Below are 141057 nucleotides of genomic sequence, written 5' to 3'. Positions count from 1 at the left end.
GTATTACAAGCAATCTGTTTATGCTTCAGACATCTTAAGCACACAGAGGTTTTTTTATTGCATGGGAAAGATTATGCCGTGAAAATAATTTTTCCAGCTGGTAAGAAGAGGAAGGATCTCTTCCAGAATATCATAGTCCTTCAATCACGTCAAACTGTCCACATTCTACAATATGTCCGCTACTAAATATAATGTGATTAATTTCTCTGTGTGTCACCCTTCCTTGTACTTTCAGCATGTGGCAGACTTCTCAATAAAGGATGAAATTGTATTAGACATTGACTTTCCAGAGCTGACATTTTCTTGAATGACAATATTCTTCATAGGCAGCTGTAGTAACATTTATGAATTAATTTCCCCCCTACAAGAGACTGAATTTTTGCACTCCTTAGGGTTTCCAATAAAAGTGCAAGCATGAGACATATGTAGGAGAGAGCAATGTGCCTCCTGAGCAAGTCTTACCATGAAATTTATCTGCAAATAGTAAAACAAAAACCAAAACAAACTACTAACACTCTCAAACATATTTATGTAAATGCTAAGTGGAAACATTTCTGTATCTCAGGATTTGAAAGTGGAGTTGAGAAACTGGGTGGCACTGAGCAGCACACAATGAATTTTCCCTGGTGGATAGATGTGATGAAAGCAAAGGCCCTATGTTATTGTTTTACAAAACAACACAAAGCAATAAAATTATATGTGAAAACCACTGTCAGAAACACAAGCCAAATGAGCATTTTACTTACTAGCAGCAATCCCTCTTCTTGCAAGCTTGAGTACTGCAATGCAAAGTCATTGGGTTACCAGCTGTCTAACAATAAAAGAGTAATTGAAAAAAAGGGCTTATGGAAAAGAAAAACAAATTTGAGGACAAATGCAGTGTGCCTCAGTTACAGTCATGCTCTCAATCTAGAGCTCTAGAGGAGCTCTCTGCCGTTTGCCTAGGGTGTTCCTGGGAAGGTTAACCTGCCCAGCTACCATTTGTCTTCCCGAGGAGGATGTGAGAGGCAGAAGACAGTTTTTCTAGTGCAGGTCACTGATCCATATTTTTCATATGATCTTGTAATTGGGAAAGAAAAAAAAATCAATTTTATAATGGAAAATTATAATTGAAGACAGCGCAATGCAGCCAAAATAGGATCAATTTATATGTGTTGATGATTAAGTAAGTGAATTAATTCTTTTAAATCTCCAGTGTCATTAACATTTTATTAAGCTAATACTTGTTTCTTTCACATATTTGTCTGTTCTCCCTTATTATTTATAATCATCTCTACTATTTACAATTACATGTACTAATTCATTACAGACCTTGCAGAACATGACAGCCACATTATACTGAAGAACGCTGATAATAAGTCAGAATTCTACTCTGAAATAGCAGGAAAAGAATTAGTAGGTTAAGCAAATGTCTGTGAAATACAACTGTAAAGAGCCACAGTGTAAGGACAAGGCTAGAAATCAAGCCAGCAGAAAGTTGTCATTATTTTCAAAGTCCAAAGTCCAATTGTCTTTTTAGTTAATGCAGCTGAAACATAAGTTTGATCAATAACACAGAATCGGTTAAAAAAAAGGTCTTGCTGTAGAAACATATATGTGAAACTAAGGTTGGACAAGGTAGATGCACAAACATGAAAGCTGTCATGAAATCAGTGTACTATTAGTTCCAGAGAAACAAGCAGTGCTATGAGGTGCTGCATACAGATGGGTGCTACATACCCCCACCCCAGATCCTTTGTAAAATTCTGGTGTTTCTCATCCAGAAATGAAAACTAGAAAAGTTCCTTGCATGTTGTATTTATCAAGGAAAGAAAAACTAGAGAACTCAAGATTGGGGTCTCCTGAGAAGACACATGACGCAGTAATAAAAACAGGTGAACACTAATTGCGTTGTCTAAATAGCAATCTGTAGCTACATGGTTCATTCATTACCTTCCCTGGTAATGGAGAAGGGATGCATCCGTTAAAACACATTAACACATACATTTGCATACATTTAAATAGGCTTTAAGATTCTCTTTTCAAAAGAAAGCGATGTTGGGAAATTTGAAGTGACATCACTGTAGGGCTGTGACTCGACCACCAGACCACCTTGTGCCAATTCCAGCTGCAGCTCAATGTCACACACAACTCCTGTCTCAGCTCTGAGCCCAACAGTTGCACTTTCCCTCGGAAATCCACATGTTTCTTTCTGTTGCAAGTTGAGACCCAGGAGCATACCAACCTATATGTTCTCATTTTCTTCTTGGTTCTCCTGTCCTCCCGTAGGTGCTCAAAACAAGCTTCTGTTACCACAAGCTACACCATTTCTTTGGCCTTTCTAAGTTGCCAGTTTCAGTGCAGAATCTGTCCATTCTTCTTAGGGGGCCAAGGTGGAGCTGGACTCCTTCCTCAGGGTGTCCTCATATTCTTCCCCACAGAGGAACACAAGCCCGTCCCATTCAGTGTCCCAGCTCTCTTCAGAGACATCTTCTTTCTCATCTCTTTTCTGCACCTTTCCCAATGTAGGTCCGCCTTTCCCTTTTTTTCCAAAGTTTTCCTTAGCACTGGGGCATGTAAAACCTTCAAAGCATTTTCTCTGTGGCAAAACAGTCTTTCAAATGCATTCATATTAACTAAGCATACTGGGGGCAAATGGCAAGGTTTGGGCAGCAGGACTGTAGAGTGCCCACAGCAAGGTGACTGTGAGCTGCCTATTACTGGTCTCATCCATTTCCAGCTGTGTCTGCCCCACTGTTTCAGCCCTGTGGTGCTCCACTGTGAGCTGCCTCCAGCCCTCCAGAGCCTCAGCCGGCCAGAAACCCCAGTGCTTCCCTAACATGTAAAATAAACAAAGTGACAATTCCCCAACTCAGAACTGTTTTGCCCACGATGCTACAAGAACACACATATGATGCAAGTGGAGCTGTTCTAATCAATCATCTCCTACAAACAGATTCATAAACTCCCAGAGCCAAAGTACCTGCTGTCACAGAGGGGAATCCTTTAGAAACTGTCATCTTCTGCTTTCAATTCCACCATTTGGTGAAATCAGGAGTGGGTCCCACACGCCCTTAGCCCAAACACCAATGAACCCAGAACCTCTTCCTAGCCACTGCCTTTGTAATTCATGACCGAGGAGAGCTCTTTGGCTCCCTCCAGTTACTAATGTTGGAGGTATTAGCAATGGGAGGTGGTGGAAAGAAGGATTACTCATCTGTTTCTGCTGCAATTCAAGTGGCTTTGTCAGTGTTGATTCACATTTGTGGGATGCATGTTTTCTCAAGAGATTTAGGATATCTCATTCCACTTACAAAAGGAGGCATTGCCTTAGGGTCTGTCCATACTTAAAATTCTTAGTGCCCAATGCTGAAATAGTTGGAATGAATTTTTGATCTAAAAATTTGCTTCAATTCCAGTTAAAGGTCAGTGATGCATCTTTCTCATTCATGACTCACCAGCACATGATGCAAATTCTGAGGGACTGTTACCTGCCAGCAAGGTATTGGCTTTGTAAAGAAGGCTGGGTGATCAGTGAGAACAATAAAGAGCTCCTCAACAAGCATTTACTCTTTAGTTCAGGTAGGATGTAAATGCCTGGGCTGAGCTTCTTTGAGGTGTCCTCCATGCTTACAGAGACTGAAAGAAGCCCTGCAATGACCTAGTCAAACATAGAGAGTCCTGAGTGACAGGGAAATGAATGCAATACCTCCGAACTAGTTACAGCTCTTGGATATGAGCATTTATCCTTCAAAAAGGGTAAATCTTTCAATTTGTAATCAGAAAATGCAGAGGGATGGAAAAATAGGGAAAGGCCCAGGCCACTTATCATCTCTTAGAGCACAGCTAGAGAGCCAGCAGGGACAATGGAGCCTCCACTGCCCTTACTTCTGCTTCCTGTAACAACATCTGCTTCCAAGCCTTGTTAAAATTTGGGGAAACATCATTCCTAACAATTCTGCAATTTTCTGTTTGAATTCTGAATGAATTTTCTCATTCATTTCAACTGAAGTTTTTGGGCAACACATCAATAATAAAACTTTGTGTCAGCGTAATGAGGACCTCATCTTGTTGCAAGTCTTAAGCACTTCCAAAATATAAATAATCAGCAATCATTTAGAGGATGCAGAACAAATAGTTTTCTTCAGCTACAGAAGAGCATGCCCTGAAAGAAGTAAAACTGTCAAAGTGCCTTATCTATTTTATCAGTCTCTTCAGGAAAAAAAAACCCAACACAACAAAAACCCCCACAACATACACACAGATCTGTCCTTTTCATTTAATTGGCAAAGACTGTATTAAGAGACAGCCAATTTACAGGGGCACTGTACAGGTACTACTAAACAACCTTATAAAGAAACTTAAAGCAATCTTGCTTCTGCAAATGGGTTGGACTAGATGATCTCTAAAGGTCCCTTCCAACCCTACCATTCTATGATTCTAAGTCAGAAGTCATCAAATAGAGTTGGACATAATTTGACTCCTAGGGAGGAGGGAAAGAGACCCCTACATTTTTATTTTGCTAAATTATATTATCTATCGCTCAGCACACACTCTATCTACTACCTCAATTGATATTCACTGTTATTGAACAACTAGTCGGTGTTTGTAAAATGATAGGTCCACTTACTGTAATTCTCTGGGAGCAGTTCTATGGTTTTACTTAACGCTAGCTTTTGCTGATCTTCTGCTAAAATTAGTTCAATCTGGTACCTAACCCATATATGATGGTAATTTATTTAAGGAAGTCAGCAAACCCTCTTCCACATGCCATCAAAATCAATGAAAACACACTAAATGGACTGCAAGGATTTCCAGATGACTGGTATTGTTCCACCTAGTTTCTGCATTCCATCAGAATTTAACTGGAGACCTGCCTCATCTATCATTTACCTCCTTTTTGTGACTAATAAACTCCATTATTTTCATTATTTTTTAGTAAGAGCTCACAATACACATACTCCAAGAAGGCAAGAATTCTGTTTTAATAGGTTATCTTCTGAAGATGTTTGCACTGGTGATCTCTAAGGCATCTCTGAAGTTACAGTCATTTAATTGACCACTCTAACAGTGTATAGAAGATACTTTTGGAACAGTAGTTGATTCTCTGCTGTTGGTTCTCTACTATTCAAAGTTTAATAATCATTTTTTGCAATGGTTTAGTCCACTCATTAAGTAGCTATAGTTTACCTGTCAGAAAGGAAACTCCTAGACTGCAAGTGACATAAATCTCCCACAGAGCCTTCCTGACCGAGGCAGGCAGATTTTAAATCAGATGCCTTAGCTATGCAGGAAGCAAAGGGGTTTCTTCATAGTGTCTGCAGTCTCATATGCACTGAGACTGGGTCTACTATGCAAGCTTGATTCATTTTGACTGCCTCCATTCAGCTGCAGTCAAGTTTTTCTCTCATAATTTTTTTTCATGCTACTTTGCAGACAAGATTGCCCAAATCTGGACTGAGCTGTCTACTGCCATGGAAACAGAACAGTATTCTCAAGAGATAAACACTGCATCTACTCTGCTTGTGCTTCTGTCTTGCTTGCAAAAGTTAGAGGTTCTGGCACAGATTTCTGCTATAACATGTAAACGGGACCATTACCCTACCTGACAGGGGAGAGCCAGATGTGAAATACTAGATCTGTGGCAGGGAGTATCATCAGCATTTCCTCCTCAGAGGTAAGGTGCCAGTGAGCCTTAAAAAGCTGTGCAAGGTCATTCTGAGGTAGAGAAGTCTTGTCAGAAACAGCCTAACTAACTCTCTGTTAGAATCCATCTCAGCATAAGAAAAATAGTAAAAGGCTGGAAAATTGCAAGTTGGTTTCTCGAGTCTCTGCACGCCTTTGAGCAAGTCAGCTTATATACTTAAACACAGAGTAAAGCCGCATTGGTCACATGGACTGTTCCATTCAGTTGTCAAAGAACATGCCAAGTCCATGCTAATCTTGTAAACATTTCAGCAACATTTGACACCCTTTAGATCTTTTCCCAGATTGTTTTTAACTGCAGTGCTCTAGTTGCTCTCTGTCTTCCTTATAAGAAAAAAAATATAAGGGGGAGATTGGGGGCTAGTTTAGAGCAATGAAGGGCAAGGACCAGGTCAGGGGCTGCTGTTGCTGCAGATGCTGCTACAGGGCACCCTCGCTGAGCACACCATCTGGATCAGGGAAAGCAGTTACAACACAGCCAACAAGAAATCAGCCCCTGTGCACATACTTGCCCTGGGCACATTGGGTGAAAATTAAGTTGTGGAAAGATGTGTCTGGCCCCAAGGAAACAGCATCAGCAGTCCTCTCTAAAGCCTTGCCATACCTCTTGCAGTAAGAACTCAAGACAGAGAAAGTTGCTAGGTCCTGGACCAATCTGGTTTGCCAAATCACAGAAACTGCAGTATAGATTGATTTTTATCATCTATGTCCTTTATGAAGAGCAAATACTCTCCTAAATTTGCTAGCCAATTCAGTTATAATTCCCCTAAGCTTTTACATATTCAACAAGAGAAAGACACATGTCTCTAAGGTGTGGAAGACACTGCTTTTCTGCAGAATAAGCAGACAGCCAAAAGACTGTAGCAGCACAGCAGAGGTGCCTCAAGCAGCTGTCTAAAGTTAAGCAGTACACTCCTCCCCATGAGTAACCAAGACCTTGCCACAACAATCGTCTCTGTTTCGTGAGATTATGTTGCTGTAACGCCTTCTTCAGCCCCTACACCTTGAAAGCATGCAAGCTAAAATGACCTCAGAGTTTTCCATCTTCTTTTCACTTGAAGATAACAGCACATGTGCCACAGTGTGGGTACAAGCTTACTGCCAACCTCCCTTGTGAATTCAGGATGTCAGGTTTGTAACCTTCACCCTTCTACTTAGCTTGCAATTCAGTGGTTAAGAGGACTGGCAGAGAGACTGAAGTCAGCCTGCCATTGCCATAGTGAGGAACAATAATTACGTCTGCAAGACAGCCACTGGCAAGGCTTGAACAAGGAAGTCCCTTACTGCCACTTTGTTCCACTCAGGTTCTTGTCTGCTTTTTCTCAAGACAGAGGTTAACAACATCAACACAGACACAAAAACACCACCAACAAAATCTTTCCTATTGTATTCTTTAGCAAATGTTGACTGTCAAAATGGAAGAATTCCCATATCACGCAATAATTATTTTTCACAAAGCTTTATGCAGCCAAGAGGTATCACATGGGAGATACAACGGTCCTTTCTAAAAAGAGAATGGATTCTAAAGATCTTCTATTTAGGAGTTGCCTAAACAAACAACAACAAAAAAATCCTAATAATATTTTAAACCCCTACCTATCTAGAGCTTTGCCTGAGCACTCCTTCTCTGACTTTATAATAGTCTTTTTCATTCTACAAATTGTTAACCATTGATATTTAAGCATGAAGCAAGCTGAGGAGTTTATGTACAACAGGCAAGCTGAGGTGGTTATGTACAGTAAATGTTAGCTGCTTGCATCATTAACATAATATTCCCTGTCTCTCATTCTCATCTCTTCTCTCATACCTTTTCCCAGACAGATTTTACATTTTCTGAGGCAAGCATTATATCCCAGTTTGTGTAGTGCCCAGCTCAGCCTGTGACTTTGTTTTTTGGCATTTTGAAGCTTAGAAAGTTTAAGCATCGAAGGAAGACAAAAATGGAAAAAGAGATGCTTTCAGAGCAGAGCAGCCATCTTAAATATACCTTTAAGCTTCTTCCACTACCATGACAGAAAGACTACTGCTTCTCCAGAAAAGGAAGCTCTAGTTTAAAAACTAGCAGTATCACAATTAATGTGATTATTACACTAGTCTTGGAAAAAAAGACCACTACTTGTGAAATTAATTTACATTTTTTAATAACTCCTTGGCTTAAGCTTTTAATATTCATTTTGAAAATTGCTTAGGAGGTTCCATATGTCATCTCCCATCCTACAGCCATACGGCCTTTTCCTTAGTCAAAACACGTTCTAGAATAACGTGTTCAAGAATTTGTGTTCCAGCCTAATGGTCACAAGCTGGAACACAAAAAGTTCCACTTAAACGTAAGGAAAAATTTCTTTCTGTGAGGGTGAGGGAGCCCTGGCACAGACTGTCCAGGGAGGTTGTAGAGACTCCTACTCTGGAGGTCTTCAAAACACTCCTGGACGTGTTCCTGTGTGAACTGATTTGGGTGAACCTGCTTTAGCAGGGTGTTGGACTGGATGACTTCTAGAGGTCCCTTCCAACCAGCACGATTTTGTGACTCTAAGAATATAAACAGGCAAAAAGGCCTGCAGTCAGTTGTTTCTCCTAAAGGAAGACACTGTGTCCTGTTTTGGGAACAGGAGATTCAGGTTCATAGTACAGAATTGATGCACTTCCAGACACAAAGACAAGTCCCTGGCCCCCGCTTACATTTTATTAGATAGCTAAATTGACATTTACCATGCCAGTTTTTGTTTGATGCTCTGAACATCTTCTATCAGGATAGATATTAGGAGCTGACAAACTCAGTCTAACTTGAACATTGCTATGTTGTTGTCATTCTGGGTTGTTTTTTTAAGTGTCAGAACCATCATTTTCCACCCTTAAACCACTTGTAGATATGAGTTATGAATGCATGCTCTACATTAACTGCTGGCATCAAATACTCTCTACAACCCAAGAGAACAAGTTAATCTAACAAGTTATCAAAAACACTGTCTTTGAAGATTGCAAAGGAACAGTTTGAAGTCCGTGATTATCTGGAACTAATATGGCTACTGATTTTACTACCCCTTTGATTTTAGTGAGAGAAAGCTGCAATTAAGCAAGAAAAAACCCATCAACCTAACAAGTTAGTAACCTTGAGGTAATCTTGACTAGCGTCTAAAGCAACCATGTGGTCTGCTCCTTCAGGGTGAAAGGCAGTTCATAATTTTATGTATTATTCATCATAGTTAATTCACTGGAGAGGAGAGGGAAAGCGCTGCAGAAATTAATACAGTAGTTAGTTCATGAGAGGGATGAAAAAAAATCTCACCAAGTAACAGTGCTCTTTCACTGTGTTCACTGAACAAAACCTTTCTGTTCACCAGGTTAGAGACAGCCTAGTTTAAGTAAAAGAAGGAAAAAGAGAGTAGGAGGAAATCGTCCTACATCTTGAACACTGTTAAGGGAAACAAAGTTTACGTTGGGAATTACATAAACTATAGGCTGTAGGTGGTCTACCTGCACTTCTATGCATTAGACAGTAGCAGGGATTAGAATCTAAGAAATGCATATAAGAATCTAATAAAGATATGTTTAAGCTGAGACAAAATATTTTTTAAATATGACATCAAAAATGGTGGCCCCAGTGCAGGGCCACCAAGATGATCAGGGGACTGGAACATCTTTCATACGAATAAAGGCTGTGGGAACTGGGGCTGTTTAGTCTGGAAAAGAGGAGATTGAGGGGAGATCTTATTAACATTTACAAATATCTAAAGGGTGGGTGTTAGGAGGTTGGGGCATCCCTTTTTTCTATAGTAGCTAGCAATAGAACAGGGGGTAATGGGCTGAAGGTGGAACACAAAAAGTTCCACTTAAATATAAGAAAAAACTACTTCACTGTGAGGGTGAGGGAGCAGTGGAACAGGCTGCCCAGGGAGGCTGTGGCATCTTGTTCTCTGGTGGTCTTTAAGACCCTCCTGAACACACTCCTGTGTGACCTGATCCAGGTGACCCTGCTTCTGCAGGGGGCTTGGACTAGATGATCTCTAAAGTTCCTTTCCAACCCCTACCATTCTGTGATTCTATGGAAAATACGCAATGATAAAACCTATTAAATACCTGCATACATTACATTATATTAATTAATTGTGTAAGAGACTATTCACATACAGTATCTGCAAAGAGCTGCTGTTTAACACTTTACATTCCATTTCAACTTTTCTACCCCCTTCCCCCTGCTCTTAAAAAAAAAAAAATTAAAAACCTCCCAGTATTTGGATTTTTATTTTCCATTATATGTTTCCATGTTGATGCTGTGGATTTCACTGCCATATATCCTACAAGGAAAACTAGGAAGGAGAAATAATACTTCCATTCTGAGGTAAAGCTGATGAGAGCATGTTAGCAACCTGAAAAGGAGCGTAAGCACAAAGCTCTCACACAACTGAGGCACTCAAGGCCAGGTTTTCCAGCAGAAGCATCTCCCTATACCTCTTAGTGTGCCAGAACTTCACTTGTTCCTCAAGTAAAATTATGCATCAAAAAGCAGTTTGCGAAGAAAATGAGTGGGTTAAAACTCATCACAACCTCAAAAATATTTAAAAACATTAGGTTGCTGAAAAAAAAAGAAAATTAAAAAAAGAAGATAAAAAGAGGGGAGAGGGACACTAACAAAACCTGTATGACAGGTTCTTTGCTGGCAAGAACTTAATCAGTGCACTGTGCCTAGTGTAGGGTGTTCTATTCAGCAGAAGAAAGGCACCAACTGGCACTTAAGAGAGAATAATGAGAGTGGACCAGTAACATCCTTTTCCTTAGCAGACTTCAGATCAAAGGGGAAGTAGTAATAGTTTTCAAAGCTGTTGCATAAAGAAAGGATGGGAGAGTGGAAACAGTAATCAGCTTAAACTCTGGCAAGAAAGATTCAGGTTAATCACTTGAGAACGTCTTCTAACATGAAGTGCAGTGAAGCAATAGAATAGATTACCTGGGAATATGATGGAGTCTCCATCACAGATAAGAAGGCTGTGCACATACAGAGTTTTTTCTAGATAATATAGGATAATGGTGTACACAGACTCATGAAATCTCCATCAGACTGGTTCCTTCTAACTGTATTTACACTGACCTATACTATCAGGTAGGCTTTTCTTCATGGCTGGCATTCCAACAAGAAGAGCCAAAGTCATCACAGCTACACTTTGCTTTTATCTGCCCCATCTCCTGTCCTCTCTCCCAGGGATTTTTGTTGCCGGATGTTACTCTGGATTTTGATTTATTTCAGGAAAGTCTTTAGTGCTATGGCTGTTACTGAAGAAGCTCGTTTCCAAGAAGGATGCTCCCAAAAGAGCTGAGTTTGGATGCATATCAAAATAAAATTGGAAAGAGAACATGGAAATCTTATAGTCTGAAACAAGGGATAAGGTATCAGAAAAGAAACACGAGAAACATGTAGAATTAATTATCTGGCACTGACAACTGATTCCCTTCTCACCGTCTTTGTTTTAATAATGTTTTTTGAGTGCTTATTTCCCTATGGTTACTCAGATTTATGCAACAATAATAACTAGAATTAATATTTCTCAAAAGCATATTAAACTCATAAACCTCAAAAATATTATAACTTGGTTTAAACTGTGTTGCTGAATTGGGCATTTCCAAAACACTGTTTTTAAAGTTTTGGGGTTTTTTTTTAAAGTGAAAGTGTAGCACTTTTTTAACCTCTGTTGCTGTTCCCCTCAGTCAGAAAACACTGAGAAAAGAGAAGAATTCTAGAATGTCTACTGGATGAAAACAACTGCAGCATTCACAACCAAAAGCTGTAGTTAATCACTGGCATCTGCAAGGCAAATACTATCACCAGAAGGAATTACTACAGGGGAATAATTTTACAAGTGAGAGTGCAGGATTTAATTCATGCCAAGACAAACTGTAGGATCCCAGAATTAGTCATAGGAGTCATTAAACATTCACTTCCTTGACAGAGATTGTTAAGAGGGAACATTGCTTTAAGATACACCTCTGAAACTGCTATTTTAGCTTCCACTGATTTTAACCTGTGCTTCTCTATAATGGCCTGGGGTTTCCCCACATAGTGTGTGTAAAGCACTTTAAGCATGCTCCTATGGCACACTCCTCCCAAAGCAAGTTTTGTGAGGGGCTTGGCCAAAACTCTCAAAAACAAGAACATGAGCAAACTTAACAAGAACTCCCCAGAAACGGGATAGATAAAAAAACCACCAGAACACCAAGAGACATCCCTGGCACAGCATCATTTTGAGCCTGAGTTAATCAGTTCCTGCTGAGTTTCATTTCCAAACTATTACCTAATTCTCTCTACTTTGTTTCTGTCCAGACTCGGCCCTGCTAGACAGTACCAAGAGGTTGACATTTTGAAAAGTTGCTGTAAAGACCAGCTTTGCCATGAGAGCAAAACTAGCTCAGCCAAGGCACATTGGTAGGTAGTTAAATGTCTGCAAGAGGTCTCCTCTTTGCAGGTCTCTCTCAACAAGGTTATAAGAGGAGCTCACCATTGCAACAGGTATCAGAGAGCCCAGCCACAAGGTGGGCAGACATTGGCATAGGGATCAAAGCAGCCACCTTCACTTCTCCAGAGTTTCTCAGTCCTCTCCTCCTAAAACTGGACAAGGGAGTGGAGGGGAATGACAGCAAGAGGTCAAAATGTTACACAGATTGTAAAAGATAAAAGGGGGATTTTTTTTTTAATGTAGGTCAGGATATCCTACATTTCAGGAACTAGGTAAATGTTAACCTGACCACATATTCACATATTCAGCAAGCGCCACATAATGATGGAAGACCATGGGAGGAGTTTGGATGAGAACTGAACAGAGAATGAACTTTTAGAGCTCCTTTGTGAGGGCAACACTCATGAATGACCACCAGAGACCACCAAAGACTCTCTCAGATCATGCACAGTAGCCATTTAGAATGACGCAGCAATATTATAACCATATGTAAAACTTTGACCAATCATGTCATAAGTAACAATACATATGCATGGCAGGTTAATACTTCTATGTCTAAGCACTGCAGAGAAAGCCCCGTTGGTGCATTTGATTTGTGGAATTACCAGCACTCAGGACTGCACAAATCTGAAAGAAATGAGCAATGTCTCTCTCTAGTGTCTGATTATTGGTGAGGTGCACACTGGGTAATGAATCTGCTCTTCAAAGAACAGTTTTTGGCCACTCAGATGGGACTGCCATGAAGCCTTGCCCACATCTGGCTGCTGGTTGGTAGAAGCTACTCTTCAGCCTCCAGTATGCACCGACCTATTGTTGGGTGACCCATGAGAGCTTTCCCCATACAGAGGAGGTCAGCAACTGAAAAGTGCAACACCTGATTTAGAGACATTGCAAGGGGAGGTGTAATAAATTAAACAGTATTTTCTCATGCACATTTGGATAGTGATGACTGGACTGCATAAAAGCGTGCGTAAAAATGTTCTTTTGGGTAAAAATATTAGAGCAGGACAAGGGGCAGCACAGTCTGCAGAACCTCCCATTTTCTTTCCATTAGGATGCATCCTGAAATACTAGAATAAATTTGATGGGGATGTCCTAAAGAAAAGTTACAAATGCAGTGCCAACAACACTGTCCAATGTATCAATTAGAAGATGATATTACGAAAAAAAGAGCCCTGAAAACAGAACTTAACATTGTTTTGCTGGAGAACTGAAAAAATAGGATGAAACATCCAACTGTGGATATGGTTTCTGCAGTATTTTAAACACGAAATCAGAATCTATGTGCTAAATGAGAAGAAAGGGTAAAAAGATAATACTATACTACAATTAGCACTGCTTTGTTTGTAAAAACATTGTATTGCACTTAAACAAGAGAGAGTTTATTTTGAAAAAGATTAAAAACCTCAGTAAATGAATTATTACTATGTAATGGAATAACTGGACATATAACCATCATAAAAGAGACAGTCAAGAACAAATATGAAAACCTCAAGGAAGAATTTTAGCTGCAGCAATTGTAAGTAATTTAATTGAAGGTGACTACAGAGCCAATCTCTGCACCACCCTGCCCTCTGCTTTCCCCATTGTTTTCACAGACAGACAGTATGTGTGTGTGTGAAATCTTTTAAGCCCCTCCTTCTAGTGCTGTATGTGTGAGGAAATCAATGTCTGAGTTAAAGAAAAATGTGGATCAACGTGTATCATTATTTTCAAGATATAATCCATCTTCAGTTTATGTTAACCTGTCATTAAGGGTTGTTCCCTCCAAAGAGAAAAGAATGCAGAATTAACCCTACAGGCAGGGGCAAATTGCACAGTTTGACCTCAGGCTGATTCCAATCAGGATTATAATAAACAAGCAGAGATAATTGCTAAACAGTGGTTAGAAAGCTGAAATATGTAATTAAAGTTGGTGAAGATATTAGAATAAAATGAACTAAAGTATAAAGATGTAGACAGAGGCTACAGAAACACCCCAGCAACCACAGGAGAAGATTGCAACAGGCTTTATTGATGTACAGAGGAACAATTCCCCAGAATGTTTGTAATGAATTAATGACTATGTTTGTAAACAGTGGACTCATCTCCAAATATCCAATTGCTAGCATCAGGTGGGTTCAACTAGGAACTCTGGAGACAAGAGATGTCAAGTAGTGCTATACGTGTAAAATGTGTAGATGATTTGTTATTTAATAGCAAGACAAAGACTGCTTAAGAGACACCATTTGTTTATGTATTGCTTTAGCAGGAAAAAGGTCACTGCACATCTCCTTCCAAGCTTTAACTGATTTAGATCCAGAGGATGAGGCTAACAAACATTTACCACTTTGTTTTGGGGGGCTGTCAGCAGCAGCTATTAGAAAAAAACTACAAAAAGTAGATGATATATCAGGAATGACCATATCTCAACTGATTCAAATTGCTTATAAATAACAGGGAAAAACTGGAAAAGAAAGAAAAATAGAAAGAATAATTGAAGGGTCAGAAACAGAAGGCTGCTATTGTAGCAGCAGCTTTTAGAGAAGTATAGGTATCCTCTCCAGGGGAAGGGTTTCCCCTGTAAAACGAGGATGTGGAAGGAGACAGAGAATAGAAGGAAAAGTTAAAGGGACACTGGAAGAGCATCCAAAGAAAAGATCAAATTGGTCATGCTCTCCCATCCCAGTCGCCAAAGCAGATTTGTTAATATCAGGATGGAATATTCTGATTGACAGGGACTGGGGGCAGAGAAATTAATTTCCCCAACCAAATCCCTGATAGCAATCATGCTGGGGAATGAAGCAACCGATTTTTTTAGTAGACACAGGTCCTACATATTGAGCATTTAACAGTTGTTAAAGACTGTAATTCTCTAATTCAGTAATTGGGAAAATGAGAAATTACACCCTTTTTGACCTATTGAGTGTGAAATTAGAAATAAAGTATTGACATATTAATTTTTATATATGCTAGAATGTCCATTACCTCTAATGGGAAGGGATGTATTGAATAAGTTCAAATAACACTTAAATAAAACAAGGTTCAAGTATGTATTCCCCCAAACAAGGCACAGAAGGCACAAGTGTGCACGTTACAGGAAACTTCAGAGTCTGGACAAAAAGAGAATCAACAGGTAGAGATAATGTTTGAAGTTATGGCTGTGGTATTTCCTTTTGCATGGGCGACAGAGAACTATGGAAAGGCTAAGCCTGCAGAGCCAGTAAAAGCAGAATTAAAACCAGGAGACAGTACAGTAGAAACAATATCCAATGAAACAGGAGATGCTTATAGGACTTGAACTTGTCATCAATTATTTTCCATAATACTGTTACAAGAATGTCAGTCAAGACTACCTGTTGGCATAGACTTGAAAATAGGTACATTCAATTACGAGCTCCCGTGCCATTAGATTCACCTGTGCATACACACAAACTGGAAGAGAAGTTTGATGGTTCCTACACACAGAAGCAGGAGCCACAGAAAGAAAAGCGGAAGGCACTATATCTAATGTTTACTTACAATAAACAGGGCTATGAAACTTCAAGATTTTTACTTTTGGATTTCTTTATAGCTCAACAACTTCAAACTCTGAAGATTAAGTAAAAATAAATTAACTATATACAGACTAATTTTGAATTAATTATAACTTTAGATTGAATACAAGGAAATTTTTTTCTATGTTGTTTGATAGCATTAACTTGGGTTATATTTTTGTGGTATTTATGTAATAGAACAGATTATTTGAAACAGCAGATGAATGGGCTAAAATTTTTTATCCTATTTTATTGCATGAAATGGGGTTGTAATGATGAAGGAAATTTAATCTTCATGCTGGTCCAAGCAGTTGAGAGAATCCGTAATAGTAGAAAAAAGTTATTATATGGACTTGGTTTCTCCCTTATTGAATGACTCACAAGTTTGCTTTAAACTTTAATTATAATTGTGCTTATTATAATTGCAGTTTGCATGGATTTAAGTTGTCTCAAAAGAATGATCTTACAAGCAAGAACCAGGACTTACGTAACATTGCTCAAGAATGATGAGACTTATGAGACAATTAATAAAACTCTTAGTCTCAAAGAGGGAAAATGTTACACAAACTGTGAAAGATAAAGGGGAATTTTGTTTTGAATGTAGGTCAGGATATCTTACATTTCAGAAATTAGGTAAATGTTAACCTGACCACATATTCCATGGTCAACAAGCACCACACAATGATGAAGACCATGGGAGGAGTTTGGATGAGATGAGATTAAAACTGACCAGAAAGTGAACTGTTAGAGCTCCTTTGGGGGCAACACTCATGAATGACCACCAGAGACCACCAAAGACCCTCTCAGAGGATATGCAGTAGCCATTTAGGATGACACAGCAATAATATAACCATATGCAAAGCTTTGACCAATCATGTCATAGAGTAACAATACATAATAAATAGTATGTTAATGCTGCTATGTCTAAGCACTGCAGAGAAATCCCCGTTGGTGCATTTGATTTGTGGAATTACCGGCGCCCAGGACTGCACAAACCTGAAAGAAATGAGCAATGTCTCTTTCAAGTGTGCGATTATTAGCAAGTTGTACACTGGGTGACATATCTACTTTTCAGACAACATGAAGACACAAGCTAAAAAACACACAAACTGGCAAAAGATCCTAAAACATTAAACATCTCTTATGAGAATGCACCCTACAAAAACTTAGAAAGGGCTAATATAGTTCTTATTTTGAAGCTGTTTCTCTGGGGATGGTGGACACACAAAATCCCGCCGGTAGCAACAAACACAGAACTTTCCATGCACAAATCCAATTAATTCCATACAACTATAACACGGGAGTGAGGAGGCAAAAAGCTAGTAGACATGTACTATAAACAGATGCTATAAATTGCAGGTAAACACCACAGATGCTATAATAAACATTGAGAAAGCTATGATAACTAGATTCTTTTTTTCTGAATGGTACTTCTCTCTACCATCTTTAAGCCTCTGGTTCCCCACTGTCAAAAAGGGATGCAACAAAAGTACAGCAGCCACAAAACAAAATATTTCAGTCATCGTGTTGATATCATGTTACCACGCTGCTTTCCCAAGTACCTTCCAGTTCAGTTAAATTTTTGAAATGTTCTCTGTGGAATAAACAGCCTAAATAGGTTTGAAAAGAAATACTGCTTGCCTCTCTCATCACAGGAGGTAATCTCATGATTACAGCAGAGTCATTCTGACAGCTTCTCAAAGACAAGACGGTTAACAATATGAAAAGCAAGTACAGAATTAACTCAGTCTCTAGACTGCCGAGTATGAAGGAGAGGAAGTATAAATTATTAAGAGTAATATCTAGAAAAAGAAAAAAACAAGCATGTAGTTTTCTACCTTCCCCTTTTTCTGCCACAGAAATTTGCCTGCTTTATTTTTTCTATGGACTTAAAAATACATAAGAAAGCAATTCTAGGCTTTCTCTTTTACATCTAGAGAGAGCGTTCTCAAACAAACAACAAAAAAAACCCCAAATCCAAAAAACCCCACAAGACAAAGCCCAAAACTAAAAAGTACCTCCATACAAAAACACAGTAGATACATTTTAATCTTTTGCTTTTCTGGTCCCAAAGACACACAAAATTTGTGCAGCTGGCAGTGACTCCTACAAGAAGAGAAATGAGTTTGTGAGTGTGAACTGGTAAGAAAACCTCCTCTTGGCAACAAAGCTATCCCAGGTGAGGATGATGCCATATTTCCATTAGCTGACAAAATAAGCTACTGAAGGTTTGCACATGTGCCTGCATTTTGCATTTTTAAAATGCTCTTAAACATTCCAGCTAACAGTGCCAGTGCGTATTCATGTGATGAAGTGCTCATAGACCTTGAGAATGAGGAGCTCTATCACTCCATTAATTTCCACTTGTCTTCTGGGAGCGTGCACATCTAATAGCACGAAATATGTTTGCAGCATAATGAACTTCTGATAGTCTCAGTTATGGCAAGTTGCTCAGGCTTCTTAGCAGAAGTGTACATCAGGGTGGCATGAAGACAATTAGTTTTATTAAGCAGTCTCAGGAAAGAAGCCTGCCACTTTCACTGAGAATACTTCTAAGAACACATCCTAATTCAGAAAATATGGGCAATTCTGAGAAAGTGAGAAAATGTAGAAAAGTTTTTGTTTGAAAAACATTTAAAGGCAGCAAACCCCAGTAGATACCTCCAGAAAATTTTAAAGCTGCCAAGTATTGATCAAAGAAAAGGATTCTGGTTCGGCAAAGGTTTACAAGCAAATAAGAGCAAATCTGAATGCAATTAATCAGGGCACTAAGACCACTTCTTATGAAAAGAAAGACACCACAGACTCTGATTTGAATATAGTTTCTGTGGTTTTCTACTATCTCTAAGAGTGGAGGGCCAGCCTTGCATAAAAATTGGTTTGAATTCTTTGTCACCATCTTTAGACCATGAAAAGCCAGAGGCAGATGGAAGTGATTTTTATTAACTGCATTAAAAATTCAGCACAGAGAACATACCTGATATTTTGAGGCAGCCACTGATGTATAACTGACCTCATAGTTAACAGAAATTATATACCCAGCAGGTTTTACATAATTAGAATACCTATTTGTATTTTCAGGCAATTTCTGACCTTTAGAATTTATCACAAATTACCGTTAAGGATCTGTCTTCAGATAATGAACAACAACAACAACAAAAAGCACGACTACCAAAATCATGGAAATAATGTTCCTATAACAGACCTCATTTTAGTGGTAAGAACAAAATAAAGGATGCTTAATTAGCTGCAGATGTGACCTATACAGCCTCTGCTGAGAAGCAAGCCCACTAAGGATACACCCATTTGTCACCAATTTTTCCATTCCATAGGATAATGTGGAACTACGTTCCTAAAAGCACCACAAAAAAAAAATCAACCATTGCAAAAAGAAATATGTCAATATCTCATTTCATAATCATTTTCACAGTTATTAAACTGAGCTAGAATTGCAAATGTTGCTACAACTCTCCTAAGTGAACATGTCTACATAAAGCAAGTGATTATTTTTAAAAGTATTAAAAATGCCACTTGGTATTCTTCGGTTATTTGCACAGTGTAGTGGTTCTGTATGGCCAGGTTTTGTATAGGGGGCAACAGGGATGGTTTCTTTAAACAAAGATCTGCCAGAAGTTTCCCCTGTAGCTGACAGGGCTAATGCCAGTCAATTCTGAGATGGAACCACAGCCTGGCCAATTAGCGACTGAGGTAACACCTCTATGATTAATGTACTGAAGAAGGGGAAGAAGCTGCTGTGCAGTTGCTAAACTGCAGCATCAGAAGGGAGTGAGAATGTGAGAGCAACATCTGTGCAGACACCAAGGTCAGTGGAGAAGGATGGGAACGATGTGCCCAGGCCCTGGAAAAGAGATTCCACTGTGATCCGTAGTGAAGATCATGGTGAGGCAGGCTGTCCGCCGGCAGTTGGCCACACCTTGAATACTGGGTTCAGTTCTGAGCCCCTCAGTACAAGAAGGACAATTGAGGCACTGGAGTGTGTCCAGAGATGGACAATGAAGCTGGTTAAGGGTCCAGAGAATAAGTCTTATGAGGAGCAGCTGAGGGAACTGGGGATGTTTAGCCTAGAGAAGAGGAAGCTGAAAGGAGATATGATCACTCCCTACATCTACACAAAGGAGAAGTGTAGTGAGATGGGGGTCTATCTCTCTAGTATTGAATGATAGGACATGAGGAAATGGGCTCGAATTGCACCAAGGGAGGTTTGGATTAGACATTAGGAAGAACTTTTTCACCCAGAGGGTTATTAAGCATTGGAATGGGCTAAAGAATTGGAATAGGGAAGTGGTGGAGTCACCATCCCTAGATATTTTTTAAAGACACATAGATGAGGTGCTGAGGGATATGGTTTGATTTAGTGATGGGCCTGGCTGTATGAGTTTAGGGATTGGACTTGATGATCTTAAAGGTCTTTTCCAATCGTAATTATTCTGTGATTCTCTGATTCAGTCCATGGAGATCCAGAGGGGAGCAGAGATCCACTAGCAGCCCACGGAAAACTCCCTGTGACTCTGTGGTAAGCCCACACTGGAGCAAGTTCCTGACAGGACCTGAGAACCTGTGGAGAGAAAAGTCCACGCCAGAGCAGGTTTGCTGTCAGGACTTGTGATGCTGTGAGGGACTCAAGCTGGAGCAGTTGGTACCTGAAGGACTGTTCTCCCAGTGGATGACCCATGTTGGAGCAGAGTGATAAGAGCTGTCCCTGTGGGAAGTACCCATGGTGGATCAGTTTGTGTGATAGCCCGTGGGAAGGACCCACATGAGACAAGTTTGTGGAGGACTATCTCTTGTGGGAGGTACCCCACACTGTAGCAGTGGGAAGTGTGAGGAGGCCTCTCCCTGAGAAGAAGCAGTGGCAAAGTCCATCTGTAATGAACTGACCACAACCATGCCCCATGCCCCATCCCCTGCACCACTGGGAGGGGAAGGAAGGAGAGTCTTGGGAAGAAGGAGGGGTGAGGGGAGGCGTTTTAAGATTTGGTTTTACTTCTCATTTTCCCACCTCTGTTCTTTATTAATAAATTGTTCATTAATAAATCAAACTCTTTCTTTTCAACTTGAGTCTGTTTTGCCGTGACACTAATTGCTGAGCAATCTCCCTGTCTTTATCTCAACACACACAAACCTCTTATTTCTCTCTCCCCTGTCCAGCTTAGGAGGAGGAGTGATAGAATGACTTGGTGGGCATCTGGCACCCACCACAGCATTAACAAGCAAATCCCTGTAAAACCTGCTGAAATTGCCCTTCTCAGAATCATTGGTTCCAAGAACACTAATTAACAAATTTCCAGCAAGAGAAATTCCAGGAGGAAAGGGGAGTAAGAAAACTGTAATAAGCCACATCAGAATTCTTCCTTAGAATAAGCCTTCACAGAATTTTGTAAGCCAATATAGACTTTCGCAGCACTGAAAGAGCCTCCCAAAATCCCTCATTTGAGGATTTAGAGCAAAAACTGCAAGGAAAAACTTCTTCCCTGTGAGAGTGATGGAACAGGCTGCCCAGATAGGTTGTGGAGTCTCCTTCTCTGGGGACGTTCAAAACCCACGTGGACAAGTTCCTGTGTGACCTACTCTGGGTGGTCCTGCTCTGGCAGGGGGGTTGGATTAGATGATCTTTCAAGGTCTCTTCTAACCCTTAAGATTCTGTGATTTTGTGGTAACCATACACAAGCTATTAGAACAAGAAAGTCTTGTACCCAGAATAAACCAGTCAGACACAGAGGGACAAAAGTCTCTCATTTCAGCAACGCCATAAACTCCTACAAAACACAAATTCTGTCTCAGAAGAAGGTTCTGTCAACCACAGATGATAAATTCAAAACCAGGCAGATAAGCACAGAGGAAACCAATAGATTTTCATTGCAAAGGCTTAAGAAATCCAGTTCCCTGTAGTTCTTTTAGGAGACAGGTATATTGAGACCAAAGGCTCTCTCTATATAACTATAAATTTTAAATTCTTTTTTCTTAACATAAAGAATTTTACAGAATGAATAGGATGTATTACATTGAAAAGAGTATCTGGCTGAATATTTGAAATGGCAAGGAATGTTTAAATTCACAGTTTAATTTTTGCTGTGACAGAGATAGTTTTGTGGTTTGGGGTCTTTTTACACTTTTCTAGTTTATACTTATTTGTTTTGAAAAATCACATAGGATTTCTACAGGAAAGTAAGAAGTGTACGGCAAAATAAATGTGAGCTTATTAAATCTTTGGGATTCAGTGCTCAGTTTTGGATGCCTGACCAAGATGGAAACATGAGGTCAGTCAAGATGGTTGACGGGCCAAAGGGCTAATTGATGTTAAATCTTTGCACTTTCAGTACTGCAGACATCCTCCAAATTGGAAAAGCATAACCTACTCTCTTTCAAGCTAAGTACCAGCATAAGAATGAAGAAATTAGGAAAATCATGTTAAAAGAATAAACATATTCCCTTTATAAGAAGACAGCTTTGAAGAAAGGCTATCAAATGTATTTATACAGTCAAATGTAAAGCTTTTTACAAAGCATCATAAAATTAAATTTTCTCTTGCATATCCTCATTCATGCATTTCAGTATTCTAATCCCCTCTTATTTCAAAATAGGCCACTTTAATATGAAGTAAATGATGCCTTCTGGTATGGGGAATAGCCTTTATTATTTCCAATGAAAAAGAAATGAACAGCATTTATATTAAGAGTGGTTAGTCTAGCTCAACAGACATGCTAAGAAGTTACCATGTATTAGTCTGAAAGCATCTAAAAATTTCAGTCCCTGAGATCCATTTCAGACACTAATTATGAAGCAATGCACATCCAAACTGTACCCTCTCTTATTTAACTCACTCCTTGTTTAGAAAGTGTCTTTTCTTCATTTTTGTCATCTTCCATTCTAAATTCCCCAAGGGTTCCTTAAGATATTAGCAAAATCATCATCTTCCATGATTCCAAGACTTAATCCTTCATAGTAATCTTCAAACTCAGAATAGGACACTTCATTGGGGTTGCTGCAGGACTCTCCTAATGTTTCTAAAAATGAAGATGTTATTTCTTCTTCTGTAGCTTTGCCTGTGGAAGTATATTGTTTCATCAAATACATTTTCAAGAACAGTGAATATATAGCATTTCATGTACTTCAAGCAAGAAACTTACAAATTTTAGCTTGCAAATCTTTTTTTCTTGAACACATTCAATATCCTGATTTCAGAGTTGAATGACTGGCTCAATTAATACCAGCTGCAGAAATCATCTTTAATAGCACACGATAGCAATAAATATCAACAGAAACATGAAGTCACAATCAGTTTCAATGAATAAGAGATCAGGAAGGTTTTCTTCATCAACTGGCTGCAAAAAGTTAATAATGCATTTCTAAAATAAAACTTCTGTAATTCAGAAGATATCTCATAATAAAGCATATGCTTAATGGGAGTTAAAAGCTCTAAGAAAAACTTAAGATGTAAGCTGGCATTCAAAAAGTGTTCTGCAATTTACATGTGTGTTCTAGTAACTTCATAAAGATTTCAGATGATTTCACAGATGATTTGAGAAAAGAGAAAAATATAGCATTTGAAAAAAATTGTATGTATAACATCCACATACCACCATGTATCTTCCTGTGTTACCCGTAAAAGTCACTGGCAATACAAAAAACATTCTCTTCTACAGGTAAAACAGAAAAGGTCAGGACATTAGAGAGACTTTCACCATGACTAATTTGGCCCATAGAGATGTTATTCTAGAAACGGACATACCAATATTTAAACTCCTATTTTTCCAGTGTCAGAGTTTAAACATTTTTGAGAATCCTGAAAAAAATAACAAAGATGCCAACATTTCCTCGGCAAAGGATGATAATCCTGTCCCAGAAATAAATGAATAATTTATTCAGGAGGAACCTCAAGCACTGAGTCCATTCAGTGTCAGTTGGAAGCCTTGCATATTTTGATGGAAAACAGTAATATGAAAATGAAAGTAATCCCCTAAGTGAAAATTAATAATATCATTATGTGTCACTGATGTCTTGCACACCAAAGCAAAGAAATAATTGCTCAGAGACCTACACAGGTAGGGAAAGGAACAACTCTGAATATATGCAGTATTTGCTGCTTGATAAAAAGTAAGTAAAAAAACTGTGTATATGAACTCCATCACTATTTATAGTCATGTTCCAGATAGACAGATTAGAGGTCATCAGAGGTAAAATAGCTCTCCTTAACAGCTCAAGTCTGAGTCAACATTAAAATAGTTTCTATTTGCAACCAGTTTCTTCATCTGGTATCTCTGTTAACAAAGTGAATTCAATAGTTACAGATTTTTAATTTTATTTTTGTTCATGTGAATTACCTGACACTACTAGAGGATGTTTCTTTGCACAGTAACATTTTCTTATATCTACCATAGGCACACTCCCAGTTTTGTTGAAATCTAGTTTCATATAAGCCTATAAGAGAAAAAGAGTTTTGTGTAAGCATATAAGGGGAAAATTTTAAAAAGTGGGAAAATGTCAAAATCTATTATTTATCCCAAGAGCTTTCACATCATATATGGTCCCCTAACCAACCTGAAGAAAACTGTCTTCTCTCCAAAATTTCAAGCTCACCCTTAGAATCAGAAGTTAAGTTGCTTCCCTTCTGCCTCCTCCAATTACTAAGATTCCTGGATCTTTCTGACAGAGGCCTCAGCATGGCCTCTTCAGCACTGCTAACAGCAGCTTCATTTTCAGTTCAGTTTACTCAAATACATGTGCTTGATACATAAGGCACTCTCTTGATAGGAGAGTCATATCGTCCACAACTAAAAGCATGAAAGTACAGGTCATTTTCCTTGATATCTAGTCATTCCTCTGCTGCTTTGTAATCAGCATTTCATAACGCAAATGGCTCCATATTACATTACAGACATATAACAAATGGCATTTCAAATAAAAGAAGTCTCACAAATACAGTGACTCCAATTGTAGGCCTCAAAAGAGGAAAATATTATTGCTTCCTAGTTCAGACACTGAGAGGGGAAAAAAATCTGTGAACAGATATAGTGATCTGCCAAAGTAAGGAAACAGACTTCCGGGAGAGACAGTTTCAGGGTGCCAGATGCTTTATACATGGTTCTGAACTGTAAGAATAGCACACACATGTATAAACTGAAAAGACTGAAGGAATTAATTCTAGAGTTTAAAATTAACTAATTCAACAATGGAACTGCACATAGTCCTCTAATTCACATCTGTTTTTAAAAACTGATCTGAAAGTTTAAAAAGTCAGTTACCAGATGCGCAATTTAAAAACAACAAAAAAAACCCCACAACCACCAGAATATGATGGATAACTAACACCAAAGTTAACTGCAAGTATCCACACTTAGAATATCTGCAACAAAACTTACTTTTCTTACAAATGCTTTCCTATATTCATTCATTTCTCCAAATACAGCATGAGTAAATTCTCCATAGTCGACCTTATCTCTCTTGTTATCATCAAGAATAAGCCATAAGGATTCAAAGTCCTGCAATTTAAAAATATTTTGCCAAAGTTCTTCACTATGTATTAGAATAAAACAATTGCTATAACAGGAAATTACAGCATCCTCACAAAACCAACTTCCAAATCCAAACTGATGGAAAGATTTGTCAAAATGACACAAGTCGCCATCAGTCACTGATGACCACAGGGGTTGTGGAGTCTCCTTCCCTGGAGGTCTTCAAGACCCGCCTGGACATGTTCCTATGCGACCTGATCTAGGTGAAACTGCTTCTGAAGAGGAGTTAGACTAGATGATCTCTAAAGGTCCCTTCCAATCCCTACCATTCTATGATTCTATGAATGTATGATAAATCATATTATTTGCAGTTCTGATATCCATGAGTTGTTTTTAAAAAACTAATATGTAAACCAAACCAAAGCAAGTAGTAAACAACATCATCAAAATTACTCTTAAAAGGTCAATAAAGAAAAAAACCTATGGGTTGCACTCACACTTGCTTCTTCATGATGTATAGAGACTGTATGGGTTTTTTAAATTTATTAATTTTTAAGATTCTCACATAGAACTGAATGTAGAAATGCCAACATACTACAAGGGAAACAAACATTTTTTTAAACCCTCACAAACACCAGCTATGAAGCTATAGATTTAAGCAAAGAAAATAAGTGATCCCATAAGTTAAAGTAAGAAAATATCCGTGATTACAGCTTCAGCTACACTTACCCCTTCTGGCATTTCCAAATGGAATACTTTTAGAGCTTCTTTAAAGGCTGCCTTAGGGAGCAAACCATTTTTGTTCTTGTCTACTTGTCGGAAATACTTTCCTAAGCCTGTTACAACTCGAACTCCTCTTTTACTTAGTGTCTCTCTGAACATACCTGAAGATTGAGAGAAATAAAGGACACAATGTTAACTGAATTTGGCCACTTGCTATGGAGCCGATACAAAACCACCTACTACTTTATGATACTGCTGCTTAAAATCACATATTTACCCATCCAGGCTCCCTTGTGTTTGATGAGAGAATGTCAATTCAAAACTAAACTGTTAAGTTACTTAACGTTTGAGTAGAAATCATATAAAGCAGCAGCAACATTGAACAAAACTTTTTCAGATATCACAGAAGGAAAGGAAAAACAGCCACCTCCCCCTATGTGGTCAGAATATAAACTGCTAACTTCTGCTAGAACTGATTACATACCATGATGCAACACAGAAAGCAACTTAGGCACACTGAGTAACAGAAACATTCCATTAACACAGAATCTTAGTGGTTCGAAGGGACCTCTAAAGAGCATCCAGTCCAACTCCCTGCTAAAGCGGGTTCACCCAGATCAAGTCACATACAAATGCGTACAGCTGGGTTTTGAAAATCTCCAGAGAAGGAGACTCCACACCCTCCCTGGGCAGCCTGTGCCAGGGTTCCCTCATCTTCACAGCAAAGCAGTTTTCCCCTATGTTTAAGTAGAATATTTTCTGTTCCAGCTTTTGTCCATTACTCCTTGTCCTGTCACTGGACACTATAGAAAAAAAGTGTTGTTCCATTCTCTTGACATGCACCTTTTAAATACTTATAAGTATTAATGAGTTCTCCCCTCGGTCTTCTCTAGGCTGAACAGCCCCAGTTCTCACAGCCTTTCCTCATAAGGAAGATGCTCCAGTCCCCTGATCATCTTGGTGGCCCTGCGCTGGACTCTCTCCAGAAGTTCTCTGTCCCTCGTGAGCTGGGGAGCCCAGAACTGGACACAGGACTCCAGATGAGGCCTCACCAAGGCAGAGTAGAGGGGGAAGAGAATCTTCCTTGACCTGCTGGACACATTCTTCTTGATGCATCCCAGAATGCCATTGGCCTTCTTGGCCACAAAGGCACATTGCTGGCACATATTTAAGTTTGTCATCAATCAAAACTCCCAGGTCTCTCTCCGTAGAGCTGCTCTCCAGCAGGCAAACTCCCAGCCCACACTGGGGTACGGAGTTCTTCCATCTCAGATAAAGGACTCTGCACTTGTCTTTGTTGAACCTCATGAGGTTCTTCTCTGCCCAGCTCTCAGGTCAATCTCATTGAATGGCAGCACAGCCTTCCGGTGAATCAGCCAGTCCTCCCAGTTTGGTGTCAAGTGAACTTGCTGAGGGTACACTGTCTCCTCATCCAGGTCGTTGATGAAGATGTTGAATAATGCTATCAGGTTGATCAAGCAGGATTTCCCCTGGAGAATCCATGTTTAATCCCCCTGATAACCATCTTTTCCTTCATGTGTTTAGAGACAACATCCAGGAGGAGCTGTTCCATCACCTTTCGAGGGATGGAGGTAAGGCTAACCAACCTGTAGCTTCCTGGGTTTTCCTTCTTACCCTTTTTGAAGGCTGGAGTGACATTGGCCATCCTCCAGCTCTCAGGCACCTCACCAGTCCTCCACAGATGAAAATGGTGAGTGGCTTAGCAATAACAATCAGCTCTCTCAGCACTCGTTGGAGCATCCCATCAAGTCCCACAGATTTACGGGTGTTAAAACTTGCCCAACAGGTCTCTAAACCTCATCTTCATCCACCAAGGGAAAATCTTCCATTCTCCAGACTATCCTACTCTAGTCCAGGGACTGGGTTACCCAAGGGCTGGCCTTGACAGTGAAGACTGAGGCCAAGAAGGCATTCAGTAGTTCTGCCTTCTCTGTCATCCTCAGTCACCAGGGAACACTCCTTGTTCATCAGCAGGCTCACGTTCTCCCTAAAATACACAGAGAACTACTTCTATGGTAAAAATTATAGCCTTATCAAAATCTTTAAGTAGCAGATTTACTTTAGGTGTGTCTGAGATTCTCAGTATACTTCATTAACAGAAGTCATCTGCTATTATAATTTCATCAAATTATTTGTATCAACAATTATAAAGCAAAACATGGCATAGAGAGAAAGAAGTCTTTTTTCAGTGAAGTTCAAACTTGGACATGTGTTAAAAGATGTCTTCAAGTATATACACAATATCCAGGCCACAACATCAGACCTCAAATGTGGGCAGATAATTTATAAATCAATTTGTGTCTACTATACAAAAACTGGAATAACTAGAAGACAAAAATATATCCCTAATTATTATTCCAATGATTTTTATAACAAGCCAATGTCCAAGTAGATTTTTGTGATCAAAGAGGGCCTACTTATTTAGCTTATGACAGTAAATACTGGAGATTGTACAGGCTGAAAGCTGTTCAGTTCACAGAATCACAGAATCTTAAGGGTTCAAAGTGACCTCAAAAGATCATCTAGTCCAATCCCCCTGCCAGAGCTGGACCACCTAGACTAGGTCACACAGGAACTCGTCCAGGTGGGTTTTGAATGTCTCCAGAGAAGGAGACTCCACAAACCATCTGGACAGCCTGTTCCAGTGCTCTGTCATCCTCACAGAGAAGAAATCATTCCTTGAATCTCTTTGGAACTCCTTATGTTCCAGTTTGTACCCTCTGCCCCTTGTCCTATCATTGGTCATCATTGAGAAGAGCCTGGCTCCATCCTCCTAACACTCACTCCTTACATATTTTTAAATATTAATGAGGTCACTCCTCAGTCTCCTCCAAGATAAAGAGCCCCAGCTCCCTCAGCCTTTCATCAAAAGGGAGATGCTCCACTCCATCATCTTTGTGGCCCTGTGCTGAACTCTCTCCAGCAGCATCCTGTCCTTCTTGAAGTGAGGGGTCCAGAACTGGACTCAGTATTCCAGGTGTGGTCTCACCAGTGCAGAGTAGAAGGGGAGAAGAACCTCTCTGGACCTACTAACCACAGCCCTTCTAATACACCCAGGGTGCCATTGGCCTTCTTGGTCGCGAGGGCACACTGCTGGCTCAAAAGTTTTGCTGATCACAGGTCGCAAAGATAATACACAGCACTGCATAAACATCTTTTCCACAATTTTCAATACAAAGCTATGCTTCGGTCCTAAAGTCTATAGGTAGGAACCGGTTAATTTTTTTTGTTGTTTTTTAAACATTACAGAATATACTACTCAATTATACTCACATAATTTAATAAGCATAACATCACCTATCAAAAACCAACTTATCAATGTATAGAAACAAAAGACAAAAGAAGTATCTAACATAAAATTAACTGAAGAAATGAGATTGTGTTTGTACACCTTTAATTTAATGCCAGTTTAATATAGGATCAGTATTTTTCAGAGATCATGCTGACACAGAGATTAACATTTCATTGATTACATTCACAATTATTCTGACTATCTTCACAATCTTCAGCCAGACTGTTTATTTAAAGAAAGAGAGAGGAGAAAGTATTCCTAGAATTGATTTATGCTGGTATCAGATTCTACTAATAATCTGATAAATACCTAATTTCTGTTTAATTTCATTTATTAAAAAAAAATCTTTATAATATCACTTTTATTCTTTGTATTGAGTTGTAAAGATAGAGGTACAAAAAATTAAATGGCTTCTAGTAGACACAAACCTTGAATCTTCTTGAAAACTTTGTCATCATTGATCACTTGCTTGGAACACTCTCGCTTGACTTCCAAAGCAGCTCTAAAATAATCAAAATTCATGTTGATTGGTGAAATTACATGTAATATTAGTGAATTCAAAATAATTGTAGTAAAAAACATACTAAACTTAATATTTATTTATTACACTACCCTTATAAGCACAGCATCCAGTTGCTTGAGTCTGCGATGGCACACACACAAATCCTCGCTAAACAACTGAAGATGTGCAGAAATTCCTTGGAAAACAATGTGAAGTAGTTACAAATCTCTCTTTAGAAGAGAAAAAGCAAGGAATTAGGCCAAAAGTTGGATCGGTATATTTTAGGTGTGATCTAGGAATTAAGGTTAAATTTTGTCTGGCAACTTCCCTTCTGAGAATGGCTTCACACAAGCCCACATCAGAAATTATTAGAAAGGTTGATAAAAAAAATCTGTTGAAGAATCTATTCTAAGAAAAAAAATCCTATAATTATTTTAATGAGAATAGGAAGGCAAATGGAAAAGCACTACTGTCAACTTCGAGCTGCTTGCTCACCATGCTTTGCCATAGAGCACTCCTCCTTCTGCATTCTGAGGCCAAAGACAAAAGCCTCATCAAACTACACAAACTGGAAAGTCAACAATCATCTACAGAGGACAGTGTAGTCTCTGTAAAACACATGCAAAACAAAAGATTCATGGCTTGTGACTGCAGGGCATAGCTGCTCTTGAAAAACTGCAATAGATCTTCTCGACTGAGCGGGACTCTCTCTTAGCTCCGTATCTGAGCAGGATTCTCTGTGAGTGCAGTAATGGAGGTAAGAGGCCTCAATTCAAGAGTTTTGCACTAGAGAATATCGATTCAATAACACTCTCATTTAGAAGAAAAATACTTCACAATCTGAAATTTAGTCACTAACAAAAAGAATGGAGAACATAAAGAAGCAATCTGTTCCACCATAGGTAGCAGAAAATCCTAAATTATAATCCAGTGAGCAGGTCTTTCTGGAGCCTTCAGAGAGAACGTGGAATCAACTCCAAGTTTTACAGGTATAAGATTAGCAACAAATGAAAAAGCTGTTTACCAGAATGACAGGCTTCTGAGATGTAAAATATACTACATAAACTATCTGAAATTAAACTATATTGTGTTTTTTATTTCAAGGAAACCTTGCAGAGAGGGAACAATTAGCACTAAGAATCATACAACTACGTATTTCTATAACCAATCTCATTTCAATTTGCTGCTTTATGTACTGTTATCTCACTATGGCTCCCTTGCAAAGCTTTCAGTGTAATGGGACCTTAAAGGGAGTATTACTGTAACTGAGAACAAGCTTCATGTTTTTAAATACTTTCAAAAGGAAAAATAGTTCAGTTGTGTTTATAAAAGTAGTCTTTAGATACTGAACATATTTAACTGAGATTCTGTTATTGCTGTTCCTAGTCAAGAAGGGATTGAAACATCTGATATATGAGGAGAGGATGAGAGAGCTGGAACTGTCTAGCCTGGAGAAAAGAAGGATCCAGAGTTCTTATCACGGAGTATAAATACTTGACAGAAGGGACTAAAGACAATTGAGATAGACTCTGCTCAGTGGAGCCCAGTGACATGACAAGAGACCATGGGCACAACCTGAAACACAAGAAGTTCCCTCTGAGCATCAGGAAACATTTTTGTACTGTGAGGGCAACTGAACACAGGGTTGTCCACAGAGGCTCAAGAGTCTCTCTCCTTGCAGATATTAAAAAATCTAACTGGATACAGCTCTGAGCAACCTGCTGGGGTAAATTGTGCTCTGAGCAGTGGGGTTGGACAAGAGACCTTTTTGAGGTCTCTTTCTAGGATTCTACGAAAATTTCTACCATGAAATATCTGCTATCAACTAACACTCCTCACCAAAATTTCAGTAATCAAACTGACTACATTTCTTAATGCTGTTTAATAGAAGCTTTCTTCCCTAGACAGTTTACTTCTGTATAGATATTGAGATGAGAAGATTACCTTCAGAAATAAGACACACTCAAAGATTAACCATTTGCCTAACCATAAGAAAATGTTCTAAGAAATTCTCATCTTTCAGACTATGGAACAATGTATTTTACTAAAACCTCTTTTGAAAAAGTGCAGAAATCTTGTCCTGGTGCCTGAAGCTTTCAACATGCAGCTGGACGAATGAAGAGACAGGAAGAGGAAGGAAAAAGAAATAAAGAAAAACAGAGAGAAACCTCCAATCTCTCTCCAGTTTGTGTTCAAATATTTGCACTACCATGACTGATGCAAGCTTTTAATATTAACTTCATAAAAGAATCAATAATAATAATGTTCACCACAAAAAAGCATTTTTCCCCAACATAGTATTTTCATTCATCACACAAGAAAAGTTTCAGACTATGATTTGTATATAAAAACTGACTTGAAACAAAGCAAATACGACAGTTTCATAACTTAATTCATTCTTATTTTAAAATTTCTCCTTACCATTCTAGAAAGTTACTGAACTACAGAACATTAACTAACATCTATTACTAATTTCTCCAAACAACAGCCTAAATATAGATTTTTTTGTTTTAATTAATGTAAGTAGTACGACGTTAGAAGCTCCTCTTAAAAAACTTTCTTGTTTGAGGAAGGAAAGGTAATTTGAGACACAGTTAAGTTGCACTTACTTTAGAAAATCCATAGCTGCTTCATCAATACTTATCACACGAAGAGTGAGAACTGGGTTCTGCTTAATACTCTCTGGAAGGTTATGTTCAAAGCTTCTGAAAGTCAGGTTAGCTCCCTGTTGGTAAAATATACAATGACTTATAAATAGAATCATAGAATGGTAGGTCACATGTTTTGTAAAATACATTCTGCAAGACTTTCAGATGACTGTTAAAACTCTTGGTATGAAATGATGAAAAGACGTAGCTACAAGTCAATTAATCTTTTTAATAGAGCCTTTCTAGTGGTGAATAAAAACATCTGCAGGCTCCACGATGACACATTATCCTTTACATAGAGGTGTGTCTAGCAAGAGTGCCTACTGTTACCTAATCTAACATGGACATAGTGGACAAACATGAGACCACAGGTTGTTGTTTCCTCAGCTGGGGTCTACTTTTCCATTTCTCTTCTTCCTTCATCCTTATGAGAGACAAAACTCACTGTACCACAGAACACAGTCACAAAGGATGCCACATTGATGCGATGAGAGAAAAGTTCTCTCAGACTAGAGGAAACCCTCCACACTTGTTTTCAACAACCTAACATCATACTCGAGATAAATAACTAAAATTAGCCTTCCCAAAGTTCAAATGGCTCCTCTAATGTTTAACTATAAAGCCATGCTTTAAAATTGCTACATTTCACTAACAAACATTGAATAAAAATGTTATCAGCAGCGTAAGAGTTCTATTACCCGATACCGTATTACAAATTCCCTTTCCCTCCAAGCTGGGGAACGAGGACACACTTCATTCTCAAAGTTAAAGATACTTTTTGGTTTGGGAGAAGGGGGGAAAAGAGAGAGAATAATAATTAAAAAAAAAAGGCCATAACTAATATCCATGAAGACTTGGGTTATAAAGCCTCCAAAACTCATAAATTGGGAAGGAGACAGAGATATTGTTACTGTGCAAGTGTCTCAAGCACTTGGACTTTGTAAGAGATTTGTATACTTAATGTGAGCCCAGAAACCCAGTTTGCAGATATGGAGATTCACAGATACTATGTCATCCCAAAGAGCTATCAAATTCAGTAACAGTACATTTTCTAGATGCTTCTAGATGGCATTCAGAACACAATTTCATCTGCAGGTTGCAAAGATACATGTGATTGTTTAAAAAAAAAACACCTCTAAAAATTAGCACCAACCTCCATGCCACAAATTCATCTATTTCATCTTGGAAACTGTTATACTGTAGCCATTTATAAACAGAATTAGACAAAACACTCTAAACAGGTTGGCATCTTTTACTTTCAATATTTCAATACCTTTTGCTTTAAACTTAAGATTTGCAGGATGACATGAAAAATTCAGTGAAAATATCTTGTCCTTGAAAAATAGCTCAATTGTTTATAAACCAGGAACACTTAACCAAGTACAGAAGTACAGTACAGAAGATGCAAGGTGTAGTCAGTCAGCAGATTAGCTGGTAGATGAAATTTACCATTGTTTCAAAACCTCTCTCTAAACAGCTGGTGGTAAACATTTTCAAACTTCAGGTTAAAACCAAATAATCTGCAATTTCCTCATGTTTAAAAAAATATTTAATCGTTGTTAGTGTCAGAAATGCGGGCAGATTTTGAAAATATTATTACTTTTTAACAACTACTTTGGTCATTTTCAGGACTCTCCGAGTCATTCATTTTGAGTAAAAAAAGGTCCACACTGTCTGCACTCTTGAGCCCTCTAGTGGGAAAATTGCAAACTTGAGCTTAATCAGAAGCCAGAATTGGAATCTCTAACACCAAAGCAACCCAGACTCCTGAAAATCATCGAAAGCATTATTGAAACGAAAGATTTCTGGACTTCCCTGTAAAGTAGTTCAACTCAAATATCTAATTTTTATTTCCAAATCACCAGTAATGTTGCCTTACGTTGCAGAAGAATACTTACAACGTAGAAGTCACTAAGATCATAAGCTTGTCCCTTCCTTTGTCCACATTGATGTTGATAAATTCCCTTCTGAATGAAAGGCAAGACAGTTTTTCTGTGAAATAATTCAGAATTGCTATTAAAAAAACTAAATGTATTTAAGTTCCTTAGATATAGTGGAAGATGGTTTCTAAGACTTTTCTTTAAGTAATTTATCCTACCTATTTTTTCCAAACTGTCGAAATTCATACACGGTAAGGGAACTGTCACATGCAAAAAAGAATCCCATCAACTCTCTACAAGCATCGCGACCATTTCTAGAAGGAAAATTCAACAGCACATTTATGGTTTTGCATCTGTTTAAATCCAATTCAACCTAAATCACTTTTTTTTCCCCTAATATGCATTTTATTTCCAGTGCTACATATTGTACTAACTTTGTCTTTGAAAGAGGCATCTGAATATTTTCTCCAAACCACCACAGAATTAAACTTCTGGATGTGGACACGTGTTTTAATGCAAAATTCCATTCTTCATAATGTAAAAAAAACCTTCCAAGTCTTCATGTTTTAGTATACCAATATAATTTTCACTCATAACTAAAGGATTACTTACTACTGAATTCATTATGGTATACCAAGCTATATGGCTGCATCCTAAGCTATGTCTAACACATATATAGCTCACAGCTTCAGAAAAGTGTCACTTTCAGAGCTGAAGAATATGTTCATGTCACTGCTACTCAACTCAGAACATTTTCAAAGATGCCCTAAACCTGCAAGTTTAATATGTAAGGAGCCACAAACAAGACACAAAGCCATCCTTTCCATCCACAGTGGTTACTACATCCTAAAGACAAGACTAAATTAGTTTTTAATCACCTGAAATGCAGCAGCTAAGAGCATTATTTTACAAAGCCTCTCTGCTAACTGTCCTGCACAGAGCTATAATGATAATATAATGTTACTTACACACCTTAACATTGTACAAGGGGGACTGTAAAGCCACTATCCATCAGCCATGTCAGAATTTGTATTACACATGTATGTATGCATATAGATATATATAAACAAATACACACACACACCTGCCAAAACAGTACATACTCTTTTCCCAACACAGGGAACAGAAAGGGTCAGTGCAATTCATTATTTCAAGATGGTAAAAATTGTAATTCATAAATTCATAGAACTGCAAAGTTTCACAAAATTTGTGATTACCTTGATATAATCCTACTATCAAAGCGCAACTTGTTAGAGAGCATGTTTTCAGTTAATCCTGATTTGGTCCTTATTCTGTGAAAATAATGCAGCATGCAAATGATACTTTATGTGTTGACAGAAGTGTTACATAAAAATCAACTGTTTCAAAACAGCAACAAATGTGAAATATGGTATCCGTGGCAACTGGCTGAGGAGATGATCCCTCACAGTTGAATTAGAAAGAATCCAGAGTTGTATTAGGCAAGGTGTTCTGTAATTATATCATATGCGAGTACATTCACAGAAGGCATAGATATGAATGGGATCTTTTGTTTACATACACTAATATAAAGAATTAAACCTTGAACATGCACCATACTTCCACAAATCAATGTGTTTTCTTCCAAAAACATCCAGATTCAGGCTTCTTTATCCACCTAGATATTTTATATTGGCCATAGTAGTTCAAGAAAAGGACTTGTCCATGTGACATTTGCAAGAAATTGAGATTGGTTTTGTTACCCCCTCCCCCTTTTTTTTCCTTTTAAGAATACAAAGATAAAATTTGTTGAGAAAGACTTTAGAGCAGGACATTAAAATGCACAAAGCAGAGATGTTTGCCTGTATGTTTAGAAAGAGTAACAGAACACAACTTGGCCCTGCAGATTAATTTTATGGATCACGATGTTTTCTCCATTTTTCTTAAACTCTTGGAGTTACCATTTCCAGACTATTTCAAGCCAGGAATGACACTTAAATGCCAATACTGTTTAATTATTGAAGTAGAAATCAAAACACAACAGAAAAGTATTATTAGATTGTGAAGATCTACATTAGCATTTACGGATGCATATTTATGTCTTTTTATGGACCTTCCAGACAGAAATCACTAAAAGGATATGACAAGATGGAATGTATTCAACAGCTCAGAAAAAGTTGGCATAACTCTGTGATGAACAGCATCAATATAAGCTTGTTATCTCAGGTTTTATAAATTGTATTAATCAATCATTATATACAGAGAATTCACATAAAGGTCTCACTAGGCAATTACAAGCATGGAGGGGCTACAAAAAAGGATTCATGTGAAGCCGGTGGATCTAAACCAGAAACAAAATATCTGGAAAGGCAAACAGACTTTGCAGAGACCAAGGTAATAAAAAAAATACAGTAGAAAATCTATTTTCAAAACCAAATGACTAATAGAGAAAACTTACTTTGTTTCATGCAGCGTTCTTCTTCTTAAACGCATTGGTGCTTCCCCAAGTCCCAGAAGTCCATGAGCTTTCTTGTAAACATCAGCACACGTGGATTGCTCTGGGTCACTTATAACAGCTCTGACCAGATAAAGCAGAGAGAAACTCTGGTTCTTAGTAAACTTGAATTTCAGATCTTATATATTCTTACTCAGGAAAGAAAATACTCAAGAATAACACAAATAAAATCTTGGAGTTATCCACCAAGCTGGCATAAATTTGTGGTCTTATTTTTTAGTCTGTTTTTACAAATTCTGAAGTCTATTACTCAGAATCACTTCCATCCAGTGGTATTCCAGTAGTGTAATACTGTGTAGTAACGTTACGTGGACACTTGTCTATATTTATTTATATATAGATACACAAAATAAATCCTAGTATTATGAAGGGTGGAGTTTTTCTTCATTTCCACTATTTCTGTAAAAATTCCATAATTGAGTTTCTTTATCCATGGCTCCCTTCAAAAATGAGTGTCAACAGTTACTAGTACTGGCCAACGTCATCATCCAACAAAAACACTGGCACTTTCTTTCCCAAAGCACTGACTACTCAGCGTGATCCCAGAATCCCAAAGTGCCATTAAGTAGACAAGAAATAGAGTTGATTTACAAATATTTTTATATTGTCTTTATCAGTTTAATAAGTAGAAAAAGAAGAGACCCTGTAAAAATACATTAAACTCTGTTTATGTTATTGATATGGTTCGTCGACAAAACAAAACTCTCTAATTTTGCATGGCTAATAGAGTTTTATAAACTTGCTCTCTGATCTATGCAGATCCATCTTTGCACATACCAGTTACACTGATTGAACTGCAAGACTGGCTATACTAAAAAAGAAAAAAAAAATCAAAACAAATTCAAAATACCTTTCTGTTTCCTTTACCTGTGTTTTCAATGCAACAGTTTTGAACTAGTCTTCCCTGATTAACTTCCTGCCCTCTGATACCAAATTGTTTGGCAGTACTGGCACAGTTATGTTTGGAAGATAAACAGATTTTTTAAATTCCAAGTTCATCCTGATGACACTGCAGCACCCCTAAAACTTGTTTTGACATTGTCAACAGAAGAGTTTAGAGGAAAAGGAACATGTGGAAAAGTAGATGAAGGAAGTTAAATACAGAATACGTGATCCAAGATGCACAAATGTGTATGCTTAATCAAACACCTGTAGGATTCAAACACTCCAATACCACCAGTGCACTTTGAAGGTAATTCCTGTGAGCATCTGCTTTACCTGCATCTTTGTAGGGATATGACATGGGACAAGCATTTCTCTGAACATTGGAGATTTCTACACTAAACACTTCCATATTTTTAATTCTTCTACAACGACACCTGGAATTTAACATCGTGTTTCACAAAAATCTTGTTTCCGACATACAACTTTCTTGACATCTCAGCTTTTAAATAGTGTAAGAACATCGATAGACTTTTAAACAATATAGGTCATTTAAACTACAGCAGGAACAGAAACAAGTAAAAATAAAATGAAGTGCACCAACATTTCAACCTCAAAGTCTTAAGATTTGATGAGCCGTAATATTAGTATAGATACCTACAGAGATTGTAAACTAAGCACAGAATGCAAAACAATGTAGACTTACCCAGAGATAATTTTTAGCAAGCATAAGGTAATATGAAACTGTATTAGCCTAGCCTGCACCATCCTATATTGCCATAACTAGACAGCTTGGACAAAGTCCTGAATTATTAGATTATTATTAAATTTTTATTACATTATTATTAAACTATTGTGCTTAAAAATAAGAACAAATTTATAGGAGTGCTAGTAAGGAAAGATGGCTTTAATACATAGATCTTTATCTGTAAGTTACTTTTTTTTCCCCCTTAACATATGAAGGGATCTTTCTACATGGAAGCAAAGCCTTCTCAGAGCTAAAGGGATAGTAACAAAGGTAGGACAGCCTTCCTGTACATCCTTGATCAACTCGATACATCTTTCTGTCTTTTTTCCTATCTGCCCAGCACTGGTGAAACATTCCTTCACTCCCAAAGGATCTTGTGTCAATATTAATCAAGGAATAATAAGGCTAAGACTCCTAGAAAATATAATACATACTGAAGAAGAGTAATTTGTAACAGCATGCATTTATATATTTTGCTGAGGTGTAAAGTGATTATTTCTGAGAACTAGTGCTGTTTTAAAGCCCTTAAATTATGTTTAAGTATAAAATTTAAAATTACTCCCTGAAAAAAAAAAAACTTACACAGAACAAGGGGCAATGGGATGAAGCTGGAACACAAAAAGTTCCATTTAAATATAAGAAAAGACTATTTTACTGTGAGGGTGAGGGAGCAGTGGCACAGGCGGCCCGGGGAGGTTGTGGAGTCTCCTTCCTTGGAGATCTTCAAGACGCTCCTGAACACATTCCTGTGTGACCTGATCTAGGTGGACCTGCTTCTGCAGGGGGGTTGGACTAGATGATCTCCAAAGGTCCATTCCAACCCCTACCATTCTGTGATTCTGTGATTCTATAGCACTTTAAACTGATCTTTAAATTAAATGCAAAAGATTTTCAGTTTACAGTTTTTTTTCAAATAGAGCACTCTATAAGACTTGGAATAAGGTGATCAAAAAACCTCCTCAGCAAGAAAAGTCACACACACTCATAGATCTAAATTCTTCTCTAAAGAAAACTCAAATTTTAACTTCACTTACCTAGATAATTGATCCACCATCACCTGTTCTACTACAGCTTGTTTTATCCTCTCTGCTGCAACATCCTCCTGCAATGAAAAACTATCTCAGAGCTAATTACATATATAACATGACACTACAAATAATAAATTACCCTTTAAGATAGCATTCAGAGGTCACAATCTTATCACTGTCACAATCTTTTTTCCCTTTTTTTTAATAGACAAATAACATTCTCTGCTCATTGTCTATGCATATTAGCTGTCAATAAATATGAGAATTCTAGTATTTCTAGAAAAACAGCATTCATATCTCTAAATGCTTTCCTGTAAATCCTATAAGTACAACAGAGCCTCAGGAAATTCCCAGTGTTGCAGGTTCCATGGTTGACACAGATTCCAACTCAGAGAATGAAACTTTACCTCCAGCAATATTTAGTCAAAAAATTCTTTTAAGACTTAGTCTCAACACACAATTTTTATTTGCCGCATGCCACAGTAATTTTCTGCTGAGACAGGCCAATCTGAAAAGTCTTTCAAGAAAGATCATCCTAAAGGGAAAAGGGATTTAAGATCATCTTATTTTTTTATTAGAGTTACAGTGAAAGATTATTGTTCAGTGTTAAGTGTTCAGGCATTAGTCATCATGTTTTTCACAGAAAAAGAAATCAAAGCCCAGGAGGATGCTCCAGGATAGCATGGAGGCCACCAGCAACCACCAGGCCCCAGCATCTCTTTTTGTTTTGCCTGAACTTTTTCACTGCACTTAAATGTCTTTTCTCCCTTTTTTTTTTTTTAATATAAGAAAACCGAGATTGTTACTGCCTGTGTTTATGCAATCTTTTTGACAACTTTGTAGGTATTCTGAAACTGAGGTGTTAAGCTATTTTTCTGACTGGTTATTTCTTTTTTCCCCACACAATTCTTATTTTCAAACCAAACTGTAGATAGATCAAGCCTGACCTGCTTCGGCATGGGGGTTGGACTAGATGATCTCTAAAGGTCCCTTCCAAGACTACAATTCTATGATTCCTATGACTAAAGAATCACCAGAACTTTATTCCCAGACACCAGGTAATTGTAAGGGATAATTCCACAGAGATGTTATGGGTATAATTCAAAAATTTCAAGTAAAAACTGCTTGACATCAGTAGTGTCAGCCTTAAAAAGACTTCTGAATTATAGGTGATAGGGGGGATTTTAGTTTGCTTTCATATTTCACCATTGCACCTATTAGAACTACAGGTGTTTTATTTAGAATTACCAAATCTTTGCTCATTAACTGTCACAACAGATATATTAAAAGCATGATGCAAAGGAGAACACAGAGCAGTGTTTGTTAAAATTCAACACAGTTCATGGACTCCTGCTTATGGAGTGAAACCAGCTAGCAAAAAAACTTACACATTGAATTTCAATTGAATACTAGGTTATTAAATGTGCTCTTTCATAGAATCTCTTCCACTCAGCTCTTAGACAAAAGCTCTACTATGAATTTACAAAATTGCTGAGGCAAATTAAATTTTCAGCACCCCTTACTGGTTAAAAAGTGGTAACACTTCTTCACAAAATACAACTACTCAGAGTAAACCAACCTTCTTCCAAAGAAATCTGCTTTTATTATAGATAGCATCTATTGGCAATCACACCCGTACTATCATCTGCCTCGAATAACAGAACTTTCATCCCAAACTACAGAAAAATTAAAATAAATCCTTCTTTAACATTGAAGTTTCTGGTACTGATTACAGTAAAAGAAAATTTTAACGAGGCAACGTACATTCAATGGAATTAACATGTATACTGCTACTACTTCCAATTATTTTCATCATTCCTACCACTATCAGAAGATTGAACCTGAGAGAACCTTTAGAGCTGATCCTAGAGAGAGACAAGCCAGCCTGTGTAATAATGAGTGCTAATTAATAACAAAAGGCCTTCTAAAAGTCCCAGTGACACGTTGCTCAGATATCTGCTGACTTCCTTTTAAAGGATGACAGCTGCAGCATAGCCGTTACTTTGTGGTCCAGCACTGTTCCTTGCTCAGTGTTTTCAGGTTATTTGATTTAGCATTAAATAGTTATACTAATGATACTTCAAAACTTTTTTCCATTACCTTCACCCTATAGTATTGAGTTTTAAATATACTCTACAAATAAGAAACAGGAGGTTCTTCAAGTTCTTCATAAAAGTACTTGCTGAAAAGATTTTTTCTTATGAAAACTGATAGTGACCTCAGTAGTGCAAGATCTGCAACACTCTGATGAGACTAGAAATCGAATAAGTGTTTGCAATGATGCAAACTTCAGTGCATAGTGATGAGCAAACAAAAGAAATTAAAATTATTATTTACTTTTACAATCTCATAACATTTTTCATGGCTCAGTATTTCATGAGGAAGTTAGAATGCTAATCCTGTTCAAAAATACCTTCAAAAACTAGTTATGAAAGCCATCACTCTGCATATGCAAATACTGAATCACACAATATCAAATCTCAGGTTTCTTCATCACTGCAAACAATCCTAAATTCAAGGCTTAGCTTTAGGTGAGCAAGATACCTATTGTTCAGTCCTAAAAAAAGAGTAAAAATCATGTCTGTATAAGAAATTAAAGAAACATATTGGGTACGTCCATATAATAAAAGTTTTCATTCCCCTCTGTGTATGCTAGTGAGGCCATAGTTGTTTCCATTTTTAAGGGCTCCCTCCTTTAACAAGGTCAATAGGGATGATAGCTATCTGTAAAGGATCTGACAGAGGATCAGTGACAAAGCAACTGAAAGGAGAGGCTAAGAGAGTTTGGGTTTGTCCAGCTTGCAGATGCAGAAGCTACGAAGCACTCTGAAAATGTTGTACAACAAGTTACAAAGAAAACAGAACCAAACTAGTTTTGATGGCAGCCAACAGTATAACAGAAGATGAAGGTTACACACAGAGCATTCGGAGGCTTGGTACAGATAAAAGGAAGAACTCCATGAGGAGAGCAATGTGTAACAGGAAGATTTTGCCTACAGGTTCTGTAAAAGTTCTATCCTTGGAGCTTGAAGACTCAGCCAAAGCTGTGGCTGATTCAATTTAATACCAGCAGCAGAGCCCATACAGTTTAGGAAGACAGTTCTCATCCATATCAGGAATTAATGAGGAAAACTAGTCTGTTTATTCTACAAATAAGTCTGAGCAAGAGCTAATAGAATCATGGAATCCATGGACCAAGGAATACAGTTCAAGTAAAAGCTACAGACCAGAGGAAATGTGACATTATACTCAGATTCACTCAGTTCACTCAGTTAATCTTAGTTGTATTTATTTGTATATTTACATATACAAATACGTGTATCTTTGTATTTATTAGACATAATTTTCATTCTTCTTTATATACATAACTGCATAAGACACAAACATTACAGCTAAGATTTAAAAAAATACTCACTGGATTGCTTAGTTAAGCTCCCACTGAAACAAATGTTTAAACTCCCATGATTTCAATGGGTACAATTACACACTGGGTCCAAATCACCAATGGCCTAACTTCTGATGAACATTTGGGGAGTCATTCTACAAGTCTAGACAATTAACAGCATAATACAGCCAAAACACTTACAGCTTCTGATTTCCTTATACTGTGCTGCATATTATAGGGCTTGCTTGTGTAGCACTGTTGAAGGAGAACTTTCTCATCAAGAGCTGTAAGATCACCATTAGGGCCATCTCCAAGCTGTGCATCCTACACAAGAATACATTCTTTTAATAAATAAGATCTAATTAATTGTAAGGAAAAGACACACCACACATTTTCCCCAAAAAATTATTTAAAACCATATTCTTTCTTCTTTATTTTTAGTGTCTACTTTAAAAAGGAAAGAATGTTTTTAAGTCTAGCTTTCTACAAAAGCTGAACTTTAAAATCGTGCATTTTAATCTTTCCGTAGATCTTTTTTGAGTACTTACCAGGTTTCAACCATACTGAAATAAAAAATTCTCAAAAATATTGTGCTCCTACAAGCTTTGTGAAAAATCAGCAGCAAGTCAGAGAAGGCAAACCACTAGCACCTCTCTGAGGAAGACAAGACTTCGTCTTTTTTCTATCCTGCTCAAGAACAGCCAAGAGAAAACAACTGATTTGCCGTTATGAATATAGCTCAAAGTTTATCATTGCATAAATGCTGCTTTTTGACCAGCAAAGGTGTAAATACCGTCTAGACAGGGGAAAGCCAACACATGCTGCTGAACAGGGTCTAAGAGACTTGTAAATAAGTCTTAATGTATTATGGAAACATCATCTACATGGAGGATATGAAGAAAACTAACAAAGGAGACTGTTTACAGAAGTCAGAAAAGAGGGAATATGGGAAAGAAGTCAAAATAGTAGGTTAGTTATGCAGCTTCATTTCAGAGAACAGAAGTTACTATAAGTTCTAATACTAATCAGATAAAATAATAAGTATCTTGAAATCTAAAGAGGTTTTGATGTAATAATTCAATCAGGTAGTGATAATATTGTGAAAACAGTTCTGCTACACATTATAATAAAATCTGTCTTAAGAACTGACATACATGGCTTCTATTGCTTAGCAAGTATCTCTGAAACCCAAAGGTACCTTTCCCTTGGAAAATAGACAACAAGACAGTGTCAGATTGGCATATAAGAGTGGAAATTTTTTCAGGAAAAAAGTTAAAAAGTCATAGTACAGCAAATCCAAAGGACTGACAATCTTAACTGTCACCAAACATAAAACTCAACAAAATCTCAGAAATGTTTTTTTCACTCAATTATTTTCCTCATAAAATGTTTACTTATAGGTACTTACTGGTTCTCCAACTTTTATCTGAAGACTAAGAGCATGAATATAAAAGGAGAAACCCCCTTCAAAATTATTAACATGTATTAACACAATAATAACATGCAAAACAATCTTTGTCTTATGTAAAATCAGTAAATACATTGTATTAATGATAAACTATTTCCTTGAAAAGCAATGAGCACGACATGTTCCCTCAGCACGTGCATACTTAATTTTTCATTACAATTCTTAAATAGTCATTTGTAGTCTAGCATTTAACCAGGCTTCACAGTTGTTGCTTAGTTTCCTGTTTCCTTCCACCTACAATGATCTTGCTCTGTCTTCACTGTCTTCACCCTTCTTCACTATCTCTTCCAGAATCATTGGGAAGTTGTTTTTTTTTCACCCCTTTGTTTTTCTGTTTCTCTTCAATGATCTTTCCTTGTTTTAATTTAAAAACACTAAACAAATCTGCAGAACTGATACAGCTTGCACTCCAACTGTACTGGATCTTCTCCAATGCCAAACCAAAAAAAAAAATACAGATATCTTCCATTATTTAACCCCATATTCCTTTCCATTTTCAGTGTTAATAGTTCTCTAAGGTACAGATTATATCTTCCATTTCTCCCTTTTCAAGTCCTAGATACAGTTATAATTGAATAAAATTATAATTAACATATATAATGAATGTATTTCTGTATTTGGACATCATATTTTACCAAGATCTTCCTGCTGTCTCTTATCTTCTTAGGCTGTAAATTCATCCCTATCAATCATGCTAGTCTTCATGTTCAAGCTAAAGGTGCACTATGAGGGTAAATGCCACATTTTTTAAACAGAGAATACAAGCATATTTAAGATTCTTAGAGCATCCCAGTTTCTTGCACTGTAAGAACTGAAACAAGCTTCCTATATTTTATTCCCTACTCAACTTTAGGTGCTGAAATCACATAGTTTTGTTTCTTTACAGTAAAAACATGGATGAAATTAATTACAAACACACACATAGACCTCTCCAAACACTCTCATGAAATACTGATGGATATCTGCTATTCAAAAATTCAGTTACCTCTTTTCTGGCTACCTTTATTGAAGCTTCTGGAGACTGATGGTGATCTTTTTGCTTTTCCACAACTGTCTGAGAATACTGTTTATATTCTTCCTTCACATCTGCTGCATACGGACAATATTTCAGTTTATATCTGTCTGCTGGGGATGGTAGATTTTCTGGTATCATCTTCTGCTCCAAATCAGAATGCTAAAGCAAAGAGTAATCAATATTAAAGTCTCTGGTTGATCTATTGAACAAAAACAGCATTACTATAAATCTCATACAGTATAACTTCTGAAACTTCATTACAATAGACTTCACATTAAGAAAACACACAAATGTGACTGAATATTCAGACTTAATTGTGTTCTTGCTATTCTACCATTTTTTAATCTAAAAAGTACAGGGACAGTTGGGTTTACATCACTTTTAAAGAGAAAAACCAAGATTCACTGGTTCTTCCCTATAAGATAATCAGATCACTGAAATGGGAATTCTGTCATTTGATTTTGAAAGGCTAAAAATGGGCCAATGGACTTTTTCAATCAGAAGTTCTAATATTCTTGGATTGCAGATGAGTGTTAGTACTGTGACTTTTTTCCCTAGAACAACATCAGCTGGAAAGGCTAAGTACCTTCCTAACTTTACATCCATTTCAATGCCCTACATAACAGAGGCTGGAGCAGTAGAAACATCAGCAATGACAGAAGGCCAAGACTCCATTCTTCTGTCTCTCCTTGAACAACAAACACCTTCAATGTTTAAGTGTCTTTCCTCCAATGCAAATAAAAGATGGCCTCATCTAGTATCTCTACCTGACACATCTCATATTTCAACAGCAGTTTAACAGTCCTGATCCAGAAAACTATTTTGCAAAACCCCAAGAGACTTATGATCTTGAAAGGGTAGCTTTCTCTTTTAAAAGAGGATCCACATCCCTTCAGTGGTTAATTCTTCAATGATAAGATTCCATTTAAATTATTCTTCCAAAAGTGACCTATTTTGCAAAGATTTACTTACATAGTCTGTTATTGAAGAAGCGGAAATATATCTCGCTAAAGGAATGCTCAGGGCACAAGAAGCAAGCAATGCAGCAAAAAGGCTGCTTAGAGGAATATATTAAAATATTTTAGAACTGCTTGAAAATCTTCTCCGCAAAAAAATGGGGGAAAAAAAAAGAGTCAAAGACAGAGAGAAGCGGAAAATAAAAGAAGTGAACAGAACATACAACCCCGCACGTTCAGCACTTCAGAGAATCATAGAATGGTAGGGGTTGTAAGAGACCTTTAGAGATCATCTAGTCCAACCCCCCTGCAGAAGCAGGTTCACCTAGATCAAGTCGCAGATGAACACGTCCAGGCAGATCTTGAAGACCTCCAAGGAAGGAGACTCCACACCCTCCCTGGGCAGCCTGTGCCACGGCTCCCTCACCCTCACAGTAAAACAGTTTTTTCTTATGTTTAAATGGAACTTTTTGTGTTCATCTGTCCATCTTAAGACATGCATAAATGCCTATGTTGGGCACACAGGTGTTCTGAGAAGCAGTACATTCTTAGTCCATGACTTAAAAAAATCAACTACTTTATGATTATAGGCTTTATTTAATTGTATTTTTTTTTAAAGTTGAGAGACCATTTAATTATATAGGGAAACAGATAAAATCATGTTCTTGGCAGATTCACCTTGAGCTCCAGTCAATTTGGATTCCTGCCCTACAAGTCACTACGTTATTTGTTTCAAGAAGGGTAGGTTACGTAGAAATTAATTAATAATTGTCTTTCCCCTCTAACTACACTTCTATTTTAAACACACTTATTAGAGTCTTAGGTTTACATAAGTTAAATATTTTTCGAAATAATAGATTTTTAAACAGTGTAGTTTCCAATTAATCAAGAAAAAAGATATAATTGGTAATTTAGGATATTTCCTGCACCCTAACCAAATGAAAATGAACTAGTACTAGGAGAATTTTTACTATGACTATATATGGTGCACATATAGAAAATAATAATGTAGGTAGCTCTCTTTCTGAGTCAGTTTAAAACTCTAGATATAGGGACTACAATAGAAGACTATTGTTTGCAGTATTTCAGTATTTTCCCTTTAATTATCACATTTGAAACACTCAGAATACAGGCAGAATGACAGCATAGTAAAATAGTCTCTCCAATAAAAAAATAGTCTCTTCCTGTCACAAAAGTTAAAACATGTTACGTTTTCTGATCATATACTGTCATACTCTACTAGTGAATTGCTAATGTTATTTTGTCAGTGTATATTTTTTTCAGCTACTTTACCTCTATTTTCTTCTGACAAGACTTTCTAGACACCTGTTTAAACTAAAGGAAAAAAAAAATTAAATATGTACCATGATAAAAAATTGTCTCACTCATTAGTTCAAATCTAATTCAGATATAAGTGTTCAGAGAAAAACGTCTGCATTCAGGAAACTGTAATAACTGAGTAAGTAAATTTATTTTTTAAATTGTGATAGCAGGTATTGATCCTGAACAGTGCTGTATTGTACTATAAACCATAATGTTAGCATTTATACTACTTATTTTCCTTATAAAATATCTAAGATTGGCGGTAATTAAGTTTTTTTAGTCATCCAGGGAAAAAAAAAATACACTCATATGTGATCAGGAAATTTTAAAAGTAGAAGTACTCTGACAAATTGAACATAATTCCAAAGTTAACATCGCAGTTCAGTTTTAAATATGTTTTAAAGATAAGACTCAAGAACAACCATATGAAATGGCTACACACAACTCCAAAAGTTTCCTTTTCACCAAATATAACTCTTCTTCCATCAAAATAATACTGTTCTCAAACTCGGGCTCTGGCTTCAATCATGCATTTAGTGCATATTTTATCTTTACTATTTTTCTAAGTTCCATTTTGTTTAGAAAGGTAAACCAAAGTTATATGCACCTCAGAAATATTACATTTTTGAGTTGCTTTGACAAATAGTTAGTAAATCTAGCTACTAATATATGTCTTAAAAAATGAGTACAATTAAAAGGATGAACATATCAATCAACAATGAAGAGTTAAGTTATAAAAGAAGATAAGATTTTTTAAATAGTCTAAACGTTTCTCAGTAAAAAGTACTTTGCCAAAAATATTTTTGGCCAATAGCACTTGGATATATTAATTCAACCAAAAGAAAAAAGACAACTTGTATAATAAAGCTAAATTGTTTTGCTAAATTGCTGCTAAAGGGGCATACTTTAAAGATACTTGTAGTGACAGACTAACCTGTTGAGCCTGGTGATGCTGTGCATATGGTGTTTGTAATGTCACTCTCCTATCCGAAGATGCATCTAGAGGGCATGTATGATGGTAACTTCCACTATATGGTATGTAAGAGACCCCATCCTAAAATTATAGAAAAAAAATAAAGGACAAGATCATAATTATTTTCTATTCAGAGTGATGTTTTTACAAACTCCTGCAACAAATGAATTCTAAAAACTATTCAAGACAGAATCAATTTATAATTACCTCCTCATCAGAATCTCCCAGCCTTCCTAGATCTAGGCATGGCACCCTGCAAGAAGTTAAGACAATTTTATTGGCAGTATGTTCTCTTATGTTTCAATTGCAGTAAAAGTAGACTGCCTAATAGTAGTTATTATTAGCTCTCTCCCCTCCTATAAATGGTTTCACTACAACTGGAGATGGCCTACTTGGCAAACCCCTCCTAGCCCTGCTTCAGATCAGAAATTGATTGCTGAGCTTCTCAGAGTACCCTGGCAGCTGCAAAGAACCTCCAAAAGCCCCTTCTTCACTCCCAGCAAATCCATCCTGGCTTCTCTTCATTCCCCAACAGGAGCTACTGCAACAAGACCATAAATCAGGGATTCCACATTCCTGTCTTCTACAGTAGGTCTGTGTCAACATTCCTCTATATTCAGCCACTAGAGAGTCAACAGGGAAACAGTAGCTCCTTGGGATGCCAACTTTGCAAACCTTTGAGAAGATATTAACAGAGTGGAAGCCAATTACACTTCAGTGATTTATCCTGCTTAAAGAAATGAAAACATTTTGAATTCAAAGCATCTCTGTGTCATCTGCCTTTACTCAAGGCATACTCCAGAGTACTGTGAATAAATCTTTTTAATATTTTACCACTAATAGAATCATAGAATGGTAGAGGTTGGAAGGGACCTTTAGAGATCATCTAGTCCAACTCCCCTGCAGAAGCGGGTTCACCTAGATCAGGTCGCATGGGAACATGTCCAGGTGGGTCTTGAAGACCTCCAAGGAAGGAGACTCCACAACCCCTCTGGGCAGCCTCTTTCCACTGCTCCCTCACCCTGCCAAACTCACTATAAAGTTTTAAATTTTATAAACACTGTACAAAATTTCCCATGGCTTGTAAAAGCCCTTCACAGTAGTTCTCTGCATATGTTACCTGCAAATAAGGCCAATAGTTAGAAAAAAGTTTTCTCTTTCTCCAGACTATTGTAACAAAAATATTCAAGACAGACTAGGTATAAATATGAAAGCTCTTGAGTACAACTCTACCATTAAGCTCAATCAAATGTTATCAATTTAATTCCAATGGAAATAATGCATGAAAAAATCTAGTCTAAATATAAATCACAGAAAATAAATCTATAATGACAAATTTTATGGAACAATGAGTTGCATATCAATACAAATACAAATGCATTGTGTTAATAATACACAATTAAATGAGCTGATCAGAAATAGAAGTAGACTTACTCTGGTGGGCGAGGACCACGAGAAGCCCGTGTCTCTGGTCTCCAGCCCTAAAGGAATGACATACTATTACATACCTACAGGGATTAAGGTTAAAATACATAGTTCTCTCTTTCAACTTCCCATGGAATTTTTAAAATCAATGCCTCAAAGTATCTGTCTGACATATTTGACTGAGATACTATTAAAGAAATGGTAAAACACAAAGTTCTGTTGAAAGTTCTTACAGATTGTGAGACTAAAAGATTGAATGTTCATCATGACAGAAAGACTTCCAGTCATTAAGAATCCAGATAATATCTCCATCAGCTATTAATTATGCATTAAAAATAATCCATGTTCCTGAGGCTTTGTATAATCACTGTTCATAAGGTTTTAGGTCACATCGTCCTTGTTGGTTGAGAACCAACCCCTCAGGCAACCTTAAACCAGAACAACAATACCTGCAGCTAGTTAGCTAGCTCATATGGAGCTAGCTCAGACCCCAGTGAAGCCTTAAAGTCATTTGGTCAATCTATCATCTCAGCTTTAGTGTAGCAGCACCTGATGATGACTAGGCAGCTTGAGTAATCACACTGTTTATTTTGCATAGCTGTGTACCACACGGATCTCCAAATTCAACTCTACCATCTACCCCACTATGGCTTTCTGAAAACAGCCAACAGCAAAACCTTAAGGAAGGCTGTGTGAACGGTGCAAGCACACAGTGACAATTCCACCAATCGGCCTCTCAGTCTAAAAAAAAATGTCGATGCTCTGAACCAGCATCATTGATTGTGCAGCTAAAAGCAGTCAGCATCACCGTCTGAACTGAGCAGACATCCTGTTTCCAGCGGTAGCCTAACACCTTTCATGATCTGAGAGCAGTCGGGAAACTGTAAGTCCTTTCTTGCCGTACACCGTTGTAGCCTGCTCCCGAAAAAAAGTTCACAGATCAGCAACACTACCCTCTAGTGCCTTGAAAAAAACGTGCTGAGGGTTTAAAAAAAAAAAATAAGAAAGAAGAGTTTCTCTCCAGGAAGGCTCCACATAATAAACACCACCACCTCGTGGTCAAATATAGAAAAACAACATTGAGAGCTCTTACACAATTGCATCTTAAGAGTAATGTTATACGCAACACATTGAATTGCACATGTAAATTTTCTGTACCCTTTCAATAGTGATAAGATAAAGGACATACCACATTCTGAATGTTAAAAGTCTTAATGTAATTGCGTTTTCAGAAGTCACTGAATCAGGAAGAAAACAAGTGAAAGTCATCCTGATGAGTGCCCACATTTAAACAGGCTGAAACACAAGTTTCAACCTAACTTTATGATTTATTATTTCAAGCCATAAAGAATTAGATGAACTAGGGAGGCTAAATTTGGAACCTGAAGGGCATAAGAGCAAGCAGAAGATAAGGGGTGAGCAATTACAGAAACATAGGCATTTCTTTTCAACCATAATTGGCCCAAATGCTGTTGCTGTATACAGGTACTTCCTTCTCAAAAGATTGGTTAAAAGGTAACTAATTGGTTAAAAGATTACATTATAAAACCGATGCACTATCATTCATAAAAGATCCTTTTCATTGCAAATCAAACAAAAAAGGAAAACAGCAGCTTGGCAGTCAAATTACAAGAATTACTAAGGTGGTCATCCAACAAATAAGGAAAATAAATAGGTACTAAGAGAAGAGTACCAATTAACTTTATTTCACAGACACAAAGTCTGAAGCATCTGTGGGAAAAATCAATGGTTATTAAGAACATTAATAACTTACCTCAGCTGTAACAAAAAACAATGGCCCTCAGAATCCAACATCATATCTGTACTGATCACACTTTCAAAAGTTATCCTGAAAGTTTCTGCTACAGTGTTTTTGTGGGGATTGCACAACTACCTTATCTCAAAACAGAGACTATTAAGAATACCTGGAACACAAAATTCCTCTTCATATGAAATGCAGAGAACTGAGATCCATTTTACATATCAACAAGAAATCATGCCTTTTGAAGTTTTGTTTTGGGGGTTGCCCTACTTTATTGCTATCTTGCAAAACACACCTGTTACCAGTTTCACCAACAGCCTGAGACAGCACGCAGTACAGATTCAAGCTTCCATAGCTCTTAATTGCAAGCTCTAGTTTGTCCTCGATTTCTCCACATCCCAGTTAAGTAGCCAGAATACCAGTTATTTTAGGACAGCAGAAATGCTCACTTTTAATTGAGAAGCAGTCAGCTTAAACTATCACTTTCTGACAAAAACAATTTCTTTAAAAGTTTCCTTCTCTCCAGAACATATTATAACCTCAAACTAAGAACCTTAAGTATGATTAAAATATTTGTCAAAATGTCAAAATAAGGAAGGAAAATAACCACAAGCTTTCGTTAACATACCTGACATTTCTTCTCCCTCGATGACAGCTGAGCCTGCCTTCGAGGGGATGCAACTCCTTTAATTTCCAAATCCATGCAAATTCAGTAACAGCCTTCAGAATAATCTGAAAAACCAAACCAACCAATTGAGGCTATTGAGAAAAACAATATCTGTTATTAATATTTCTGTTAAGTACTTCTGAAAAACAAGATTACTGCATAAGAAAGAATGTGTCCATCACCAACAATCTGCATATTTTTAGCAAGCTATGAAGCGTTTCTGGCTTCCCTATTTCAACTGCCTCTTAATTTCAGTCTTCATTTGCTAATGCTTAACCAGACTGCTGTTCAAATGTATGTCTTTGCCTCAAGTTTTAATCTCTTTTTCCCGTATACTTTCAATAACTTCTCATACCAGTATTATTAATGTGCTATCTTTTTGCACTCTATGGCTGCTGCCTGGTTCTCAACAATGTCATGGGATCAAGTATTTTCAGGAAGATTTGAGGGCCCTCCTGGCACACAGATGGCCTCAGAGATCACCAGAGCAATGTTTTATCACTAGGCTATCTCCTCTCTGCTGGTTCCTCCTTCCACTCAGCCAGTTTTGAACCAAAAGCCTATCATTTAGCTCCCAGAAATCAGGTACTCCATTTTTAAATCGCCATCCCCCAAAGCTGACCGCATTTCTACCCCTTAAGCGGGTTCTAAGTCCCCGGAATCCTTTCCTTTACCAAGCAGCAGCACAACTGCTCAGAAACGGCCACGGAGCTGCTCACCGATGGGACAGCCTTCCGGCCATCCCCCTCTTTCTGTGGGCACTTGAATTGCCGCTGCCTTCGCCCAGCCTCAAGGCTCTTACCGAAATGTGGGATCCTCCCAACTGATGGTGTAGGGGGAAGAGAGCGTCGTTGCACCTGTTAACACGCCAGAATAACTTTATCGCAAACAACAATACTATAAGCGGAGAAATTAGCTCTGCCAGTTCCACAGGAACGACGTATTTTTCCAGAGTGCGCTTGGGGCTGTACCCAGGAATGGCCGAGGCCTGGCCCGGTCTCACTGCCAGGCCGCTCGCAACCGACGGGCACGGCCCGCTGCCCCGCATCTCCATGGAAACCGCGGCCCGCCCCCGGCCCTCCCTGTCGCGGCCGCTGCAGCCCTGGCCGTCCGCCGCCGGAGGGCAGGAGCGGCCCCCGCCCTCGCCTCAGCCCGCCCTGGGGCCTTGCCGGGTACAAGAAGGCGGAGTTCGCACCAGAGGTTCGACAGATATCACCGCAGCTGAACGGGGAACACGAATACCTTGTTCCTCTCGCGGAAACACCATACCCTGATTAGGGCTGCAGGCCCGACCCAACCTCCCCGCGCTTCCCTGCTAAGGAAGCCGTGCACGCAGGCCTTGCACACATTCATGTACTCAACAAACCCTGGTAGCTGAAATTGGGGACATCTACACTGCTGAAAAAGAGCTCAGACAATGTTTGTAGCCGCAGCTGAGAAATACAGCAACTACCTTAAACGTAGCTCAAAGATTTGTGAGACAAAGGCTTCAAATAGCAGTGGCATCCAAAAAAGAGTGAACTGAAAGCCATGACACTGGCAATTAAAACTGCCCCGTGGCAGTGTGAGCCTGCAGGAAAGAACGGTACCAGCAACAACAGCTGAAGAACACACCTGCATTCACACCAGCTCTTGCAGCATGAGCAGTAGAGCCAGAAACAGCAAGCACCATGGCAGCACAGTAGCCTGGTTCCCTTTTCTTCATTCCCTCTGATCAAAGGCTTTGAAATTAGTTTCACTTCATTTTAAATAGCTTTATTAGTCATCTCAGAACACAGCCTCTACGCAATTACGATTTTTTTTTAAACAGCTTCAGTTTTCTTGAGTGAAAAAAATCTACATCAGTTATTAAAAAAAAAAAACAAAACAAAACACAAAACCAAAAAACCAACCAAAAATCCCCACAAATGGAGTCCAAGAACCAGGTCTTTTTATTCATTTTCTCTGTCTTGGGGAAAAATCTGCTGCCTATTGAATACTCCTGGCTTTTTGGTCAATCAGTTTTCCAAAGCTGGGTAAAATCTCACTTAGTGCCGTACCACTAATACACTAAGAATATATTTCTGGACGCTGCCCCTTCCAAGCCTGCAAGATCCATTTTTAGAATCACATGTACCATGTTTCTCCACAAGAATGAACAATTCATTTCATTTCACTGAGTGACACAGTAATAGATTGGATCCCTTGAACTACAGCATATTTCCTCCACAAAAACAAATCCATGTGTTATATTCCTGTAAGCATAAAGATGGCAAAAGAGTTCAGGCATTATAACTGGCCTACTTAAAAGCTATGCAATTACAAACCAGAAAATTAACAGCATTGTACTGTCAAGATCTACCTCTAATGTAGTTCCCGTCATTGAAGGGCAGCAGTTCCATAGGCATTTGCATTAAGTGAACAAAAAATTAGCAGAAAATCAAAGTATGGACCAAAATTATTCTGGCAAAGCCAAACAATTGCTTAACACCAAACTGTTAATACTGATGTATGAAAAAGTGTATTACAATGAAAGAAAAGGCTGAATTCTATCGTGTTTAATATGCAACAGGAGTATAATACGAATGGGTATCAGTCAATTATTAGGCAGCTCCTGAGTTTAACCAGTGACAGGTCAGGAAGAAGCTGATACAGTGTAATACACTCAGGTTTAAATTGACATACAAAGGCATCATTCCTGAGCAGACAGCAAGCTTAGACACAATTAATTTAAAAGTATCTGTGGCAAAATTTCTCTCCAAATACAGAAACTTGACTGTTAATGCATTTCTAGGCCTTAAACCATACTGCTTCTCATTCCCCTGCCAGAGACAAGTTTTCCACAAAGAGCTAAATTCATCAGTGCATGCTCTTTAATGAACTCCAGAAAGTCCCAGTTCAAGTGCCACCATGCTTACTAATTACAAAACATTTCTGAAGCATCTATTCTTCACAGTCTTAATTACAAGATATTCTAATATTTTAGTGAAGCATCAGATATAATTGCAGTGCATTATATACAGAGTACAGAAATACTTTTATAGGACAAAAATAAATAGAAAAAAATATATAAATGTCCTGAGTAAAATTCCACTGTCACGGAAGTCAGTTACAGAATAGCCTTAGATGTGAGCACAGGCAGTATTTCACCCCTCTTTTAAAGCATACAGCAGTGCACATAACTTCATTCAAAACAGTTTAAAGTGCATACAACATATAAAAAACTTATTTCATAAGCTTTTTAAAGTTTTACATATGAAGACTTCACTCATGTTTATTACGTCTCCTCAATCCCAGCTCTTCTGATTCAAAGGCATCACTGTTGATCATTTCTTGGTCTTCTACCACATCTGTCTCAAACTGATGCACTTCACATTCATCATATAATTCATGCTCTTCTATTTTGTAATCATTATCAACATCTTCAAGCAAATCTTCATTACTGTCATCTTCTCTGTCATCCATGTCCTTCTCTTGAGAGTGTTCAGCAAATGACTGAATGAGATCTTCAAGCTTCTCATTACAAACGTGGCTGAAATCTTGTAATTCACAAAAAAAAAGGAAAAAAAGTTTAAATTACTAGAAAAGCTCTAAATCTCAGGATTGGTTTAGAATACTTTTTACTTGTTTTCTCTCCTTAAGACTCAACTAATGCAAAAATTTCACAAACTTCGACTGAACCATTCTTAACATGTAAGATACCTCTTGCACCTCTTGGAAGTCTCCAGTTGAAACTAAGATACTTGGCAGCAAAATCTATGTTATGCATTATCCAGAGCCTCAGAAGTCCCCAACTGGGAATCCTCTGAGTAAGGTCAGTCCAATACTAACAGTCTGCTTAAGAACCAACATTCAAGAATCCTGTTTCAACAAAGCACAACGTGACTGTGTGTTCTCTCCTAGCTCCATGTCTTTTAGCAAGTATTCTTTTAAAAAATAATGATTTTTGAAAAAAATTAAGCTAGATACACCTCAAGCAGAAGAATGGTACTCCTCCAGAACAAAATTAATTCCATACATAACCTAAGATGCAGGAGCTAAATATTAGTATGGTAAAATCTGCTTTTTCTTCCAAAATACTTAGTTTTCTATCCTGCTTATTACTTAGTTATCCATCCTGATGGAAACCAAAATACCTTTCATATTGTTTTCTGATTTATCCAGTCCACTTTCTTTCATCAGTCGTCTAATTGATTGGAGCTGTGCCATTATTTCATCTTTCTGCTCACAAGCCAAAGCATTAACACTAGAAAAACAGACAGATGTCAATAGCTCAAAGATTACCTTGGAAATGAGTGTATAATAATAATGCACAAGATTGGAAAATTTCTTTCCATGGATAACTGCCATAGTTAAGTTAGCAACATGTTTAGGTGAAGGTTTTCTTTGGCAAGTGTCTCTTGAGAAGTGGGGGGCCCATCACATACACCCATTGAATAACCTAGTCTCTGAAATCTAACTCAGAGCCCCAATGGCCAGGGATGAATAATGACTACTGAAAGAAACAATTATTCAAAGTATTTTCTTTAGTACAACAATGCCTAAATACACAGCTTCACAGATCAGAGACTCTTCATTTATTTCAGACTTTTATTTACTCTCCTCTCCATCACTACTAGAAACTAGGTAGGCAAATTAGTGAGTGAATTTGCTGCTTAAGAGCTTCAGCATATATTAAGTTCAACATATACTGAAGGAACAATCATGAAATTCTGCCATGTTTTAAACTAGGCTTCATGAAGGATGTCAGTCTATACAAAATGGACCGCATGGATAGTATTTCTAGTAGATGAGTAAGGCCCTAGCTTAAGAATAGAATATCTCTAAAACTATAAGGAAGTTGTATTACTTTTTTCCATGTTATTGTATCACAGAGAAGTTATATTTGCCCTCTTTGTTCACATTTTTAGGAATTTCAATTTCCAGAAATCAATACTATCTCAGATGTTTTAGAAACACTCACCAGTTTGACAGTGGATCCAACTGAGTCAGTAAAGAATTTAACATTTTCTCTGTCTGTGCTAGGTGCTGTTCCAGTTCTAAAAGCTGATGCTCTAACAAAAAAACAAAAAAAGCAAAGGATGGGGGTGGTGCAGGAGGGAGACCACATTATAAGAGACATGTTTACAATACCAAAAGGATATTAAAGATTTTTGATTGTACAGATTCAAAAACAATAAGTTATTTTCTCTATAAAATTCTAGATTATGGAAAGGCAGTGGTAGGGGTAAGAGCAGAAGCCTTACTATGTGTGACCTGAAGTAGTTCTCACTCCATAACCCATTTCCAATACTGTCTGATCAGAGGACACCTTGCTAGAAACTGAGACAGAATGTGGCGCTCACCTTTCCTACCATTCCAAGACTTCCTGAGGTGTAAGTACTGCATTTATCTTAATATACTGTCATGAATTGCCCACTCACACCTCAAAAATATATTCAACATTTAATGTACTAGAGTTGAGAGGAGTAACTCTTCCAAAGATACTATTAAACTTTGAAGAAGTATGTGACATGCAAGGATGGTGAGTAGGCAGTGCAGCAAATCATTGCTGAACCTAATTACAGATCTGGTATACAGAGACACCAGAAGAGGCTGCTAGTTGTTTTACTAAAAATGTGTCTACACAAGGGGCACAAAAAGTATGAAAACAGCTCTGATGTGACGTAACTTTTTCTCCAAAGGAAAGCCCACTTCTTGGAACATGTAGGATAGGCTGAATCACACAGTCAAGAGTGCACTGTAGCATGAGGAAAAAGACGGTACCATTTATTCTGGCTCTTGTATAAGCAGTTAATGTTTTTGACAGGTCTCTAACTCATCCCAGAAGTTCAATAGTCTCTAGAATTATTTATCCACAGTGTTCCACTATCAATATAGTTCAATTCTAAAGCAGATCATTATAACCCTTTAAAATACCCTATTAATTCTAAAGAATATTATACCCTATTTAAACATTCTACTGCACTGAAGAAAATCCATCAGTCTCTTAAGACAGTGAGAAAAACATCAAATATTAAAAGGCAGACAACCATACTATATTGCTATAGCTGTTTTAAAGAATATTACCATCTGAAGTTTCCAGACAAACCTCTAACAAGTGTTTAGAACATAAACAACAATAACAAAGTGGTTTTCTGGAGGTTCCTAACTACACATAAGTAACTTAAGAGATTGTTCTCATTTACCTAGACTGCATTAACAAAAACATGTAGCTTGTTCCAGTAGAAAATAGGCATTTTTGGTGAACATATGCATTCTGAATGGGGTCTCTTACCTGTTTCTTTTGCCTTCTCCTCTGTACTTTTTTCTTTTTTGCAGAGATTTTCTTCACGTGACTTCATCTTTAATAAACGCAATTGTATTAGAAGACTTCAACATTATTTGTATATTAAAAATAAAAATGCATCTAGAGATCTACTGAAAGTAAATAACAATGGCAAAAATGTGCTGCATTAATGAAACTTCTTCTCTGTCATGCCTCCTTCCTATTTTAACTGACACTTCTGATTTTAAGCAACGACAACGTGACTGCCAGAAGTTATAACAGAAAGCAGTTGCAATTTCAACCCCAGTTCTCAAAAACTAACAGAAGTAACCTCCTAGGTTAATGGATCCAGTCTCCCACTATTAACTAGAAGTAAAAACTTCTTTAAAAGATGCTATTATAAAATGCTTACATTTCAATCCCACAAACACAAGTGTAAAGAGTTGTAACATCCAAAATATTGGGTTTATGCCACTTAAATCTTATTTGCAACCTAATTGAATTTATTTTTAAAACCAAACTGGCCAGCCTCTATGTTCATTTTGCTAAGCTGTTGCATTTTACTCACATAGGAGATGATATGAAACTGACTACAGAAATGAAGATGCTGTATCCAGTCCAGTTCAGTTTTAAGGCTCTTTTTCCCTGAAGGCAAGCAACAACATTCCAGGCATTGCAAGTGCTGCAATATCCCTTACTATAAATAATACATATCCAGACTGATATTTTTTCAAAAACCAAACAACTGGGCATGTGTTCTTCTTTCTTAATTCACTAATGGTAGAAAAGATACCATGTTGCATGGATAAAAGTCTATGTGAAAGCTGCACAACCAAATGAGAAGTCCAAATAAAAGGTCTACACTACTCACTACTCTATCAAATTGCTAATCTAAGACTACTATCAATCAATCTTATTCTGAAGAATGAAAAGGAAGTGAAATACTGATGAGGCTTAAGTTACAGCCTCAGGTAACAACACTGTTTAGGTTCTCAGATTCTTATTTGAGGTCATGGAGTGCAGGTGGTGTGGAGTGTAAGATTCTCACTTCTCTAAGTGTCTAAAAAAAAAAGATGAGTCAGAGGCCTTCTCTGGAATAACCAGGTATGTCATTATTTTAACTTTAGAGCTCACATTGAAAGTCAAACCAAACAAGGAATGGTATTTGGACAACCATATATGGGGACTCAGAACTGGGAAAAAAAAACTCCTCAAACCAGTTAAATTTCCTTCTAATTTCAATAATTGAGTGCTTTTTTATGACTTACCTTAAGAAATTTGTATGCTGCAAACACTCCCACTCCAAGAGCATACAACGGCATGAGGGTGAACGCTAACTCTCTGCCATTTCCTCTTGTTCTCTCACTCTTTCTTTCTTTTTCCATCGCATTTCTCATCTGCTGAATACTCTGATAAGCATTACTGTCAGAACTTCCTGGATTCAGGTGAACTTGATGAACTGTCTGAGGACTATCTTAAAAAATGGAGAGAAATGACAACAAAGTTAGAAGGGAAATTAAGAATCCAATTAGTTTTCTTCTGTGATCGTCTTTGCTCATCACTCTTTTAAGACAGTGCGCATAGCCCTGCACCCAAATAAAGTTAAAAATAAATACATTTTAAAATTCATGAATAGAATTCAAAGTTAGGTAGCAAGGACTCTCAAAGTAAGTTTCTACGCTTCCCTAAGATGCAAGCTTTCAATTTCTTCCTTCACAGCAACATTGGCATTTTCACAGTAAACCAAAGAAAGGTAGATGTAACAAGAAGCAACTTAAATCTTAAAGCATACTCAAGAGAAATTATTGGTAAAGCCATGAACAGTTATATATTAATATTTTCCTGTGTAACACAGGAGTTAAGTAGAAATTGTGTTGTGTAGTTTCAGAGAAAAAAATAATTGTCAAAATACACCAGTAGCGTGGCTGCTTTTGTTATTTTGAAGGTAAATTCGATATTATGCAGATATTCCTACAGGTTTAGAAGTGCTGTACCTCTCCAAATCAAATATTGAACAGGAAAAGCTACATAATAGCACAAAGATGCAACCTTGGAAGTCTGAAGTACTTTTGCATTTAATTTGCTTGCTAGAAGAGAGAGGAGATAAAAGAACAGTCAGTGTCATGGCTTGACTTAGGAATTAGCTTATTTGGTAGTTAAATCTGAGGCTCACAGGACACGCACATGAGAAATAGTGCTATCAGCTAAAGAATGCAGATGTTTGCAGAGACAGACAGCAGGTGACTAGGGGATTGCAAATTTTTACACTGATGTCTCAAATGACGGCTCAGATCTGTACATTCAAACCCCTTTGAACATCGAGTTTACCATAATTTATCAAAACTGAGCATGGGTAAAACGAGATTCCCATTCCATAAAAACTCCTAAACAAAAGATCATTATGCAAATTACTCCTTGTCAATTAATTCCAAAACAGTGGCACTTCAAGAATCTAAAGTAATGTAACTCAAGTGTGCAAGAGAGACTCACCATCAGGTATAGAAATAAATTAACATAATTATTAACATAATAAATAACTCCCAGTGAAACAACTGTTTGGCTACACCTTCTTCCAAAAACAGAGAAAAAGGAATCTAATTCTGCTAGTTATGACGGTGATAAGAGTAGTTTTCAGATTTCCAAGGATGACCCTGACTGTTGCAACGTTTACTCTCAGCCCTGCAGTCCAGTCACGTCAGGCACTACTCCATGTTCCTCCATACACCCCTGTTCAGTGCAACGCACACATCTGGAGTAGACCCTTTATCTGTATCAGAACTTGAAACTAAATTGGACAGTTAAAAATTAAACAGTTGATACAAGCAGAACTCATACTACCTTCATTATTTAACACAAGTTCAAGCAGATATTCTCAACACAAGCTGGTTTAGACTTACTAAAGCAGCACTAACTAATCTGGAAATTGCATTTTATCTTACAAACAATTTTCTCCTTTCAGATGTTTGTCATGGATTACTAGTTTTAAGTTTGCACTCACTATTTTCCCCTTACTTTCAATTCTATTTGTTTTTAATGTAAATGAGGAAATTTTCTAAGATCATAGAATGGTAGGGGTTGGAAGGGACCTTCAGAGATCATCTAGTTCAACCCTAATCACACAGATGAAAAGATTTCTACAGGTCATACAAATAAGAGCATTGTTAAGGGAAACATCACCTTCCTGGCCAAGAGGAGGGATGGTGAATCTTAACAGGCCAGTGCACTGCACAAAGTTTATCCCACAAGAAACAACAGAGTGAATTACTGGCCAAACACGAGAGAAGCAGCAGCCAAACACATGAGAACAGCTGTTCTGCCTGAAATTTGTTTTACACAATGCTGGGTCAATAAATCAGTAAAACCAGAGGCATGTGAACTATGTGTAAGGTTTGATTTTAAAAGAATTTCATCAGTACAAAATGACAGTTACCGTGAAAATTAAATGTAACCAAGCAAAACGGGCCAGGCTACAGCAACTTCAATATCAGCTGGGAAGCACATAGTAGCAGCTCAATTCTAACCTCTTCTGCCTTTGAAAGGTACTCCCAGGGAAAAGCACAGACAGTTAATTTAGAGGATTACAGAAATGATCTATCACTTGGTTTACAATGCTTTGGAAGGCATCGCCAATGAATCACAGAGCTACCTCAACAAAGCAGGCTATTTGTTGTTTTCAAAAATGAAACCAGCCCTTTGGACCTTAAGCTCAATTCTCAGCTGGTGTACACTGACACAGCTTGAAGTACATTTATACCACTCACACTTTAACAAGCTGTAAGCTCTTTGGCCCATTCAGCGATACCTTTTCTAAACAAGCACGCTGGATTCCTTCCAATAAACTACCTGACAAGTCTCATACAATTCTGTGCTAATGTTTACTAACAGTTACACTTGCCTTTCTTTTTGCAATCCTAACATGTACAGTGATTTTTTTCCTCTTGACACCTCACGGCTACCCATCTATTACAGTAATTAACTGCGCCCCCGCAGGCTTTATTCTTTAAACTGCTCCGATACACTGCGTTTGCAACAACTGGGTGTCACCTATATTTAAATTCATTTTCTTAGAGCAACACAAAAATCCGAACAGTTATGAAGTAGAGAAGCGGGACATAAGGGGGGCGGGCAGGGTGACGAGGAGCGGAGCTAGGAGTACTCAAACCAGCTCGGAGCCGTTTCGCAAGGCCTCCCCATTCGCAGCCCGTGTGAAACATCCAGCGGCCCCCGCCTGCCGAAACACAGCCCTCTGCGTTCCCTGGAGCTCCTCTCAAACCCGCCCGAGACAGGGCCCAGCTCCGAGCGGCTCTCACACGGAGCTCCCAACCGCGGCGCGGCCTCGGGCACCGCCCCGACTCCTACCTCTGCGGTGCTGACGGGGATCGTAATGGCCGGGGCTGGCCTTGCCGCCCTGCGGAGACCGGCCGGCCCGCCCGCCGCCGCTGCCTCCTCCTCCGAACATCCTGGGCATGACGACGAAGACGCAGAGCACCAGCACGACCGAGACCATCACCTGCTGCACCGCCGACAGCACCATGGCTGCCGCCGCCACCGAGCCGCCGCCCGGCGCGACGGAGAGGCTCCTCCCGAGGCCACACAGCGCCCCCCGGCGGGCTCCCGGCGCCACGCCGCGGCAAGGCGCGGCGCGCGGGTCCCTGGCGGAGAAGGTTCTGGAAGAGGCGGGTGGGGTGGCGGTTGGAGAGGCCCTCGTGCGAGGCCGCGGCGGTGGTCGCCATGATGCCACGGGCAGGGCTGCTGGGGGTCTGGTTGGCGCTGGCCCTGTGGCCGCTGCTGAAGGCCGCAGCTGTGCGGTTGCCCACCTTACCAAGCATCACGAATAAGAAGTTCATCAATAGCTGTGTACATGTCCACAATGACCTCCGCAGCAATGTCCAGCCGACTGCCAGCAACATGCGGTACATGGTACGGGCAGGCCTAGGGGTGCTGGGGTGCATCCAGAGCCCAGCCACGGTGATGGGGCAAGGGGTTTCCTTGTGACTCCAGGGCAAGGCGACCAGGGTGGCATAGCTACTTCGTGTTTTTATGTGATAGGAAATACTGTGTTGAGTTGAGTCAGTTATAAGCGGGTGAGTGTTAGAAGTGTAGGAGAGCAGGATGAGGATGCAGTAACACAGGGCAGCTGAAGATGTCCACATTTTATCCCAAGGAATTTCTCCTTTGCAAGAATAATGGTCCAGCAGCAGGAGTGATACAGAAGAATTAGGCTTTCCATCAAAAGCAAGGTTACAAACAGTAACACTCAGGAGGCATTTATAACCCGCCTGGATGCGTTCCTGTGTGACCTGATCTAGGTTGACCTGCTTCTGCAGGGGGATTGGACTAGATGATCTCTAGAGGTCCCTTCCAACCCCTACCATTCTATGATTCTGTGATAGTCTAGGTGGTCCCTAGGTGGCGGGGGACTTGAACTAGATGATCTTTCAAGGTCCCTTCCAGCCCTTATTCCATGATTCTGTGAAGAGGATTTCTCGTGGCAAGGAAGAATCTTTGTCATAACAAAAAATTACACTCAAAAACTTTTGTTGGAAACGGTTAAAACTGAAGGAGATGCTGAAAAAGGCAATGTTTAATGTTTAGTCCACTTGGTACCGGTACCGCAAGAGGAAAATGTGAGCAATGAGCAGCTAAATGAGTACCTTGAAAAAGGCTTAGGAACTTGTGTGTACTCAGATACTGATGGCAAAGGATGATGTTTGCATGGGTTTGAAGCTAGAACAGCTAGATACAGCCTTGTTTGTGAAGAAGGTTGTGAAAGACACTGCACCTAGTTTTAGGACTCAGGAACTAGAAAGCAAGTAAAAAAATTAATAAAGGTATATATGTAAGAATATAGTTAGAAAAAAATAAAGGCCTCAGAAAACAGTTACATCAGCCAGTGGAGTTGCTGAAAGATACACAAAGAGATTAAGAGTGAATTAAATTGTACAAACACCAGTAAAGCTATATAAAAACACAAGGTCTTTTACCTAAGACATAAAACTTAATGCTTTAACGACAGAAGGAACTTGTTGAAAAGCAATCATGACTGGAAGACAAATACCAGAGATTGTTCATATTCAGGAATCAAAAGTTGTATTAACATCAACAGACTGCGAAGAAGAGGTAGCAGAATGGGTTAGTGGCCAAACATTGCCATGTTTACCTCATGAGGCTGTGTCTGTTACTGTGTATTTAAAGCTTTACTGTAGGAGCAGTAAGTTTTGTTTCCAGAGACTCTCTTGGAAATACTTAAAATATTTATGTGTGAGTCTACACTAGCTCTGCATTTTTATTTTTAATTAATTTTTATGTACCTAATAGAAATTATTAATGACTTAGTTAACAACAACAATACAAACGAATTAATGTATAAATAGTGTGACAGTAATTTCTTATCTGGAGCTAACAGCACTTTTCAAACATCTTTTCAGTTGCTAGCAAGTGCTCTTACAAAATTAATTTCCAACAGTGAGAGGGGGAAAAAACTCATCTAATGAAATCAGTTCCTATTTCTGTGCTGCAACTGCAAAAGTCAATGCAAATAAAACATAAGTACTTGCCTAAATAAGGGAAAGTATTTCTAAACGAAACTGCAGTATATGATGTCTATCTGTACTTTATTGCCTGACTGGTTTTATCTGATTAGGACTCGATTGTAACTTAACATTGCACAACTGTTTCACCTTTCATGTTTTGCAGACTTGGGATGCAGCTTTGGCAAGGATGGCAAGTGCAAGAGCAAATAAATGCATTCTTGAACATAACGTGTCCTTAAGTAAAGACGATCAGCACCATCCTAATTTCACATCTGTTGGAGAGAATATTTGGTTTGGAAGTCATGAGACCTTTGTTGTTGCTGATGCCATTAAGTCATGGTACAATGAGGTCGAATTCTATAATTTCACAGCAGAGGAATGTACTAAGGTTTGCAGTCATTACATTCAGGTAACAGCTTATGTATAGTGCCTACCTGATTAATTAAGTATGTGTTCTGTGTAGTGCCTACCAGATGAATCGGTAGGGGCTGCAAATAATACAGAGTTGAATATAGAGCTGGTAGTGACTGGCAGCTTACCATCTTTTGTAATCTCAAGCTGTGGCTGTACTGACAATTCGCTTGTTTGTGTTGTATAAACTGGTTTAATAATAATCATTTTTGCCCACAATAATGGCCTCACTGAATGCCTAACTCCTCGTTTCATGGATCAGTACTACATGAACTGTATAAAATAATCACGTTCTCTGGCTGAGAAGCCACACAGTTCTGAATTCTCTAAGTTGGAAGGTGCTGTTCAAATTAACCACATTCATTGCAGAATGTCTGTGAGAACACTTTGGTAGAAATTTTAGCAGGAGAAACTCCAGGAAAAATAAATTTTATTCTTTGCAGTTCCTTTTAAAAAAAGGTCAAAAAGGGCACCAACAAGAAGAAAGGCAATTTATAATGTATTTCTAATTTCTCAGTGGTAATTCTGACAAACGTAATTTTGCTGAGAAAAGAAGGGTTTTCTTTAAACACTTAAAATTTATAATTGTTTCATTAATTTCCAGGTTTAAAAACCTTTGCAGTAGAATTAGATTTATCTATGACCAAGCACAAGATATTTCACTGATCTAAAACAGAAGATAAATTTATCTTTGAATACCTCAGTATTCAAAGGTGCTTAGACTGCTCTTTGGCAAGTTACAGATGAAAATACTGTGCAATATACTTACAGTGAAACTGTTACTCCTTTTCAGTAGACTTTGGATTGTTAAAATACTTCAAGTTGCCAGAATCATTTATGAAGCATATTCTGTTCAGCACTTTTTCACCTCCATTTGTGTCATTTCTCTTCAAGTCTTAATTCTTGTTTCCTTCCTGTGGTTCTGCCTGTAACAAACTGAAAAGCAAGGCTGGAGGATTTAAGTTTTACCGTTTATTGGGCAGTAAATCTTCAGATTAGAAGCAGACAATATCCTAGGAAAGTATTTTTTCCTTTTTTGATCTGGCACAATAAATTATAAAAAGTTGCATAGCAAGGTACTTCACAGCATTTTAAGATTGGCTGTTTGGCCTTGTCTGCATAGAGTTATGGAGGCTTTTGCACACTTCCCTTGGAGTGATGTTCTCTTCTAAGTTTTCTTTCCCCCATTTAAGATCATTTACTTCTTTCATATTACACACGGTTAAGTCTTATCAAAGTGTTCATGCATTTCAAGCAGGATTACAAAGGAAACTAACTGCTGGAAAAAACAAAGTGCATAGGTTAAACACAAATGAATACATAAAAGTACATATTTCTTCAAAAATGCTAAGCAAAGACCCTGCACAATCCAGGAGCCTTCATGGTCTCAAAGGCTTAAGCAGAAAATTGAAAATGGGTAAAATTTACAAATCTTAAATAGTTAGTCTTGTCTAGACCTACTTAGGAGAGCCATGGCACTGAAATCTCAAAACAATGGAAATCTCCAAAAAGCAAGTGAAATTGTTACATAAAGACCCTGAAATGCTTAGTCCTTAATCAAGGATTCAGGTAACACCACATTTAATCATTAAGATTTTTTTCTGAAAAGGGTTATGTCTGCTGAAGATAACTGCTTCTTGCAGTTATAATTGAACTCTCAGGGATGTTCAAATGATTTGATCAATCTGAGACCCATACTCTTCATTACTGAGGGTAATCCACTATGTCTTTAAATTTCCCAGATGTGGAATGTATGATCATCCAGATGGTCTAGGTGTGTAGTTAAACATTTTTACCTGAATTCATTACACTTTGGTTAGTCATATGGAGACCCTTCTTGCAATCATGAGCTAGGAACATTGAAATCAATTAAACAAATTGTTTTGGGGAGTTTCCACTAATCTCCCTTTTGTTCCTTGGAATTTACCCCATGATCCTGAAGTCAATGACTCTTACTGAAATTGTTCTGTGGAAGATTCTGGAAACTCACAGTACAGGTCATTATATCTTGACAGGTAAATATTTAGAAGTTTATCTTGAAAAGCTCACCAACATTTTTTTTAAAATTATTAAACAGATAAGATGGTGCAAAATGAGAATAGAGGAACTCTGAAAATAACAGAAATTTCCCAGATATTGGACTAAATAACCATTGAGTATGGTTTTTAATTTATTTTAAAACTGTGGTTTTTTAGGTTGTTTGGGACGAGTCATATAAAATTGGCTGTGCTGTTACTTCTTGTAAGGAATTTGCAAGAATAAGAAATGCAGCAGTTCTTGTTTGCTGCTATTCACCATGGTAAGTTGCTAGTCTAAATGTTAAAAAAAACAAAGGAGCCATAGTGAAATTTAGCTGTAAGTAAATTGATTTATTTGCAATTGTCTTGTAAATACAATTAGAGAAAATGATGGTTGTCTAATTCAGTTATTGAGAAAGCCATGAGCATTAAAACATGTACTTGCTAGTTTTTTTTAATCTGTTATTTAATCTGTTAACTTTATGGATAAATCTCATTCTGTGCCATTCTTCAGCAAACGAATCCCAAACTTACCTAATGCTCCACTTCATTGGTTTCTTTTTCCTGTGAAACAGAAGAAATGAGAAAGTTGCTGCGGGCAACTGCTGTCAGAGTTGGAATAATCTCTTGCAGTTTTGTATAATTTTTAATGCACTATAACTTTTTATACTGTGTTTCATTTCTTCCCCAATCTTTAGAAATGATACAAATAATACCAAGTTTTTGGATCAATTGCTTTTCCTTTCTATGTAACTGAGTAAAATAAAATTACATTATCATTTCTTACCTGTTTAATAGCTGTGATTATACCAAATGTTCTTTTAGAACTAGAAAGCAGTAAATGATCAATGCAGGAAAAAGCTAGTTGCAACATGTAATTTTACCTTTAAACTGATATTCTGGGGGGAAAAAAAAAAGTGTAGGTCCCAGCTAGTGCAGTTCCTAAAGCAGGAGCATTTTGAAAACGGAGGCAGATAGTTTTACAACACTATTTTTTGTCTCATAGTGCTGCACAGCCCATAAGCAAGCACATACATATGCAATCTGTTTGTCGTTCGTAACACACACATAGCTTGTGAGCTTTCATGACAAACTATCAACCTGAACTGGGTTCAGTGAATCACTGGTGTCTCAGGTTGGGTGTTGGCATTGTTTGTTAGGTAGAGTTTACACTCACCAGCCCCGTGGAGATGTACCAGAGAACCTCTATATCAACGCTTCACCTTGTTCCAAAACTAAGCAATATCCACATACTTAATGATGCTCAAGTCATTTTGAAATCACACAGTTTCCCCTCTATACTATGAACGAAGCTGCTGTTGAGACACTTAAAAATGCCCTTTTAGACACAAGCAGGTGGCAGCTCTGCGTCTTATTCCAAACCCTTTTCTTATTCTCCTGTTTTCATAAAGTTTGTTCATTTGTCTTTCACAGGAGAAACTGGCAGTTAATCATGTATTGACTTCTAAGGAAATTAGTTAAATACATTCAAAACAGATATTCCATCTGAAAGTCTTCATGCCTGGTTTTCTCCCACGTTTGGAAAATGTGCATCAGGATTACCAGGATGGCTATTTTACTAAGTGATTAGAAATACTGAATACCATCACAGATAGATGGATTGTAGATGTCATTGACAAGATTTATTCCGTTCTCTTCAGACTATTGCTTTTATTTATGCTTCTGTGTAAAACATAGAAGCTTCTTTGGGGCCCTTCATTTCAAATCTGCTTTAGCAGAAGGGGAAACTTACAGTTTTGGAGCTGTAAGTTTCCGCTTATTTTAGGGCAAAGGACTTTATAACTGCTCTCTTTTGTGAGTTGACACATTTAGATCTTACAGAATTAAAACAGCCTTACTTACAGTTTGAGATTAGGATTTGTAGTGGTTGAAGTTATCCTGACACAAAAAGGATAAGATGCCTTTAAATGGCAAGATACCTTCTTTCATATCCCCGTCAGTCTGTCATACAAGATGTATCTGTATTTTGTGAGTCTTGAGTGCTGTCAATCCAAATGCTGTCACTTCACCTTTTCACATCAAAAGAGGATTCATGGAGGTCCTGGATGTCACAGGGACGGGATATCCCTATTTTCCTGTTTGGCAGATTTTGGCATCCTCACAGAACAAGAGACGTGCCGCAGCTTTCACAGATGTGAAAAAAATACTTCCTTGTCCAAATTTTACTCGATGCCTCTCACTTTTTCTCTTATTAACAAAAAAATTTAATCCATGATACTTCTATGCTTTTGAGAATACAGATAAGATCACATTACATTTTTGCTATTCTGCTTTTCCATGAATATAACCTTCTGAATCTCCACCAGCTCTTTGGAAGAATAGGTGATGTCCAGTCCCCAGTAGGTGGCTGTATCTACCTTTTATCTGACTTCATTTCTCCTGAAGAATCTTTGAGAGTTGTAACAATAAAGGACCTCAGTGGCTGGTCAATAAAATGGTAAATAAAAAGCACTGTAAGTAAATACAACGTCACACATGAAGGTAAAGACTCCTTATGCATATAATCTATAAAACCTTAGAAAATATCAGCTCAGTACTCACTAGGTGTCAGAAGCAAGTGAAAAAGTAGTAGTGCTTAATGAAGTTAAATTATTACTTTTAAAAAATAAAACATAAAACACAAAAATGTCACTTTTCATGGAGACAGTCTTTTAGTTTCTATGGCCTAAACCAGCAAGACAAGTGAAAGCCCATGTGATAGTCTTGTATATATTTTATTCCATTTAAGTAGTGTAGTTTTTGGAAGCCACATGAAGCTCTTTTTTTTTCCCTCCAAAGATTAATTTGTGTCTTTTTCCCCTCATTTCTTACACCTTCTCAATGAGGCAGCACTGTACAACTCAGATGTTTACCAATCTATAGATAGATGAAGAGATAGGTAGAATGATTTCTAATAACAAGAGAAGGTCTCTCAGAGAAAAAGGCAAAGCCTTTAATCTCTTTGGGTCTGTGGCCAGTTCTGTCTGTCTTTTCAAAGAAGATTTCACAGTGGATTATGAACTGTGTGAAGTAATAGTGTAATTATCACTTACAGTGGAAGCCTTTGATACCAAGAAAGACTTGCTGAATTGCAGCTCAGGCAACATTTGTAGCTTCTTTGTTTTGCATTCCTACCATTAAAACATGCACAGTCACCAAGTGTGTGTTCCCTCACACCCTTATGAGGCATTGTGCTCTTGCCAGAGCTTCTAGAAGCAATGCTGCCGTCAGGGGGATGTGGTCACAATATACCACTGGAGATGCTGCTGAGGTAACTCAGGCCAACATTATAAAAGACATTTCAAAGAAGACGGGTAGAAAGTAAGGGACAGATGGTCTTTTGGGATATTCTCCCTCCATCTTGTACAACAACATTATACCAACACTTAAATCTGGAAGTGTTCAGTGGGCAGTCCTTGCTTATTATATAATTAATCTAGGGTATAAATACAGACTTAGAGTCCTGAAAGAAATTATCATAGGTGTTGGGGAAAATTATTTCCTTTGAAGAGTACCCACTGGAGATGAGTAGAGTGACAAACAAATTTAATTGTAATAGCCCACAGTCCTTTGCCTCTATGTTCTGGGACTAGACTGTGAAACATGGCATTGCTACATCTTTTTGAATGGATGCAGTGTAGACTGGATACTGTGTTTCCCATTACCTACTACGTAGCATAGGCAGCCAGGATTATGGTAATCTGTATTATCATTTTCAGCAGTTCTGTGCACAAAGAGCCTTTCTGAGAACATGCAGTGGTCAGTACTGCAAGCTGATCTTTGTACTTAAACACTTTGGCTCTGCTTGTGTGAGGTACAGATAAGGATCCAACTGTCTTCACTCAGATTACGCACTTAGACATTTGTTTTTTCTTATGGAATGAAGGTCATGTTTCTCAAGGTTATAATTCAACCATAAGTAGCTCACAAGATTCCTCTTTTTTTGCTAAATAGTTTGGGTTTAAGCTATTTGGGAGTATGTCAGCTTTAAAATTTCCAACTATAAAATCCTTGGTTTTCCTCAGTTAAAGGCAAGCCTCATCCAGAACATTGTGTTTGAGTAGCTCATATACCAACATAAAATGTGAATAAAAAGCCTGAGTGTTTTCCTATAAGAAAAATAGTAGGATTTTTAAGATTCTTTTCTTTCACAGGAACAGAAGAATGCAAATGAAAAGAAGGAAATTTTTTCTGATGTTTTAAAAAAATTGTCAGCAATTTATTGTATTTTCAGTATTTTTCCTTTAACGAATAATTCAAAGTGTTTAACAAATATTTCTTTTTCCATTGTAGTGGTAATTTCTCAAGAAGACCATACATAGAAGGAACACCATGCAGTAATTGCACAGAAGGGGACACCTGTGAAAAAAACCTCTGTAGTAAGTAAAAGCAAATGTAAAATACAAAATGTAAAAGAAAATAATACCACCACAACCCCCTACTTGGTAAAGTTGCAGATTTTGTTTTACTCCTTGATAGTGCTTTCTGAGGCCCAATTCACAAGTCATTTAAAAAACTTCTTAAGGCCATTTACATTCAGGAAACAAAGTCATGTTTTACCAAATCTGGGCCTCAGTGATCACGATGAAGTCTTTGTGTGATAATAGATATAATTCATTATTGTAGTTAAATGTGGTATTGTTTCCATTGCCCTCTGACTCTGCTGATATCATTAATCATACCAAAGAAATCAGCATCCAGCTATGTACTTTGCAAAGTAGTATTTAGCAGCAACTCTTGCCTAGTGTAGTAGGCCTTCAGAAACCTCAAAGCTACCAAACAGTTGCATTTAGACTAAAATATTTAAATTGCAGTTATGAGTCTGTTGTGACTGTTTTGCTCAGCCACGGCACAGCTAGAAATTTCCTGTAGTTAATACATAGGTTTTAAATTTCATTTAATAAACTGAGAGTAAGACTGTGGTTTCTATTTAACAGTTAGTTGTTATATTTGCTCAATACATATGTTAGTATAGCTTTAAAAACATTCATCAATCCTGTAGGTCTTAATTTTCAGATAGCAGACCCCTCTGCAAAACAGATAGAAGGAATACCAGGTTATACTTGATCCCAGGATTAGGCCTCACTTAGGAACCAGCCTGTCTTCCATTTTCATCCACAAAGTTGTATCTGATAGTATTTACTAGCTCATATATATATATATTCTGAGTATTAAACAGTATGTTATTTTGAGAAAGACAGAAGACAGAGGGTTCAAACTGAAAGTAAAGAGGCTGTATAATATGTCCCTCTCCCCACATAAACAGTAACAAATTATAAACAATAGCAATAGACAATAATGACTTTGTAAACTCATTAATATTAGGAAGTTTTGGTTTTAGTTCTCATCAAAAGATTTTAGCTTTTGGTTTGTTCATAAGATTTATCAACAGATTTTTTTCAAATTCTATTGACTATAAATCTAATGAGTTCGTTTTAGCAAACTAGTAAAGACTTAAGGAGAGAGAAATCATTGCTGGCAGGTAAAAATGTTTCTTTTTCCCCTTTTTCCAGGAAATCCAGTCCGTGATAAAGCTATCTGTACGTATTACAATTTTACACTGCTACTTATGTTTCTCAGTTACTTCAAATGTATATATTCTTAATAAATCTTATCTTTCTATTACAGATTATTCCAAATGGCAGCACTCTTGGGAATTCAGAGCTGTATGCAATGAGGCTTGTATCACTCTTATATTTTTGAGAGCATCACTGTTGTTTCTTACTTTTGTAGCTGGTTGTTTTATCCAAAAACATTTTACAGACTTTCATATGACTACCTAACTGGGTTTGAAATACATACTATCTTCTGATATGACTTTAAAGAGAACATTCTTTGACTATAAACTTGTTGCTATTGTTTTATGTTTCTTAGAGAAAGCTAACAAGCCAAATAGAGTGGGTATACATATTTACCCACAAAAGCTATATACATGTGGTAAAAGCCATAGTGGGAAAATAGTAAACTAAAGATAGTATCTGCTAGCTTTTGGAGCCTTGTTTTTAACTGTCAAATTTCCCAAAACTGTGGCATACTCTATTCCTGGAATTTAAAGATAAAAGTATGTGTCATTTAAACAACTGTTACAGTTCATACTAAGCCAATATTTGAAGTCACAGAGGCTTAATTTAGACTCTGAGGGAAAGCCAGTATCATATTATGTCCTAGAGTAGCAGAATGTTCTGAATAAAAAGTGGAAACTAAGAAGGAAGATGTTGTAGAAAGATGGCTCTTTAGAAGTTTTGATGCTTGTGAAGTTAGAACTTGGTATTTATAAGCTAATGCATTTATTGTTGCTCATTCAAAATGTGATGCTTTAGATTTATTATTAAGTATTTTGTTCCTAACTCCTTCTAAACTTGTGCTTAATTTTAATGACTTCTATTCCTTGTTTTAACATGTATTGTTAATGTCACATAGCATATTTCCTGGTTTGTAAGTGTTCTAAAGTTTTACTAATAAATTTTCTTAATTTTACCTTGAAACTTGTTCAAGTCCATTTAATCAACACGTTTTATTCTTTTATATGGAAGACATGAAGTCTTGCATTAATACACTTTAATTTCACTTTCTCCAAAAGACTGACGAAATCTATACAAGAATCTGAAGCTTTTTTTCTTACCAGTGTACCAGAATAGATTTTTTCCTGATTATATCTTTAGTCTGTCCTAATGAATGCCAATATGACTGAGTGAAAATTTGTTATCATTAGGTAATATTTCACCGTTATTATAAAATGAACAAATAAAATCCCACACAAATTCTGCAATTTCTTAATGTTCAGAACTCATACTGAACTTAAAAGAACCCTCTATGAGTTCAACTTTAGGAATTAACTTCTTACACTTTCTCTGTGTGTGACTGACAATTTACATCTAAAATATTTCAGTTTATTATCTATATACTGATAATTCCATTGATTGTATAAAACCCTTACTAGAAGTCTCAAAGAAAACAGGATAGACTTTGATTGTAGATTAATTTAAAATTCAGCACGTGCCAGCTACTTCTTCTGTACGTTTTCAACTCTAAAATACTAAAATAGAGAACACACTTTTCAAGTACAAGTTTCATTATTTAAAACTTGAATAATGTTCTGAAATCTAGAAGCCTAACATTACATACCTAAAACTATAAATAGGTGGCTCCTAGATGTACAATTATGCAGTGTGAAAGTTCCTGAGCAGCAGCTACTGCCATTGGTTTACCTGGAAGTTGCCAGTACTCACCATCTCTGAAGATAAAGTTATTATTTAGGTGCCATTATTAGGATTGAAAAGCTTACTTCCAAACTAAATTTGAGATTTCTGTAGGGGAAAAGCATTTCTTTAGGACCCAAAATACAAAGTTTAGTACTGCAGTAAAGCTCTCCCAAGTTTTCAGGGGTTAATACTGTGTCCTTTTAATATTCTGTCATCTTACAAACAAAACCTTTTTTGGAGGTTTTCAGATCCCACCTGGAAACATTTCAGTGCAACCTGATGTGTGTGAACCTGCTTTAGCAGTGGGTTGGACTGGATCATCTCGAGAGATCCTTTCCAACCTCTCCCATTCTGTGATTATGTGTGAGTCTGTGAAATCCACTATTTATATTGTGAATACATAAGTCTTCCTACTTGGAGCTGTGAGGTAACATGGAAGAAATTTGTATCTGACACAGAAATTCCTGTCCCTGAGAATAGCTGTTCTTGTAATTTAGTAACTCAATTACAGTTAGGACATGGACAGAGGACAAAGTTGACTAACAGCTCTTGCAGTCTCCCAAAGCTTTAGAAAAATCTCAGTTCCTACTGGTCATATTTATGCCAGGCCTTTCATCTGAAACATAGTTTTAGTGGTTTTCCTGAGCTAAGCAGCATGGAATTTGCAACACTGAATGATGTGTAGATAAGGATGCTGTCAGGTCCTGTATCTATTAAATTAATCAGCTTTCTGACTGTGAAAATACTTTTTCATCGTGCTTTCCTGAACTAGTGATACAAGGTTTCTGTCCTAAGTGCTGGTTCTTGTACTGCCCACATTAAATCGTACAGTTTGCCCCATTCCCCTGTGTGGTGTTTTGGGGAGGAAATCTAGGAATGGCTCAGAACATAGTTCATTCCAAGATCCCTTTTTTAAGAACAGGATAGATGTGGACTGTAATGGCTTGCTGCATCTTCTCTCAGTAGATTGCTGGGTATTATTCTGTAATATTCCCATAGTATCCTAGTGGTTCTTGAACAGGCTTCCATATTGCTGCCATGCAGCAACCATTTCTGGTGTTATCCTGTGAAAAGAAGCTTAGGATGGGCAGCACAAAAGCCTTCCATTTTTTCAAATGCCTGGAATTTAAAAAGAAACAAATTTGTGAAATGAAGTCAAGTTCAAGAAATTCAAATCATATATCAAGGGCAAGGAAGATAGATATCCTGTCCAGACAGGCAAATACTTTGTAACAAGCTTCCTGGATCTATGTTGTTGAGATCATGCTAAATCCTTTAATCTAAACAACCCACGGAAGCTTTGGCTCCATCGAGGAATCACAGAATGGCTGAGGTCAGAAGGGACCTCTGGAGGTCCCCTGGTCTAAGAGTCCTGCCCAAGAACGGCCACTAAGGCCTGGTTGCACAGGGCCATCTCTAGGTGGCTTCTGAGTAATTCCAAGGATGGAGAGTCCACAATCTTCCTGGGCAACCTCCACCAGTGCTTGGTCACCCTCACAGGAAAAAAACTGTTTACTGATGTTCAGAGGGAACCTCTTGTGTTCCAGTTTGTGCCCATTGCCTCTTGTCCAGACACTGAGCACCACTGAAAAGAGCCTGACTCTTGTCATCAATACATCCTCCCTTCAGGTATTGATGTGGTTCAAGAGACCTCTGCATTATCACTGCCTGTCCATCTTCTCTTCATGTTCTTTAGCAGAGCTAGCTCCAAGGGGAGGAACCAGCCTTTGGTGGGTACCTCACACCTCCCTTATCCCTTGGTTGAGGGAAGGGACTGAAACAGGCTGAGCTTGAGGGGCAGAGTAGATGTGATAAAGCACAATCTTGGCAAGCAGAAGGTGAGCACCACAAGGGAAAGAACACATGCCAGCCTTTTGTGCTCTGGTCCCTGTGATGACATGGTACTGTGTGGAGAGAACGCAGCAGGTGGTGCAGTGTGATTTTTTGCTCAGTTGGGCCAAGGAACATAGCTGTTGTTAGGTAGCACTCTACAAATTCTCGTACCTAAAATGACAGTAAAACTACCTGCAGTCCAACCACCTACTGATGGTCTCTCCTCTTGAGAAGTTGTTTGCAACCTCATTATTACAAAATAATTGCAAGATTTCTTTAGCTTTTAATAAATACAAAATAGCTTCCTATAAAATAATTCTTGTGGAAATCCAGCACCACTGCCATCCTTTCAGTTAACCTGTATTCTGCCCTGAGGTGAGATTGTGTAACAGAAGTAGCAATGCATGTCAGAATATGAGTTTATTCACAGGTCTGGAAGGCCAAGTGATCTTGCAAGCTGCCTTATCCCATGGACAGAACAAGAAGCTCCAGCAAATCCACCTCTGCCCAGCTGGACCTAGTAAATCAAGGACAAATGGATTCTCTCCCTGACACAAGTAACAATACTCTATGGGGAAAGATGATGATTTGAGCACAAAGTTAAATGTAATTTTACAGATTTCCTGGCATCTTGGGGTTTTGTAACAGTCTGTAATCCAACATCCTTTTAGTCTTCTGGCTGAATTGTACATTAGGGAAAAACTAAGAATCTGAGGTCTTATTTTTCCATCCATTTTAAACTGAAAGCAGACATGAAATGAGAGAGAGAGGTGTAAACAAGACGATTTTTACAGAATCATTGGGCTATACATCTTCCTGCCATACTCAGCTCATTGTGCTAAATTTCACCTGAGATCAGTGCAGGAACAGGCAATGCTTATATTGTCCAGACAAATGTAATGTGATACCCAAATCTCAAAGCTTATTTTTCTTCTGGTTTACGAGATCCACTGATTAATGTTGGCAAAGGATTATAGTTTTATTTCTGTGAGAATATAGTTTATAGATGCTTGAGGCTGGACTTGTGCTTTAGTTAGAGGTGGAGACACTAGATGGAGCCAGAGTCATCTCTACAGCAAAGCATCTTGCAACCTGGGCTATGACAGAATCTTAAGGGTTGGAAGGAACTATCCTGGACATGTCAAAATTTCCAACTTCATAAGGAAGGAAATATGTCCAGGCACAGATTTTCAGCTGCATGATCACTTCATTGCTAAATTTATGGTGCTTTTTTAGAGTGGTGGTATTTTTTGTGCAAAATGTATGTAGTTGTAATATAATCATGGCTTTACATTAAGTCCATCTGACCAAAGGTGTTAGATTCTCATAGATTGCATGGGCATTATTAGAAAAGAAAGAGAAAACATACAGTCTAGTTTCAAGGTAATATTCAACTAGAGAAAGAATAACTGTCAGTAAACTGAACTCAGTTGCCTTTGGTTTGGAAAAGAGGCAAGATGACTTTCAAAGGAACAAAGCAGTGAACAGGCCTTCTGTGTTCAGTTTAGAAGCAGGGGAGAGGGCTATTCACCAAAATGACCTAAGGTTCTCTCCATTACCTGGTGCTCTACACACAAACCACACTGCCAGTGGCACCTGGATGCTACCATGTGGGCTTCAGAAGTGCATATGGTGGAGGGTCTTTGTAGTCCAAAAGGAAGCGTCAGGCACAGGAGAGACCAACCTCTACCCTCTGGTAGGACTAAAGTAATGGCACCACAGAAGAAGCCTCCCTCTCTAAATCCCCATCACTGTCCCAGCTTGACCAGCAGTGCCTAGTGCCAGCAACCAGGCCATCCTCCCATACATTTTAAAGTGTCCCCCACTACATCTGAGGACCCCATCACCTTTGCCAATGCCCACACACAACTTCTGCTATAGAACATGACTGCAGAAGAGAACAGAAACTACATCTGCTAGAATGGGACCTTGACACTGTTAGTGGTACACTGGGAGGCAGAGCCATTAGGTAAACATAGATGACCACCACAGGTATGTTCTGGAGGCAGATGGAGCCACTGCCAACTACTGGTAGAGGAACAGGGAAAGGGATTAGAAGGAAAAGCCAATGGCTGAGCTGCAAGTGTAACTCCTGCTGGGGTTGTGTTGGGATGGGTGTTTCACCTCCCACTGCCCTTTACTTGCCAAGGGAGGGTTTGAGATGATTGGCAGTGTTTCATGCATCTTTTAATTAAGGACATGACAGGACTAAAAGCATCTTGCACCCAGCTTGCTGTTCCCATGGAGAAAGTACCCAGTCTCTTCCCACCAACCACTTTGGCTTGGTCTTTTTTAAACAAGTAACTTCGAGGGGAAAAAAATGGTGATCTTGGTGGGAGAGTTTCAGAGCACAGGAAACTATTGCAAAGAGAAGAGGAAGATAATACTTGTTCAGTTCCACCTCTGTCCAGGTCTCTTGTGCCTCTGAGGGCTGTCTGTGGGCAAGTGCTGTGTTGAGCCTGTACAACAAGAATAATTGGAGACCCCCTTTTTGTTTGTTTCCCAAAAGATCCAAAACACAGGAAGCACCCTGCAACACTGCCCCTCACTGCAACTTTGTGGCTTTCTACAGCTGCCCCTACCTCAAACAAATCATGGAGGGGTAACAGGAGGGTGTAGAGAGTTAGTAAGGCACTGACATTTCTCGGGGTTTAACCTCAGACAGCAACTCAGCCCCACACAGCCGCTTAGTCATGCCTCTCCAGTGGGACGGGGGAGAGAACTGGAAAAGTAACAGTGAGAAAATTCGCGGAGTGAGATAAAGACAGTTTAATAGGTAAAGGAAAAGCTGCACACAAGTAGAGCTAAACAAGGGATCCATTCACTGCATCCCATGGGCAGGCAGGTGTTCAGCCATGTCCAGGATAGCAGGGCTCCACCCAATGGTTACCTGAAAGACAGACACCATCACTCTGAATTGCCCCTTCCTCCTTCTTTCCCCAGCTTTATATGCTGAGCATAGCACCATATAGTGTTGGATATGATACCTCTTTGGTCACTTGCAGTCAGCTGTCCTGGCTGTGTCCTCTCCCAGCTTCTTATGCACCCCTAACCTGTGCCATAGCTGCCTCCTCACACAGTCTCCTGCTTATCCAGATGCACTCACCCGGAACTGCTGGTGGCTCTCAGTCCTGCCATTGCCCTTCATGAGTTGCATGGAAGAGTCTGTGTTCTCACCATGAGTTGCAGAGGAGTCTCTGGTCTGTCGCTCCTCCTTCCTTCCTCCTTCTCTGACTGTGGATTCCACATGGTTGCCTCCATCTTGTACCTCTCATTCACCTCCTTTTCCAGCTCAGATTTCTCTTCTTAAATAGTGATGCCAGAGGTGCCAGATTGGCTCAGCCAGGCTGGAGGTGGGTCCACCTCAGAGCTGGGGGATGTTTTGAGAACTGCTTATGAAGACCACCACTGCAGCTCCCTCCCACCGTTACCACGTAAAAAGCAGCTCCAAACAAACATTAAGTCAACCAGAATGGAGCACAAAGACAGAGGTATACCTGGCATATTTCTCCTTACTAATATGCATAGCAGATGCCTGTTTCACAGTTTACCCTTTGACAGCCAGCTGTGATGTCAGAAAGAGCTATACCTTATGAAGCAATTTCACTTCCTGGTAAGTTTGACACTTTCAAGTGTTTCCACACCCAGAGCGCAACCTCTGAAGAGCTGCTTGCCAGTGGTAGGTCCACCTGAGAGAGTTTCCTTTTAAAAAAACTTTCAAAAACATTGAAACACTGAAGAATTATGAAAATCACATTTTTCGGTGCTGCATTGTTCTTACTGGATTACTTCATTTGCTGTCATGCTTATGCACAACATCCCCTGCCTGACATAGAAGATGCAAAGTTCATTGAAGATTGTGTGAGAGCTCACAACACATTCCGATCCAAAGTGAATCCACCAGCCAGCAATATGCTACGTATGGTAAGGAGGCATTTGTGATAGGTTTGAAAATGAATACAGATTGTACTGCTGACTTAGCCCATCTTATTCTTTGTTTGCTTTATGTTTTTCTTTCCCTTTCTGTCAATGATTTTTGTACTATGTATGTTAGCTTTTTGTAGCAGCTAACATTTCTTTTCAGTGTTGTTCAGTTTAAATCATTGAAAGGAGCTGATTGCTACACTAAACTTCAGCCAGAGCAAAAGGCTGTGTTGCAAAAAATAGTGTGGAGTTCTCAGCATGTGGTTTACCTCTTTCTAAGAGAGATAATAATCTGTTTTATGTTAGTCCAGGTTTCCTACAGGGAAGTTGTTTGGCATTAAAAAGCTCCTGAATAGGCAACCTGCACAACAGGAAAATCTATCATCTCCCCTTGTTTCTTCTAATCTAGACCAAGTATTGAAGAAACTGATTTGCCAGAACATCCATTTAGATATTCAGTCTTCTTTTGTGGTAGCAGGGTTTGAAGCGTGGCAATACTAATATCTGGCCTGGAAAACAGCTTCCTGTAAATATAATGGATATCAGAACAGGCTATGGCTAGGTCCCAGCCTGTTTCGTGCAATACATAAAGAAAAACATAGGTAGATAGCTGTGGGAGGTAACCCCAGTCAGTTCATGTCATTACTCTGAACCCTCCAGCACTGCTGCATAACCGTAAAGGAAGTTAAATCCATAACTGCATGCTTAAAGTGAGTCATTTCTGTGAAAGGAAGTTCATAGTTAAAGGGTAAGATTCAGATTACTTGGCATTTTAATTTCTTGCCACTTTAAAAGGAAATGTTTCATATAAAATGGCAGTGCAGAAGAGCAACTGCCAGACCAAAGATCCACCAAGCCTGGAATAACAAGACATGCATAGAAACCTCTAGAATCAAAGCTGTGGCATTGTATTTAAAAGCTCTTGATGGATTTTTCTGTTATGACTTTTTTTTTGTCCTTGAGCTCATGCAAGTTTTTATCATTCCTAGCATCAGATAGCATCCAATAGCAAAGAGCTGCACAGCACAGCCTAACCACAACCTGTGTGAAGATATCTCTTTGCATTTCATTTGGACGTGTTAATGCCTAGTTCCATTTGATAGTCTCCAGACTTTGCATTAGAAGGAGCAAGTAATCATTGGTTATTTACATCACACAAGATGTCCATCTGTCTTTGGTCAAAGCCGCAGAGCACTCTATTGCTTTCTGAAAGCCTTCCATACTTGAGGATGATCATTCTCCTCCATATCCTATCCAGTTCAGGTCTCCTCTTGTAAGATGTGCTGCACACAGCATTTAACAGGACTTCTACATTGGTGTGGTTACGTATCTGGTTTTATTCTCCATTCCTTCTCAAGGAATTTCTAATGCTTTATTTGCTTTTGAGACTACTACTGAACATTAACTTAATAGTGGCAATAGCCATCTCTAAAAGTGGCATTATGAATATGGTCAGAATTGTTGTGTTTTCTGTGTTTTTTCCCATATCACTTAACTTATATTTCTCTGTGCTGAATTTTACTTTCCATTTCATTGCCTAGAATAAATTTTTTTCTGCATGTCTCCCAAGTTGGTTTCTCAAAGTATTGTTTGTGGCCCTCGGGATGGGAAAGGTTCCTCCTCAGCTCAGCAGAGATGAACAACCCTTTCAATTGCTTTGGCCACATGCTTAGGAGGCAGATGAGCAAAGAGGCAGGAGAGGCTGGGGAAGGAATCAGCTGTGAGTCCTCTCCATCCTGGCCAGCAGAACAGAAATCCTGTCTGGTCTATTTTTAATTGCAAAGTGCAAATCCCTGGACAGCCAACAGGTCCTAGGCACAAAGTCCCTCAAGCTCCTCTATGGGTGAGGGTTTCACCCAGTTAACTCCTCTCAGGTGCAGCAGCTTAAAGACTGCAGTCCAGCTCTAAATATTTTAACAAATCAGGTACCACAGGACAGTGGATAGATACTACGTGTCCTGCAATATCTATGGGAGAAAGAATTAAAATAAAATGTTATGGGAGTAGAAATGACAAGTTGGAGAAAGAAATTGAATGTGGGGATGGGAAGCAGAAAAGAGGAAAAGAATCCTGACAAGTTTTTGTTCACAAATGTTTGAATTCATCTAAGTCACTGCAGTGCAGGTTATATTGTGTTTTCTTCCTTTTCTGCAGTCTTGGGACACTGCTTTAGCCAAGACTGCCAAAGCATGGGCAAAGAAGTGCAAGTTTAAGCACAATGTCTATCTTAAAATGCCTAAGAAGGTGCATCCCACCTTTACCCCTGTTGGAGAAAACATCTGGACTGGCACAGCTACCATCTTCTCTGTGGATGAAGCTCTCAGTGACTGGTTTAATGAAGTCAGCAGCTATGATTTCAACACGAACAGATGTACTGGCATGTGTGGTCACTACACCCAGGTGAGTCTTACACTGCCCAATGGTTTATAATGCAAAGATTTTGCCAAAAATCGAGCATAGGTTTGGAATGAACTGCTTTGGAACAGGAATTACAGCAGCAGTTTTCACCCCCTGGTTTTTCGCTACATGACATTGGAAATAAATATTCTGAGCTCAACAGATGTCCAGCTCCTATTTCCAGTAACGGTGGAAAGGGATTATTCCCTGAAAGTTTTATGTTTCCAGGAGAGCCAGGTAATAAATCCAGCAACATTTATCAATCAGTCTTTTGTCTCAGCTGTCCTTTGGTTGGTCGATGTTGCTCCTGTGTCAGCCGTTTTAAACTTCCACAAGACCCTTCCCTTCTCTTTCTTCCCTTAATGCTGTTGCTTTTTTAACCTTTGGATGGGTGCATTACCTATTTCCCTTCGTCCTTCAGGTTGTTTGGGCAGAGAGTTACAAAGTTGGCTGCGCAGTTCACTTCTGCAATACAGTTGAAAATTTTCCAGGACTCTTCAGAGCAGCACATTTTGTCTGCGACTATGGGCCAGCGTAAGTTAATTACAGCATTTGAGCCTTTTTTATTATTTTGAAAGTATCCTATAACTGACCTGGATCAGATGGCAACAATGACGGGAGCAGTTGCAACTGGTATGTCTACATATGACTGGTCCATGGGAAGCTTCCCCCAGCCACCTAAAGCAGAAGCTGCTGGACATAGTCAGAGCTGCAGAAAGTCCCTTTCTAAAAGAACCAGCCAAGCAGATCATAGCTGAGAGCAGTCACCAAAATCAAGATGGTGGAATAAAATATGTTTTGACTTGTCTCAGCAGGAAAAGTGGGGAAGGTGCAAGCTTTCTGCTTCAGAAAGTCTACATCTTTCTGTGGCCTCACTCAAACTTCAAGTCAGTAATTTCCTTTGAAGAAATGAAAAGGCGGCAATATTTCTGGACTTATTTTTCAGCTTTGTTTTTTAAAATACAGAAGTGTAATGAGGGACTAGAGGGAGATTCTTGTACACTTACACTGAATAAACCAATATTGCCTGAGAAGTCTTCTTAATTTCAAGTGGTGAGAGCCACCAGGTAGCTGCTTCCCATGCCAGTGAGAGCTTTAATCCGATCTAAAGAGAATTTCAAACAATGGCAATGATCAATTTTGGAATAAAGGGATTTCCACACACACCCCAACAGCTTTTTATGATAAATCATTCTAACAGTCTGATGAAACCATGTAATTAAATTGCTTTTCAAATGGCTAAGCCAATAAATTATGTTCTGCTTTGCAGGGGGAATTACCCAAGAAAACCATATAAAACAGGACAACCGTGTAGTGGATGCAGTAATGACAAGTGTGTAGACAGGCTCTGTGGTAAGACCAAAGTGATCGACTAAGAAAACTGCATAGAAATAAAAGAGGCATAATTATTAGTGGAAATATAACAATGAACTACTTTGCACTAAGTGCGTAGAGGGTCTGTAGCCTACCACACAGCAACGGTACCAAACCCCGGTAAGAATAGCATAAGAAGGAATTAACTGAAATACTTTGCTGTTGAATGTTTTCATGAAGTAGAAACCAGAGTTTCTGATGAAGACAAGTGACTACTTTTTGTCTTTTATCTGCTCAGGATAAAACCTTAGCTCCAACAAACATTCTCTGTTTCTTCTTTCCTAGCAGAAATAGTTTAAATACTTCTGCTTTCTTGCTTGGTTAATGTGTCCTATCACATCTTCCAGACAACTGTAGTTCTGAACCAAGAATAAGACTATACTGCAAAGCACACTTATTCCTGTCTTCTGCAGTTTTTGAAATACAGAAGTGAGAGCTTGTTTTTCCACATCAATTTGCACCCATGGACCTTTATGTCATTACACCTTGTACCACATTAGTCAGAAATAGTGTTTTAAATAATCAGAGACTAAAAAGCATGAAATAATGTCTTAAATCAAATACGACTTTAGACAGAGATTTAATGAGGTTGGTTTCTACTACCCAGGCTCTGGGTAGGTTCAGCTGTAGAAATAATTGAGCATTTGGCACTCTTGTTTCCTTCTGTGATATCCTGTCTGACTCATCTTTGAAGTCTCAGACTGATGCATCACAGGAAAAATAGAAACATCTCAAAGACTAGGAGGAGGGAGAGAAGGAAGAGAGCTTTTCAAAATATAAGTGCTAGATCCCACAACCCCTTTTACCATAGTCTCTTATAGGACAGATCAGCAATTCCAATAGGATGCTCTTGGCAATCTGGCAAATGCACCAAAGCTCTTAGTAAAGGTGTACAGACACTTGTCTGTCACTACTTAAATTTCATGTGCATCAATTTTAAATCCATGTTTTGTTTTTGCTTTCTATTCCTTCCTCCCTATGACACAAATTCTTCCTAATATGATTGTCTTTTCTGCTTCTCTTTCAATTCAAGCCCCACACCAGCAGGATCCTGCTCTTGTTGGCCTGTTTGCGTCATGCAGGATTTTAGGCACTCACTAGCATTGTCAGAGCAGTCAGCCTGGCACTAGCTATGGCTTACTTCTTTATATTAAGAACTGCCACTGAATGATACTCACATTTCTTTCCTCTTCTGATCTCTTTACAGAAAATAGAGAACGTGAGAAGCTAATAGGTACGTATCAAATTGTTCTTAATTGCTTTCTTAGAAGTACTGATAAGTTTGATGAGTCTTAACACATCTTTCCTCATTGTTTTTAGATTATTCCTACTGGCATCCAGAATGGGATACACAACCGCAGCCCCAGCCTCAGCCACCCCGGCCCCCCAGGCCTCCCGTGCCGCCCTACATCCCTCCTGCTGAGAACCCACCTCCCTCTTGTGACCAGTACTGTATTACTGTTTCAATTTTAAGGCCACTGTTTTTGGTACTGAGTACTGGTGCTGTTCTTTTAGTACAAAAGCAGTTTCCACACACTTTTTTTTATGAGTAATGTTTGACTAAGGCACTGATCATGATCCTGCAGCTGTATTAGTCTCAGAAAATTGCACATGTTTTAAAATACACTTGGTCATCTCTCCATTATCCTTGTGATATTTATCCGGCATAGAAAAGGCTGCTGCTTCACTCAAGTCAAGCCAAGCCAGAAGTGGTTGTGCATAGAGCTAGTATAATTTATTGACAGTAGCTGCAACATGCTTCTGTGTCTGTAGAAGTCTTTTATCACTGGGCTTAGGGGTAGATTGCTAGAGGGTCCTCATAGGCCATATGCTACAATATATGCTAACAAGCCTCCTGGAAACTTGGGACATCATAAAGACATGTCTGAAATGGCACAGTGTATCCAAAAGCAGCAATAACTCGCCTCTATTAACCTTCAGTTATCCCAGACATTGTTTTCACTAGATAATGGAGATTTAACTGCATGTATTAATTTATATGAACAGAAGGAGTAAAGCCCATCCTTTACTGTATTTAGCCTAAGTGTATCAGTCTCCAGTAAAGTTCCTCTATTGTCAGTTGTATTATTCTGTTCTTCTCTACTCAGAGTTAAGTTTTGTCCTCTGTAACTAGAGGAATACCAGGGAAAGTTGACAGAGCAAAGATTAAGATGGGGTGTCAAAGGGTACAGCTTAATTTTAGGATGTGAGATGGTGACAAACTTTGAAATGAAGAGTAGATGACAGCCATCCTGAGCTTGCAGGCAGGGGAAGGTGGGGAGCAGGGAAGAAAAACAGGAGCGAGAAGATGAAATGGGCCTAGGACAGATTCTGATTCAGAAATGGAAGACTTCAGCCTCATTTAAAAAGCCCAACAGTGACGGATTTGGTTTGGTTTTAGAGACATTTAGTCCTTGACCGCTATTGTTCCTGTATACATTTGTCCTTAAAAGAAACAAACCCATCTTTTCAAGCTACAAGATACTGGCTGATAATGCGTAACTGCTAGCAATATTTAAAGCTGTTTCTCCTCCTTTATCTTAGACCTAATGTTTTGAGAACACAGTGACTCAAATTCACTGGAGCCACACTGCAGCTCTGAAGGGGCATGGTATCCCACAGAATAAAACTGAGCCCCAAATGTTTGGGGTCCTGTCATATGCTGCAAAATGTCACCACATGAGAAGATTCAGATTTAATTTCACAATTGCCAGTTCTTGTCTGCTGCCACCTGTTATATGTAGGAATAGCAAGCAAGCTGAGGATGGGCAAGTGGTTGGGAAGGGATGCAGCTGGAACAACTGACCCAAATCAATCAAGGGGATATTTTATACCATATAACATAAAATGGTGTAGAGGAAGAAGAAATGTGGAAGTCTGACTTCCAGGGCAGCCATTGCTCAGAGACTGTCTGGGCATCACTCAGCCGTTGGGAGTGGTGAGTGATTGCCTTTGCATCACTTGGGGGCTTTGTTTGTTTGTTTCCCCTCTCCTCTTTTCACACATATTAAACTGTCTTTATCCTGACCCGGGAGTCTCCTCACTTGCCTTCTTCCTGTTTTCTCCCTTCATCCTGCTGTGTGGGTGCTTGGTTGCTGCAGTGGTCAACCCATCAGATTGTTCTGCTCTAAAAAGTGGTCTGTAGGGGAGTTATGAACACAGTGTTTCTCACCCACAATTCCGTCAGAGGGCCTTTTGGCCTATAAGCAATCTACCCCTGAATTGGCTGGAAGTGTGGGACCCACAGGACCTAATATGTGCTGATGGGGCTGCTGTTGCAGGCTCACAGAGTGACCCCAGGTCAGCAACCTGACTGTGGCCTTGCCACCAGCCCTGACGCCTGCAGGACTGCATGCGCAGAAGTGATAACAGGGACCTACACCCACATGTTCCAAGGATGCAGATTCCTAAATAGAAACCTGGAATAAGACGAAACACAACCTCATTCCCACAGAGACATCCAGGTTGGGACTGTGGGAAAGAGATTTAGCTTGATGGACAGGCAATAGTTAAGGGCTATTTGAGGAAGAGGGTGGTGATGATGGTGGGTCTAAGCAGGGAGCATTGGGCACCCGAGGCAATGTGCATGGGACATCAGCTCCAAGCTCCTGGCTGCAAAACCCAAGTGTGGGTGCTGGGCATTTGGCACGAGACAGCGCCGACCTTCTTAGCCCACAAGTCTGCTGGAAGCTTGGCAATGGATTATGAATGACTAAAGCGTGGGAGGAGAAATTGATAGCAACACATACCACAGGCATGCGATCACAGGAGAAACCCATCAATAACTGCAGCATACTCAAACTGCAATTCTCAGTCAAACTTACCCCTCTGATAATTCAATGTACAACCAAAATGACCGTTCATACTGTAGTAAAGGTCATATCAATTATTTCTCACGCCATATTGGCACAGCCTTAACAGCAATGCTATTTTCATGAAAAGCAGAAAATGACTTCAAAACTGCACTGCAATCCGTAGTGATTGCTATAGATGGGATGTTAGGGGCCAAAGAAACAAAAACAGAGCTGTATAAAGGACAGAAGAAACTCGCCCATCACAGACAGAGAAGAAAAAAGAGAGAAATAAAGCTGCCACAGCTCTGATGTGAACTTGTAGTTTAATTTCCTTATTCTTAAAACAAGGCTTTTGAAATATGACTCATTTCCTGCCCCTGATGCCACAATCAATTACCATGGCTAAGGTAAGTCCAGCCCACAAGCCTTCCAAGCAAAACGCTGCTGGTGCAACTACAACCACCACCTCGTACAGCTGAAACACCCTGCTTTTAAAGCTGCAAGACCAGAGGCTGAGAGTCATGACAAGCAGATTTTCTGCTTGTGTCCTGACTTTACTGCACGTCTCTTGTTTCACCGACTCCTATGAACCATCGACACTGCCTGACATTGGAGACCCAAAGTTTATTGAGGAATGTGTGCAAACCCACAACAGATTCCGGTCTGGAGTGAACCCGCCAGCCAGCAACATGCTTTACATGGTAAGGGGATTTTCACAACTTCCGTGCAAGTGTGTAGCATTGTGGTGGTGTTTATGATTCTCAAAGATTGTTTCTGTGATGAAATGCAAAAACAAACAAAAAAAGAAAAAGAATAGCAACCTCCTGGGGTCCTAAGAGCTAATTCTTTTTAAAGCAGAGAAAAAGGCTCTGATTAGCAGATGGCTTTGTATAATCGGATACGTGTATAGCTTTTCCTGGCATAATTTCCTCATTTGAAACTCAAGATTTCTACCCTCAGCCTAACGCTGTTGTTTTGTGCTGTGAAAAGCCTCCTCGTTCCAAGGCACCGCAGCTCAACAGCCTCGGGTGTAATTTATGGGCAGACCTGAGCACAATCGTTCATACTCGAGGTGAAAAGGGCAGAGGCTGCTGCCAAACGATGCTGGAGAGCTTTCTCTAAGCTTTCTTTGCAAGGCTCTCACAGACTGAGCCAATAGAGCAGCTGCTCCTAGGTGCTGCTGTGGGGGAAGCCAGAAAGCAACAAGTGCAGCAGGAGGGAGCACCGGAGGCATCAGGTCCTGCGTCACTCTGCCCCCCCGCCTCTCCTCTGGCCATATCAGGGAGAAATATCTGCAGCCACCATGCAAAAGACAAATATACCCGAAAGCGGCCACCTCTCATTTCAGATGGCTGTGACACTTGTCTCCCTGCTGTGTGGCACATGGAAAACCCAGCAAGGAGGAAGCTATAAACGTGTGCACAAAGCTGGGTTTATTTGCTGAGAGGCCCACCTTTGATTTGTGAGATGTTCAATTCCTGTAGCTTGGAGTTGCCTCTTTTGTGCTTTTTAAAATCCATCATCCATCATCTTTTGTGCTTTTTGAGATACCGTGCTGCATCTTGGGATAAACTCCATGGATCTCTCAGATGGGCCATAGCAATTGTCCTTGTTCAGATCTCTTTCCTTTTGTTTCTCTCGCTTACTGTCTTGCACAGTCACCACAAGAAGCAGACATAACCACATCTGTAATTAGCAACACCCCAACTGAAGTTCAAAAAAAAAAGAGCTTGTTTTACATTTCTGGTTGTCAAATACTAAAAACAAGTGCCCATTAGGGAGGGGTGAGGGAACAGTGAGCAAGCTCAAGTGTTAGGCCTGACAGGAAACCATTTCCTTTCTCTTCTAGATGCATCTTTTACTTCAGCTTTCTTCAGCCACGAGTCCTGAAATTCCAGTACATTTTGCTCCAGACTGTGTTTTCTAGATTGCTTTACTGGCCCTACACTAACAAAACCTTGCTATGATGTATTAGAAGAGTAATATTCGTCTCTTAAAATTGTGACTAGTTTTTCCTTTTGAGAGATTAAAAAAGTGAAATCTGGAAAAAAAAACAGCTTAAGAAACAAACAAAGACAATTACAAATAAAACAACAACTAATTCATGGTAAGTTTCTTTTCGAACCCTGCAAACCCTCTAATGTTAAATATGGCCTCTCCCAGGAAAGATTTAATGTGGAGAAGCAGTATAATACATGATAAAATCTACTATGAAAGTAAAAGCATAGACATTGAAACCAGTGTATTTCTTCATTTTTGAATGGCGCTTCAACAATGAGGAAAAGGAGATTATTTCTTTATTTCACAAGGAACTTCTCTTTGCTGCAGATAATTTTCTAATTAGATATGTAAAAATGAACCCTGTGAACTCAGGGCATTTCCGCCTTTTGTAAAAATAGTATTTTTAAGGAAACACAAGGCAGAAACCCCTTTAACTCCAAGTAACAAAGCCCAACCATGTATATTTGTAATATGCTTATTATAAAATGAGAATGCTGGCGTAGCTTTTTTTTTACCTGAAAAATATGACCTCTGTCCCATTCACCCAAAGCATTCCTTAGCTCTGTTCCAAGGCTCTTCAAAACCTGAAGAATGTGTCTTACCAGTTTCATCTGTGCCTCACAACAGTCTCTTTCAACTTACTGCTGCCTTGCATCACTTTTCATGCATTCCGTTTCCCCTCCCTGAATCAGCAGGCAACTCATCTGACTTACAAAACCAAAAAGAAGAAATAGTTTATGGGAGAAAAATATTTGTAATTACTATTTTCTCAAATAGCAATGACAGCTATATGCAAACCTCCCTGTCCTGTGCATTTTCCCCATACAGTTTAGTCTAATCTTTTTGCATGAATTCAGTTTCAGAAGCAAATAAGGGGTATAAGTACAGTTAAACTACATATCATTCAGAGCTATCAGTTCTACACATTGCTTTTTCAACAGTCAGACAAGTGTAAGCATTTTTTTTTACCTTTGTGGAACTTTAAACTTTGTAATAATACTACTATAAGATGAAGGAGAAAAGAGTTGTGCAGACTCTTAAAAAGCAAAATGTGAAAAACAAGACCATGAAGCACTGAGGTGAACCCACCACTGTCATACATCCTTCGTCGTGGATTTCTCCTTACAACCTCAGAGCACTGCCAGGATGTAAACTGCAGCCTCTGTCTTAATTTGCAGTAATCCTAGGACTGGAAGATAACTTCTGTACAATGCCAGATTTTATTCATTGTCCTTAAGAGTTTTCCCCTAAGGAAATGCCAAGTTTACCTTTCATTTTCAATACATGAGGTTCCTGGGCAAGTTGTTTATGTGTCAGTTTTGTGAATGTATTTTGTTTGTGGGGCAAGGTTTTGGTAGGAGAGCTACAGAGGTGGCTTCTGTGAGAAGCTTCCCCTATGTCAGATAGATCCAATGCTAGATGACTCCAAGACAGATACACGAGGGGCTAAGGCCAAATCCATCAGCAACAGGGATAGTGCCTCTGGGATAAGGGATAACATATTTAAGAAGGGGGGAAAACCAACCTGCACAATTGCAGCCAGCAAGGGGAGTGAGAATATGCAAGAGAGACAGCCCTGCAGACACCAAGGTCAGTGAAGGAGAGGAGGAGGTGCTCCAGGTGCCAGAGCAGAGATTCCCCTGCAGCCTGTTACTGATCTGTTGAAAAGAAGTTCTCTAGTAGTTCTATTGTTTGCAGAAGCAACTGAGATAATTTAATCCATGTAGACAAGTACAAATTTTAGAAGTTTATTTTTTTAAAAAGTCCAATCCAAAATAGTTCAGGAGTGCTGAACAACTTCATTCATAGGACACAAAGTGTAACAAGAACTACAGGCATGCACTCACAGTACTGGATCTTCCAGGAGGCACAATGCTGTATTTGCTCAATCATGTGTATAAGAAAATCCAGCAAAATCAAACACCACCTGTAGTGCAAACAAAAGACGTTTTAACTCAGTTGCTTAAGTAACCACTTTCTGTAAGATTGAATAGCAAGTGAATGAGTGATTCCACAAGTATGAATCCAGCACTAACATCTGAAGCCACCAAAGAGGCAAACCAAGGAGCTGAGTTTAATGTGTCCTGAAAATCCCAGCATGCTTGTGAACTGACCTGCAAGTAGAGGCCTTAATGTGTGAGGCTGCATGAGACTCCAGTCTGGCTGGTAAAGGGTATTCCCTGTCTCCAGATTTCCTGTAATTCACTGTTTATGTTACAGTAATGTTCTCTCATGACTGGCACAGCATGGAAATGTGCATTGCACCCCAAACAATGTATTTGACTGACATACAGCTCTTGCTGTTCAGCAAACCAGTCAGCCAAGATCACCCACCATTCCAAAAACTTCCTCAAGTTTAATGAGTTAGTAAGTTCAATTCTGAAATGAGCCTACAAACCAATTTACCACGTGCCTCTGTAAGTCTCAGCAGAAGCAAAAAACAAATGAACTCAAAGCACAAATGTTACTGAGACCCAGCTTCTCCTGAAATTACTGCATTGCTAAGACATCAGAGTAATTTTTAGTCACCTTTATTTCTCAGAGTTGGGATCCAGATTTGGCAAAGACTGCGAAAGCTTGGTCAAAGAAATGCCTGTTTAAACATAATACGTACCTCAAAGACCCAGGGAAGGCTCACCCCAAGTTTACCCCCGTTGGAGAAAACCTCTGGACTGGTTCACTTCCTGGTTTTACTGCACAAGGAGCCATCACCTCTTGGTACAACGAGGTCAGCGCCTACAATTACGACACCAAAACCTGCAGAGGAACTTGTGGCCACTATACACAGGTAGGCATTGCATTTCTCTCACTAAACCATGAAATTATGAAACCATGAACCAGCATTGCCATTCTGACACGGAAACTCTAGAATTTCTGCTGCAAATTCCATGAACTATTTGCCAAGTGCTGTGATCTTATTTTATGTCTGCATGCAGGAGATGTTCTCATGTAGATGATCTCTAAAGGTCCCTTCCAAGCCCTACCATTCTATGATTCTATGTCCCCATTTTAGGGAGGAAGAGTCACTGTGTTATTATTTTAAATACAGCAGTTGTATTTTGTTTCCAGGAAGAAAACAGGACAGGATCGAGTTTTCAGGTATAGCCAAGCAGTGGCCAAAACCCAGGCAAGGGCAATGGCTGGGGGCTGCAGAGCACAGTGGGACGAGGTCCCAGCACTGGCATGCAAGGGCTGGGGAAATATCATCAGGTAAAGAGATGTCTGCAGCTCTGCAAGCATCACATGCACATTTTTCCCAACCACAATTCCCAAAGAAAGAGGGCAAATTGAGGGGGAAGGAGTGCCACTGCCATGCAAGCCTAAAATTGCTGACTGTGGCTATGGGAGAGCAGGACAGCTTGCAACAGTAGCTTGGGATTTGATTTTTACCTGAGGCTAATGCTTTCTGCAGATACACAAATGCATTTAGGACTTGAAGAGATGAGCTGAAGCTGGTGGTGAAGCTTGAGCAGGGGAGTTGGACTAGATGATCTTTCGAGGTCCCTTCCAACCCCTACCATTCTATGATTCTATGTGTCTGAACAACATGGTCAGGTACTTGTCCGCAGAGAAGATATTTGGATGTGGGAGCCATGACAGCTGTCAGCGTGTCGCTTTTAGACCTTGCTCACTAGGACACAGCAAGGGTCAGCATCTGGAAAATGCAGTGAAACACACCTTGCCTGGCAGTAAGGCATAATTCTGTTTACCATGTTGTTTGTGTAGGAGCAGCCCAGGTGGTTGCATGGAGAAGAATGAGAAAATGAGAATATTCTCACTTGAAGTCTGTGGTGATAGTGACTGGAGCTAGAAGCTGTGTGTCTGCCAGCTTTGGGAGGCATCCTTGGGGCTGCACTTCTGGGGAACCTCTCATTCCTCTCCCTCTTTCACAGCTGTGCAATTACTGCAGTTGCCAGAGCCACATCCCCAGCATATGCCTCAGCCAGTGGCCATCTGGGATGAGAAGGGTCCTTGGATTCAGTCCCTCATCATCCTCAGGGATGCAGCAGTTGTCTATGGCTGGTGTTGGGAGCGGCCTCTGCTTTGCTGCTGCACTGAGAACACTCTCAGGAGCTTAAGAATTGTCCCCTCTTCCCAGAGATGACACCAAACTGCCACAGACAGAAAACACCAAGCTTCCCTTTTGAATCAGTGGAGGCACAAGTGTGCTGTGAATCTCCTGTGCTGCCAGGACCTCTCCACATCTCTCATAGCTGGTCACCACTGCTGTTGTTGGGTACCATTTTACCTTCATCCTCCCCTCTACTTCTGTCTTGGGGTTTATTTTTCTCCAGGACTGCATTTGTCTGTGTGCTAATCTTTGAGCTGGATACATATAGTATGCTGGATAAAACTGAGTGATTTCTTGTAGAGGATCCCAAGATGATTTAATGCCCTTACCTCTAGATTATCTTAGTCATAGCCATGATGCTAAAAGGCAGGACTGCAGCCAAGACACGCTTCTTCCCCCTGCTCCTCCCATAACATCAGTGCCTTCTGCCAGTTTGCCCATTGATCCCCATTGGACATAGTATGGGGATAATCAGCCTCTGCAGGAGCTGTAGGAAAGCTAAAGGATTGCCATGAGCTTCAGCTTCTCCTTTGCAAGAGACAAAAATTACCTGTAACAGCTAGTTATTCTTTCTTTCAAAGTCATTTTAATAAACATCTGATGAACTGGGTAAAACAATCAGGTGTTTTTCAGAACAAACCATGATTTTGATATCCGTTCCTGCTGCTTTCCCCCATGAAGCCTGCCCAGGGAATGCTCCACTTCATTGTAATGAAACAGGGGAGGGCAGGTCATCTCCATAACGCTTCAGATGTTGAAGCAAAGCCTTTGTCACCACTATGCCCGTCTGTCTTTGCAGGTTGTTTGGGCTACAAGCTACAAGGTTGGCTGTGCTGTCCACTTCTGTCCTAGGGTGACGTACACCTCCATAACCAATGCAGCACACTTCATCTGCAACTACGGGCCGGCGTAAGGATTTTCATTACAAGTATTTCACAGGGTGTTGGTCTTACCCATTCCCTCCCACAACATGCAGTCCTAGATCTATTCATGTGTTTTGTGGGAGGAAATGGTACCCAAAACAGAGGAGGAGGTACATCCATGTCTGACCAGTTTCTTTCTTGCTGGATGAGTGTTATGAGCCAAAAGGTGTTGGTACTGGTAGAAAGGGTAAAATAGAAGGTGAAGATATGAAAACACTGAAGTGATCATTTGAAAATGAATCCCTTGCTCCCAAGTGTGAAGATAGCCCTGGATGGTTGCCAAGATGCAAGCCCAAAGTCTGAAAATATTTCCACTTATGCCTGCAGAATTAAGCCTCCAGGTCAATGCTTTGGATACATATTGAAATGTGCAATGCACCAGCTGAGGGCTGCTTGTGAGGCTGGGTCTGCTCAGGGCAACATTTTATCCAGAGGTCCTTCATATGCATAGTCGGTAAGATATTCAGCTAGGATGGATGTTTTTTACCTTTCTCCATCAAACTAATGCCACCACAGTCTAAAAACTTGACATGCATCCAGTGCTGGGCCAAGGCCAGCCCAGCCCGTAAACTCAAGAAAGTTTAGCATTCCTGCTGCCCATGCTTCATCCTTGGAAGAATGTGTACCCCTGACCAGATACCTTGAAATAACACAGCTGCTTCTGTGCCACAGCAACAAAACCACTCTCCCCAGAAGCCCCACACCCAAATGCGTTGAGGGTCCATTGCCCTTGCTAGTTCTTGAGCTGAAAGCTGCTGCTCACCCAGGTCAGCCTCTCCTTTCCCTTCTCAGCAGTAGCTATGCACCCCACTGTACCAGATGGTGCAGAAAACCCGTGCACAGGCAAGCAGGATCCCAGTGCTGCCAGGAGTTGCTCTCTGTCCCTTGAGCCTCCTGAAGACATGAGAAAGTCTTACTTCTTCTGCCCCTTAGCCAATAGCTGTGTTGTGCAGAGGGCTGAAATTATGGTGGATTTCTTGCCCTGAGCTGGCAGGGACCCCATGGGGAAGAGGAGCAGTGCCCTCAGCCTCATCAACTCCTGGTAGAGCAGGCAGACCACTCTCTGGGGAGGCAAGGGGCTCTAGAGAGGGCTCTAAAGCTGGGCCCTTTGCTGCTGGGTAAGGACACTGCAAACAGGCTCTTGTATGCTAAGAAGTGGGGTAATATCACATCCAGCTGTTGCTTTTGAGAAGCAATGACCTAAGTTATTTACTTATATAATCTTTAACTATTTTCAACTCTGCCAAGGGCCAAAGCAAAATGTGTGCACAGTTTCAATTCCTAAAGTAGAGTGTACTCCAAAGGATTCTTTTCAACTTAGACCAAGCAATGAAAGCTTCACCTTACTGAAAGTAATGTGGTTTTACCACAAAGTTTAGCACTGCTGAGATTGTATGCATATAAAATCCCTTTCAGTGTATTTATGAGCAGTTTGAGGCTTTGGCCACACTCCAAGCAAAGCAAAACACTGAGCTGCCTTTGGTGCAGCATCAAAGGTGGGCAGGTAATATCCAGCCAAGAGCCTTGGCAAGGGCAGCTGGTGCCACTCATGCTGCTGGCAGAGGGAGGGAACAAGGGGAGACACACACCACTCCTAAAATATTTACCAACAAATGGATGAAATTGGTACCTATGAGAGATTAGCCAGCACCAGAGACTCTTCTTCAAGGCTGAATATGCACATACATACACAATAACTGAACCTGCTTTTGCTCCCATAGCTAGAAACAGCTTTAAAACCCACAGTCTCCACACACCAATTATACAGCTTTGAGACGATTTTAATTCCCAGCCATGCAATACTGCTGTCTCCAGGTTCCTAAACAACAGGGTGCCCATTACACTTAACCTCTTCTGCTTCACTGCATGTCTTGGGCACGTGTCTTGATCTCCTTATCAACACAACTGAAGCAACACCCAGCCAGCTTAAAAACTCATTAGCAGTAGATATTAAGGTTCTGCTCCCAAGGTTCTGCAGTTTGAGAGCAGTGTTGCTTTCCTTGGCAGTGGGAACTACCCAAGGCACCCGTATGAGACGGGAGCAGCGTGCAGCGGCTGCAGTGGTGACCCATGTACCAACCGGCTCTGTCGTAAGTAGAAGACAACCAGCCCCCCTCCCTAAGCACACGTAGAAAGAGAAAAAGGACACACAAGATACTGGCAGGAGGCAGGCACAATGCCTTTCTGTTCCTAAATATAGTCTGAAATATTGCGGTCAGAAGCCAAGTGGGCAGTGACATCCAAAGAAAGTGGAGGAGGGCAGGAAGAGCCTGTTTTCCACCCTGGGGAGTGATGGGATGGGAACTGCTCTTCTGGTGCTGAAGGGTATGATATGGGAGACAGAGGCCACAGTTTATGGTGTGATTACCCCTGCCAGGAGGTGCTGCTTGCAGAAATGAGGAGCATAAAAGGGGATACACATCCCTTCCTGGGGATTCCAGGTTATTACCTGGTCCATGAGCTGTGGCTTGAGCTGGTGAGGGTCCAAGCCAGCCTTACCCACACTGTGCCACTGCAGGAGGGGAGAGCTGCCCTGGCACTGCCAGAGCTGCTCACTCCAGTGAGCATCAGCCAGGCCATCTGCTTTCCCCTAAGCACCAGGAGAGACCCAGGCTGGCATGTGAGAGCCCTTTGCGGGATCATGGTGCTCAGCCTGAGCCCCTGGCAGCCTACCTGATTCTTCTGCATTTGCCTTTACAACGGCTGAATGGATTCAGGAGGGGAGAAGGTCCTCTGCAATTCCTGTAAGAAGGACAAGGTACTGTGCTGTGGGCGTCTGCCTGGGGGAAGCTGAGCATATGGTCGCACTTTTCCCCAGCACTCGACCTTAGCTGAACTAACAGAGTGGGAAGGTGGCATTAAAACCAACACCACAGGAGTGAGAGGGGTTCTTGACACACAGCACAGTTTAATGTTAGCTATGTGCTGAGGGTCCTAAACACAAGGCACTGTGCAAAAGCCAAGGTGATTTTGCAAAGCATGGCTAGGGGATGCCAAACACTGGTGAGAGGAGTCAGTATGGTGTGACCAAGTGCTCCTCAGCAAACTGGCAAGTGTCACTGCAGGGCTCTCCCAAAGTCAGCAGGTCTTTGCTTCTTCCTGGAAAGATGTGCAGCTCCCACAGGTGTATTTATGAGCCCATCATGAAACTCTCACTTCATTCCCTTTTGCTTACACTTAAATTGTTTATAATGTCTAAGACTGCTTATGTTCACTTCTTTCCTCTCTCCAGAAAATGCCGAGCGTGACAAAGTCATTAGTAAGTACCACCAGAATTACTGCTTCCATTAGTTTCCCTTGGTGCAGTTATACTTGAAAACAAGTAACTTGTTTTGTTCATAGATGATTCCAGGTGGTATCCAGAGTGGGACAGGCCTGCATGTGACGAGTACTGCATTGCCGTTATTGCTTTAAGGCCGTTACTCCTCATGCTGACGATTCTGGCCACCTGGCTCATACCAAAACGCTGGTCTGTGGTACCTGCCAGTGAGTGACACACATGCAGAAGACCACGAGAGCACTTAGGCCAGCTCATCCCTTCCCTGCACAGAAGTTACTGGCGGCACAAAGACTGGTGGAGACATTGCTGGTATCCATAGGTGGTTTAGACATACAGAAGCACTGTCTTCACTGCAGGCAGCAGCTAGGAGAGCTGATCAGCAGTTTTCTCATTGCTCAGCACCAGGAACTGGTTTTAAAGTACTCAATGGGATGGGTGGTGCAGGCTGTCCAGGCAAAGCAGGCCGACACTGGGACCCTGCCCCATGCCCCACACACTTTCCTCAGTAGGGTCCGAGGGTGCTCAGCCCTGAGGCCCATCCCCAGCACACACCTCACCCCTTCCCCTGTGCACTGTCGTTTGACACTCCTCCACCAAGATGCAGAGGAGCAGTTTTTCCTTTAAATACTTTCTTTTGGAGACTTTTTGGACTGTGAGCTCAGGCATTTGAATCCCAGGGCAAGAAGTGTATTTTCCCCAGTGCACTGCTGGTATGTCTCTACGCCTAGAATTTGGTTTTAAACACACATCATCTGTGCCAAGACATTGTTTCACCTGTGTTTACACATGATTATGTATCACTGCAATCTTTCCTGTTTGCTTTTTTTACTTTGTTTTTCCTGAGAATAATGTTTCAAACAATAAATCATGATTCCCTGTCTCTCAGGTATGGCAATCTCGTGTTTGCAATGCGAGCTAAAGCTTAACTGCTGGTGCATAAAAAACCTCAACATTCAGCTCCAACCTGCACAATGCTGAGAAACACAATGCTGGGAAAGACGGCATGGAACTCCAAATAAAAGTCGTGCTGTGGCCATAAATATGCCTTTGGTTTAACAGCTGCCAAGAGATGAATCTCCTGCAACCTGCACATCTGGAGCAGGCAGAAAGCAGTGGGGGCAGCTGCTGTGTTCAGCTGGGCACATTCTTTACCCCCCCAGTTGCTCAGCTGGAGGGGAGGCTGGAAGGAGCAAAGCTGTACAAACTCACAGCTGGGCTGTAGCAACTCATATCTATGCAGAGGCAGGTTTAGCTGCCTGTGCACTGTGCCTCTCCAAAGGGCACAGCCACAGTGCTTTAAAGGAAGCCAGGAAGTTCTCCTCAACATTGTGTTTCTGGGCTACTGCCCCGAACAATATCTGTCAGTGTTTCTGCATACCCAGTGGATCTTACCTGAAAACATTGGAACTGAGACCCAAAGTTTCTCTGGTTACTCCTCCACATAGTAAACTGCTTGCAATCAAATCAGCATCACACCATTCCCCGAATAAATAAGTTTTAAAAATGCCAACATGTCTGGAGACAAAACTACACATTTCACCCTGAATATATCTTTGCCCTTGATATATCTTCAGTTTGTTGGCTACCAGACCCTCTGTAGCCAAGATATCACACAGGCAGACAGGAGATGAGCAGTTTATTTTCCAGACTCCAGTGACCAGGGTCTCAGTGCCCATGCTGGGAGAGAGCCAGCCTCGGTTCTCTCTTCCAAATTAAGCAGATTAGGGTGTTTTAAAAAGTATACCCCACTGGAAAAGCAAGGCTATGGGTCCAGTCATTAAAAAGCACAGCCACTTTCCTCCCCACTTGTCTTTTTGCCATTGTCTTTGGTGCAAGACACAAGCCTCATGCTTCACAGACTGCAAGGTGCCACCTGAAAATCCATCCCGTGAGGGTGGCAAGCAGCAGACAAGCAGTGGGATGTGCTCCCACCCTAGCACGGAACCTGACACAGCCTCTGTCCCACAAAAGTCACCTGCACTTAGATCCTACTGCTGCAAGGAAAAACTCAAAAGAGGGAAGAACACATGCTGCTGTGTCCAGGGAGCAACAATGAACTGAGAAGGAATTCTCCCCTGCTTAGTTTAACATACGCTCAGTCTTGAGGAGTAAACAGAACGAGTAACAGAGCCCTTAAAGTTCAGAATATTCACAGCACTGTCACTAACTATGTACTTTGGGAGCTCTAAGGAAATACCACAGTAAATACTTCATCAAAAAAAACCCCTGTAAATCACTGGAGTGTGGGGGAAAAATACCTCAAACTTTACCACACGGTATCTTTCAAACAAAAAAAAGCCTGAAAGCCAAAAGGTCAAAAAGCTAAACAAGTACTGCATTGCTTTTTTAGGACATCCAAAAATCCAGATATCAAACCACTTTGGGTTGTCCATGGTTATCTTATGGCATTTGCCCACGAATTCCACATGATAAATGCAAAACACCGATACATAAATACAGCCTTCAGGTATTTTTTTGTAAGCCTCTTAACTCTAAAAACAGTTTAAGACAAATTGCAATAGTTAAAGTCATTCTTAAAACACAAAACAACTCATTTTAACCTTTCCACATCATTTTGTATTCTTTACTTCGTATACAAGTGTTAGAACTGTACAGCCATATACTCTCAGAAAACAGGTGCAAGAAGCACCAATAGTGAGTCCACGTAGACATATGTCATTTAGAAAGGGACTCTAAGCAGGCACATCCTTTGGTTTAACTCACCTACAGGAATGGGTGCAAGCTTTCTTGATTTTCCAGTTTAAGTAAATAAATGTCCAACAACTGCTGAGATTTGTCAACCATAGCAACTGAAAAAGATTAAAACACAATGTGAAGGCTTTTTCACCCTCTAACAACAGAAGACTTCCTGAAGTCCGTTGAGAGTTTTATTGTGGATAGGGATTTGATGGGAAAGCTGCAAAGATGACCCAGCTGTGGGTTCTAAATTTTAAGCACACCTCTGGGGAGGTACATATAACGTAAAGCCAGGCTGCCACCAACCTAAGTTACGTTTTCCTGCACTGCAACTCAGGTGACCAGGCGGTTTGCCGATGCAGCCAGAAAACACTCTTTCCCAGGGTGCTTTCAACTAGATCAGGTTCCTGGCATGAAATTCCAGCCTGCAAGGACAATGTAAGGCAATCAGCTCTACACTTTTTAATTTTACCTTTTTATACATCTGTGCCAGTTCTCTGCAGTGAAAGGGGCCTCGTCCAGTCCAGATTAGAACCAAGGGCTCTCCCTTCCCTGATACACTCACGCTCCTTCCCTGGCTGCAGTCAGACTCCTCCTTAGTGGCTTCTGTCTCTGCTGGAACACTCATCTATGGGACCACACAGTAAGAACAGCTATTAAACTCAGGTATTGCAGTGCCTCCTGTTGAAGTGAGTCCTCACTATATGAGAGGTCTAAACTACCTGTCTGGTACTGACCTTGGGTCACCCCTGTGCCCTGTCAACTGCTGAACATCAGCTGCTGTGTATTCTATAAAGCTTCTCATACTGCCGTTATCGCTAAATCATCAGCTCACTGCAGTTTCTGAAATGGGTGTTTGTGAGGTACTGATCATAGTCTCAGTGAAGTATCTGCTGAAGCAGTATTTCCCTGGTGGATTCCACAAGTAATCAAGCTGCCATTTATGAACAACATAGTCCCTAAAAGGACTGAGAGCACTTTCCTCCTCAACAATTAAATGCCAAGAAACAATGGTGTAACTGAAAGGCATAGCAAGGTTAATCTTGCCTCCCAGACTGCAGGCAAGCATCTTAGCCAGTAGGTCTGTGTTGAGAAATAGTTATTTAACCACATATATTCTACATTCTTATATGTACAAAAGGAAATACCTGTGGTTTTGCTTTCTATATTCAAACAAAAGGTCACTAACTTAAAAGCAGCAAGCTGCAATGTTCTAGTATAATCATTTCTACTGCATGTGTAGGTGATTAAAGCTCCAAAACCTGGCAAAAGCACCCCAACACAATCATGTAATTGGTGTGGCTCTAGCACATCATGACATTTGCTTCTTTAACCTCAGATGGATGAAAGAAGCAACATGTGCTCTTCTGATGAACTTTATTTCCTCCCAATTTACATTTTCAGGAAACAAATAACTTCTAAACATCCTTTAAAAATGGAGAGGCCTAAAAAAGTAAGAAAAAGAAAAGGAACAAAATGTTTTAGACCTTTTTGCAAACAAGAAGTTAATATGTTTAAAGACAGCAAGGGTTTTGCTTTCCCTGCAGCACAATCCATGTGGAAAGACACTTCTGTCTAGCAGCCTCCAGGATAAGGCCAACAAATGACAGTTTATTACCGGCATTCAATTAAGATTATGGTTTGTCTAATTCTCACATGAAGCTGTGAGCTTGTTTCCTGGAAAATAGTAAGTAGGCTCCATGGCAGATGACTGATTAAAGGATTTAAGAACAAAGTATTAAAATAGTTTATTACCACCAAGACAAAACACGCAAAAATAATCAGCTTTTACAGAAACAAAAGCATAATATAGCAATAGACCTTGCCTGCTTTGCACAAGTGATCGCCGTAACTGAGGCTGGGTATAGTCTGGTTGTCTTTCACAGAAAAATTACCTTAAACTCCCAGCAAATTCTCTGACCCTAACGTTTAATGTACCCTGCATCAAACTCCAAAATGTTTCCACCACAACACCTTCCCTTCAGGCAGATGGATACTATCCAAATACACTTTCTTGCTTTCTCAAACAATAGAGCAGCGCAGATTTTTGTCACTAGTCTTCGCAATTAATTCTGCACAGCTGCTTTCAGTCCACTGGTGAAACTGCACTTAGGAAAAGAGAACGATATTTGTCCCAGTCTTTCCTTGTCCAGGTTATACTGACAGCAAGAAGTCTCAGATATTCCAAGTGTGAAAATTTCCATTAACATAGGAGGAAAGTGAGTATCTCTGGTGGTGAATTACTTCTTTTTCTTTTTTTTCTTTTCATCTGCTGCCATTTTTAACTTGACTTCTTCCACAGGAAGTGCTCCTAATTTCTTCTTCTTTGCCATCTTTACCTTTTCCTTGATGACTTCAATATCAATTTTCTTCTCAGTGGAGGCTACATAGTAAAAATACAAAAATAGCAGACATTAATTTTAATATTTCTAAATTTTTACAGCCTAGAAGATGACTTCATACATAAATACAGTAAACTGCATCCTGTGGCATTGGTTAGGACTTGGTTTTTGTTCACTAATGGTTTTACAAACTATTCTAATAAGAATTTTTGTTTAAACTAGTACTATCTACAAACTTCCTTCACCAGAATTCAAAGGAGAACAGCCATACAAAGAAATCAGATGGTGTTTTTTATATATGAACACAGATGCCACTGTCTGTAGACATACAAATTGTGACATTCAAAATCTGCTGCTCAGACCACAGATGAACTCCTCCAAAATTAATAACACACACACACACGCTCTTAAAGAGAGGCCTTTTGGCTTGGTTGGTCTCATGTAAGAAGAGATTGTGGCATTTTATCTTTCTGCAAATAACTAAGACGGAAAGATCCTAAACGTGCCTGTCCCATCCTTATACTCTGTCCCTGGCCACCCAGTAATGGCCACTGTTGGGAACAGGATGGGGAATGGTGGGCTGGGGAAACAGGATGAAGACCTCTCTAGCAAACTTCAGGGAGTGACAAAATACTTAAGTTATTAACATGCAATGCTGAGCAACACGAATAACCTACTCTTACGCTCATCTAGGGGATGGTATTTTCCCTTTTGGGCATGAGTCATGATGAGTTTGGATCTAACTCTGATAATCTCACACAGTTAATTTCTGCATCTAACAGTGAGCACCAGCTGTCTTCTTTGGATCTCAGTTCTCTCTACATACAAATTACTTCTGTCATTTATTCTTGGAAGACTGAAGGATTTCAGGTCAAAATACATACTAGTCAGAAAAGCATAGTATTTTAACATACAGTATAGTCAAAAGCAGGATCATGGAAAATTTACTGCCATCACAAAAAAAGTACTGCAGCAATGCAGCAGAATGCATGCTTCTGGAGAAACACACTTTTCAGTTTGTAAGAAAATGTGTAATATGAAGTGTAATAACATGTAGGTAGCAGAGCTAATAGATATACTAGGTATATTTTCTAATACACTGAAGGATTAAGCAGGATCATCAAGAAGTCCAGAAAACCCAAGATTTGTTTCTCTAGTGTGGAAAAAACAAGCCATCTGAGAACAAAAGATCTTAGTTGCACAGAATGTGGATTAACTTTTAGAAAAGCTATTTACCCATCTTACACCAAAACTTACTTGTGGCATAACTTTACAAGTAAATCTTGCATTTGCCTTTCTTTTTCTTAACAGAAAATCCATTTGAATGCAAAAGTTATGGCAGCAGCTCTGCTGCAAGACTGAAAGCCGAGTAGCCAGAACAGCCAGTGGAGATGGATGCCTCACTATCTCCGTCAGAACGTTCTGCAGACAACTGTCATTGTATAGGTACAGCATTATGGGCTGCATGATCTTTCTACTGTCTCTTGCAACTCCAGGCATGGATCTAATCACGAGAAATTTTTTTTGCACAATCTTTCTTAGTTCCTACACCTGTAGCTCTGCAAAATCACTCAGTCTAGGAATCAACAGCAGGTTTTAGAAGAGGAAAAATCCCCACAAATGGTTACCTTTCTTTGTTTTCACAACTGGCTTTTCCTTTGGTGGAATAAAAGCTTTATTTCTTTCCTCTTGTCTTTTCTTGACTGCATCAGCTTGCTTTGCCTAAAATTATCGATAAAAAGGTCAGGTATCAGCAGAGCAGGACAAAAGGGACACAAAAATATAGTCATCCAAGTCAGTAGTCAAATACCTTTTAAGTGAATAGTGGGTTAATTTGATAAACTTTACCTTTATCTCTGCCACTTGCTTCCGTTTCTTCTGTCTTTCTTTCAAGAAGTATTCACCACTTGCCAACTCTTTGTCAATCTACGTAAAACAAGCACCAAGGAGCTTTAGACAGATAGAAGAGGACTCCCAAGCTCTTGTTAGCAAGAACACAATTTTAAGTTGTGCTACAACCCTGCACAACCAAATAAAGTTTCAGCTGACCTGGCTTTCTGGCTGTGGAGGTGGGAACGGTGTGTATTCCTTCTTAGTGTTTTTCTTCTTTGGCTCCTTACGTTTTTTCAAGTTCTTCGGCTTGAACTTCGGCAAAAATCTTTCCCAACTTTGTGACCTCAGTTCGGGATCTTTTGCTAATTCCCTTTTGATCATCAACGTCTTCAGTGGTTTTAGAATGTCACAAAGAAATGATTATAAAAAAAACAGTATTATAGCAGTAGCCAAGAGCTCCAAAGTACAAGTTTTACTAAACTTTGTCACAGTGAATATGCTACACTCAAACTTTCCACCTCTCACTTCAGTAACAGGGGCTTAATTATGAAGAGCAGAACCAGAAAGACACATTTGTCTCAAAATAGGTATGGAGTGCATTGGAGACAGTACCTCAGTTTCAATGAGCAAGTATCAAGTGAAAAATCAAAAAGGACGAAAAATTGATACAGACTTTTCCTTTGACATTTTCTCAGATACTGTTAATGATATTATGGCAATATATCATGACAAAATGAAGGATATGAAAGTCAGGGGTTTTTTTTTAAGCAGCACACTACAGGAATTCTCAAAACCAGATTGCCACACAGAAACATCTAAATTATGAACATACAAATCTCTCAGAAGAAACAGTACTTTCTTGTAAAAAGAGATGCACAATGGACCACGCTAACCTTAATGTTATATATGGGATGTATATTCTTCATCGTGTCCAGAACAACTTTTCTAACCTGTATTTAATGAAAAAGAACAGAAAACTCAGCAACTATCTCACATTCTAATCACTTCAAGCACCAGATATACTATCTTGCTTCCCCTCCCCCGCAAAGAGGTAGATTTTAAAAGCTAATGCACATGGTTAACTGGAACACACAGCACTTCAGAAATATTAATAGTATTGTCGTGTCTGTAATACACTCTAGCACACCCCACAAACATTACTTTCACATTACCATGGATTTTTATGGTATCATGAGAAACTTGCTTTTGATAAGCACTCTTCTCCTAGTTACTAAAAACATATTAGATGCTCCTTAAAGTTATATATCACTAACTATGCAGTACTTTCACTCTTACACTTATTATCCAAAAGCACAAAAACTCTTGCTAAAACAACCTCAAAACAGTATTTCACAAATACTTTTTTACTTACAAGACAGCAAGTCTAAACAAAATTCAGCAGCTAAGATGTCAAGACTATGGACATTCACATAAATGTTGCTTACTAATACATAGCTAAAAGTCAGTGAGACACTCCCAAGGTTGTCAGATTTTGCCTCTCTCCTGCTCTCAAGCTGGGCATAGAAGTATGCTACACCAATGGCTCATCTGACCCTCCTTACCTCTTTTAGGCCACTAAAGGGTCCAAGCGCTGAAACTGTGTTGCCTTGCACCATAATGTAACAGTTTGTTAACAGTTCCAGGGCCTACAACAAAAAAGAAATTAGACAAATGTAAACTGAAGGCCTGACAACAAACCTGGGTCTAAGAAATGTCTGGTTACTACAGCTATAGGAAATACCTTCAGAGTAGACCCTTTTGGCCCAAGAAGCCGTCCTCTTCTTTTTATAAAAGTGTCTCTCTTCCTCACCAGAGAACCTATTTTAATGATGTCACAGGCAACATCATCCTGAAGGATACGAACTGCCTGAAGAGACAAGAAGTAGGCAGTATCACCTGAATGCAAATGGATCTCTCAAAAGAGTCAAGTTCATTCTTCTCACTTTGCTTCCACATACGTCTATTTTAAATAGACGGTTTCAGTTAACCTGACTCGTCTGAAACTCCTAGATTTTGAAAATGTCCTATTTTATAAGTATTATGATAGAATTTGATGCAAACTTCCAGGATTTAATACAGACCTGTTCAAATGGAACACTTCTTGCCAGGAGTTTTATTAAATCTCTAGCCCTGATGATTACATATGGATCGAAGGTGTTCTTAGTGGTGGTGACAGTCATGCTTCCTTCAATTAGATCCAGCGTTGCACTCACATACTGTAACGTTTGAGAAGAAACAATGACTCAATCTCTAAATAAGAACCACAGAATCAATCTTCAGCAGTAAGGAGTTAACAATCACGATGCTACATACTGGATACAGATCCACTCTGCAAAACTCTTCAAAGTGACTTTCAGCTTAAGGAAATCCACACTCATGAAAAAGACTGAATGTGTGTGTCACAAACCCAAATATACCACCTCTCTTGTCTCCCTGAATTCAGGCACAACCAAATTGCCAGCATCTGGATGGCAAGACAACTGCTGCTGCAAAGAGCTTTGCTGACAGCATCTTTAAGGAACTGCAAGTCTAGCTACACAGACCTTCACTGACTGTCAGGACAAGAAAAGATTACACTACCAATTCCAAATGAGAACACAGTATAAATATACACAAATACAGCATCAGAAAACCAACTTGCATGATCTTTATGAGTTTAAGTAAGATCTGTATCTCCCAAAAGAAAAGATAGGGTACCACAAATAGCAAGCATTCATACATGTTCATTCAAGGCTTTCTGGACAAGTGGCCAGCACTCTTTTATGTAGGCTTCCCTGTACTTTGGGAATAACGTTGCGAAACTGCTTTCTTCCAGCAACCCTCTAGGATTATCCTCTCTTGTAAAGGCTGGCTCTTTCCATCCATCTGGCACAGTGAGAAGTTCAGATTCATCAACGGCTATAGGTATTAGAGGGGGAAAAAAAAGATAAAAGGTTGGTTTTTCCTTCTCTTTCATCAGTGGCCACTACATACCCCTATTACAATAACCAGCAGCAGCGACGCAAAGCTGCATTTAACACACTGTTGAACGTGCTCTAAACTCTCTTGACCTTAAAAAACGTTACCGCTTTAAGGTATTGGGTTTTCCTCTCAAAAATCCACAGCTGTGAGATGGGCCGCGGGTAGCACATGGCATAAGGCGGCGGCAGAGGCCGAGGCGAGCAGCCGCGGCCCCGCACTGCAGCCGCCCTTCCCCAGGCTGCCGCGCCGCTCACACGGACCCGAGGCCACGCTTGTTGCGGGCCACCGGAGGGCCCATCCCCAATCCCAACCGCTTCCCAGCGAGGCGGCTGCTGGCCCCGCACAGACCCGCGCCCCGCCTCTACCTTCAACCACTTTCTTTTTGTTCTTGCGTTTTCGTTTCCCTTCGCTCTCCGTCGCGGCCGGGGCCGCCGGGGCAGGTTCCGCCATGTCTGCGCGCTCTCCGCCGCTCACCCGGCGCCGGAAGCAGCCGCGCCGCGGTGTAGGCCGGGAGCCGCTGTGGGGGCGGGAGGCGCGGCTGAGGGCCGGAAAGGAGAGAGGGAGGAACGGAGGGCTGACGGGCGGACGGGCGTCCGTGAGCAGGCGGTGTTGAGGCTTTGAGAGCGGCTTTGCCGATTGAATGCACAAAGAAGTGAAGGTGAAGCGTGTGTGCCCGGGCTGGCTGCGCTGCTGCCCAGCGAGGGGTAGTGCCGGCCTCTGCTGTGTGCGCCAGGCCGCCGGTCACACCGGGACGTCTCTTCGCTGCTTGCGGACGCAGGAAATTGCTGCAGCGCTCGTCACGGTTGCTTTATCTCAAGGTGTGTGTCTGTAGTACCAGACACAAGGGATTCCCTGTAGACTCGTCCTCACTTAATACCGTATTTCCTACAAGCGGGATTTGGGTTTTGAGCTGAGTGACCATAGTAAGGTGATGAATGACGTGAGAACTGCACGTGAAGGGTTTAAAAGTGCCCGTGGCCACTTAACTCTTGTGCAGACACCGGGGAGGTGGTGGCCTGAGAGACCAGCCGAGGACAGAGAGCCTTAGGGCTGCGAGACATCTCTGGTTACAAACTGCGGGACAGAGCAGGCAAACAGCTTCAGAACAGTTTCAGCAAGACCACGGTGCCCAGAGTGAGACCTTTGCCTCATTAAATGTAAAAATATTACAGTGAACACCCATATAAAGACACCATGCCAAAACATGTGACTGTGTTCCTCAACTCTGCTCAAATCGTGTTAAATGTCACCTTGTATTGCATATGTATCGGTAGGCAGGTAGTTTATGTATGCATGTAAGGATTGTTTCTTTGTTTCTCGATGTGCGTGCCAGGAGGAGAGATTGCCTCCTGCACCCCACACTGTAATAAACTAACATCAGCTTTCTAAACCCTAAAATTGTTCTGGAGAGTGATTTTCTTACAGATCTCGTTAACATTTGCACCTGGGCAGCTAGGGGCTGCTGTGGACACAGTCTGCCTCAAGCCAACAGGGTCTGGTAGGTGGTTTTGCTGTTAGAGACCTCATGCACTTCCCCACGGTGGCTCTGCAACTCCCTTTTGAACTCTCTGCTTACAGGCATGGGCCCTCAGAAATTTAGTGCTGCGGTTGAGGTCAGAGGTGTCTACCAAATGGTTTTTTTCCTTCTTCCTCTTTCATGTGAAACATCTTTTCCAGACACATTGTTCAGCTTTGAATTTTGGCAACATAAAGGAAAAATGAAACAGCATAATCAAAAGGTGCACTGAACTATGTTGATAAATACTTAAAGTATTTCAGTGCTTGTAACTAAAGAAAATGTCTTCCTGATAAGACCTAATTATTCAGCTGAATAGTGTAATTTAATGTTCTCTGGGGGTGCTCTGCACCCTTTTCCTTCACCTCTTCCTGTACCTGTAATGGAGCGTTTCCTTCAGTAAAAATGCAAGAGCGTGCTTCCTTCGCTCTTTATGGGAACCACAAAAAGCCAATGGAGTGAAAAACTGGAAGAGACCTTTTAGCACAAGAACATCTGCGTCTCTGAGGCAGGATGGCGTTGTCCTTGACAGATGTTCATCAGACCTGTGCTCTAGGGTGTTTAATTACCATCCTAATGAGAAAGATATTACTGTCATCTGATCCGCACGTAAAAAACAGTTAAAATATCAGTTTTGACCCCTCCAAACTGTTCTTTGAACCGGGCTGCTGTCTTTCCCAGCCTGTTCCACCTCCAGAACAAACAGGACATCGGGATCCCAGCCACGTGCAAGTTTACCATTGAGTTGATGCTCGTTTTTAGCCATTTATTTTAGTTTCTGTCTGCCCCCATCCTTCAAGCAGGGAGGGTGCAGTGGCGCTGCTGGCAGGCCTGCATAGCACAGCACATCCCTTCGCGGGGCTGCCAGGGGCTTGCAGGGGGAGTGAGCTGTCTCTGCTCCGAAGCTGCACACCTGCTCTGAGGACAAAGGGGAAACATGGAGCAAGGAGAACCCCACGAGGCCGCACGGCAGATGGGTGTTGGCGGGTCTCTCCGGAAGTTTGGGGTGATTAGCTCTCCATCCCCAATCCCGCTTAGGTGGCTGGGAGCTGTCCTCCACTCTGTTGGCCTCTGCTTGAGGGAGGAGATGAGGAGAGATGGAGGCGATGGAAAACGTGCTCCTCTCTGCCAGCCCGGCTCTGCCGTGCGTGGAAAGGCTGGAGTCCTGCTCCTGCCTCTCCTGGCCCCGGAGCTCGGATGCAGTAAAGGTGCAGTGCCTGTGGGCGAGCACAGGGAGGCGAAGTTGTTCCGCTCAGCTCTTCGACACAGAGGTCTTCTTGGATTTCTGACAGGGCTCGTACCCCTCTGCGCTACGCAGCATAGGACGAGGGTCCTGCGCGGGGATGGGGAGCTGGTGGATGCGGAGGCAGGGCTGGGGGACCTGGGAAGGCGATTCTTGGAGAGGAGAAGCTCACGGTGCACGTCTCGCCCAAAAACTGGCCAGGTGTTGTGGAAGTGCAGCAAAGCAGATTTGAGAGAGGATGATTAGTTAAGTGCTTGTTTATAGCCTGACTCCTGTGGTTAAGATGCAACCCACCAAAAGAATCCCGGGAGTGGGCTGCGGAAGGGGCATGCTGGCAGCTCTCAACAATGGGCTCAAGGCTGTGGAGCATCGAGAGCACAAAGATGAATTACAAGTGGCAGCACAAGAGAAGAGGGAGCACAAGGGAGAGGTGTGGGGAGGAGGTGGCATGGCCAAGGCAGTGAGTGAGACAGAGGATCTTTGCAGCAGGGCGCTCTCTGACTATGAGAAGTTTTGAAGGTCAGAGAAAAGGTCTGTGGTGAAATATACCATTTTGTCCAACTTTCAGACCTCTCAGTCCTGTTCTGAGTTTACATCTCATGGCTCTGCGGCACCAGTGACAGACTACTCACATGCTTGCTCCTCTCTTGCACTGTGGTCTCTATACCAGCTGCTGCTTGAGGGTCACTGAGACCTCCAAGCCTTTGTGCTGGAGAGAGAAGTGCCCAGGGCAAGGGGCCAAGGGACTGTCAGGATGGATAGCCCTCTCCAGTGCAGAGCCACACTGAAGTGTACCTTTGCCCAATTGAATCAGATCCACTAAAAATAATAGAAAACAGAGGCAGTCATGCTAACAGGCTTGGAAGCTGTGATTCAGGAAGGTCCCTCACATCCCCTCCCGTCTGATTCTTTGAAGGAGATGGTAATTTATCATCTTCCCTCTTATCTTGGGATCTATGGCCTGGTTGGATATGAGGAAGCCACTTCCTTAATTCCCATCTGCAGACCCACTCTGCTTCTCCAGGGCTCCAGACAACAGCAGTTTTGTATCATTTTTATTAGTGACCACTTGAATGCAACACGCAGCCACCACCAGCCTGGCAGGGTCAGGAGGGTGAGGAGCAGCGGCTGCCAGGAGGACAGGGGGCTGCAGGCTGCTGTCTGGTGCCACCGACTGGACTGTGCGGTGACAGGGCAAGAGCGGGACCCCCAGACACTGTCTCGGCGGCTGTGCTCCCAGGCAGACGGTGCAGCAGTAGTGCCAGCCCGGTGGTGGGGCACAGCTACTGATTCCCAGCCCTCTACCACCCTGGCCCCTGGGGTCTTCATGCCCCCCTGGCTCTACCAACACCAAGGGGCTTTTGGAAGGCAGCTTTTGCTTGCAGCATGTGCTGTGTTTGTTGTTAAAAAAAACTGATGTGGGATGGAGAGACCCGGGTGCAAAGGGCTACCTTGGAGAGCTTTGAATAATGCAAATTGCAGCCTAGCAAGATCCCTGTGTCTGCTGAACCCATTGCTGGGCTCTGGGGGCACCTGGGTCAGCTCACTCTGTGTGTATACGTCAGCTTTTTTTTTCTGTTAAAGCAACAGGAATGAAAAGCAGAGCCACAGAGCCACCCTTACGTGCATTTCAGGCTGTATGATAAAAAGAACAGAGTGCCGCTGTTAGAACGAAGATGCCTCTTTATTATTCAGCAAAGTAATTATTTCCCAGTCAGTAGATAGGACTCCAGCCACTTGGCACTTTCTTGCGTGCCATTTTCCTATCCAAAAGAGCAACTTGGGATTTTGTGATAATTCAAGCAATCAGATGAGCTCATGCACGTGGCATTCATTCACTAGAAATGCCACACAGATCCCATTCAGCCTTAGCACTCGTAAATCCATGTGACACTTTTATCTATTTATAAACTTTTAACAGCAGGTTATGATTGTTATGCAAGCCATTTTCCAGGGATTAATAAGCAGCTTCCGTTGATGGCAGTGAGAAAGCCCATTAACTGCTCTGGGACGGACATTAATCTAGAGTAAATGCTCAGCATCTGGATCACTTCTATGTAATTAAATAATCAATACTGCCTTTTGATTTAAATAACTGGAGGGTTGTATTTTAAATTTATCTTGGCTTAGAGTGTTCTTAATTCTTTTAGTTTACAACAGGGCAGGAAACAGGCACATGGGCAAGTGAGAGCTCTTCCTTGTGTAACTGGCTCTTAAGTTAATAGTTATTTCATACAAAACCTCACAAGATATAGTTCAAACTGGCCACCAAAACCTATTAATTTGACTCCAGACAGAAGCTCCCCCTGCCCAGCCACCTCCAGAAAAGGCCCTTTGGATTCCTTCCCCATCTGGCTACCGTGACTTCTGTGCCCTCAGACAGATGGGGCTGTGATCTTCATTTCCCTTTCCCCTCTGCCCCCCTCCTCCCTCTCCCCGCTTTCTCTCTCTGAGCAGTGGTGTATTTGTTTTGTTCTCCTCTTTGTTGTTGAACCTGGAGACCTGCAGAGGTGCTGATGGATGGAGGTAATGGTGCCCATGGCAAAGCCAGTCAGGCAGGAAACACGCTGCAGCAGTGCTGCTGTTTTCTTTGTGGGGAGCTGAGGAAGTGCCCAGGCAGGCAGAGTTCACCAGAGGTGAGAACAGGTACCTGGGAGTTGAAAATGTGAATTTCAAAAGAAAGAAAGAGACTTACTCTGTCATCCCCAGGATCATATGCTAATTATCATCCTTTTGAGCTGTCTTTTCAACAGATAACAAATCTGCATCTTACCACATGGACATGGTGGACTTACAACTCACCTTCGTTCTTAGTGGGCTTAAAAGCTGGGATAAAAAGGCAAGCACTCACACAGTTAGGTATCTATTTGTATTTTGAGACTGAAAAGACAGGAAGATCTTGCAAGATTTTGCAAGAAATAGAGAGGAATATCTCTGACCCAATAGTAAAGCTTTCGGATGTAGCTACCATGAAGACACTTGTGAAGTTACACATGAAAAGATAAAGAGGGAACGATGGCAATCAAAAATTCAGCTCAGCTAAGGGAAAGCTGAGTTTGTGAGAGCAAGGTCTTCCCTTTGAAAGAAAGCAGAGAACATGTGCTGAACCCTAAGAGGAATGAGGAGCTGGAAAATGAGCGGACTTGCAAACCATAGAAGCATCTGAACAGGCCAGCTGGAAAAGCAAAGCAAAGATAATTTGTGGCAGAAGGAAAAACCCAAGATAAGAAGGAAGAACCAATGGGTAGAAAAGACAATAGCTTTATTTGGGGAAAGACTTACTTTCAATAAAATTGCTGTCAATTTGTGTACAAAAAAAGGGATGAGAGCCAAACCAGGAGAGGAATTTAGTATCTTTATGAAATCAAAGTAGCAGGTTTAGATCAAAAGGTCTTTGAAAGCAGGGGATGTGCCTAATCATGCATTCATACAATGAGTGACAGAATGAGGCTTTTGTCTTGACTTGAGCCTCTGGGAGTTGTCAGAAAGCAAACACCACATCATGGCAAGCTGTTCCAGGACCTCCAAGATACACACAGGAAAACAGAAATGGGAGGGTGAAGGCGAGTGCTAGTCAGGGGTAGGTGTATTGGAAGCTGGGGAGGAGGAAGGCGGGGGGCTGAGGAAAGAAGGGGGAGGAAGTGCATAAATCACAATATTGGTCCAAAGCCTCAGAATGGAAGAGAGTCAAGCGGAGGTTAGAAAGAGATCACTCCTATCTGCTTCAGAAGCCTACCGACTACACGTTCCTGAAGGCCTGTCAGGGATGGCTCACAGAGACTTCTCCAGCTGTCTCGGTACCCATCCTGCTGAGGTGATGCTCAACACAGATCATGCCTGTTGGGGCAGAGCTGGCCTAATGGCTCTCAGCTTCCCAGAGGAGGAGGTGTCCCCGCTGCCCGTGGATATCTGTGTCAGGAGAGCACAGCTCGAGGAGCTGTGTGCTTGGAGGCTCAGGTCTGTGGCAGCACTGCAGGGCCCCTGCTGCCAGTGCCTCTTGCAGCCCCTGCACAGCGAGTACCATGGGAGCCACAGGGAAAGGGGCTGCTCCTCTCCCAGTCAGGGCAGGACAAGTACCCTCAAGCCTCTGTCCTCCCTGGTACAGCCCTGTGCCACTGCCTTGCCAGAGCAGCAGAAGGGGATCTGCTCTGCTGCTCCCTCTGAACTTGCAGGCATATGGTGCCACGAGGCTCTGGATTAAAGCTGGAATTCCCACAAAAAAAAAAAAAAAAAAGTTGTTTCACTCATTTTAAAGTCATAGATCACAGAACAATTCGAGTTGGAAGAACAATCCTCTAGTTCCAGCCCTCCACCGTGGGCAGGGACACCTTCTACTAGACCAAGTTGCTCAAAGTCCCATCTAGCCTGGCATACCTGAGAAACCAGAGTCTGAGCACAGCTTTTCTTTAGAAATTCACAACAATGCTCTTGTGTGTTGTTCTGAAGCACACAGCTAGAACACTCCTCGGTCTATTTTTCTCTTGTCCTAGAATCCGGACATTATTATGCAGATTTCCACTATAGCAATATTACAGCAGAATAAATAGCTCTGCTATACACTAAGGGGAATCCTATTACATCTTCAGTAACTCTCAGTAAGCATCATCGCTATTATACCAATTGAAGAGACAGAAAACAATTTTTAATTAAAAATATTTATAGCAGGCATAATACCAACTGCCAGTTTCACTATCCAGTGAATACATTTCGCAGCTGGTACTAATTCTCTTTTATTTCCATGAGGTTAGCCAATATCAGCTGTTCGTTAAGCAGAGGACATTTCAGGAGTATCCATATTATATGCTGTAACTAACTGAGAAGTTTCTGCTTTGGTAGATTTTAGGAAATCAAGATTGCTTTGCTGTGTTATTCTGGGATTTCATAATAGAGAGGTCATTTCCCAGTGATCTGAGTGGGCTGCATCATCAGTTTTATTCAAATCAATCCTACAAACTGCTTTCCAACAGATGAGAACATTTTAATTAGAGATATATCTGTTGTCTTCTATGTGCAGTGGAGTAGGGGTTGGGAAATTGATTTCAGCACACCCTTTATTTTTGTGGGAGAGCAGTGCAATCAGAAGGTGTCAGCAGAACCACAGGCAAATTAATTTTGAGATACAGAGCTTCGTAGAGCCGACCTCACGGCTGCTCTCACATTGAGAGCCTAGTCCAGGGAGCAGAGTCTGATAAAGCTCTCTTGGGTAGAGGGCATGATGGCAATCACTGGGCTCACCCTGAAACACTCTCACGCTTTCTGTGCCAGAGGGCATGTAAGACCTCAGTTCTCATCCTGGTTAGAAGTGTGTATCAGTAAACCTGTTGAAGTGTAGCTGTAGGTGACGGCCAGCTGGTCCTCAAGGTGGCAAGGACAGCTATGAGCCTGCAATTCAGGCTTGGAGGAGACAACAGGCAGAGGATGGGGCACAGAGGAGCTCTGTTCCCACATATCTCCCTTCCTCCTACCTCTCTGTGCCAGACGACATGTGCCTGAAATCTAGAGCCAGAACAGTGTCCCAGCACCAGTTTCGTGCCCATGGAGAGCTCTATCTCCATAAGCACAGGGATTCAACAGAGGCAGCTCAGAGAGGCCTTGGCACGCTGAAGGGTCAAACCCATAAAATCTAGTATGAAACTTCTTGTTCTTTGTATTCACCTCGGGACAGTCAGCAGTCCAGGCAGCGAGGAAATCCCCTGGTAATTTGTCAAAGCAGCAGCTGGGAACTGACAAACCAAGCAGCTCATCATAACCAGGCTTGTGACTTGCCAAATCCCATATGGTTATTTTTTTTTACTTTAAAATATTAGCAGTGAGTTTCAAAACCCCAAATTTAGCAAGCTGTGTTTCATAATTGGAAAGAACAAACCCCATTTGCATCTGTGAAGTCATTTACAACATGCTTGCTAGATTTTGCAGCAATTTCCCCTGGCTTGGATCCCCCGTGGCAGCAGAGGAGCTCAGGAAATGCCACTGGAAGGGCAAGACATGTGAAATGATGGAGAGGGGCATCCATGGGGGCAGAGGCTCTCTGAGGAGATCATTCAGAACTGGAGTTTAATATAGAGAGGTGCTCAGAGTTGGTTCCACGGGAGCCTCCCTCCCTCCATTTCCCACAGACCGACCTGTGAGGAGCAGCTGCTATTGCCTAATTAGCTTGTGTGAATATTCTCCTTAATCCATCTTTAAAACTTGCAAAACGTTAGCATGTCCACAAGCTGATCTTGCCATAGGCGAGAATGGTGCCAGCCATCAACAGCTTCAAGAAACCAAGTTCCACCAGCTCTGTATAGGAATGTACAAGCTGTTACATCCATTTCCTTTCACCTACAGGGAGAAAAGTCTTTTAGTCAACCAAGGGGCAAACCCTTTCTTAGATAAATGGTGATAAAGTCTCCCAGAGCACTTTGGGCAGAGCATATGAAGTACAGTCATCACAGCAGTCTCAGATCTGACTTTCTGAGTGGTTGTGATGTCCTAGGCTAGCTCTGATTGTAGCTGTTCCCCTCAGTGTTTCATGGAGGTGAGCAGTGAGTATTTGAATGATATGTTGCTTATTTCCTAATGGTAGCAAGCCAAATTTCATTGAAAATATGGTATTAGTCAACTCTCTAGAAAGGCAGCCTCCAAACAAGTGGAGCAGCAGAGCATGAAACATTCCTTCTTCTACTACTCATCTTTTTGGTCAGCTGTTCATGAAGTGGCATGTCCAAAAGCAAACTCTTATTTGTCCGTAGTGTTTGGTCTGGGTTTAAGTAGAATTCACAGGTTGAAGAGTGATGAGTTTGCACCAGCCCTGGCAAAGGGGAGTCAGACAGTGCAGTCACCTCTGCAGCAAGCTGGAAGAGCTGGGTATCCATTACGAGAGCTGCTACTAAGCTTGACCAAACACTTTCCTTGCCTCATAGATGCCTGTGAATTCTTAAGTTTGTTTGTACAGGAGGGCAATTTGAGATAATCTTGTGTGAGGTACAGCTGCAATGCAGATTGTTGGATGCTGAACGTTGAGTTTGTCATAAAGTCATATCTGACACAGAAGGAAACACAACGGAACTGGTAGGTGGCAAAGTAGCTGTTAAAACCACCATTTTGAACAAAATGTCAGAGTCTGAAGTCTGATTGATAAAATTTCATCTTTGCATGCCACTGGGAGGAAGGAAAGAGCCCATCTGTTCTCTGAGCGTCACGCATTGTTAGGCAAACCGCTCGCAGCTTGGCAGATCAGAGCACTGGAAGAAGAAAACAAAAATGTAAAAAGCCAACCATAGATGAGCATGAATACAAGACGAGTCATTGAAGTTTACCCAAAAGCAACATAAAAATGATGGTTCTTGCCAGGAAGTTATGCCAGGGTATTCTCAGGGGCTCAGCTGGCCAGGCTGGGCAGGCAGAGACAGAAGCGGTGGGGAATAGGGGTGCATTCTTCTTGCCGCCGAGGTTGGCAAGGGCTGCTTGGCTGCTCGCTGCGGGGAGAATGCCTCTGTTTGTCTTAGTAGACAAGGGGCACCATTATCACATACCTCAGCAGGGTTGTAGATGTCAACCAAATAATTGGCTTTATTTAGGATGTGATGTCCAATTGCTGAATGAAGCAGTTTGGGTGTCCTGGAAAGATTTTATATACAAACCAGCTGGAATCCCATTGACGGGAACAGCCTCTTCCTTTCCCTCGCCCCCCTCCCCGTTACTTTCAGTCAGACAGAGCTGGAAGTGACTGAGAGGAGCTCCAAGAAGCCTGTGCCTTTGAGCGGTAAAGCCTACTGGTGCTAAACATCTGACACTTGTTCATTAAGAGAGACCCAGGCGAGCATTCCATCATTGAGATGAGTATTTAATACATGAATGGTTAGCGAGAAAACATATTTGTAGCCATTTCAAAAGGCTGTCATACGAGGAGACTCCAAGTCTGAGCAGGTTGGAAAAGCTGCAGGGTGCTTTGGAAATCTCTCAAATGGACTTGCAAAGCACAAAGTTACTGTTACAGCTTCCAAAGCAAAGTGAGAAGTAGAGTGAATGGGCAGGCACAGGGCAGGCAGCGGGTGCTGGGCTCCAGCCTTCCTTTCACACAGCCACTGGGATGTAGCAAACGGGGAGACCTTACACAGCTTCCCATGTGAAGCACCACGGCTGCACCCACCCCAAAAGAATGCAGCATTAGTCCCATCACTCCATAGCTGCATGAGCGATGTGCTGGGATTTTCCAGGTACTCAGGGAAGGACAGACTCCTCTGGAAACTGTAGAACACCCCATGACCAAGGCAAGGTAGATGTGGTTTTGTACTGTGGGAATCTGCCAGATGTTCAAGGAAAATTATTAAATGTAAATAGATTCAAAACAAGGACTGAAAATGAGTGAGGACCTCCAGTAGCTGGAGATAAAAGAATGCTTCTAATGAGATAAAAAGAGCAGAAACATTTAGTAAAGTGCTTTTTCTCTGCTTTTGGAAGGTGCAGGATGCTGCTGGCTCCTATAACCAGGATCAGAGCACATCTTGTGCATTCCAAGTGTCACAAAAGAGCCAACTGAGAAGGGAATAAATTTTTTTCAGTTGCTTCTTAAGTATCAGGAGAATTACAGAAAATATAAAGCAGGATGGTGATGTGCTAATTGAAGAGGACATGCGGGGGAGTTGGACTAGATGATCTCTAAAGGTCTCTTTCAACTCCCACCATTCTATGATTCTATATAGGAGGTCACTGGTTGAAAGCTATGGACTAGCTGGCTGATTTCCATCTTAGATGACAATATGAAGCTTGATGTGAGATACAGTGATACAAAAGGTGTACTTTTCATCACTGACACTCATGTTTTACAATAGCAAACTGGCATTATTTAACACATCTTGCACTTTTCCAGCTTACAAGTTTGGCTGATAAAAGGCAATTACCGACACAACAGACTTCTAACTCATCCATAGCTTAACAGGCTGGCTGGGTGTTATCTCAAGAAAACTCCACCAACATCAACAACAAAACTCTACTACATGATACAGGACACATAACCAATGGATTAAGACCATATTGATTAACAATGAGGAACTGTCATGAAATCAACAACCAGATTTCTGATTCAATCAGTATAGGACCAAGATAGCAATTTGTTGAGCACCTAAAAGCAGTTATGAGAAGACTGCACAGCCAGCATGTTGGAGGTACCCAGGTTGCAAAGGAAGTACACAATGATACAGCAGTCATGCAATGTGAGCTGAGGCACTTGCTCTCCTAAAGTCACCCAATCAAGAGGTACTTTAGCACAAGGCAATGCCAAACCACACATCTAGGAAAGGAGAGTGCTGGGTGCATCTGCACGGTGGGAAATAAGACCCTGGAAAGAATGAGTTCTGTGTAGCCTTTGGGAATTAAAAGAGAATAAGTGGTCAGAACAACAAAAAAAGATATTTGGCCAAAGAAAAAAAACATAAAAAAAGATATGTCACACACATAAGATGTCTGAGTATATGGACCAGAAAACAGTGAGCAATACACTAACATAAATGCTTATATACAACATTAGTGAAATAATCCTGGAAACCTGTGTCAAGTTACTGATGGCATTTCTTACAGAATAAAATTAACTTGCAGAAGAGGCCCACCAAATAATTGGAAGACAGGAAAATTGCCAAGAGCTCTGAGAAAAAAAGTCATTTGCTTGTCAAAATCTGTAGAGACTGCTTCTATAGGGTTTCAAAATGCCGAATATTAAGAAGACGTTAATTCAGATAAAGATTTCAGTGGTAATATTCAAATTATCAATAGATAATAATTGTCAGTTTTAGGTAGTAGTAATAAAAAATGCAATTTTAGGCATTTTTTTTCCAAAAAGAATGTTTCCAAAGTGTTGAGAGAGAAATGGTTTCTCCTCTTCATAATGGTGTCAGCTAAAGATTTGATACCTTTCTGGATTATATGCTTCCATGTAATACAAGTTGTTTAGTTCAATATATGGACATTCAAACAAAATGTCATGAACTGTTCCCTGCACAAACTGTGCTACAGCTAAGGATCCTTTCTTGCTTTCAGATCTGTGATCCTCCCAATTCATTCCCCACGTTGCTCTGGACATTAAGTTTTGCACTGTGGAAACTAAAAATAGAGTAGAAAACATCTTTGACAATCACCATGGTTCAGCAGTGTTTCGTATTTAGGGTTTGAGACCATTTTCACGTTAGGTAAGTGGAAACAAAAGGAGTCAGCAAGAAAGACAAGACATGCCAATAGCAATAGTAAGCGCCGGAATTATTAGGGCTGTGGGCACCCAGCAAGCTCACAGTGACTGAAGGACACTGCCAAGCTCATGGGCCAGATGACTACGTTTCAGCACGTGCTGGACTGAGACATCCTGCCTGAGTGGTCTCAAAGCATTTTTGCTGTAGGTTTGGGCTGTGTGCTGATCCTGTTATCAGGTTTCAGAGCAGGAACTGTGGTCCTGCCAAAATTAGATAAGGGTTCAAAAAAAAGAGAAGAGGGCACCAGAAGACAGTGCTATCAAACACAGTGCCTGCTTGTGCTTTTAGAGTGTTGGAAGTAATCAGCAAATTAGGTATAAAAGGAACAGGCAGGCAGCATGTTCCCAGCTGAACTGCTATAAATGTCACACCATTGCTATTGACACCACAGGCTGCTTCATCACAAACAACAAAAAAAAGGGAAAAAAGGAAGATAACATTGCAAAGAGGTTTGTTTTTCAAATGAGAATAGTCAAACACACTTAGCAAAATCTACCATATGGGACTCTAATAATCTAATCGACTATAATTGGGTGATGGTCAAAAGATGATAGGAGCTCAGTGGCGAAACAGTAACTCTACAACATGGATTAAAAGTACTTAAAACAAGAAAAATGTCTTATACCAAAGAATAAATGGGATGGGATAAAGTTGTGAGAGAATTTGAACTGTTTTATTTCGATCACACTATCCTTAGAACTGAATGAAAATGGGCAAAAAAAAATGTAGTGGAGGCAGAGGGATTGGACTAGATGATCTTTTGAGGTCACTTCCAACCCTTAAGATTCTGTGATTCTGTGAAAGGTACTGTATTGCTTCAGAGTTGATGCTCTTCCATTATCTTAAGGATCTCTTTATTCTCTGCTAGCAAACAAGTAACATTTCTCATCAAGTCACAAAATCTAACATTTTTTCTCTTGCTTCTTTCTCCTTCAGTATCCAAAGGAGCAGTTCACCAGGACCTGTAAGTGAAGGCTATTTGAGCTCATCGGTTTTAAAGGGAAAAAAAAGTTTTAAAAGTTCTCCAACAGTAGCTTGGCTGAAGCATGTATTTCTGCAGACAACTGTATCCAAAATGGTCACAAGCACTTGCTGCTTCCCTAACCAAGGCAAAATTCTCCTGGTTTCAGGTGCTATCAGTCCAATAGCTGGGACAAGTTGGAAAAGCTCTTGGTGCCTGAGGTGAAACTCCAGGAAAGCATTGTGTTCCATGGCAGATGATGCACAGAGACTCAGGAGTCATGGCAACTGCAAAATCAGAGGGATGAACATCATGGGAAACACTGGCAGCTCAGGTGAAATGATGTCCTTGAAAGCCAGCAGTATTCTTCTATCACTTAATTGTCTTCACAGTACTTTGGCATCTCTTGGTCCTTTGGTGAACACAGCAGCAGGATGGGGCTGGTTTGTGTGTACAGCAATGCAAGGGGTTTTAAGAAACCTCAGTGAGGTAATGTCTGCCCATTTGACAAAACTCTGCATGGTTAGGAAGACTCCTATGATATTTTGAATACTGCAATGCGTCATTTATCCTTTCTCATATAGGAGGAAACTTCTCTCTTTATAATTTATGAGACTGTTTTTGGTAACAAGCAGGCTGTGACATCTCTGTGGGGAATGAGGAATCTTACAATAGATAACACCTCATGAATAATTCCTGTAGCACATGAGATGGAGCAGCAAGGACATTTTATGTACCACTTCAATCATCCCTTCCAAACGGACCACAGCTTTTACCTCTGTTTCACAGAAGTAAAGTCAGGTCTTACATGGCAATGGGACAACATTTTGGTGCAGGAACATTTTCATGCCAGGTCCTTAAGCCAGGAGAAGAAAGCGTGACTATGGCTGACCACCCCTATAGCACAAACATCTCCTCTCATGAAGCCTAGTTTGGTTGCCCTGCCTAACCAGCGGGTCCTCCTTCTGGTTTGGTCTTCAGATTTATTCCACTGAATCAGAAAACTTGAGGGCAACTGCTTTTTTTCTTAAAGTTTCTGTCCACCCTAATCTGTGTCTTCTAGCTATGGGAGACAATGAGAGGCATCTTCAGAGGGAAGGGCATATGAATAAACTCATTTCAACCAAAGTGGTTATGATTAGTGGCTTTGATTGTAATATAAATTAGCAGTAAGACACTTTCCTTTAAATAATTTATTTGAATCTTGTTCTGCATTTCATAGAAGCATGGAATGGTTTGTGTTGGAAGGGACCTTAAAGATCCTCTAGTTTCATCACCCCGTCCCCTGCCCCCCAGCAGGGACACCTTCCACTAGACCGGGATGCTCAAAGCTTCATTCAAGCTTGAACATTTCCAGGGATGGGACATCCACAGCCTCTCTGGGAAATCTGTTCCAGTGCCTCACCACCCTCATAGGGAAAAATTTCTTCCTACTATCTAACCTATATCTACCTTCTTGCAGTTTGTGCTATCCCTACGTGCTCCCGTAAAAAGCTCTCCTCAATCTTTCTTGTAGGCCCCTTTAGATACTGAAGGCTGCTAAAAGTTCTCTCCACAGCCTTCTCTTCTCCATGCTGAACATCCTCAACTCTCTCAGCCTCTCTTCACAGGAGAGGGGCTCCAGCCCTATAGTCACTTATACATATTTTGTGACTCTTCTCTGGACTCACTCCAGCAGGTCCATGTCTTTCTTGTGTTGGAGGCCCCAGAGCTGAAAACAGTATTGCAAGTAGGGTTTCGCAAGTAGAGGAGGAGAATCACCTCCCTCAACCTTCTGGCCATTCATCTTTTGATGCAGCCCAGAATGCGACTGGCTTTCTGGGCTGCAAGTGCACGATGATGGCTCATATTCAGTCTTTCATTCACCAGCACCCCCAAGTCCTTTCCCACAGGGCTGCCCTCAATCTGCTCATAACCCAGCCTGTGTTTGTGCTTGGGATTGCTCCAACCCATGTGCAGGACCTTGCACGTGGCCATGTTGAACTTTCTGAGGTTTGCCCAGGCTCAACTCTCAAACCTGTCAGGGTCCTTCTGAATGGCATCCCTTCTCTCCAGCGTTGTTAACTGCACCACATGGCTCAGTGTCGTTGGCAAACTTGCTGAGAGTCAACTCAGTCCCACTGTCTGTGTCACTGACAAAGATGTTGAACAGCACTGGTCCCACTATCGGCCCCTGAGGAAGCCTTTCTTGCCTTTGATTCTTTTGCAAGGGAGAGGTAGACCTTGTTACTTTGGTGTTGATTTGGAGTTGTATATGGTCTTTGCACAGAATTTGACATTTGTTTTTTCTATCCAGGACACATGGTGAAAGTATTTAAGCCATTACACAACTTAACACACTATGCTTATGTTCTTCATTTTGTGTAACAGAGAGCAGCAAATGAAAATAGAAAGGGCCAACTCATTTTTGCATCCTGCTGTTTCTGGATGGAAAGTGGGATTTAATAAAAGTGCTGAAATTTAAAACTTGTACAGTAAATTTGCTTTCTATATATCATTTACTCTTCTTAAATTACCTTCTGCACTGGGATTTAATGGCTTGGTTACTAAAAGCCTTATCCATAGTCAAGGATTTTAACCAACTAAAGCAAACCAAAGCAGATGTTTCTTCTTGTACCTGGAGAAGAGACTGCTGCTGCCGAAAGCTGGAACACCTCTTTGGTTAAACCCTGGTTTAAGGTGGTGAGCTGTGGTGAGTTCTTCTTCTAGAACTCCAGCATCTCAAGGGCTCTCAGACCAAACAAGCGTTGTTTGAACTTTATCTGTTTCTTCAAGTCAAACTATTTTAATACCTGTGGTAACTTTAATATAGGCTTTCATAACTGTGAATGAGACTCCAAGTCTATACTTATTTTAAGGAAAAAAAAAAAGCGATGTTGAAAATAATATGTGTTTTTCTACATGTAAACTGAGAAATGTGTTTAATAATACTTGGGAAGAAAAATGCCATAGTTGTTTAAATAATAAATAATATTTCATTTTACTTATTATCTCTCTATGGTAGACTTCACAGTGCTCTGTACCTCCATTGCATCTGCATGGGCCCAGGTGATGAAATTCATGACCCAGCGTGCTCAGGGAACAGAGGATAGCAGGGCTTGGCTGGCATAGGGCTGGATCTGCGATTGCAGTAGTGGCAAGGACCACATGCAGATGCTGAATGAGTAGGATATGGGTATTTCTCATGTTGTGGGGGGCAGCAGCTTTCCCAGCTATTTTGGGGAGGCACTTCTGGAGGGGAAGTGAAGAGCTTCAGGGCAGAGAGCACACCTTCCTGCAAGATGCTGGGGCAATTCAGGGGATACTACCTGCATCCAAGGCTACTACTACCCACTGAGAAGCCTGATGCCCTAGAGTTTTTCTGAATTACCATGCTAAAAGATACCAATTCATATGTTTATGAAATCTAAGGCAGACTCACAGATTTAGTAATGAGAAATCATATTATATTGTCATAGTATGCTTTTGGTCTTGACATTTACAGTGTCTTTTCACCAGGACTTCAGGTTATAACTGTACTATAGCTTCATAAGGGATCATGTAACTACCATGCCATAAAAGCACTGTGTTCTAACAGTCATTTACTCTCAGCTGTGATCACAGCTATGAGCAGGAGTTAGACCTATGCACCATGGAAGAAGATGGTTTTCTTTCAAGCAGCCTCTGAGAAACACTTAAAGTGAGCTTTCACACCTTTGAACATAGGTCAATATAATCTTTTATTTCTGCTTAAAATGCAATGGCAGCAGAAGTAATGTTCTTCCTTCAAACTGAAATACAAGAGTGACATAATAGCACATGAAGAGATGAAAGCCTCATCCAGGACAGTTTATGTGCATTGCTATTCTATTTGGGAAGGTCTTTTAGGTGTTCCTACTTCTAAAGCTGTCAGCTTTACTGCCACATGCACTTAACCTTCCCCTGAACACCAGCTTCAATGCTTCAGTGCTTCGTGGGCGACATCAGTCTTTCAGACACAAAAAATTATTGCTTTTTGCTAAAAGATATGCTTTGTTCCTTTTGTTGGGCAAGCAGAATGTCCCAGCAGCCTCAGCACTTCATCATTAACTGCTGAACATAGTTCACACCCAGCTTGGGAGAAAACTGGAGGAAAAAGAAAAACGGTTTTGCTTCCCTGCCCCTGACCTCATGCCACCATGTTATTTTTCACAAGATCATGAAAATGTTCATGAGCATAAATCAGTATCATTCAAAAACCAAATGTCAGAGGAAACAATAAAGATCCCCGGGTTTTATGAATGGGAGAGATTGTCCTGCACTGCTGGGCTCAGATTGATGCGGAGCTGGCAGGAGACACCACCACAATGCAATAACTGCTGCCATCTGTCACTCCTGAGCTCCCCGCACCAGTGAAAATGAGCCCTGCCCCTACACGAGGTGCTGAGGCAGCTCCTTCCTGCGCCTCAGGGCAGCGGGCAAAGCCAGTCTTGAGGATTTGGAGAGGTTTTACCTTGGTGGAGCTGCCCCAGGGAAAGACAGCTGAGAGGTGACTGGGACTGTTGTGGGGCATCTCCATGGTGGAAAGCCTCCATGAGCTTTCCAATGCCACAGTTGTCTGATGCTCGCCAACCCAACAGCACTGGCACAGATCAGTGCCTTGGTGGCATCCAGGCCCTCCTTGTCTGCCTCAGAAGGCCCATTACCCAACATAATAGAATGCACTTTTGTGTATTTTTGCTCCATTGCAGCAGCTCACCCCAAATCTCCGGATATTTCAGGAGAGTGTGCTGGGCAAGGGGGCTGCTTCCCCTGTCCCCAGCCTCCCTGCAAGCACTAATCTGTTTCCAAGTGCCTGGGTTGTGTTTTCTGGGGCACTCGGGAAGCTGGCTGTGTAGAGTCCTGTAAACATCTCACCCCCATTCCCCTTCTCTGAGCACAGGATGAAGGCTGCCTGCCAGTAACTGCCGTGGCTGTGGGAGCAAATGGCTTCCTATATCAACCTGATGCTGACCATTCAGCTTAGGTGCATCTGCATTGCTTGTGCAAAGTGTGGGGGTAAAGTGCATTTGGGATAATTTATAGTTAAGATACCTGCAGCTGAGGTCTTAAGCATGGAGGCACTCCAAAAGATAGCAGGTTGCTGTTCTCTGCTGTGCACAGAGCTTAATGACAGAAACAGAAGGGAAGAGGAGACACCCACGTACAAAAGCAGTTTACTCAAGAACTACCCTGTTATTTTGAGAGCAGAGTACTACTCATGTTCACACACAGATTTTTTTTTCCCCATCCTGAGTCTCTGCAGAGAGTGGATAAATCTCTATAATAGCTCATAGTTTCCATTTTCTTTACATTCAGATAATCTATTTCCAGGTTGAAAGACTGGGTGGACAACACTGTCTAGGAGTGCAGCACTGTTGGAAATGAGACTTGTATGTTTATTTTTGAAAACGTGGCCTAGATTCTCTCATTATTTTAGCTGGTTCTCTCAAATGCCCTTCCCTTCCCAGGCACATGGCAGCTTGGAGTTGCAGCCATGTCACACACAAACAAGACGGGAGCTGCTGAGCATACCACCAGATCAGTAGGGAGCTGCAGGAGGAACCAACTGTGTCTAATTGTGGACAGCAAAACACCAGTCCCACAGCAGGGACAAGCATGCAGATGAATATCTCAACAGATTTAACTACGTAGAAGTGATTTCTATTTTGAAATCCCACCAAATTTCTATTTCAAAAAATTAACTACTAGAAAAAAATGCTTTTTTTGTTTCTGCCAAAACCTTTGTGTCCCTCCTACTCTTTCCCCTAGTTTGCTTACACTGGAAACAGTGCACACATCATGATGCTGTACATATTCTCAGCAGCCTTTTTCCTCAAAACTAGATTCGGTTATCGTGATTAAACTGAGATGTGCCTGAGTTTCCACTGAATATGAATTAAAGGCAGCTAGGTCTTTATCTTTGAGCTTATCAAACAAGAATGATTAAAAATATACAGCTGTCTGGAAAAAGAACAAAATAGAAACCTGTGAAGCTAAACAGAACAGGCTCATAAGCTGATTTTTAGCTTAACTGATTTTCATCTAGCAAGAACTTCACCAGGAGGAAAATAAAACTAAACAGACAAGCAGAAAAGCCAGTTCACATTAAAAAATTAGTTTACTTGCCAATTAGGTCTTGAAACATTAATAGCAATGACTGGCAAGTGTCTGGAACTTGGGTACCTTTGCTAAGGAATCTCTTATGTAGTGGTGTGGTCCAACAATTATTTACTAGATTAGCAGAGCAACATGTTTTATCAGAGCTATTAACTAATTTAGATAATTCACCTGCCTTTATTAACCTATATAAAGGAGTGAATGGATTTACAGTGCCTTTGATTGACTGGAAATGTAGCAGTTGAACACCCCAGTGTGAAATTCAGATGTTCTAGACTACCATATCATATGGACAAGCATTTAGAAGTACCTTTTTCCCCCCCATCAAACTGTGGCCAAAGTGGTTTCCTTTTGCAACACAGTTCCACGAGAAGATAGGTCAAGTTGGACTAGGAGAGACGAGACACTGGCTGGAGCCCTCCCCACCAGACACAAGCCCACTTGTGCCAAGAGGAGGCACAATGGGCATATAAAATGTTATGGGCAGTGAGCTGCCTGCAAGCTGTGGGGAGCCCTCCAGAGACTGTCCCAAAAAGGACTTTAAGGTCAGCAACACTGCCTGATGCTGAGATGTCTGAAAGTCACCTGCAAAGGGATATCAGATCACCCTGGCAGTGCCATTGGATGTGGCTGCTGACTATCCTTGCAGCAGGGCCTGTGCCAGCACTTGGCCCTGCTGTGTGAGCAGGGGGAACCAACTCCATAGCAGCTGTTCCTGGTGAGCCCTGACTGCTGCTTCTCCACAGTAGGCCCCACATCAGTGACCAAGCACACCAGGAGCCCAAGGGCATGAGCAGACCACTGACAAGAGGAATGACTATGCTGGTCCAGAGATGGGCAGTCAGAGCTCTTGGCTTCCAAGCTACATGGCAGCCGGTGAACTTTGGGATTGGAGGAATGGTTCACAAGGTGCACCAACCCATCAAGGTCTATCATGGTGGTTCTAGGGGAAAACCAGAGAAAGTGAACCAGCAGCTGCAACGAAACCAGATGTCTGTATGTTGACCTGCTTCTGCAGGGGGATTGGACTAGATGATCTCTAAAGGTCCCTTCCAACCCCTACATTCTATGATTCTCAAACCACTTTCAGTCCCTTCTTTGGTAGAAAAAACTAAACACTAGTGTGTTTTTGAACTCTGACTGCTGGGAGCAGTACCAAAGTAGAGGCCATCAGCTTGTTTTACTTGAATATGTGAGAACAAGTGATGGATTTGAGTCCTGCCTTAAGTGGGTGTCTTGCTGAGTGCTCCCCTGATACTAGCTCCTGTGAGGGAAGAGCTGACCTTCTCTTTCCTTTCCTTTCTTTTGGTGCTGAGATCTTTCCACACCTAGCATATGCGGTCTTTCCTAGTTTTGCCTGCCTGATTTCATGCGTTACTTTTAGCACACAGAGAGGAATGAAGTCAAGTGAAAGGACCATGCTGGACAGCAGCGAGAGCTGGGATCAGACAAATAGTAGATCCTGCCAAAACAGGCCACGCAACTTCCCAGCCACTGCAGAGTGAAAGGTGCAACGCTGCCAGACCCACAAGCTCTGCTGTGACTCCAAGGACCTAAATGCCTGACCTCTCACAGCAACATTACCATGGACTTAACACTGTTCTGGAGAGGCCAGCCACAATGGTTTGTGCCTCAGGCAGAAAAGTGTGACACACAGCAGGCTAGAGGACAAGTATCCCAATGGTTGCCAGCTCAGTCTCCTTGAATACCTCTTGCCTTCGTTCTTAAGGTTTCTTATGACAATCCTTTGTCTCAGCTTTGGTAGCAGAAAGCAAGTCTGGATGTCACGCTGTAAAAATCCACCAGAAAACGTAGGCTTGGATAATTTCCCTAACGTAAAATTTGCTGCCTTTTTATTTTTGTGCATATCCAGAAGATGAAGATGAGTGGGCAGTATTTTTAAGTCAATAAGTGATTATATTAGTGGCCAAAAGCCAAGGCTGGAAGCCAGTCAGGGAGCCAGATACTTGAGTCAGGCAAGTGAGTGCGAGAGCTTGTGATCCTGAGCAGTCCTGATGTGGGTTAGAGGATGACAGGGTAATTCATGTTGGAAGGGACCTCAGCAGGTCACTGCTGTAGCCCAGCCTCCTGCTCAGAGCAGGACCAGCCTATTAGCCTGTTGGCCACCTGCCTTTGCCTTTCCCTAGTTCTGCTTCTTCACAGCTGACCCTGAGGAGCAGATTGTCTCACAGCAGATGCAGTCAGGTCCCCACAGTGACATGTCCCAGTTGGTGCAGCTGCTTTTTTTCTCCAGGCAGTAAGAAGCAGTGCTAGGCTTAGGAGGAACACATCACCCAGGTGGTAAAGGATACCTTCGGTGCTTTGCCACAAGCATGATCTGAAATTGCTTCGCAAAACCACTGCAGTTATCAACACCAAGGGTCATACAGACTGTAAAATGGAGAATACTGTTTTATTACATACAATGAATGTGGAACAATCTCATGTCCTTACTAGTTCCATTTGAATGTCCATTTGTAATGTACTAGAGAAACACCATTTCCATAGGGCTGCCTGTGGAGGTCAGTAGGGGGACCAAGAGATCAGACAAGCAAATGGGAAGCAAAAGGCAGCTCTTCATTTGGATGTGAGGCTGACAGAGGGCTTGTCTCTGCACTAGAAATTGTGAACTCCTGCTACAGGAACCTGTTTTGTTACTGAGACACGTTACAAGTCAGCAGACAGCCACATTTTTCTGACTCATCAGCTGATACTAATTAATGGCTTGGGAACACACCAAAAATTCCCATTGGCCTTCCTTCCTTGAAAGGCCGTGGTTGTCTCTCTCCCCCTCCCACTGGCTTTAGGAAAACAAAAAATCACATCAACAAAGCTATACATTTTAAGCATGGGAAATGACCGAAATAGCTCACCCCTGTATTCCTCATAGAGCAGCACTCTGCTTGCAGCAGGGACCAGTCCCAGCTCCCTCCCAAAAAAGATGCAAAACCCCCAGAGGGCAGGACACAAACCTAATCAGAAACATAAAAGATAACACCTATCTTTTTTTCCTTATTTCTTGTGAAAATCAGCTTCATGTGTGATCAAAACTGCCCGTGACAAAACAAATGTCCATCTCTGCAGGCTGCTGCAGCTCCCTGCCAGCCAGGCCAGTAAATCTGAGCAGCAGGATTTCAGGTATATACATACATTTCTTTCAAAGGAATGAGACAACACCACCAAATTAGTAACTCCAAAAAACCCCAGCATTACCCTCCTTCAGAGTGGGTAGCCCTGGTCCCTCTCCTCCCTGGGGTCTGGCCACCTTTGCTTATGCCATGTTTGCATTCTCCCCGGGGCCAGCATCAATTAAAGCACAGTCTCTGAGAGTCAGGTTTCCAGACTGGCTCCCAACACCTGAATCTCACTGTCTTAGCAAACAGGGCCACCGTTCTTACCTTTTTCTGGGAACCTTTATCCCTTACTGTAATGTCCAATTTCTCATTTAAATAAACTGCATCGCTATAAAGCCAATTTTTCGCAAATCCCCTGTAAATGTTAATCCTTGGAGGACCATATTTAGAGAAAATGTAAATAGTTTCCTTTATAAAATTTTGTTTGGACAGAACAACTGCCACCAAGAGATCATGCGGTCTCCAGGGTATCATGAATAGTGCTTTCACACTTTTCTGTCACTGGGGTGTAATTAAAAGATCCTTTTTTTTTTTCGTCTGGAGTCACTACTGGATAAATAAAGCCTCCTTGTGAATTACCTCAGCCTCTTTCCACATAAATGCATCCACAGAACGAAGCTGTGTTTCTGAATTCTTATGTTTTTAACAGATATAACCCTCTTAGTTACAGCTTAGCCATGTCTTTACTGACACAGATGCTCAATCATGTCTTTAGTTCTCATACTCTTATATTGATTTGTGAAGCACTAAGTAGCATTAAATGAACTTTCCATGATTCATAGAGGACATTTTAGGGAGTGGTTGTCCTGACAAAATAATCCCACCTTCATCACCTATATATCTAACTCCATATGAAATATTCACAGGTCTTAGGAAGATGTAGCTGAACAAGAGGGGATGAAATACTTTGCATTAATTTATCCCCCAAAATTCAAATACATTTAAGCAATTAGACCTAGAAAAACTAGTAAATGGGCTTGCTTATGAATTTATAACAGAACAGAATTGTCTTATTTAAAGTTCCCAATGGGTCAATCATATTGTGAGAAAGAACATTTGATGAAAACCCCCAGACCATTATCTGCCTTCCTCGCAGGAGTGCTATGGCTTTTTCTCACTGCTGACCTGTAGTGGGGAGTGTTGCTTTGAAATACAGCAGTGGACATGAGGCACCCTTTACAGGAAAAGAAGGGGGAAAAAAAAGAAGCAAAAAAAAGGAAACAGCAAGCATCGCTAAAACCACATCTGCTTTCATATGACAGGACTGGCTACTGACCTAACAAAACCAAACTGATTCCTTTTTCTGGCAGGAGACTTGTATGTCCCCATATGTCTATAGACTAAATTTGCCTCAGATTCTGAGGCGTACATGTTTTGCACACATGGGATTTTAGGCTTCTCAGAGGAACAAAAACGCATCTGAGCCAAGACTTTGGCAAGATTCTAAAAGCAAGCATGGAAAGGGGGTCTGAAGGTTTCGTAGTAGAATTTGTCTGTGCTGACTGGTGCCTCAAATTATTGTTATTTAAACACAGAGGGTTTGTATTAGCTGTGTGTTTGTACATGGTAAATCCAAAAACAAAGTTTGGCTTTAATAATGGAGTTGATAGCGCTGACACACTGAAACCCCAGAAATAACACATCCTTTTGTAACTGCCCTCAAAATCCAGACAGCTATACATGCTGTTTGCTTTGAATTTTCCCCTCTACTTCCTCCATTTTGGTTCAAAACCCCACAGAGTTAGCTGGTCAAACAAGTGTACCTGCCCCATCCAAATAAATGGAGAAAATGTGTTCATTTGAATTCAGTTCCCAATTCATCAGCCCAATCTGGGTTATCAATCTGTGTCTACACATACCAGACAATTTAAAAATGGAAACTGGAAGAGCTTCTGACTACTCCTTGTCTGGAACAGGAAAGTGAGTTGCACGAGTCATTCAAACAGGTGTCCGTGGGGACTTCACAGCGCCCGCAGGGCTGATGCTTCAGTGGGCAAAACAGTACCCAGCACAGCTGTTACTGTCATCCCTTCTTGCTTTCTTTAGATATTCTCTCTCCTGATGCCACCCTACTTTGAGCTTATTGCAATACCAGGTACTGGTCTGGATCCTGCAGTTTTTGAAAGCTATGTTGAGCTTCCGGTGCCCTAACAATGTGGCTACAGGAAGAAAGAGAGTTAAAGGCTTGGAAAAATTAAAATCTCACACAAAGTAGCAATGAAAGATTATTTTTTTTAATTACATGCTCCTGAACACACATCTGCAATATCCAAGTACAATAAAACATGGTTATAGGTGAGATATGAGGTTCAACCAGTTGTTTTTTCAAACCCCACTTTGCAAGCCCTTGGTAAAAGGCCTGACTCTTCTTTTTTTAAAAAGGGTGGGATTTTGGCTGAAAATCTTTCAGGGCAGAGAGGCAGATTCATAATCTAATAATTCATTTTCATAATTGCCTGCTATGTTATGAAGTGCTCCTATGAATCTTTGGATATTGCAACCCAATTGTGGAACAAGTCCTTAGCCATTATCTGCCAGCAATGTTTATGCACACAGAGCTAAAGATCAGCCAAAATTTCATTACAGGAAATCGAAAACACTGGAAGATGAATGCAAAAACCATTTGGTAGAAATTAAAGACACTGAAACAAAACCTTTTTCCCATATTGAATTAGGAACAGAATATCTTACATGATTCAAAAGCAGAGATTGTTTTGTTTGACATTTTGCAGAACATGGATCTCAGACTTCCACGTTACCATCTGCTGGAACCAGATAATTTGTTTCAGCAGGAAAAAGATGCAACCTACAGCAGTTATTAATGAGGTTAATTGTTGATTACTCATTTTGTTAGACACTTGCACCTTATTTCTAATCTGAAGCATTTCTGTCTTCAACTCTTCTTGATCTTTGATACTATATATTTGTCTGTCAGACTGAATAATTATCTGTTAATAGGTTTTTGTTTCTTCTGTAGGTATTCACAGGCTGTATTAGCCTTTTTTTTTGCTAAGATAAACAGACTCCTCTCCTTGAGGCTTCCTCAGGTTCCCCTCCCTCCCCTTTTTTGTCATCCTGGTAGTTCTTACTTGAATCCCCTCCAGTTTTTCAATATCCTCTTTGAATTGCTGACACCAGAAATGGGCTCATTTGGCCAGTGTGTTGCTGCCAAACATGGAGGTAATATATCCAACTTACTCCCACTCAATATTCCCCTGCCTTTAATCACTTGGCAGAAGGGATGGGTTAGCAGCTCGTGTTCAACGTGGCCTCCAGCTCTTTTCCAGCCTGCCGCAGCCTCCTGGGAGGAAGCACTGCCCTTCCCCTAGAAGGATGCTCTGCACCCTGTCTCCTTGATTGTCTGGATTTGAGCTTGGCTGCGTTAAGTGCATGTTTTTTAATAGGAAACAGGCTATCAGGTGAAGCAGTCTGCTGTGTACCACTGCCCTATCTGTGCCTCTTGTACGTTTCTCCTATCACTGGCAACCTTCAGGAAAATGACAAAGCCTTAAGATCTATTTCATGTTCCTTTGAAACAAAGGATCATATTTCTGTCACAGGCTCAAGCACAGGCTCTTTGTCTCTTCTCTCCCAGTTTCTCTTCTGTCTAACTGCAGGTCCACTGCCACTGAGATATATACCATCCCCAAATGGCAATATGCAAATGCACCAAGTTACATATAGATTAGGTTTACTTCTGTGAAGGATCAACTAGCTAGTGAGAATGCAGAATCACAAAGAAGGGTCTAACAATCACCAACCAGGAAGTTAAAGTACAAAACCAGTTCATTGCTTTGCTCCTTAGGGGATGCTGACCACTGTCAACATTTCATGGGAAAGCACTGTCACAGTCCCTCCAGTGTGAATACAGCAAATGCAGATTAATGCAAATTAGTAATTACTTCCTTATGATTACTTCGTACCATTCTGGCACTCTTCTATGAGCTTTATAACAGTGGCTTTACAAACTGCAAAGAGTGGTTTAAAACTTGTAATTTGCCTCTAGATGCTGTAATTGTACTTGGGTATGCAGGCTCACTGCAAACCTGCAAAACATCTCCATATTGGCTGCTGCAACAACCTGGCAAATCCTGCCAGAGATTCCGACCCAGCCTGATATCAGCCTGCACCTGACACATTGTCTGCCACAACACTGCCCAACCCTCCTGCTGCTCAGCCCATGCACTGATATCCAAAGAGGGATAGCCACCTCCTCCAGTTGGGACCCAGATCATCTCACTCTGTGCCACCACACAGCCATGCCGCTGACACGTGAGCTCTGTGCTGCATTCCCAAAAACTGGGATGGCTGGAGACTGGCAGCCTGCTAACCCTCTGGTGGGAGGCACAAGAAGTCTTATGGAGTGGAATGAACCCGACAGACTGCAGGTCTCAGTACAGTTAATGAAAATAAGTCAGTAATAGCAATAAGAAAAACAGGATTGGCTGTGGTGTGCTAAAAGGGAGTCCTTGCTGAAGCTTGCTTGGTGCTTACAGGTAGGACACAGCACCTTCAGCAGCATGGGCAGGAGGGATGAGCCAGCAGGACCTTGCTCCCAAGGCCCACATCTGAAACACACAGAGAGGCTCACTCCAGGCAGTCATGGCCACAAGCTTTTCAAGAGGGTAGCTCCATCAGCCCACTGAGCAGCTGAACTCAGATTCAATTATTTCTTTTTCTATTTGGCTGACTGACAGTGAGCAGAAGGGCTGTTTAGTGTTAGGGGCAATTTGTATGATATATTTAGGCAGCAGTGGTGATCACACCCCTGTGAGCTGCTGCTGTGCCTTTGCTCTCCCCTTCCTACCCCGGGGGTGCACAGATGTGTAGCACCTGATCTCGCTCTGGTGAGCTACTGCACAGCAAGATTTTTCCAGATGGTGCTGGTTTAAAGATGTTAACTGATCCTATTAGCTGTCTTTAGAGAAACCCACCTTGCAACTCTGATGAGATCACAACATCCTCAAAGCCTCTGGAGGCCAGATGTTTCATTACGACATGACTAATGGAGCAAAAGGATTTTCTTCTTTTTGCATGTAGACAAAATCCACATCCTTGGAGGCCACTTCTCGTGCCCTGCCCCGCCCCGCCCCCCCCCCATAATTTTATACTAGATTTTAAACTGATGATTCTTAGGGAAAAAACCCACATCTGGTTTCAAGCTCCAGTGGAAAACAGCCCAGCACCAGAGGTGATGCTCACAGGAAGCCCTGGTTTACTCTGGGCACCAGCACTTAGCATGATGCAGGACCAGGCTCCGGAGGTGGATTCAAAGCTCTGCAGCCATAACAGTCCCCATGCAGCCTAGGGAGCTAGAGCAAGTAGAGCAGGAGACAGTTGCTGAGCTACTGCTCCAGCCTGGCAAGAGATTTACCAGCCTACAGCTACAGAAGCCAATGATGCTGAGGTTCATTTGTGGGGACTTTCAGAAGCCAAGACGTCTGCACTCTTCTCACATTTCTGATTCCTACTTGGTCTATGTCCATAGAGTGACACACAACAGCAGTAACATTTAAGCCAGGATTCACACCCACATGTGTCAGATCCCATGGAAAAAAAATGGGGGGAAATGAACAGAATAGTGTGCAGTTGGCCTGAAGTCCCTTACATAAGATAGAGCTGACACAGTACTTGAGCCAACGTTACCAGGAATAGCCCTGATGAGGATGGAGGAGACCAGGGCATCAGCTGAGCTCAACTGTAACTTTCAAGCACCACTTTCTTAAGTTTTGTATTCCCCACAGAGCTGAGCTAGCAAGTACACAAGCTCTCCTTGTCTTTTTGCCAACTCTATTTAATGCACATGCAGTTCTACCTCTCATAATTTTTCCTGCCATCCCTGTGAATCCAACAACTGAATTATTAATATTTAAAGCACCCATGTAGCTGCAAAACTGCATTGTAAAGCAGATTCATTCTTATTCAAGTGATACTAATACAATACCACAAGCCTACTTCATCATAAGCTCTGAGATCAATGCCCAGGAAATCCTGGACAAGAAGGGCTCATCTGGATAGTGACAGCATGAGAGATGACAGGATATTTTTATGTTCATGAGGTGAATGCATTGCTCTACACATAAGATAGCTTTTAACTGCTGGCCTGCACATGCTAAAGAGTTATGGTCATTGCCAATAAGCCTGTGTTCAAAACATGAAAAGGCCAGGAAATGTTTTAATGTAATTACTCTCTGCTTTAAAAAAAAGCACACAGAAAAAGGCAGGTTGATTTCTTCCATTCTCTCCTTCCATCTCTACTCAGCTCCTTTCCTTGCCTGGAAAGAAATTAAACAACCCCTTATCTTAATTAGGGGAGGCTGAACAGCAGGTTGAACCAGATGAAAGTGACTGAAGTTCTACTAGAGCTACAGCAATTTGCTGTTTTGTTTTAGTTTTTGCATTCTTTCTCCTTTGCTACTGTCTTGTATTAAAAGCCTGTATTGATTTTTTATTATATGTCTCTCTGCTCTCCCTCGGGTTGCACAGATGCTTACAGGAATTTAAATAGATGTTCAGAAATGGCACCCCCAGTTCTGAAGATTGTTGGAAAGGACACTGTCAAGATATTTCCTCCATTTTTATTTTAAAAACATGCTGTCTCAAAGCAGGAAGGTACTTACGAGATTGATGTTTAGCCAAGCACAGTTCAGATTCAGATTTCACTTACTACCTGGGCTATAACTGAACGAATAGTTTTCCTCCATTGGAGAACTGCTACCAATATAAACATTGCTCACATTATTAACATAATAAACACAGTTCTTCTGCAGAAGAAAAATAAAAATAAACTTTTAAAAAAGGATTGTGGCATTAACTTGCTGTTTTATGAAGTTACCAGAATAGATGCTGGAGACTTTTTTTTTACCAAGATATATGGGGAGAAAGGAAGAATCATTATCAAAGTCAAGCGTTCATTTTCTGCACTTACTTACACAAACTCACTTTTTTTTCTTTTTCTGTGAATATTTGTTTTGAGATTGTACCTTGCAACAAATTCCACCTGCAAGCTACCCTCTCATTCTTCACTGCACAGTATGAAAATAGTTCTTGGTGGGAAAAAAAAATTAAAATCAAGTATTATCTTGACACAACCATGTTGAATGATATGTCTTTCTCCTTTCTCATTTTTTTCTTGTTTTGTTACCAGGGTAATCTTGCCCACAAAGAATGGTTCCTGACCAAGAGAAGCGTATGGTAATGAGATAAGAGCCATCAATAGCTGCAGCAGAGTAGAAGGAAATTTAGGAGAAAATAGATGAATTGGTTTTACACAACTGACTGATGTGTGAGGGAAATGAAATTGGACTACAAAGCTTGCAGTATGTGACCCCCATTATTCTAGTTTATCTACAACATACAAAGCCAATTCCCCTCCTCTCTGCACTCTTCATATATTTCTACAGCATCCTATTTATTTCCTTGATGATCCAGTTGTTACTGCAGATCTCAGTTCTTCTGTTGGGTCCTAAAAACCCCAACAAAATAATTGTAGCATGATTTCTTCTCTTCTCCTTTTCCTTTCAGAGATTGCTCTCCCCACAGTGCATTCATCAACCCAGCCCAATAGCATGTAACAGAGGTTTTAATACTCTGGTCACGGAGGTTTTCTCCTTTGTCCTGTTCTCTGAGAGCACTGCTGCCGTGGATTGGGAAGCGATGTCAGGCACCGCTGACATGATTTGAAAGTATTTAATCCCTTTACTGATGCCATTTGTACAATGATGGAATCCCAACAGAGGCAGGAAAGGGCTTGTGCATGCTGCAGAGCTGACCCGTGCCCACTGTGTGTTGCTGGACATGCTCCGTGGACCGTGGCTCAGCTACATTGCCTGGCACGGGATCACCACAGGCACAAGGACACTGACACTGTGGTCCCCAGGCTGTCGGCAAGGATGGAGGTCCCCAGCGCTCCCCCTCCATTCTTGTTTCCACTTAGGAACTTCCAGGCTCCCTCCCAAAGACAATAAAGCAGCCAGCTTGCAGGAGTCTCCTGTGTTTCCCAAGATGGCAAAAGAGAGAGGAAATCATTATCTCTGAGAGTACCTAATCTATGTGCTCTACCAGCCTTATGCTGGGGACATCTCAACCTATGTAGCTGGGAGGTTTCTTTCAGGATGTAGGGCATCAGTCACACACATTGTGCTTGGTCTTGTTCAAAGTAATTTACTTGTCTCATTGAGGTAGTAATAGATTTGTACACTGTCTGACCCTCACTTCAGCAAAGAGAGGAAAGATGCTACAAGTATCATAAGCATAGGTTTATGCCTTAAGTATATGCTTAAGCAAAGCATAAGATGACAGGATTTGGAGCTAGATTATACTTTTCTTTGTGACTCAAAAGACCTAAGCAGCAAGCAAAATGTTAACATCCAGAGTCCAATGGTGGTGGGACATCAATCCAGCTCAGGAAAATGAAGGGCTCTCCTTGCAGCTATCTGACTTGAAATTGCTACCAGAGAAAAAACTGGTAACAGATAGTGTCTGAGGTGTTTGTGCTGTGGTCATCAGGCTTGTTGATTAAGAAGGTATTATTAGTTACACAAAGTCACCCTTCTGAAAACACAAAATCCTTCAGAAGTGGCTGCTCTGTTGAAGAGGTGAAATGCTACTTGCACATATGTTGAAGTGTAGCTTCTTCAGGCACAAATAAGCCCTGGACAGAGAACCCCCATAGTTTGCTGTAAATGTGCAACTCCAGTGAGTGTCTATGCCTGGACTAGCAGTTATCTCCTCTGTCCCTAAAAGAAATTAATTTAAAGGGTTCACAGCTCATAATCATGCTGGAGTTGTCCAGTTGTGTTCACTTGTAATTTTCAGACATGAAATGCTTTCCTTAGAAACAGAAAATAAGAGAGAATCTCACCTAATATAGTCATAAAGAAACTCTGAGGTGTTTTGGATTAAGCCACGATTTTGGTCTTGTCCGAGAATCCTGAACATGAGCTACATGACAAGTAGTTGTAGATGCTCTCAGTTGTCTGTACAAGAAAAAGAAATCAACAAAACTGATTGAGAGAAAGGAAGGAGAACCACAAAAAATTTAATTAGCACTGATCATAAGGTTAGTTTTTTCATGGAAATACTTCAAAGAGCAATCAAGTGTCTGTCTCTGCATTCCTCCCTCTCACTGATGGGCTTATTTAAGGTTTTGTTGCTTTTATGCCTGCTAATAAATCTTAAGGCACAAAGAGCACCATTTTTAATGCTAACATTTGAGCACAAAGAAAGTGGTTGGGTGTTTTTAAGGACTTCTCTTAGACCTTGAGTGGAGGATGTTTTTGTACAAATACCACTGCTGCATACAGAGAACTTGTTGATGTCTCTTTGCTGCTGGAGCTCGGCACAAGCACTGTCATCTTTGAAGTTTTCCTTTTAAAAGGAACTGGCTAGGAAGACTAGAGGAAATCTGTTCCACAGAGAAATCAACATGATTGTTGCAGCTCCTGCTTTTATAGACCCCAATTATTTCCCTTTTGAGTCTAGTCTTTTTGAAGTTTACTTCAATAACAGGCCTTCTTGCCTCATGGTTTGAAGTAACCGGAAAGATAATCTTTAAAATCACTTCTTTGCAGCTGAGAGACACTAAGTTATCTTCTACTGGCCAGAACAACTTTATTCTAAATGCCTCAAAACTAAAGCTGATCCAATGTCTTAACAGTGTTATTTTATAACCAGCTTGTTCTTTTCTCAAGCTCTCAAGAACAACAATATAAAACATACAACGAAAAAAC

The 141057-nt window shown here is 40.5% G+C and overlaps 6 protein-coding genes across 8 annotated transcripts; 3 read left to right on the top strand and 3 right to left on the bottom strand.

Moving 5' to 3' along the window:
* Positions 1-22350: 22350 nt before the first annotated feature.
* Positions 22351-52326, bottom strand: CAPS2 (calcyphosine 2). 3 transcript variants are annotated; one of them, XM_061996370.1, is made up of 17 exons: positions 52252-52326; positions 49871-49917; positions 48644-48689; positions 48398-48517; positions 45155-45343; positions 42903-43025; positions 39323-39390; positions 36602-36721; positions 35403-35477; positions 34404-34499; positions 34204-34297; positions 32267-32382; positions 29584-29657; positions 25849-26003; positions 25027-25146; positions 23989-24085; positions 22351-22710 (listed from the first exon to the last, which is right to left on the bottom strand). In XM_061996370.1, the coding sequence occupies exons 1-17, from the start codon at positions 52324-52326 to the stop codon at positions 22535-22537; spliced, it is 1791 nt and encodes a 596-aa protein (XP_061852354.1). In that variant the 3' UTR covers positions 22351-22534. The 3 variants fall into 3 exon arrangements, with proteins under 3 accessions (XP_061852354.1, XP_061852437.1, XP_010200367.2); XM_061996453.1 differs by lacking the exon at positions 35403-35477; XM_010202065.2 differs by lacking the exons at positions 48398-48517; positions 48644-48689; positions 49871-49917; positions 52252-52326 and adding an exon at positions 47434-47454.
* Positions 52327-54029: 1703 nt separating this feature from the next.
* CCDC107 (coiled-coil domain containing 107) lies at positions 54030-63113 on the bottom strand. Its single transcript, XM_061996242.1, has 6 exons — positions 62897-63113; positions 59806-60011; positions 58547-58613; positions 57233-57323; positions 56406-56515; positions 54030-55808 (listed from the first exon to the last, which is right to left on the bottom strand). The coding sequence occupies exons 1-6, from the start codon at positions 63069-63071 to the stop codon at positions 55534-55536; spliced, it is 924 nt and encodes a 307-aa protein (XP_061852226.1). The 5' UTR covers positions 63072-63113; the 3' UTR covers positions 54030-55533.
* A 155-nt stretch (positions 63114-63268) lies between these two features.
* LOC104552097 (GLIPR1-like protein 1) lies at positions 63269-73282 on the top strand. Its single transcript, XM_062017312.1, has 6 exons — positions 63269-63457; positions 65234-65479; positions 67677-67780; positions 71793-71878; positions 73013-73039; positions 73128-73282. The coding sequence occupies exons 1-6, from the start codon at positions 63269-63271 to the stop codon at positions 73280-73282; spliced, it is 807 nt and encodes a 268-aa protein (XP_061873296.1).
* Positions 73283-80171: 6889 nt separating this feature from the next.
* Positions 80172-87256, top strand: LOC104552395 (glioma pathogenesis-related protein 1). Its single transcript, XM_061996126.1, has 6 exons — positions 80172-80458; positions 82613-82858; positions 83277-83389; positions 84126-84208; positions 85437-85463; positions 85550-87256. The coding sequence occupies exons 1-6, from the start codon at positions 80279-80281 to the stop codon at positions 85780-85782; spliced, it is 882 nt and encodes a 293-aa protein (XP_061852110.1). The 5' UTR covers positions 80172-80278; the 3' UTR covers positions 85783-87256.
* A 1195-nt stretch (positions 87257-88451) lies between these two features.
* On the top strand, positions 88452-99170 carry LOC104552082 (glioma pathogenesis-related protein 1). The gene is made up of 6 exons (XM_010209921.2): positions 88452-88724; positions 92567-92812; positions 94896-95005; positions 97027-97109; positions 98252-98278; positions 98362-99170. Exons 1-6 carry the CDS (start codon positions 88545-88547, stop codon positions 98511-98513), a joined length of 798 nt encoding a protein of 265 aa, XP_010208223.2. The 5' UTR covers positions 88452-88544; the 3' UTR covers positions 98514-99170.
* A 3549-nt stretch (positions 99171-102719) lies between these two features.
* Positions 102720-108854, bottom strand: KRR1 (KRR1 small subunit processome component homolog). Its single transcript, XM_062016217.1, has 10 exons — positions 108498-108854; positions 107891-108069; positions 107253-107387; positions 106913-107038; positions 106734-106817; positions 106065-106121; positions 105388-105558; positions 105187-105264; positions 104967-105060; positions 102720-103379 (listed from the first exon to the last, which is right to left on the bottom strand). Exons 1-10 carry the CDS (start codon positions 108580-108582, stop codon positions 103237-103239), a joined length of 1152 nt encoding a protein of 383 aa, XP_061872201.1. The 5' UTR covers positions 108583-108854; the 3' UTR covers positions 102720-103236.
* Between the last annotated feature and the right edge of the window lie 32203 nt (positions 108855-141057).

This window comes from Colius striatus, chromosome 1, assembly GCF_028858725.1.
Source record: "Colius striatus isolate bColStr4 chromosome 1, bColStr4.1.hap1, whole genome shotgun sequence".
Lineage (NCBI taxonomy): Eukaryota > Metazoa > Chordata > Aves > Coliiformes > Coliidae > Colius > Colius striatus.
Note: the sequence above shows the minus strand (reverse complement) of the source record. Positions and strands in the feature narration are given on the sequence as shown.

Bases quoted from the DNA above. Each gene is read 5' to 3' on its own strand.
- CAPS2 (XM_061996370.1), bottom strand. From the start codon at position 52,326: ATGGATTTGGAAATTAAAGGAGTTGCATCCCCTCGAAGGCAGGCTCAG. The intron at 45,344-48,397 runs GTTAGTCTGTCA...TCTTTGCTTTAG, and splicing joins AGCATCACCAGGCTCAACAG to CATTCTGATTTGGAGCAGAA. The intron at 29,658-32,266 runs GTAAGTGCAACT...TGATTATTTTAG, and splicing joins GCAGCTATGGATTTTCTAAA to AGCTGCTTTGGAAGTCAAGC.
- CCDC107 (XM_061996242.1), bottom strand. From the start codon at position 63,071: ATGGTGCTGTCGGCGGTGCAGCAGGTGATGGTCTCGGTCGTGCTGGTG. The intron at 58,614-59,805 runs GTAAGTCATAAA...CGTTTATTAAAG, and splicing joins CAGCATACAAATTTCTTAAG to ATGAAGTCACGTGAAGAAAA. The intron at 55,809-56,405 runs GTATTTTGGTTT...GTGAATTACAAG, and splicing joins ATCAGAAAACAATATGAAAG to ATTTCAGCCACGTTTGTAAT.
- LOC104552395 (XM_061996126.1), top strand. From the start codon at position 80,279: ATGAAAATCACATTTTTCGGTGCTGCATTGTTCTTACTGGATTACTTC. The intron at 80,459-82,612 runs GTAAGGAGGCAT...CCTTTTCTGCAG, and splicing joins CCAGCAATATGCTACGTATG to TCTTGGGACACTGCTTTAGC. The intron at 84,209-85,436 runs GTAAGACCAAAG...ATCTCTTTACAG, and splicing joins GTGTGTAGACAGGCTCTGTG to AAAATAGAGAACGTGAGAAG.
- KRR1 (XM_062016217.1), bottom strand. From the start codon at position 108,582: ATGGCGGAACCTGCCCCGGCGGCCCCGGCCGCGACGGAGAGCGAAGGG. The intron at 108,070-108,497 runs GTAGAGGCGGGG...TAATACCTATAG, and splicing joins CAAAAAGAAAGTGGTTGAAG to CCGTTGATGAATCTGAACTT. The intron at 103,380-104,966 runs GTAACCATTTGT...TTTACTATGTAG, and splicing joins AGTTGTGAAAACAAAGAAAG to CCTCCACTGAGAAGAAAATT.
- LOC104552082 (XM_010209921.2), top strand. From the start codon at position 88,545: ATGACAAGCAGATTTTCTGCTTGTGTCCTGACTTTACTGCACGTCTCT. The intron at 92,813-94,895 runs GTAGGCATTGCA...CTGTCTTTGCAG, and splicing joins CTTGTGGCCACTATACACAG to GTTGTTTGGGCTACAAGCTA. The intron at 98,279-98,361 runs GTAAGTACCACC...TTTTGTTCATAG, and splicing joins CGAGCGTGACAAAGTCATTA to ATGATTCCAGGTGGTATCCA.
- LOC104552097 (XM_062017312.1), top strand. From the start codon at position 63,269: ATGATGCCACGGGCAGGGCTGCTGGGGGTCTGGTTGGCGCTGGCCCTG. The intron at 63,458-65,233 runs GTACGGGCAGGC...CATGTTTTGCAG, and splicing joins CCAGCAACATGCGGTACATG to ACTTGGGATGCAGCTTTGGC. The intron at 67,781-71,792 runs GTAAGTTGCTAG...TTTCCATTGTAG, and splicing joins GTTTGCTGCTATTCACCATG to TGGTAATTTCTCAAGAAGAC.